We start from the raw sequence: 144,179 nt of genomic DNA, 5'->3' as shown, positions 1-144,179 counted from the left end.
ACCAGGCCCAACCGGGCGGCAGATCCCGAAGCGAGGATAGATTCACCTTTCCCTGCTAAACCTGCCGGTGTGGGGCTCTTAAAGCCCACACCACAACACCACAAAAGCCGCAGCCACGTAACCGCAGTGAGGGCCCATAGGTCACAGGAGGCAAGCAGCTGGAGTGGCCTGGTCCGGGGAACAAGCACACGGCAAACAACAAGGGGAGAGAGGCTGCAGCATCTTCCCTGGGTGACCCCCATAGGGACTAAAAGTCGGGGTCACCCCAAACCACCAAGGGCTAAGGAAGGCGAGTCAGTAGTCACCCTCATAAAGTCAGCCTGAAGGATACCTGGTTCCCACCTGGTTCATCTCAGCTACGCCCGGGCTACTCACCCTGCCATCAAATGTGAGTAAAGCCCTTGAAAGACATTCCTGCCTGTGTGGTCATTCTGCGCCTTGTGGTACTACAAACCTACACTGGGCCCTGGGGCTTGCCTCACTCTCAGGAGGCTATTCCAACTAACTGCACACCCCATCAGCCCCAGGCGTCCCCTAACCTGCAGTGGCGGTCCCCACTGACCGCAATACTGAGAGTGGCGTCACGATCAAAACAGAAGATTTCCTACCAGTGACGGAGATCCAGCAACGTGGAGTCCCTGAAGGTAACGCACCAACACCAACACTACACCTGTGGGGCTTCACATCTGGCGTCACGAACAGGATAAGGACTAGACCTGTTCAGACAGGTGACCATGTGCCTGGGCGGTCCGCTTGAAAAATTGGAAGCGCCGCCATATTGCCACCATGAAAAGCGCGCTGAAAAACAACAGCAGCCCGCGCTGGAAGAAGTTAACGCCCACAAAGAGGTGTGGCTACCCAGAGATCCCCTGCAGAGTCCTGACCTCGCTGATGAAGAAAGCGGAAGCGTCCAGAGACGGCGGAGCAGAAGAGAAGCCAGCAGCTTGTTAGAGAAAATGGAGTCCAGACGTGGATACCCAGAGCCAGGCTCTGCTGCCTGGTGGTGCCGGGAGCTTGCCATCTTCTGCGACCGGCTGGAGGCCGGGATTGTGCGACAGCTTAGGGAAGAACGCACGGAGCTCCTGGAGATGGCTGCGGCGGTGCGGACCTACGAGGAGGGAGCCGCGCGACGCATGTCAGACCGAGCGGCGACGACGCAGACCCCGATGCAGCCACAGATGGGTGAGTCGAGTGATGCCCCGGCCAGCACAAGTGCCCCGACCCCTGCTGCCACGCCCGTGGTCCCGGAAGAGGCGCCCGGCGCGGCGCCACCGAACCAGGCCGCAGCCACGCTAGATGCGGCCCGCCAAATCCAGGCCGCCGCAGCCATGCCCCGCCTGGCCCGCAAAGGTCCGACTACCACTGCGATACTGATCCGTGCCGCAGGTGTGACGCTGACCCAGGCTGCCACCCTGCTGAGCCCAGTCCGCCAAGACCCCACCGCAGCAGCGACGCTCGTCCGCGCCGCAAGTGAGATGCTGAACCAGGCCGCAGCCCCGCCGGGTGCGGCCCGCCAAGCTCCGATCGATGCAGCGACGTCCAGCCCAGCCTGCACAGAGCCCCCTGCAACAGCGACACTGATCCAGGCCGCCGCCATGCCGGGCGCGGCCCGCCAAGACCAGGCCGCCGCCATGCCGGGCGCGGCCCGCCAAGACCAGGCCGCCGCCATGCCGGGCGCGGCCCGCCAAGACCAGGCCGCCGCCATGCCAGGCGCGGCCCGCCAAGACCAGGCCGCCGCCATGCCAGGCGCGGCCCGCCAAGACCAGGCCGCCGCCATACAGGGCGCGGCCCGCCAAGAGATTGCATCACTATTTTCCCCGGCCTGCAAGGCCAGAGCAGACACCGCTCCCCAGTCCATAGAGGTCCCTGCTAGGAAGACCCTGATAGGAGAGGACCCCGAATACTGGAAGCTGAAGGCTGACCTAGAGGCCCAGTTCCCACAAGAGATGGTGGATCGGTACCTGCTCCCTCCGTATACCCCCAAGGAGATTCAGACAACCCCTGCAGCTGCGCCAGAGAGTCCACCGCCCAGACCAGCTGAAGAGAGCCCATCCCCAGCACTGCCACAACCAGAGTGCAGCGAAGAACTAAGGGGGAGAGGAGGCCAGGAAGCTGAGGAGCTGACTCCGGAGCCACCAGCAGTGGATCTATACTCAGAGCCGGAGATGCTGCCCTATTCACGCTGGGATGAGGAAGATTTGACACCGTCTGCAGACGAAGATCAGCCCAAAGACCTCACCTGGGAGCCCGCAGGCATGAACCCAGCCCGCAAGACACGGCGCAGCAGAACAAAGTATCCTCCAACACCACAGTCTCCAGAGCAGAGAGAGGTCACGGTCAGAGACCTGGAGGAGAAAAGGTGCCTAAGAAGGTCCAAAGCCCAGGCCAGAGGACCCCTGTGTTATGGCGTAGTGGAAGATTTCAATCTGAGAAGTGGTTATGGATTCATTGTAGCCCCTGGCATCAAGGAGGGGATATTTGTTAACAGGAGAGATGTAAGCGCTCATCTGCCTAGAGGACACCCTGGCAGAAATCTAAAGATGGGAGACTCAGTTCAGTTCACCAAGCATCAAGGCGAAAGGGGATTGTATACCCTGGACGTAGCGTTATGTCCCAGCAAACCTTACAGCCATCCCATGCTACAAGAAAGACAAGAAAGACAAGAAAGACAAGAAAGACAAGAAAGACAAGAAAGACAAGAAAGACAAGAAAGACAAGAAAGACAAGAAAGACAAGAAAGACAAGAAAGAAAAGACAGAGATAAAGAACCAGATGTAAAAACAGACGAAGACCAAGAACGGAAAGATAAAGATCCTACAGATGAAGCAACCATAGACAAAGATCCTACAGATGAAACAACCACGGACGACGACGGAGAGCAAGAAAGTCACAGGTGCCGGTGCCCTACATGCCCACGCCCTGGTGAAATGGAGGAGTAGAGTAGAGAAAAGTAAAGTAAAGTAAGAAGAGAAGTTAAAGTTTTGAAAAGTTTTGTTTTGCAACGTTTAAGCATGTGCCCACAAAAACTATTGTGAGAAATAAACTTTAAGGCTATGAACTTGCTATAGCCACAAACTCTCGCAGTGTAAATAGTTACACCAGTGGCACCACCACCAGGGCCAGCCTGTTTAGGGGCTTGGCTCGTCTGCAACCAGGAGGGGCCCGTCCGTATATAGGGCCTTGGCTCACCTGCGACCAGAGAGCACGCCTGTTTATGGGGCCTTGGCTCACCACCACAAAGAGGGTACCTGGTCAGCACCAACTGTGGAGGCCGCCTCTGCATCCTGCCAGAAGAGGCTGACGGCGCGGATCCACCAGGCCAGGTATACCCTGAAACCACCAGCCCATGAAAGCCGCCTCTACATCCTGCCAGAAGTGGCTGAAGTCGCGGCCAACGGGAGAGGAAGATTGGAGGAAAGGTCTGGGGAAACGGATGGCCCAGACCTGGTTACCAACAGGACCGGTGACCTGCCTCCTGAGAGGGTTTTGGGTGGGTTAACGGACTTGTGGGTGGAGGGTGGTGATGTCTGATACCTGGTGGTTTTAAAAATGTTTTACATGTTTTAATGTTTTATGCATTTTAAAATGTTGTCTTGCAGCCCGAGGACGTGCTGGTGATAACTAAGGGGGAATGTGGCGCCCCTGACCTGGTCAGGCACCACTGAGTACTGCACCCATGCTGGGGACAGTACAACACAGGTAATCCAGAAGGCTGACCGGGGTGTGGAACACAGGCGCATAGTGATCAGGTCTCATACATGTACCCATGAGAGGACCCCTGGGGATCCCAGGAGGGGGCAAGCCTTCACCTTCACTGGAATAGTGGAGGGGGTAGAGCCTCCATCTCCTCTCAAGGGGTGTGGTGGAGAGTCTGGTTGCTAGGTGGCGTAGGCAAGAACAGGAGAGGAGGAGCAGTGAGCCAGTTCAGTGTAGAGTCCAGGGAGCTCAAGTGAGGAGCAGATCCCTGGAGCTGTGCAATCTGACAGCGTCCGCGCAGTGGCTACAGACGGGGGAGAACGGTCAACTAGGAGTGCTGCCTGAAAGCCAGCTTCAGCTAGAGAGTGCAACGGAGTGGGAAGTAAGGAGACTGCTAGAGAGCACCAGGCCCAACCGGGCGGCAGATCCCGAAGCGAGGATAGATTCACCTTTCCCTGCTAAACCTGCCGGTGTGGGGCTCTTAAAGCCCACACCACAACACCACAAAAGCCGCAGCCACGTAACCGCAGTGAGGGCCCATAGGTCACAGGAGGCAAGCAGCTGGAGTGGCCTGGTCCGGGGAACAAGCACACGGCAAACAACAAGGGGAGAGAGGCTGCAGCATCTTCCCTGGGTGACCCCCATAGGGACTAAAAGTCGGGGTCACCCCAAACCACCAAGGGCTAAGGAAGGCGAGTCAGTAGTCACCCTCATAAAGTCAGCCTGAAGGATACCTGGTTCCCACCTGGTTCATCTCAGCTACGCCCGGGCTACTCACCCTGCCATCAAATGTGAGTAAAGCCCTTGAAAGACATTCCTGCCTGTGTGGTCATTCTGCGCCTTGTGGTACTACAAACCTACACTGGGCCCTGGGGCTTGCCTCACTCTCAGGAGGCTATTCCAACTAACTGCACACCCCATCAGCCCCAGGCGTCCCCTAACCTGCAGTGGCGGTCCCCACTGACCGCAATACTGAGAGTGGCGTCACGATCAAAACAGAAGATTTCCTACCAGTGACGGAGATCCAGCAACGTGGAGTCCCTGAAGGTAACGCACCAACACCAACACTACACCTGTGGGGCTTCACAGATGCCCGCACAGACAGGCGGCGGGGGGCGCCCGCACAGACAGGCGGCGGGTGGCGCCCGCACAGACAGGCGGCAGGGGGGCGCCCGCACAGACAGGTGGCGGGCCGACCGCACAGACAGGCGGCCGGCCGACCGCACAGACAGGCTCCGGCCGGGGGTGAGGGGGGAGGGAGGGAAATCAGCGCTGGGGAGATTAGTTTACTGTACCAGCAGCAGCACAGGCAGCGCTCCTCTCTATGCCACGTCTACTAGGATGGTAGGAGGGAAAAGCAGGGAGGCGGAGAGAGAGTGGGTGGGCGGAGCCCGGGAGCCGGCCGTCCCGCCCGTGGCAACGGGACAAACAACGCAAAGCGTGAAAGTCCCGCTGTATCCGGGACGGTTGGGAGGTATGCAGCATGTTAGAATGTGTACATAAGATCCCGCTGGTGGTGGCCGCAGCTTATAGGCCCCAAATCTGGTGACAGGTTCCCTTTAAAGGGAACCTGTCAGGTGCAATATGCACTCAGAGCCAGGAGCAGTTCTGGGTACATATTGCTAATCCCTGCCTAACCGTCCCTGTATACACAAGCATAGATAAAGAGATCAAGAACAAATATTTTTAAAGATCTTATATCTTATGCTAATGAGCGCGGGGACTAGTCCGAAGGGCGTTACTTCACTTGGCTAGTCGGCTCGCATAGCATGTTAGCATGTTATTACGCCCCTGTGTGAGTACTAACACGCTATGTGAGCCGACTAGCCAAGTGAAGTAACGCCCTTGGGACTAGTCCCCGTGCTAATTAGCATAAGATATAAGCTCTTTAAAAATACTTTTTCTATAGATGCCTTTATCTATGCTAGTGTATACAGGGACAGTTAGGGAGGGATTAGCAATATACACCCAGAACTGCTCCTGGCTCTGAGTGCAGATTGCACCTGATAGGTTCCCTTTAAAGGGAACCTGTCACCAGAAATTTAGCAAAAAAAATAAAAGATTCCCCTCTGCAGCTCCTGGGCTGCATTCTGGAAAGGTTCCTGTTGTTATTGTGCCCCCTTTGAGACCTAAAAAAATACTTTATGAAGTCTTAACTTTTTGTATGCAAATCTGTTTTTATGGTCACGGGGGTGGGCTGCCTGGCGTCCGTTATTCCCCCTCCTGCCGTTGTACGCCGTCCCCCATTGCTCATTTCCATACATGAGGACGCCTTCCTCATGTAACTGTCCTCCTGAAGTTTTGTGCATGCCCAGTGCCACTCTCGCGGGAGTGAGCACTGTGCAAAGTGTGAACGCTTTTGAGGTGATTGCGCAGGCGCGTGATTATGGGCGGCGCTGTGATTGTCATCAGCAGCGTCATCCAAGTACCCACCCATAATCTCGTGCCCGCGCTTCTCACTCTGCCTCCACCGTTATGCGCAAGCACTGGCCATATGAACCACGTTACCTATTACCATGGGCGCGAGATTATGGGCGGCGCTGTGATTGTCATCAGCAAAGTCATCCAAGTACCCGCCCATAATCTCGTGCAAGCAGTAATAGGTAACATGGTTCATATGGCCAGCACTTGCGCATAACGGTGGAGTCAGAGGGAAAAGTGTGGGCACGAGATTATGGGCGGGTACTTGGTTAACGCTGTTGATGACAATCACAGCGCCGCCCATAATCTCGTGCCTGCGCAATCACCTGAAAAAGCGTTCACATGCGCAAAACTTCGGGAGGACAGTTACATGAGGAAGGCGTCCTTGTGTATGTAAATGAGCAATGGGGGACTGCGTAAAGCGGCAGGAGGGGGAATAACGGACGCCAGACAGCCCGCCCCCGTGACCATAAAAACACATTTGCATACTAAAAAGGTAAGACTTCATAAAGTATTTTTGTAGGTCTCAAAGGGGGCACAATAACAACAGGAACCTTTCTAGAAGCAGCCCAGGAGCTGCAGAGGGGAATCTTTTATTTTTATTGTGAAATTTCTGCTGACATGTTCCCTTTAACTGGTAGGGGAGCCAGGATAAAGCAGAGCTGAAGTTGTTGGGAAGCTAGGACCCAGCAGCTCTGCTCCACAGGCAAGAGACCACTGATCGGTAAGCTAATAGAAGCCTGCAGATGTCACTCTGCATAGGTTTATTGCTATTGCCAGTGCTATCTGCAGGAGAGAGAAGTGCTGATTGCACGGTCTCCTCAGCTTCCTGATTCCCCGCGTGTCTGCAGCAGTGAGAAGCCGCACACGGGGGAATCAGAGAACAGCTGCAGGGAAGCTCCGGGCTGGGGATGTCCGCTCTGGGGGAGGGGGGGGGTCGGCTCTGGTGCAGTGGGGGGCGGCTCTGCTGCAGGGGGGTCGCTCTGCTGCAGGGGGGTCGCTCTGCTGCAGGGGGTGATTCATACCTCAGCAGCAGTCACAGGAGTAGGTGCGCGCTCGGCTCTGTAATGAATAGAAGGGAGAAACAGCGAGGCGGGGCTACAGTGGGTGGGTGGAGCCCGGGACAAACAGCCTCACGGGCGGGACCTGGGATCAAAGGCTCAGAAGAGGGACTGTCCCGCTGTATCCGGGACGGTTGGGAGGTATGTAACATGCTTTGCAGGCCACATATACACATGCTGACATTACTAGTAAACTGCAATGAATACTTCAAAAGGCCAAACAAATACACTCTCCTGTTTGTGAGTCTCCAGTGGAGCTCAAAATGAGTCAGGCCCATTAATACATGCCAAACAAACTATACAAATATATTTCTAATCTGCCTACAGAATGTGCACATGTAGGTAAAGACAGAAGCAAGGTAAATATCTGTACTCACCATATCTATTTTTCTTTCCAGGGGTACATTGAGACCATCCTTTCCTAGGGCAGACTATCTCTGCCACAGACATCCATGCTCGTTCCACCATTAACCTGTCATGATAGCCATCAACACGTGTGTCCCACAGCTGTGGATGCCTCTCTACTTCTCCAATCAGCCTCTCTGTATCGATTCTGGGCGCCATGCTCAGTACCTGTGTTTTTCTCTGTGCTCAAAGTTCCCCTGCAGTGAGAGGACAGGTGCCCAGCTGCTGTCTGGCGTGCAAATGAGACAGGAAATGTATGTTTGGCACCAGAATTAATGGCCTACAATTGACCTGATAGATTGGTAACAAGTGTTTCAAATTTTGTGATGAAAAACGGACACGGACGATACGTGCTGAACACGGACATACTCCGTGTGCGGTCCGTGCAGGCACGGACCCATAGACTAAAGCGGGTCCGTGCCTGCGTGTTGCCGGCAAAAAACGGACATGTCGTCCGTGTAGAAAAGCGCACACACGTACTTACGACACGGACACACGTTCCGTGTGATTTTACGTGTGTGTGCCATCTACCATTGAATAACATGGGTCTCCGTGTGTACGTGTCTCCGGTACGTGCAAATACGTACCGCACACGTACAAAAAAAACGGATGTGTGTTGCGGGTCTTAAGAATTGGGAAGGGAACAAGAGTGCACAGAGAAGGTAAAAAAAGGGAGAGAGAGTGCGAGAAACCAAGGCAGAGGAAGGGGTTCTCCCCACACGCTCCACCAGTAGCATAGCTACCGAGGAAGCAGAGAGCCCCCTGCTCCCAGGGGGTCCACAGGGGGACCCACCGGGCCCACCTGGAGCAGTGCTATCGTTAACCATATCGGCGTGCACAGCGCGCCGACATAGTTAACCTCTGCGGCAGTACTGAGGAGACATGATCTCCCTGCACTGCAGCTGATGACAATACACACGAAAGACGTCAGAATCCCAGTGTGGTGACGTCATCGCAAAGTGCCGGAACGCTGCTGTCTTATGCTTGTGTGGCGCCCTGGCCTAGCCAGGTCGCCACAGATAACACAAATACACCCCACCCCCATTAGACAGGTACACCAGCCAAACACAAAATCCTTGTTGCCTCACTCCAGTGTCTGATGTCCACACCAGGTGGGGTGGAGCCAAGCGGTTGGCCCCACCCACCGAGGAGTTCACAGGCCTGGAGGCGGGAAAAGTTTCAGTTGAGTCCAGGAGGTGGAAGTTTGAGGAGCAAGCACTTGGGTGTCTGGGTTTGTGGCCCAGGCACTGACAGCAAGGTTGGCAGACGGTGGTGGCCATCTGCAGGAGTGGTGAAGCAACGCGGAACCGTAGGACCGGGGTCGGGCGACGGCCCGCTGGTACCGACCGGGGAGTGAAGTGAAGCCAGCACACCCAGGCAGGGCCATCGGACCCCGACCAGGCTTGGAGCCGCCGTCAATAGTCAGATCCGAATGTGACTGGAACCCCAGGGGTTTCATAACAGCAAAAGTCCCGATTGAAGGCAACCGCCCACACCATGAGGGTATACAGCTATCGCCTAAGGCTAGAGACCCAAGGGCCAGCGTCTGCCGTCAAACGGGCTCCTCCGGTACCCATACACCGGGGAGCGGACTACCGTTGGGAATCCATAGTAGTCAGAAGGAGAACATCAAGGTGCAGGGAAAGACAGCCACCATCACCTGTCTGGGGAGAGACACTGCAGCCGGCTGCGGGACCCGTCCATCCAGCCGTTTGGTTTACTGAGGACTTTGTACCTTTCTTGCTGAGTGAGTACACCCGTGCCATCCGGCACCGCGCCGCGCTGTCCCTGCAACCCTGCACCTCACCAACCCTGCCTCCCCGTCACATCATCGGGCCCCGGGACCACCAACCCCTACCCACGGAGGGGGAAAACAACATCCCAGCTGCTCCTTACCATTGCTCCCGGGATCCCCGTCATCAGCAGCAGTGGTGCCTATCTTCAGCACGACCCGTGGGTGGCGTCACGGACTAAATTCCCCAAACCAACCACCCCTTTCACTCACGGGCGAGGAGCACGGCTCGAGTCCCCGGATCCGGCCCACCGCTCGAGCCACCGAGCAGCCATCACAGCAGCGCCGGACCCGAGTGTTAGCGAGCGCAGCGCAGTGGCGTCCTCCCCGCCCGCGACAACTTGGCGTCACGAACAGGATTGAACCCCTCTACTTACCTGTAGAAGTGCGCCTTGTTATCTCCGCCGGCGGCGTCCGGCCGAAAATTTTGAAGCGCCGCCATCTTGGCGCGAAAATCTCCCGCTCGAGCGTCTTCTCTGAGCAGGGAAGGTGCGAAAGCGAAGCCCCGCCCCCAACAAACGGAAGTGCTGAAGAGTACCAAGGTGGGACGGGAAAAAGATGTCTGCGCCCGACAGAGCTGTTGGAGGAGTGGAGGTTGCAGCAGCTCCCGCCGCGCCCGTAGATGCTCTGGTCGCAGGAGCAGGGGAGGCCGCGGGCCCAGCTGTCGCCCAGGTGATGCTGTTCTCCTTGCCCTATGTGCCCCATGCTACCTGGCTACCGCAGTACGACGGGAAGCCTGATGCTTTGCAGGTGTTGCGGAAAAAGATCAGCCCAGTCCTTGATTTATATCCCTTGGCTGATAGACAGCAGGCAGCGGTAGTGCTGGGGCAGCTAACTGGCACAGCTCAGCAGGAGGCGGAGACCTGGACCGACGCGGACCGGGCCTCGGTGACTACCATTTTCGAAAAACTACAAATCGCTTTTGAGACCCGCACTGAAGCGGAGCTGAGGATGCAGTTTTATCAGTGCCGACAACGGCCTGCGGACAATGTAAGAGATTACGCCCTGCGCCTGCAAACAGCCCTCCGTACACTGAAGCGGGTGGACACTATTAATGATGTGGACAGTAATAAGATGCTAGTGGAGTAATTCCTGCAGGGGCTGGGGTCCGTGGAAGACCGCAAGCAGCTGCAGCTGTGGGCCTTGGAACACCCCAATCTGGACTTTGCAGTACTGAAAGAGCGGGCCATCAAGGCCCTGCAGGCCCCAGCGCCAGACGCTCCTGAGGCGGCCCCGTGGCCGGCTGAGACCGCTCCTATCACGGTGGCGCCTCCACCCCCAGCTCTACCGGTTCCTGCTGCACCCATCGGGATGATGGAGGAACTAGCCGCCCAGGTCCGCCGCATGGATGGAGACCTAGCCAAGATCCTCGCCGCACTCCAGCTTCCGACGAGAGTCAAGCCCCCAGGAGGGATCCAGCTCGCCGACAGCCCAGAGGACGTCCCCTGGATGCAGCGGAGAAGGGCCAATGACTCACGGTATGGGCCACCTATCTGTTACAGGTTCAGCAAGCCTGGCCACTACTCTAGGCGGTGCCCGTTAAACGAGCAACCCCTGGGGCCAAGGGCCAATCCTCAGGAGTAGACACCAATGGCCCCCCTGATTGGCGAGACCAGTACGTCGGAGCTCGCCCCATTATCCCCCTGGCAGTGGACGGCGTCCCGCTCATGGCCCTCTTGGACACAGGATCACAGGTAACCACTATACCATATACCCTGTACCAGCAGTATTGGGGCACTGACGAACTTGCCCCCTCTGATGATAGCCTGACCCTGATTGCAGCCAATTGACTCCCGCTAACCCAGGTGGGATACAAGCAGGTGAGCCTGACTGTGGGACGTGCGGAGTTAAAGAATCAAGGGATGATTGTGGTAATGAATGAACCCAGTGACCATACCCCGAAAGTAATCTTGGGGACCAACGTCATGGAGCATTGTATGAGTGAGGTGCTGAATCTGTTGCAGCAGTTGGCCGCCATAGCAGGAGGGGGCCGACAGAGGGCTGTGCAGCGTGAGATCCGGGCCCTGCTGTATCGGCAACAAGTGAGCTCGACTGGCGGAGAGATTGGTGGAGTGAGGGTGATGGATGTGGCCCCCTTAGTAGTGCCACCCCGGAGGGAAATGATGATCTGGTGCAGGGCAGCAGTAGGCCCCTAGGGGCGCGACTACATAGCGATGGTGGAACCCATGCCTATTGAAAACTGGCCCACAGTGATGGCAGCCAGAGGGGTGGTTGAGGTTAAAAAGGGGAGAGTGCCTGTAAGAGTGCTGAATTGTGGAGAGGAGGAAGTCAGGTTCCCCCGTTACGCCACCCTCGCCAAGTTGCTTACCCTAGACCCTTACACCATTCACGAAGCTGTACCTCCTACCTCCGCATCCCCTGCCAGTAACCCTACACCCCCTGAACAGTTAGAGGAGTGGTGCCAGGAACTACGCGTAGGCACTGAAACCACACCCGTGCATCACAAAGAAGGGGTATACAGGGTAGTGCAAGAATACGAACAGGTTTTCAGCAAGCACCCATTAGATTTCGGGAGGATTAAGGGTTTTCAACACCATATCCCTACAGGCCTACACCCACCTATCAAAGAGAGGTACAGGACCATTCCGCCAGCACACTATCAATGCGCTAAAGACATGTTGAGGAACATGAAGGAGGCAGGGGTCATTCGGGATGGTTGTAGTCCCTGGGCAGCCCCACTGGTGCTGGTCAAGAAGAAGGACGGCACCATGAGAATGTGTGTGGATTACCGGAAGATCAAACAGATCACGCATAAAGATGCTTACCCTCTCCCCCGTATCGAAGAGTCACTAGCTGCACTGAGAACTGCTAACTTCTTCTCTACCCTTGACCTTACTAGTGGGTACTGGCAGGTAGCGGTTGCGCCAGAGGACCGTGAGAAGACGGCATGCCATGGGACTCTGCGAGTTTAACAGCATGCCGTTTGGGCTGTGCAATGCCCCTGGAACCTTCCAACGGCTCATGGAGTGCTGCCTGGGACATCTCAACTTCGAAACGGTCCTACTGTACCTGGACGATGTGATCGTGTACTCTCAGACGTACGAAGCTCATCTGGAACATTTGGCTGAAGTGTTCGTGTCCTTAGCCAAATATGGGATGAAATTGAAGCGCTCTAAGTGCCACCTACTGAAACCCAGGGTACAGTACCTCGGACACGTGGTGAGCGCGGAAGGCGTCGCCCCAGATCCCGAGAAGATCACTGCCATTCAGGACTGGCCGAGACCGACCACGGTGAGAGAGGGGAGACAGTTCCTGGGCCTGGTGGGCTACTATCGTCACTTCATTAAGGGGTATACCAAGATGACCGCCCCCATGCAAGACCTCCTCGTGGGACAGACCAAGGGTGGCAGGCCCTCTGGAACCCCGTTGGCATGGGAAGCGAAGCACGAAGAGTCTTTCCGCCAGCTTAAGACGGCCTTGACAGGGGAAGAAATCCTGGCGTATCCCGACTATAATCTCCCATTCATCCTCTACGCCGATGCCAGTAATGTAGGCTTGGGAGCCGTCCTGTCCCAGGTCCAGAACAGAAGGGAAAAAGTGATCGCCTATGCCAGCAGAAAACTCGGGCCCACGGAAAGGAACCCTGAGAATTACAGCTCCTTCAAGCTTGAGTTCTTAGCCCTGGTGTGGGCCATTACTGAGCGATTCCGCCATTACCTCCAGCCGCTAAGTTCACCGCCTAGACGGACAATAATCCGTTAACCCATATGGACACAGCCAAACTAGGCGCGTTGGAGCAGCGGTGGGTAGCCCGGCTGTCTAATTATGACTTCACGATCAAGTACCGAGCCGGCCGCAAGAACACCAACGCGGATGCGCTATCCCGGATGCCCCACCTATTGGATGAGGGACCGGAAGGCGATGATCTCGAAGAAATCGAGCTGCCCGCATTCCACCGGACACCAGTCGAGAAGCTGCATGTCCAGCAGCAAAAGGCAAGCCTGGACCCGCTACCCAGTCAGGGATGGCAAGAAGTCCAAGACCAAGCGCCTGCCGTCCAAGTGGTCAAGCCCACGATTGAACAAGGTTCCACTAGACTGGACCCCGCTGCTCCGCCTGAGGCCCAACGGCTGTGGAAAGAACGAGCCCGGCTGCATCTGGACCAGGGGACACTGTATCAGGAACTGATCAACCCGAAGACCCATGAGGAGGTTCGTCAGCTGGTGGTTCCCCAAGCTAGTGTGCCCACAGTTCTACGGGCTTACCATGACGGTACCGGGCACTTTGGGTGGAAGAAGCTGGAGATGCTGTTGAGGGAGCTATTCTATTGGAGTGGGATGCGGGAGTCTGTGGAGGGCTGGTGCCGAGAGTGTGGTCCCTGTGCACTGATAAGAAGGGACGAGGCCAGCCAGAAGGCCCCTCTACGCCCAATCATTACTCATCAGCCGCTGGAGCTGGTCGCCCTCGACCACGTGAAGCTCACCCCTAGCCGAAGTGGGTACACCTACGCCCTGACCATTGTAGACCACTATTCAAGATTCATGGTGGTTGTCCCAGTCAAGGACCTGACCGGCCGTACCGCCGCTAGAGCATTCCAGGCCTATTTCTGCCGACCGCACGGGTACCCGGAGAGGGTGCTTACCGACCGGGGCCCGGCTTTTGAAGCGGAGGTGTTTCGAGAATTCTGCCAGTTGTACGGCTGCAAGAAGATTCGGACCACGCCTTACCATGCCCAGACTAATGGCATGTGTGAAAAGATGAACCATCTTGTCCTGGGTCTCCTCAAGACGTTACTGCTAGAAGAGCGGAACCTGTGGCCAGAAAAGCTGCCTGACCTGGTCGATATGTACAATATCATCCCTTCCATCTCTACCAAATGTACACCAGCGTATCTGATGAGAGCTCGGCCAGGCCGGTTGCCAGTAGACCTAGAAATGGGCTTGGAAGCTCCAGAAGCCCTCCCTTCGACTGCTGGATGGGACACTCGGAGGAGAGCGCAGTACCGACAGGTCCAGGAGTACGTGAAAAGGAACCTGTGTCGGAGCCGGGAACAGCAGGAACAGTATTTCAACAAGCGGGCTCCAGCTGGCCCCTTTAAAGCTGGAGATGTAGTGCTGAAACGAAAAAGAAGAACCCATAAGCTCGATGACCAGTGGGAAAAGACCCCGTATGTCATACAACCCACTGAATGGGAGAATGAGAAGGCCTACCAGATTAGTCGTGACCAGGGGAAGACTTCGGCCACGGTGTCCAGGGACCACCTGAAGAGGTGCCCATCGCCGTTGAAGGTAGCAGCTGAAGTTCCAACCCCCAGACCAACCGGGGAGAAGGAGAGAGAGGAGATCCACACAGTAATGGGTGATTTCCCAGCGGACTGGCCTACTCAGAACGGCGCGGTGCTTATTCCGGTAATAATGTTCCCACAACCCATGGAGGAAAAGGAGACGGAAGTACCCGCCAGTGAACCAGTGCCCAGGGCTGCACCTGTACCCAGTCCCCCTGAGTCTCCGCCGGCCCCACACAGTAGACGGGAAGAGGAGCTGACTGTCTCCTCTGTCCCCTTGCCCTCCACTGATAGCATTAGGCCCAGAAGATCCACACGCCCCAACCTAGGTCAACCCCCGCTTAGGTACAGGGAAACTACCATTTAGGGGTGTCATATGTTAAGTGTGTAAATATGTGATTGAATGACTTTAATGAACCGTGAACCTTCATCTGATTGTCCATGTGATTATTCCGGCCGTTGCCGGCAAGTTGTCCCCGGAGGGACCCTGTGTGCTTTTACCCCCCCGCATGAGAGACTTCTCATGGACATGGCCGAGAACTGGCAGGCCACCCACAAACTTGTGGGCTTGTAAATAAGTTGAGGGGTGATTTTCCGTCGGAGCCGCCTCCGGAGAGGCAGATTGGAGGAAGGGCCCGCAGCAGAGCAGGCTGGGGCCCGGCCACCACCAGGACCGGTGGCCATCCTCCGGGGATCAGGGGTCCCCCAAGGACGTGGGGTCCCCTGAAATGACAGCCGGGTGCGAGTAACCATACCCGTTCCCGCTCGGGCAGCCTGAACCTGGACTGGGGTCAAGGGGTGCTGCCCACTTCTTAGGGGCAGCATCAGGGCTAGGTTGCTTGGGTGGGAGAGCGGAAGACATCCGTCATTATTATAAATGTTTTGTTTATATGTGCAACGTTCAAGTGTCCTAACAGAAATACTTATGTTTGAAAATGTTTACCTGTTATTTATATTTTTACAGTTTTTGAAAAGAAAAATAAAACCGGTGATGGACGGGCAGCCCGCGGACGGTCTGCATTTCACCAAGGGGGAATGTGGCGCCCTGGCCTAGCCAGTTCGTCACAGATAACACACAAACACCCCACCCCCATTAGACAGGGACACCAGCCAAACACAAAATCCTTGTTGCCTCCCTCCAGTGTCTGATGTCCACACCAGGTGGGGCGGAGCCAAGCGGTTGGCCCCACCCACCGAGGAGTTCACAGGCCTGGATGCGGGAAAAGTTTCAGTTGAGTCCAGGAGGTGGAAGTGTGAGGAGCAAGCACTTGGGTGTCTGGGTTTGTGGCCCAGGCACTGACAGCAAGGTTGGCAGACGGTGGTGGCTGTCTGCAGGAGTGGTGGAGCAACGCGGAACCGTAGGACCGGGGTCGGGCAACGGCCCGCTGGTACCGACCGGGGAGTGAAGTGAAGCCAGCACACCCAGGCAGGGCCATCGGACCCCGACCAGGCTTGGAGCCGCCGTCAATAGTCAGATCCGAATGTGACTGGAACCCCAGGGGTTTCATAACAGCAAAAGTCCCGATTGAAGGCAACCGCCCACACCATGAGGGTATACAGCTACCGCCTAAGGCTAGAGACTCAAGGGCCAGCGTCTGCCGTCAAACGGGCTCCTCCGGTACCCATACACCGGAGAGCGGACTACCGTTGGGAATCCATAGTAGTCAGAAGGAGAACATCAAGGTGCAGGGAAAGACAGCCGCCATCACCTGTCCGGGGAGAGACACTGCAGCCGGCTGCGGGACCCGTCCATCCAGCCGTTTGGTTTACCGAAGACTTTGTACCTTTCTTGCTGAGTGAGTACACCCGTGCCATCCGGCACCGCGCCGCGCTGTCCCTGCAACCCTGCACCTCACCAACCCTGCCTCCCCGTCACATCATCGGGCCCCGGGACCACCAACCACTACCCACGGAAGGGAGAAAACAACATCCCAGCTGCTCCTTACCATCGCTCCCGGGATCCCCGTCATCAGCAGCGGTGGTGCCTATCTTCACCACGACCCGTGGGTGGTGTCATGGACTAAATTCCCCAAACCAACCACTCCTTTCACTCACGGGCGAGGAGCGCCGCTCAAGTCCCCGGAGCCGGCCCAGCGCTCGAGCCACAGAGCAGCCATCGCAGTAGCGCCGGACCCGAGCGTTAGCGAGCGCAGCGCAGTGGCGTCCTCCCCGCCCACGACACTTGCAATGTCCTGCCCGCGCTGCACTGCTCAACACTTGCTGGAGGAGGTTAGTGTATGATTTTTTTTTATTTGCAGAACGGGAGACATATATACCAAGGCTGGGGGTCCATATATACAAGCATGGGGTCCAGGGTGGGAACCCATATATACCAGCTGCAGGCCCATATATACCAGCACAGGGCCCAGTCTGGAGGCCCATATACACCAGCATGGGGCCCAAGGCTGGGTGCTCATGTATACCAGCATGAGGGCCCATATATACCAGCATGGGTCCCAGGCTGGGGGTTCGTATACATCTGTGACGCCCCTGGACTACTCAGGTCGTCACAGGGTACTGCACAAACTGACCTCCCCGTGCAGTATTCCAAATCCCTCATGGTTCTGGGTCCCCATCTTGCAGTACTGCCTCCAACAGCAAATAAAAATCCTAGATACACCCTGCACCACACCCACCAGGCACACCAGTGGACGGCTTGAGTGGAATAGAGCCGCCCACCTAGGGGTCAGGATGGAAAGTGGAAGGTGTTAGAGCAGTCGAGTAGAGAGAGTTGAGTGGTAGCCCTCGAGCTGAGAGGAGCTCTGAGGAAGCTGGGAGTAGTGGCACCCAGGGGAAGCTGACTAGGTTGCAGATGGTGGTCTGGGCCTAGAGGAGTCGGACCCCCGGTCGCAGGGGATTGAGGCTAGATGCCTGGGACCTGTCAGAGAGGACGGTCAGCAGCCTGGCACTATCACCTGTCCGGGACCGAAGGTACGGCAGGGTACACGGACCCTAGGTTGGGGCAACCCGGCAATTAACCTGCGGAGAATAGAGCCTTTATGGACTGTTCCCACCAGCTCCAGAATCGGGTACACTAGCGCAACGAGGGGGATAGGGCTTTCAAAAGCGGCCCACTGAAATCCTGAGCGTGAGCCCTGAGAGCAGGGTCACTCATTTAGCCATAGTGGGGACGGGGCCCGGCAAGTTTCAAGCTACTGGGCCACAACGAAGAATCTACACTTTGTGCCAGGAGGTTTACCCGGTTGTCAGCATCTGCTTATTGACTGAGTGAGTACCCGAGTGACCACTGCATCCTACGGCATCCCACAGAGTCCCGGGACCTTCCCCTGCCCGTGGAGGGCAACGACAGTTGCCCCACTCCATCACCCCGGGTACTCCCAGCGGCAGTGGCGGTATCCCCTAATTACCGTACACCATGGGTGGCATCACGAACTACAACTCCTCTGTAAATATCCCCTTATTAATTTAGAGTGTGGCCCCTAAGCCCCCGGGTCCGGAGACCCTCAAACCACGAACGGACACTGTCCACGGATCCGAGCGGTTCGATCCGCTGCTGGGGCGGCACACACCAGAATAGGGCCCATTTTGGGGGCCCATATACATCAGGCTGGGAGTCCATATACACCAGAAAGGTGATCCATATACACCAGGCTCGAGGCCCATATACACCAGGATAGGGACATACTATATATACCAGGATGGGGGACATTACTACATAAGGAAGGGGGTGCAACACATGTCTTTATAAGATGTAGAAAACTGCAACATAAACATTTCAATGTTGTATCGGGGTCCATCAGACTCTAGTTATGCCACTGGTGTGTGGGGCACTTATACAGTGTGAGGAGCCTTTATACAATGTGAAAGCTAATAGGGAGCCTTTCTACAGTATGGGAGCTAATGTGGGTGCTGTCATATATTGTGGGGACTACTTTGGAGGCCCTCATACAGTGTGGGGGGCTACTATTGAAGCCATTATACAATGTGGGGGCTGCAGGAACGATATCTACCGTACTGCTACAGTATATAGTCACCATATAGCGGTAATATCGGTGTCATCTGCTGAGGTTCCACTATACCCACAATTAGTCTGTGCCACCGTAGTTATTATGGTTAACTGGTTAGGGGACCACTCAGATGTTTCGCCCCCCACTGAGTTGAACCCTTAGCTATGCCACTGTGCTCCACCCTCCGTCCCGTCAGCAGCTGAGCCCTACTGCAACAGCCCCGGGAGGCGAAAAGAAAGCAGAAAAATGTCCTTTGAGGTACGGACGTGAGCGGGTCGAGGACTAAGCCGGTAGGGCGACGCCGACATGGCCAGGCCGAGCATCCAGGCGATCTCCGAGTCGTCCAGTCGTGCCAGAGCTGCTGCAAACTCTGAAAGCTAACCTCCCTCTCCCGATGACCTGCACCTGTCCATCGGTCAGCTGAAGATCCCTGTGGCATAGGCGGGACTAAGCTAGATGGAGGAGCCGCACCAGGCCCCTTTTGTCTCGACTCCCCAATCCCCAGTGACCCCAGCAGGTTGTCCGGGAGCAATAGGCTTGCAGCTGGGTGCAGCCCGTGTTATCTCCCGGAGGCCAGTCTCCTTGCTTAAGTGACACACCGGGAACGATTCCGGATGCCCCTTCGCTCCAGGACTGCCTGTGGGCTGACGACCCCCCGTGTGTGCATGGTGGGGCTAAGCAAGATGAAGGAGCCGCACTAGGCCCCCTTTGCCCCGGGCCCCCAATCCCCAGAAACCTCCAGTGGGCTACCCAGGAGCAGCAGGCTTGCGGTAGGGTGCAGCCCGTGGCGTCCCCTGGAGGCCAGTCTTCTCTCCTTTGCATTCTGCCAAGGGGCTTCTGGTTGTCCGAGTTCCTTTCCATACGAGCTCCCTTCTACAGCACCCTCCCCCTGCTGAAGGGTGACCGCCCCATGCCTCCTGCCGCTTCTCCAACCTCGCTCCTCCTCATCCACCTGAGTTCCCTATTCTCCGGGCACTCATGCATCTCTTTCTCTCTCCGTTTCAATCTTGCCGCTCTCCCTGACTTGACGCTTCCACCCCGGACCGTCGTGTTGTCAACGGGCTACCTGATTGATCCTGCCAGTACCATATTCTTGTCTCAAAGATTAAGTCATCCACGTGTAAGTTCATATGGACAATATAGTGAAACTGCCAATGGCTCAATAAATCAGTTATGGTTCCTTTGATCTCTCCAAACTGGACAACTGTGGTAATTCTAGAGGTAGTACGTGCAAACAAGCGCTGACCACCAGGGATGCATGTATTTATCAGACCAAAACCAATCCGGTGTCCTGGGTGTGGCGTCAGGATGGTCCAATGCGGCCACCCCCTGCCACACTCTCCTCGTAAGCATTACGACTCTGGATAACCTTGGGCCGACCATATGTCCCCGTGATGGCGACAATCCATTCAGGTGCCTGCCCTATCAACTTTTGATGGTACTTGTTGTTCCTACCATGGTGACCAGGGGTAATGGAGAATCAGGATTTGATTCCGGAGAGGGAGTATGAGAAACGGCTACCACATCCAAGGAAGGCAGCAGGCGTGCAAATTACCTACTCCTGACCTGGTGATGTAGTGACTAGAGAAGGGCAGACTTGCAGAAAACTGGGAGCGGCAGGTCTCTGTTCTCTTCTTTTAAAAATCCGGATCTGGTCCAGAATCTGGCCCCATCTAAGTTTATGGGGATCAGAATGTGGAGTTTAAAAATGGTGGTAGAAGGTAAGGGTGAATGGGAGCAAGCGTGCTGTATTTTCCAGGGCTCCGGCATGGCTGTACACTGCTCACAGGCGGCACATTCTCTTCCTGGGCCACTAATTACTGCTCATGCATATGCATTGCTTTCCCCGTCCCCCGGCGCCTGTGATTGATTGAAGTCAGATGTGCCTCCACCCTGATAAGTGACAGCGTGTCAGCTGACTGCAATCAATCACAGGCACCAGGATGGCCGGTGGGCGGGGAAAGCAGTGTAAGTGAAGGAGTCGTTACACTCTAGCATCTACTATGAGCCTAGAATGTGAGGGCTCATTCCAGGTTAGTGGGCGTGACTCGCTTGGTTGCTGGGCGTGTGTATTGCAAATATAAAAATGGCTATTTTTTGAGTCTATACATTATGTTAAACTATAACATATTGATTAGTCAGACAGACAAAGTGTACATGGTTACAAAATCTTGTATATACTTAAGCATTTCTGTGTGTTTGTCTTGAATATACAGACAGACAATATACCATTGTAACAGAAACCTTATGATTTACTTACATCAAATATCTGATGTTTTATGTGTTTGCTATATACACAGACAGACAATATATCCATTTACCTAGCTCAAATACCTGATGTGTATTCTTGGGAGATTTGAATGTCTGTGGGTTTATTACCCCATTGTCTGATGTGTGGTGTATCTCTGATTCATCTATGCCCAATGACTGGCCTCTATAAGGTCAGCTGAAGTATAGCACAGACAGAAGCTCGTGTTTCCTGCCTCCGTGAGACGTCCGGGCAGTGATGTCCAGGAGTTCTCTGTCTATGTCATGCTTCTCTGACCTCCAGACAGATGATGTCCAAAACGCCTTGGTGATTGTAAGTATTTAACTGTACTTAACCTTTGTATGTTGATTATACAAAAGTGTACGCAATATCATACTTTTCCTTTAAGTTTGTATTTCATATTAACCTTTATAATAAAATTACTTATTTGCCTTCTTTAAAGCCGTATCTGAACCTTAGTGTTAAAAATATTAGCAAAACAGCGTGGTGATGTTTCTGTTACATCACCGCCGGAGTCTGCTCCAGCAACTTCTGCTCCGATCGCCAGGCGACGCCCTGTTCCTGCCGTGGATGGTGCTGGTGATGGGAGAGGAGTCGATGCCAGCGGTGGGCGCAGGCTCCGATCCTCCACTGGGCTGGGTTAGCTTGGGATCTGCAGTACGGCTGGCTGACTGTGGGTGGCATGTGTCTTCCAGCTGACGTTGCCAGCGTTCAGCTACAGCCAATGGGAATACACCACACCCTTCTTATTCCCCCTCCTGTCACATGACCACTGCCAGAGATAGTTCTGATTTTCCTGGCTCCTGTTACATCCTATTCTGTTTGGTGATTCCTGTGTGTTGACTTCTGCGTGTTTTCTGACTACCCTCCTGCCTACTGTTTTTGTACCTCGCTGCCCGATCCGGATTTGACCTCTGCTACATTTGCTGACTACGTCATTGTCTGCCGATTCTGTCCCTGTTCCGCAATTCCTGGTTTGACCCTGCCTGACTACTACTCTCATCGGACTGCAGCCTTCCACAGGTAGTGATCTCCAGTTCCAAATCCCTGTAGAGGGGTTAAAGGGTTTCAGGGTTCTGGGGGTCCTGCTTGGTGAGTGGCTTCCCTCTAGCCTCCCCTTTACAGCCCATCTGAGTCTGTGGATCCAGGCAGGCGTTACAGTTTCCTCTCGTCCACCATAATCATGCACACACACCCCTTTCTGGGGGTTTCATCCCCAGACCAGAGCTTCTATTATAAAGAACTACATGTCCACGTGGATTTAGAAAAATGTTTATTCTGGCTGGAAACATCGAATGACATGTTAAACACACCCCTATATGTTGAAATGACGTCATACCTGGAAGGAGCGCGTACACTCTAGCATTTACCATCAGTATCATGATTTAAAAATAAATAAATAAAAAAATTGGCATAGGGTCCCCCCCATATTCTAATACCCAGCACAGAAAAAGACCATGGTTACAGGCTGCCGACCCAGTCCTGCACTTATCTTGTCTGTGTATCAAAAAAAGAGGAACTGCAAGCAACTTTTTTTTTTAATTATTTAAATTATTTAAAAAACGATGTGCGGTCCCCCCTATTTTCATACCTAGCCATGATAAAGCCAGCTGGGGGCTGGTATTCTCAGGCTGGGGAGACCCAGCCTAAAAATGTCAGCCTCCAGCTGCCCGGAATTGTCGCATTCATTAGATGCGACAAGCTCAGCGTTTTACCGTCTCTTCCCATTGCCCTGGTGCAGTGACAAACAGGGTAAGAGTAGGGGTTAATAACAACTCACAGCTGCTTCTAAACCCTAGATTAGTGATGGCAGGCGTCCATGACACCTGCATCAATAATCTGTAACTGAAAGTAAATAAACACAAACACAGAAAAAATCCTTTAGTTGGAATAAAATGCAAAAAACACCCTCTTTTACCACTTTATTAAACCCATAAACACCCCTGCAGGTCCGAGGTTATCCACACGAGATCCCATGGCAATTCAGCTTTGCTACAGCGAGTGCCATAGAACATACAGTAACTACCCGTTGTGACTGAGGCGTGATGAGAGATAACGTCACTCAGGTTATTTGCGGTTACAGCTGGAGGTTCCCACGATCCTCCACCTGTGACAGCAGGTAACCTGACCTCAGGTGACCTCAGTAAAGTCAGTGACCTCACCTCAGATAAACCTGCATCTCCTGGCAGAAAACCACAGGGGGGGGTTTGCCAAGAGATGTAGATTTTGTGCTGAATATTTGACACCATATTCCTGCACACAATCTATATCTCCTGGCAAAAAAAAATAGGGTTTTTTTACGTATTTTTTTGCCGCGGCTTTTGCTGCAGGTTTTTGCCATGATTTTTCACGTGGTTTTTGTTCTGTTTGCTGTGTCTCTCATGAATCACACTCTGCGGAGATCTTCAGGCTCTTTATTGAGTGGTGTTGTCAGCCATTACATCTCCCTCTGCTGCCTGCACACTGTCTACAGTACCAGCGAGTTCTCACTTGCTCTTGGTGCACACATACAAGTAGTGAGACCCCTAGAGGCCCCAACATCATATAACATATTGCTACAGTTTTCTGTCAGGAGGTGCACATTTGATGCTGAAATCATCTGCATCAGATTTCAGCACCAAATTTACACCTCCTGGCAGAAAAAAAAATTTCTTGCATTTTTGGGCCAAGGGATGCAAATTTGGTGATAACATTTTTACACATTATTCCTGCACCCAATCTACATCTCCTGGCAAATAAACATGTTTTTTTATGCATTTTTTTGCCGCAGTTTTTGCTGCGGTATTGTGCCAGGAGGTGCATATTTGATGCTGAAGTTGTCTGCACCAGATTTCAGCATCAAATTTGCATATCCTGGCAGGAAAAAAAATATTTTTGGGGAATTTTTGGGTTAATTGATGCAAATTTAGTGATGACATTTTTACACCATATTCCTGCACCCAATCTACACCTCCTGGCAAAATACTGCGGCAAAAAACACGGAAACAAAATGCATAAAAACCCACGGTTTTATTTTTATACCTCATTACTGACCCATTCATTCGAGGCTCTGTAATTGGAATGAGTACACTTTAAATCCTTTAACGAGGATATTTTAAAGGGTAAGTCTGCTGCGAGCAGCCACAGAGTAAGAATGTGTCTGTTAGAGCTCCAGCTAGTTGAAGAACATCCAGGACCAAGACTTGCTTTCTGAACCAAGGATTCCTCTCCTCACCCTGGGGAGGTGAGGGAGTCCTGGGGGTGGACCCTGGGGCTCAGTCTCTGTCTCACACACCCACGGCTTGTGCCTGCGAGTGGTGGGAGCTCATTGAAGCCGGTGGATGGAGTTCAGAGGTCGAACCGGGCCCATAGGACCGTTGACCAGGAACCCCTAGGCGGGACCCCAGAGAGCTGCAAAGCTCCAGGGGCCAGGGCCAAGACAGTGGCAGGTCCTCCTCCCAGAGGTGAGTGAACTGCTCACGGAGGGGATGCAGTGGCAGTACAGAAGTAGTGGGGCACCAAGGCCACCCGGGAGTTCATTTCCACCTGTGGCTCCCGTATACATGCGTACCTCCATGAGTATAAGGATATGGGAAACTCTGGGAGGAGTTGAAGGTGGTGAGGCTGCGTACCTGCCAACAATGCCTCCCGATGGAAGAAACCAGCATTATCTGCCACGGCTGGAGCCCTGAAGACAGAGATAAGGGCCCTGGAGAAATGGAGGGGTGCCATCTTGGCAAACAGTGGACCATTCCGTGAAAAATATGGAAAATAATGACCACTTTAGGAGCATAGCCCCCCCGAAGGAGCCAGAGGGGTTTTGGTGTCAAGTGGTGGCAGGTGGTGGAGAGTGAGGATGAGGAGGAGGGAAGACCTGAACCCACCTGACAGCTTGGTAAGTGACCCCAAGCAACCAGCAGAGGGGTTCAGCCCTAAATCTGACATGCTGGATCCTTATCTCCCCTGACATAATCAGTCAGAGGCCCCCATACACATTAGACTCTGGACCGAGTTTGTCGATATTGGCAGATTTTGACACCTTTAGTCTGTGTTTTGGAACTACTATCTAAAGGGTATGTGTGGCACCCCTGAGGCTCCAGTCACCACAGAGGTATTGCACCTCAGCCAGTGGTGTGATATCCCATTCCCGGGTAAGGAGGAGGTCACGGATCATTGCACACAAACACAGACACTCTTAATTTAGCAACACTCCATTAGGCCATAGTTAGGGCAAGTTGCAACTTTGCTGTCGCCATAGGAACGCACAGTCCGAAGCTAGTCTGAAGGTGGAGTCTAGTTAGTGGGAGCAGACTGTAGAACGTTAGTCAGTTAGGAAGTGGACACAGAGCAGAACGGTCCTGGTGTCTGGAGCTGCAGAGCTCGTCCCAGGATAAGGAAAGAAGGGGTCCTAGACCCACGGGAAGTGCACCATACACCCAGCTCTTCAACTAGTGGAGAACTACAAAGCTCAGCTAGAAAACCGGAGGCAGAGGTTACTGCAAGTACCGAAGCCACATCTGCACATAAACCGCTGAAAAGGTGACCACATAGGACCAAGGGACAAGGCAGAAAAACCATCCATCAAAGAATTTGCAGCACTGGCTCAGGGCACTGTGTGTGAGGTGCGGGGCAGGCAGGAAAGGTCAGCACAGGAAGACGACCAGGGAAGGAACACAGAAGGGTGCAGTGGGTTGTGCCTCCGAACTATCCGGGGATCGGCTGGGGCCCATCACAGCAGAATTCAGCACTCCAAGGGCAGCATTTGACCAGTTGTGTTGATCTGGAACTCTTAACTGTGAGTAAAGACCTTGTGACTGCACTCCAATGTTGCCCAGTTATTATCTGCGCCTCCGGCCCTGCCCCCCGCCATTACTCCACAACACCATCTTCAGCCCTGAGGCTCAGCTCTACCTGTGGAGAGCTATACCAACTAAGCTACATCACCATCGACCCCCAAGGGAAACTGAATAGCAGAAGCGGCATTGTCACGCTCCCCGGGTCCCGACGTCGTTCCTCACTCACCGCTCAGGTCCCCGGGTCCCCTGCCTCCAGCAACACGTCCTCCTCGGCACCGCTCCCTGCTCTGGCCTCCGGCACCCGGGCTTCGCGCATGCACATTAGGGTGCGCGGTCACTGACCTCCTCTTATAGACCCAGCACTCCCTAACAGGATATTGCATCAGTCAGGGTCAGGTATATTAGGAGCTTCCTGCCTGGAGGGCGTCGCCTGTTCTACGAGTTCTATAGCTAGGAGTCCAGGTCCCGCTTGCTGTGTCTTGCATTAACACTGTGTCTTCCACAGAACCAGTTCTACCAAGTTAACCTGGTCCTGTCCACAACCTGTCCGAGAGGTCCTGCGGGGACTGTCCTGCCAAGCTATCCTGGCCTGGGCCACAACCTGTCCGAGTGGACCTACGGGGACTGTCAGCTGAGACTCCACCATCTTCTCCAGCCTGAACCCGCTTCCTACCCTCGGCTTCACCCGGCGACCCCTGCCTCCTTCTGGTTGGACTCTGCTCACGTCTGCCGACTCTACCTGGCACCAGTACCTGGGCACCAGGAACTCTGTGTCCTCAAGGACTTCCTCATTCCTGCTTCTAGAAGGACTCTGCCCTTGCCCCGCCTTCTGCTCTGGCAACCGTGTCCCTGGTCCCTCTGGTAGGCTTGCAGGACTATCCCAGTCTAGGGTTAGCTCTAGCTGCTTCGCGGAGGTGACAGGGGCACGGTCCAGAGGATCCACCACCCGGGCGTAACAGGCATCTATGTTACCGCATACCACAGGTGGCGTCACAAACTATCTCCCCTTGTAAATGTATCCCCCACCTAATTTAAATAACACCGCCAGGGTCACTGAGCCGGGCCCTGCCGCCATGACATCCCAGAAGCGTAGCCAGCCCGGTAACGAGTAGCCCCACGGCCCTGGTGGGCGTGTCATATGTGCACACAATGTCTATTAGACATCTGTGAATGCCAGGGGCTTTGCAAGCAGAAGATGCTCAGGACACATCGGTGTCTTTTGTGCCAAAGATACTTTTTTGCTTCTTTTCAGTCATCTATTCTGACGTCTTTTGGAGACCGTTTTTTAATTAAATTGTATTAAATAAACTAATGAGCAGATTACAAACAGAAGTTGACTGAGGAATGGTCAGATCACTTAATTCAGCCGCTTGGCACCTTTGGAAACCCGAAGCGGTTAAAAGAAGCTCAAAAGACTGAACATATGATTAGCAAGTCATTTTTACACTGCAGGGTACATCATATCCAGTCTTTTTAGAGTTTATTTAGCGTTTTGTCAGGTGGGTAACGGAGCATATCCGTCTGAAATAGATGTTGTCTGCACATAACCTTAGTCTGACTTAACAGTAGGGGGCATTACAACTTAAAGTGCCTAGGGCTGCATGAATGCCAAATAAGGCCCTGGGAAAAGCAATGACAATTTTAGTTGATCTCATACACCAACTAATAAGGTCTTTATATTCTGATGCTATAGTTACTGTGTTGATTGAGCAACATTAAATATTCCATGGCCTCACGATTTAGTTATTCGATATCCATTCTATTAGTCCCATAGAAGTTAAAGCGCTGGTCATATCTGCACATAATGCATTCACACAGAGAATTCGGGATTCCTACTTTTCAAGAACAGTAGGAATCTCAGCAGTCAGATCTCATTAATCATACAGTGGACAAATATATGTGTTCAGTGGGAACATTCACTCAGAACTGCAACCTGACATTTTTCGAGATAATTGGCATTATAGTATTTATATTGCCCTTACTGAGTAAAGGTGATTGTCCGAAACAAAGTGAATTTCATACTTTGTCTATTTAATTCAATAATTTAACTACTTTTAAAATGTACTTCAATTACAAACTGTATCCCTCAGTACTTTAACTTTCTGACTGTTTTTTTTTCTTACTTCCAATCACGATTTGTTTGCGTTTCAGAGTATGCTCTGGCTAATTTCAAGTGGCTCATCTTAAGGCTGGGGCCACACGGGGCACTAGTGCGATCAGCGGCGGACTGGAGTACCTGGGGCCCACCAGGAAAAATCAATCTTGGGGCCCACCAGCACCATGCAGTTACCGTACTATATATAGCAGGGGTGGGATTCAAATTTTTAACAGGTTTTCTGTAAACCCCGCCCATTTGAAAACCACACCCATTCTGTAACCACACCCATTCTGTTAGCCACACCCATTTTCACACAATTTCCTCAACCAAAAAATACAAGTAATTTAAAGTAAAATCTCCTTCCCCTTCCTCTCCTGTCCAGCATCAGTTGTTCCAGTCACTGTCAGTCTTATTGTATTAAATGATTTTTCTACAGTTTTTAAAAATTATTACTAAAGGAGCCCTGCTAAAATTGGAATGGACGACCTTCCCCATACAGATCCCATCCCATTATGGCCTCTTTCCCCTGCAGATCCCATCCCATTATGGCCTCTTTCCCCCTACAGATCCCATCCCATTATGGCCTCTTTTCCCCTACAGATCTCATCCCATTATGGCCTCTTTCCCTTGCAGATCCCTTCCCATTATGGCCTCTTTACCCTGCAGATCCCATCCCATTATGGCCTCTTTCCCCTGCAGATCCCATCCCATTATGGCCTCTTTCCCCAGCAGATCACATCCCATGTGCTCCTTTTCCCATATAGCTCCCATCTTATGTGGCCCCTCTCCCCATATAGCTGCCATCTTAATGCGGCTCCTCTCCCCATATAGCCACATAAAGCTGCCATCTTATGTGGCCCCTCTCCTCATATAGCCACATATAGATGCCATCTTAATGTGGCCCCTCTCCCCATATAGCCACATATAGCTGCCATCTTAATGTGGCCCCTCTCCCCATATAGCCACATATAGCTCCCATCTTATGTGGCCTCTCCCCATATAGCCGCATATAGCTGCAATCTTAATGTGGCCCCTCTCCCCATATAGCCACATATAGCTGCCATCTTATTGTGGCCCCTCTCCCCATATAGCCACATATAGCTCCCATCTTATATGGCCTCTCCCCATAGTCACATATAGCTGCCATCTTAATGTGGCCCCTTTCCCCATATAGCCACATATAGCTGCCATCTTAATGTGGCCCCTCTCCCCATATAGCCACATATAGCTGCCATCTTAATGTGGCCCCTCTCCACATATAGCCACATATAGCTCCCATCTTATGTGGCCTCTCCCCATATAGCCACATATAGCTTCCATCTTAATGTGGCCCCTCTCCCCATATAGCCACATATAGCTGCCATCTTATGTGGCCCCTCTCCCTGCATCTTCGGGTCACTGAGCGCTTATCTGCTCCAAGCACCAGTGGCCTCTCCTCTGTCTTCCGTCCTCCTCCTCAGCTGTCTGCACACTAAGGGTATGTGCGCACTAGGTGTTTTTTGTGCGTTTTAGCCGCAGAAAAACGCACAAAAATGCACCCGCGGTAAAAACGCGATGCGTTTTTACGTTTTTGGCTGCGTTTTTGCTCACTGCTTTATGCGTTTTTTTATCAGTGAACAATGAAATTAAAGATTGTTGAAAAAAAAGATCTGATGTCATTTCCTTCTTCAATATGTTCTTCATTCTCCCCTAGTGTATGCAGAAGAGCAGACAGCTGCAGAACTACCAGGCTCAGCATGCTCCATCCAGGACTGTATGCAGGAGTTTTTTGCCCTCCAAAAAAATGACGTTGGCTTCGCCATATTTTTGTATGCTAGCCAGGTACAGCAGGCAGCTATGGGCTGCCCCCAACCCCCAGCTGCCTATTTGTACCCGACTGTGAACCAAAAATATAGGGAAGCCCTTTTTTTTTTATTTCATGAATTTCATTAAATAATTAAAAAAAAAATGACGTGGGCTTCGCCATATTTTTGAGTCCAGCCAGGTACAACTAGGCAGCTGGGGATTTGAATCTGCAGTGCAGGGTGCCCAAGCTTTCTAGGCACCCCCTCTGCAAATTGCAGTCCGCAGCCACCCCAGAAAATGGCGCTTTCATAGAAGCGCCATCTTCTGGCGCTGTATCCAACTCTTCCAGCTGCCCTGATGTCGGGTGGCTCGCTGGGTAATAATGGGGTTAGAGCTAGCTGTATATTATCAGCTGGCCCTAAGCCCGAAATTCATGGTGTCACGCCAATATTAGACATGGCCACCGTGAATTTCTAGTAAAGATAAAAAAAAAAACACAACACACAGACACACAGAAAAATATTTTTATTAGAAATAAAACACAACACAATTAGTGGCTCCATCTTTATTGAAATAAAGAACCCCCCTCCGCAGTAATCCTGGGTCAGGGTCCCGCGCCGTCCAATCCAGATCCAATATCATCTGATCGTTTGCTGGAAGGCAGAGCGATCAGATGATGTGTCAGGATCAAGGATGTGAATTCCATGACACAGCAGCTGATTGTATAAAAGCCGTTTATACAATCAGCTGATGCATCAGTGCAAAAAAAAAAGAAAAAAACCCCACACACTTCTGTGCAGACTCCTGTCAGACCGATCAATGCAGGACCCGGCGGTAATCAGCTGATAAAGTCTCCTGACGGCATCAGCTGATAGTTTAGTCGGCCGGGTAGTAAAAAGCCGGAGTCACCGCTGTCACTATCACTGTCAGCTGATTCCATCAGGTGACCGCATCAGGTGATCAGCGCCAGGTCCTGCAGCAATCGGAGGTGTCCCGGCCTTCTGCACACAGCCGGTATCTGCCATTACTACCTCTTGTGGTAGGGCATTCCACAGTCTGACTGCTCTAACTGTAAAGAACCCTTTCCTATTTAGCTATCGGAATCGCTTTTCTTCCACTCGCAGTGAGTGCCCCCTAGTCCTTAGTATTGTCTTCGGAAGAAATAAGTCATGTGCCAGTCCTTTATATTGACCACACATATATTTATACATATAAATGAGATCTCCTCTGAGACGTCTTTTTTCTAAGCTAAACATATCTAACTTTTTCAACCTGTCATCATATGGGAGGCCTTCCATTCCTTGTAATAATCTAGTTGCCTGCCTTTGAACTGACTCTAACTTCTGAATGTCCTTTTTAAAATGTGGAGTCCAAAACTGGATCCCATATTCCAGATGTGGCCTTACAAGTGATTTATAGAGGGGTAATAATACGTTGGGATCGCGGGATCTAATCTCTCTTTTTATACACCCTAGAATCTTGTTTGCTTTTGCAGCTGCTGCTTGACATTGAGTGCTGCTGCTCAGCTTATTTGTAATGAGAATACCCAAGTCCTTCTCCTGTTCTGTAGTCCCGAGTTTTCTTCCATTTAATGTATACGCAGTTATAGGATTACTCCGTCCTAGGTGCATTACTTTACATTTATCAACATTAAATCTCATTTGCCAAGTATCTGCCCATTCTGACATCTTATCCAGATCTTTTTGTAATATTATACTATCAAGGTCAGTTTTTAATATCCTACATAGTTTGGTGTCATCAGCAAAGACTGACACTTTACTATCAATCCCATCCACAAGGTCATTAATAAAGAGATTAAAAAGAATCGGTCCTAGCACAGATCCCTGCGGCACCCCACTGCTGACTATGGCCCATTTAGAGAATGTTCCATTTATGACTACTCTTTGTTTCCTATCTTTTAGCCAATTCCTTACCCAGTTGCATATAGTTTCCCCCAGTCCTTGCTTCTGGAGCTTTAGTATAAGCCTATTATGTGGTACAGTATCAAATGCCTTTGCAAAGTCCAAATAAATCACATCAGCTGCATTACCAATATCCAGGTTTGCACTTACCCCCTCATAGAACCCCAACAGGTTGGTTAGACACGACTTATCTTTCATGAATTGTTTTCTCGGTCCGATTAGGACAGAGAAAATAATCGCTCAAGTGTGCTGAGACACAGGCTAATATTGGTCCGAGTGGAATGCAATGTTTTATCGCACTCCACTTGCACCGATTTTCTCGCCGTGTGGCTGAGGCCTAAGGGTGCTGGGGCTGTTGTCACTCTCACTGCTACATTTTCTGCCCTGAAACAAAACATCAGGAGTTGGCACTATGGTCACCTATGATAGCTTCTGTTACTGTCGTCCACTAAAGATGGGGGTGGTGACAGAAGCTATAAAACAGATATGGCGGTCCTGTGAGATGACAGTGCTGTACACTATAGACACATTGCCATGATGATAGTATACATATAAAGGAATGTAAATATTCAGGTGTGTTCTTTAGTCATATGCTCAGCGGAGAATGATTAATAGGTGTGGACAACCCTAATATTTCATCACAATGATGCCTATGATATTATTCACGCCTACATCCCTGCTCTTTCGTTATAATGGTGACATCTTGGGCGACCAGTTTTGATGAAGCCTACACTCTTTAAGCTTTGCAACTGCTTTGTAAAGGATCAATCGAATATGTATCAAGCTGAAAAGAAGGTTCTTTACTGAGCAGACAGGTAAGGATTACGTTACACATACTGTTCGCACCTATTTTGAGGAGACTGGTGCTGTGTTGTGTGGACTGTTGTCAGAACTTCAAAACTGATTATGTGCTTCAGATCTTAACTGTTAGTCCAAATTTCATCAATTGCTGAGGGTAATTAGATGCCTTCTCAAATTCCAAACAACCAATTTGAAACTGTATTTCTATCTCATACATTTATAACTTATCTATAGGACAACTCTGAGATTTGCACCTACCTCCAGAAAGTGGATTTCATGGAGTCTGTCAACTTGGTGAGACAGCAACTACATGTAGTCAGAGAATCAAAGGAGGGAGTTTGTGTTCATGTGTGTGTCTCTCTACTCACTTTAATAGTAGTTACAGAAATAGCCAAGCAAGTAAGTTACTATTACGGCTTGGTCACACCACCATACTACTCAAACGAGCACTACCAAAATGTTTTTATTGGATAGCACGCTGACCAATATTATTTTATGGGCCAGTGCAGATCAACGTTCATTTTCTCATGTTGATTCAGCATGAAAAAAAGAGGGGTAGCATGGTGCGATTTGTATCAAGTAGATGGGTGTGTGGAAATCACCGGACTGCACCGCGGACTCACAGAATGGAGAATTTTTTTTCTCCATCATCTCCTGATAGTGTGCTCCAATTTTCACAAGCACAGAATGGGATCATTCTAAGATGACATTCAGATCAGACTCGGATCAGGGTTTGATCAGTGTCATTACCATAATCAATCCTATTCCCTCACATGAGAGAATCAACATTTGTGTGACACTGGCCTCACTGTGATTCCCATACAAGTGGAGAGCGATGGGGACTTGTCTGGCAACTTCTTTATGCATCGCTTCCTGAATATGGCAAACACTTCACCAGGCAGATTAGGAGATTCCTTTTTTCAAATAGATAGGGGGCCTAAAATTGAGAACCTCGGCTATTTGGAGAACAATGATTCCAATGCATACACATTGCTATCATTTTAGCCCATAGTTGATGGCTTGTTCTTAATAATGTGTGCTATGTTCACATTTATATTGGGGATTCATTTTCATTTATGGATTGAGTTGAATAAAAAAGTGGAAAGTGATAAAAATGGCTGCAATTTGATGCCTAGTGGATGTCAATCAAAAACCAAAGTTTACATTTTTAATAACTGGAATTTTCCTATTTCTTATTGGTTATGATAGGTTTCCCATGGACTACAACATAATAATAAAAAAAAACAAATGTCTGTCTGTTACGTACCATTTTTAGAATGGAAAAAAGTTGTGAATAACACGTACATGGATTGAAGACAGAACTGATTTGAAGTAAAGACATTTTAGGAAAAAAAACAACTTTCAAATTAATGGCTTTAACAGTTTTATTTTTTTGCTCATGAATTAGATCCTAAAAACAGAAATACAAACTTAACTTGTGAACTTTGTAAACAGGGAAGGCAATGTGCAATCCACTGGCGGACAGGGATGCCAATGTTGATGTGTGTATTGGTTGCATATTTTATTTCATATTGCAGCAAGATTACAAAAATAGCAAACCAAATAGTTAAAGGGGTTGTCCACTACTTTGACAATTCCTTCTCATTCCCCATGTTTGCCCCTCATTAAAATAAAAAAGCTTATGCTCATTTTTGCTGCTGACACCCTTCCAGCGGTGGCGGCAGCCGCTCTCCTGGGGCTCACGTGAAGTTGTTGTGTTTCACTGCTCCCGCCTTAAGATGTATGAAGAACGAAGAGGAAGTGAGAGCTGCAGCTGCCCGCTTACTTCTTATTGATTACTTATACATCTGAAGGTGGGGACAGTCAAAAGTAATCAACAGGAAGTGAGCGGATGATGCGAATGCCTGCTCACTTCCTGTTGATTACTTTTCAGTTTCGCCTTCCGATGTATAAGCAATCAATAGGAAGTGAGAGCTGCGGATACCAGATCACTTTCTGTTGATTACTTTTCACTGTCCCCACTTTCAGATGTACAAATAATCAATAGGAAATGAGAGCTGCAGGTGCCAGATCACTTCCTGTTGATTACTTTTCACTGTCCCCACTTTCAGATGTATAAGCAATCAATAGGAAGTGAAAGCTGCGGATACCAGATCACTTTCTGTTGATTACTTTTCACTGTCCCCACTTTCAGATGTACAAATAATCAATAGGAAGTGAGAGCTGCGGATGCCAGATCACTTCCTGTTGATTACTTTTCACTGTCCCCTGTGACAACATGGACTCTGTGTGTGAGTGCCTAGCATGAGTTAAGTTTCTTAACATTCAGCTGGACATGAAGATATTTTGTTTATGGACTGGGAATAATCCCTCATTGTTTCTGACTCAGGAGTCTATTGTTAAAGTTCTTATTGACTCCTGTAATTATCTTGGTCAGAGAGGATTAGATACCCAGACAAATCAATTGTGCGAACCTCTATTGTATTGCTATGTGTATTTGGATGCGATGTGGCTTGGCTGTTTCTCCCTCATCTCTGTCAGATACCATTACTGCTGGGGATGTTTTGCATACAGCTTAAGATCTAGCCAATAAGAGCACAGTTTTATCCACCAATCCTGAAGACCCCGGTAGTCTGTATGGAGAGCTCAGGGGTATAAGAAGGAGGACTGTCAATTGCCCGGATAGACTTTTGCTATATGCTACCAATCTAGGACCTGAGGATCCAATTGGCAAACCATAACCGAACCTGGATTATAATACTATATGCACTTCAGCATCGAATGCAAGGATTCGGCTGAGATATCAAAGACTACCTAAAGAAGGAATCCAGCTTGGGACAATCCAGTCACCTGACTACAGGCTTTGCGGTCCTCAGACAGCTTCCTAAATCTGGCGTTATTCCATTCTTGGTGGGTGCCCGCTGAAAGAGGGGTGCTGCTGGTTTGGAGTAAGTAGCCCTAGAAGCTCTCAGGCATGGACATTCTAATCCCTGGTGAGCCAGCGGAAGGGTGAGAAACTGTTGCCGGTTACATTTTGTGGTTTTGCTGGTTATGTGCTATGTACCGTTAATTGTTTGGGGATCCAATAAAGTCATAATATTGTGATTTAGTCACCCTGTGTTGTATGAGTAGTGTTCCACCCACGGTTAAGGAGGTCGGGCGTTCAGTTGGGATGAGCCCTGGGCCATGCTGTCTTTCTAAAGGTGGCCGGGCCAACGGATGAAAGCACCCGCTGACCCCCATGTCTCCACAATTGGTGGCAGTGGTGGGATACTACTCAGCCTGGTTTATCCAGGGGAGCTGCAGAGGACTGGTGTTCGCGGACACCGTCCAGGGCTCAACAACCAGGGAGGCATATAAGCAAACCCAGCAGGCCATAGGGGAGGCATTCAGGTTTCGTATGCTGCCATGTCCAACCCCACCAGCTCAGCCATGGGACAAGGACTGTAGAGGAGTTACAACCGCAGCAGTAAATGGATGCTACAGGTTCTGTGCCAGATGCGAAAGATTGAATACAGGAACACTAACACTCGGTCAGACTTGATCCAAAAATTGGTCCATTAGGAGACCCAGAATGATGCAGAGGATGATGAGGACACCGCCGATGTGGTATCAGAGGATGTAAACAGTGTGTCTCATCCTAGATCCAGTGACATTCTGGAAACAAACCAAACCCAAGCAGACCGAGTCAAGGAATTGTTGACTGCATTGGGGCCTGAAGCTTCAAGGGAAGAGAGGGCTTGTGTTCTGCAATTAGTGTTGGGAGTTCCAATTTCCTTACCACCAGCACCTACCTCCAGGATAGACCACCATCAAGGAAGTCATCTTCATTACAGGGACGTGCCAGTGTTTAATGATTCCAGCACTGAGATAGATGAACACTTGCAAAACTTTGAAGTGATAATGCGTATGCACCAGGTGCCCACAGCTGAGTGGTCCAAATACCTGTGGAAAAGCTTGCCTGTCCGGGCCCAGGAGGCTGTCCGATCACTTGGGCCTCAGGACTGCCTGGACTACGGAATTATTAAGGACACTTTGCTGGCCCTTTTTATCATAACCCCCAAGAGACATCGCACTAAGTTCCGGACTATGTCTCGCCAGGGTGTCTCGTACGTCAAATTTGGCAGTCAACTCTGACGACACTGTAACCGCTGGCTCGATGGTCGGGCTGCCCACTCCGCTGCTGCCCTCCGGGATGTGATGGTGCTCGAACAGCTGCTGGAGAAGATGGACCCGGAAATCCAAGAATGGGTAGCTGACAGGAAGCCCGATACCCCAGAACAAGCAGCGCAATTAGCATACGAATTTACAGCCAACCGACCCAGCTGGAGGCCCGCTAGGCCCACTGATCCCAGGAGGTCTCTCAACCATGGATCCAAACGACTTCCAGACTCCAGTGCTGGACATTACATCACAGAAGCCCCAACAAGACAAAGGTTTACCAATAGGACCGGTGACTTGTCTAACCCACGGTGCTGGTATACGTGTGGGCGCCTTGGACACATGGCCAAAGAATGTCTTCAAAGTCTGGGCCCCATGCATGGAGCCTGTCTGCCAGTCCATCCAGTCAACCTATGCCGAGATGAACCGAGACCTGAGGAGTGCTACTCCCGAGAAACACCAATAGCTGAGGAAGTGGTTTGCCCAGTCCACACCCTTCGACAGGCTGGACACCGTACACCAACCAACCTCCATCGCCACATCCAGACAATCAAGTTCGGTGATATACAGGCTCAGGGACTTCGAGACACTGGATCTTCCATCACCCTGGTCAGCCCAGATATTGTTCCCACAGAACATCATTTACCTGGCCGCCAAGTGGCAATCTCCTTTGCTGGAGGCCAGCATTCGAACATCCCTCTGGCACGAGTACAGTTGGACTGGGGAACTGATCAAGGAGAGGTTGAAGTGGGGCTCATGGACGGCCTCCCCATCCCTGTTATTTTGGGAAATGACCCAGGACAAGGACTAACCAGTCAATTTGTCACCACCATCACCTGCAGCCAAGCCAATCACCATCCTGGTGCAGGTCTTTCTACCAACCCATCCGAGGAGAACCCTCCTCCTCAATCTTCAGCCTCTTCCTCAAAGCCAACGAATGTGAGTACCTCAGACCCAACTATGGCCATTGACTGGGGGGAGATAGATCGTAAGGAATTCAGGGAAGCCCAACTGACAGACCCCACCCTAGAGCTTATCCGTAGTGCGGCAGCCCAACCTGGGGGAGGAAATCAGGGGGTGTTGTATAGAAGGGAAAAAGGCCTAATATATCGGGAAAAGCCTGCATCCTGCCCAGAAAAACCCTGGACCAGTGTACATCAGCTTGTGGTACCCCAGCAATACCGACCTCAACTATTGCATTTAGCTCATGATGGTCCTGCGGCTGTGCACATGGGGGCCAAAAAGACCCGGGCCCACCTGTTGCGTAGTTTTTTCTGACCAAAGGTCACTCAAGAAGTGCAAAAATACAGAGCGTCTTGCCAATGTGTGTCAATGTATGGGGGGAGCCCCATGTCGAGCCCCACTCCAACCCATGCCCTTGATAGGAGAATTGTTCCGGAGAGTTGCCATTGATATAATAGACCCCTTAGCCATCCCCAGCCGCAGTGGAAAAAGATTCATCCTCACCCTGGTAGACTTTGCCACCCGTTACCCAGAAGCCGTTGCCTTAACCTCCATAGATGCAGAGCACGTGGCTCGAGCTCTACTGGACATATTTAGCCGGGTAGGGTTTCCACGGGAGGTATTGACTGACCAGGGGGCACAGTTCCAAAGTGAACTGATTCAGACCCTGTGGGAGAAACATGGAGTCCGACAAATGCGCACAACCCCCTGCCATCCTGAAACAGATGGATTGTGTGAGCGCTTCAATGGAACGCTTAAACAGCTCGTTAACCGTTATGTAGTGTGTGAGGGGGAGACTGGGAGAAAAACCTGCAGCAGCTCCTTTTTGCTTACCGGGAGGTGCCGCAGGTCTCCACTGGCTTCTCCCCCTTCGATTGCTGTACAGCCGAAAGGTACGAGAGCCCCTAGAGCTGGTATGAGAGAGGTGGGAGGGAACCTTCCCCACAGAAGAGTTTCCCATTCTGGACTATGTTCAAAAGTTTAGGTAAAGGATGAGGCACCTCATGGCGTTAGCCCACGGGAATTTAGAAATGGCTCAGGAAAGGCAAAAACGATGTTACGACCGCACTGTCCGACCCGAGAATTTGCCTATGGACAGAAGTTCCTAGTACTAGTACCGGTACGGAAAAACAAGCTGCAAGCCATGTGGGCGGGTCCATTCACCATTTCCAAGAAATGTGGTAATACTGACTACACCGTGGCCCTGGATCAAGCAGGTGTTCGTGAGCGTACCTACCACATCAACAGGCTAAAAGCTTATGAGGAACGAGAGGTCACCAATTTAGCAGTTTGTTGTCCAGAGTTAGATGACCCAGAGTTTGACCAGATCCCAGACCGACTCCAAAAGGGAAATGAGGGGTAAAAGATGTATCACTGGGGAACAGCTTTGTCCATCACTGAAGCGACAGATATCAGACATTCTCGGAACATATGAATCCTTGTTCACGAGTCAGCCTGGTAGAACTCCCCTGGTCCAGCATCATGTCAACACAGGGGCAGCCACTCCACTAAGACAACCTGCCTAAGGGGTGACACCTCCTGTGTTGGCAATGATGAAGGCCGAGGTGGATGACAGGTTAAATATGGGAGTCATAGTTCCCTCCCATAGCCCATGGGCTGCCAGTGTTGTGTTGGTGCCAAAAAAGGACAAGAGCACTCATTTGTGTATGGACTATAGATGGCTTAATGAGGTCACAATTACAGATGCTTACCCCATGCCTCTGGTGGATGAACTACTGGATAGGTTAGGGGGATCTCGGTTTATATCTACCCTCGATTTGAGCAAAGGATACTGGCAGATCCCACTCACACAAGAGGCTCAAGAGAAATCAGCCTTCATAACCCCTTTTGGCCTATTTGAGTTTACCAGCATGCCTTTTGGGATGAAGAATGCCCCGGCTACCTTCCAGAGGATGGTAGACCATTTACTGGATGGATGTCAGGGGTATGCCCAGGCCTATTTGGATGACATCACTATTTTCAGTGATACTTGGGAAGATCATCTTCAGCACGTGTCCCAGGTGATGCAGAGGGTAGCCAAAGCCCAGCTTACCATCCGACCTGACAAATGCCAAATGGGGATGGCCGAAGTACTATACCTGGGACATCGGGTGGGAAGTGGGTGCATTCGTTCCGAACCTGCAAAAGTAGAAGCCATTACCCAGTGGCCACACCCGGTCAACCAAACACAGGTCCGCGCATTCCTAGCAACCGCAAACTATTATCGAAAGTTTATCGATACAGTATTGTAGCAAAACTGCTCACTGACCTCACAACCAAAAGACATGCCTGTAACCTTATCTGGACCTCAGAATGTGAAACTGTGTTTCTCCAGTTGAAAGACCGGCTGGCCCAGAGACCAGTCCTGACTGCTCCTGACTTCTGTCGCAGGTTCACCATCCGAACATGCATCGGACACAGGACTAGGAGCTGTACTTAGCCAAGTGGGGGATAACGGTGAGGAACATCCGATAGCCTACCTCTTTCGGAAACTGTTGGACCGAGAGAGGGCTTACGCCACCATAGAAAAAGAATGCCTGGCCATAGTCTGACCCTGAAAAAATTGCAGGCCTACCTCTATGGCAATGAGTTCACAGTCCTCACTGACCACAATCCATTGAGTTGGCTAAATCGCACTGCCGGGGACAACGGACGCTTGCTCAGGTGGAGTCTGGCGTTACAATTCTACAATTTTTCCATCTCCAATAAACAGGGCAAGAACCATGGAAATGCGGATGGGCTTTCCCGACAGGTGGAGAAGGATAAAGCCTGCTTTACATGCTGCAATACATCTTACAATGTGTCGGCGGGGTCACGTCGTGACGCACATCCGGCATTGTAAGTTACATTGCAGTGTGTGACAGGTACGTGCGCTTGCGATTGAACGTTAAAACGTTCATCGCATACACATCGTACCTTTCTCTAGAATTGCACGTCGGATTGTTCAACGTTCCCGGGGTAGCGCACATTGCAGTGTGTGACACCCCGGGAACGATGAACAGATCTTACCTGCGTCCTGCGGCTCCCGGCCCACAATGCGGAAGGAAGGAGGTGGGCGGGATGTTTACGTCCCGCTCAGCTCCACCCCTCCGCTTCTATTGGCCGGCTGCCGCGTGACGTCGCTGTGACGCCAAACGTCCCTCCCACTCCAGGAAGTTCGCCGCCCACATCGAGGTCGTATGGAAGGTAAGTACGTGTAACGGGGGTTAATCGTTTGTGCAGCACGTTTAACAAATTGAACGTGCTGCACATACGACGGGGGCGTTGCAAATCACATACGATATCGTATGCGAAATTGCAACATGTAAAGCAGGCTTAACCGGAAGCCTATCATGTCTGGCTAATATTAAGCAGGGGGAAGAATGTGACGACATGGACTCTGTGAGTGCCTAGCATGAGTTAAGTTTCTTAACATTCAGCCGGACATGAAGATATTTTGTTTATGGACTGAGGATAAGCCCTCATTTTTTCTGACTCAGGAGTCTATTGTTAAAGTTCTTGTTGACTCCTGTAATTACCTTGGTCAGAGAGGATCAGATACTCAGACGAATCAATTGTGCTAACCTCCATTGTATTACTATGTTTATTTGGATGCGATGTAGCTTGGCTGTTTCTCCCTCATCTCTGGCAGAGACCATTAGGCTATGTGCGCACGTTGTGTTTTTTCCCGCGTTAACACTGCATTTTGAACTGCAGCGTTTCAGTGCCAAATTGCATGCGTTCTTCTTCCCCAGCAAAGTCTATGAGAAGTCCGAAAATTCAATGCACACACTATGTTTTTAAACGCAGCGTTTTGGATGCCAAAAATTGCTGCGGAAGAAAAAGCAGCATGTCACTTATTTTGTGCATTGTAGCTGCGTTCTCCACCCATTGAAATCATGCTTTTTTTGACAAGCAAAACGCAGGTCTTTTCAGTCTCTCTCTGTCGATGTCGGTCAATCTCTCTCTGTCGATGTCGGTCAATCTCCCTATGTCTGTCGGTCGGTCTCTTTCTCTGTCAGATGGTCGCTCTGTCAGTCGGTCGGTCTCTCCCTCTCTCTCATACTCACCGATCACTGACGCGGCGCTACACGGCTGTCACAAAGCTCCGGCGGCTTTTCCTCTTTTGAAAATGCCGGCTGCTCATTATTCAATCTCGTATTCCCTGCTTTCCCCGCCCACCGGCGCCTGTGATTGGTTGCAGTGAGACATGCCCCCATGCTGAGTGACAGCTGTCTCACTGCAACCAATTACAGCCGCCAGTGGGTGGGTCTATATCGTGCAGTAAAATAAATGAATTAAAAAAAACTGGTCCCCCCCAATTTTGATACCAGCCAGGGTAAAGCCACATGGCTGAAGGCTGGTATTCTCAGGATGGGGAGCTCCGCGTTATGGCGAGCCCCCAGCCTAACAATATCAGCCAAGAAATTTGTATGGTGTGAACACTGCACTATAGAGGTGGTATTGAGGTGCTAGTGAGAGGACCGAGGTCCGGACTCTAAACTATACATTCAAAACACTGCACTCTCATCAGCATGAGGTATTAGTAAAGAGAAGTCAACAGATTCTTTATCGTGCAAAAAATAGTCTTTATTTATGAATAAAGTGGGTGGGAGGGACTAAGGGACGTTTCGGCCCAGACTGGGCCTTCTTCATACCAAGTCACACTGGGAAAGGGTAGAAAAGAAAGAAATCACTATTTACATATATCACACAGAAAACATGAAAAACATATCTACAAATCATATACATATATACAATAATATGAAAAGTCATGTCATAGTTGTTGTGAACGGCACAGTAATAGCATCTTAGCAGTTGAAGTGACTCTCCAATTCTCATAGCAAATAACGTAAAATAGAAGGCGAGATCAGGCAATATATGAAAGGTCTGCATACCTCCAAATATAGATGAAATAATATCAGAGGGAATTTTTTTCTCTCTCTCTCTTTCTCCCTTTCGTCCCTTTGTCACGTGATAGGGGCGTGTTCAAAATACTATCACGTGACAAAGGGATGTCATACCTGGAAGCAGCCCATACAGTCTAGCATCTACACTGAGCATGACTTTTCATATTATTGTATATATGTATATGATTTGTAGATATGTTTTTCATGTTTTCTGTGTGATATATGTAAATAGTGATTTCTTTCTTTTCTACCCTTTCCCAGTGTGACTTGGTATGAAGAAGGCCCAGTCTGGGCCGAAACGTCCCTTAGTCCCTCCCACCCACTTTATTCATAAATAAAGACTATTTTTTGCACGATAAAGAATCTGTTGACTTCTCTTTACTAATACCTCATGCTGATGAGAGTGCAGTGTTTTGAATGTATAACAATATCAGCCAGCAGCCGCCCAGAATTGCCACGTCCATTAGATGCAACAGTCCCAGGACTCTACCCGGCTCATCCCGAATTGCCCTGGTGCGCTGGCAATCAGGGTAATAAGGAGTTAATGGCAGCCCATAGCTGCCACTAAATCCTAAGTTAATCATGGCAGGCGTCTCCCCGAGATACCTTCCATGATTAACCTGTAAGTTAAAGAAAATAAACACATACACCCGAAAAAAATCCTTTATTTGGAATAAAAGACAAAAAAACACCCTCTTTCACCACTTTATTAATCCCCAAATACCCCTCCAGGTCCGACGTAATCCACACGAGGTCTCGCGACAAATCCAGCTCTGCTACATGAAGCTGACAGGAGCGGCCACAGACCACGACCGCTCTCTGTCAGCTCCACGCAGCAACTGAAGTGAGCCGCAATGACGTCACTCAGGTTATCTGCGGCCACCGCTGGATCCTCCAACTGTGACAGCAAGTCGCCCGAGTGACTGAAGTGATCAGCGGGGACGTCACTCAGGTTACTCGCGGCTACCGCTCTCAGGTGGAGGACTCCAGCTGTGGCGGGTAACCTGAGTGACGGCCCCGCTTATAACACTGCTCACTTCAGTCACTCAGGGGATTAACGGTCACCGCTGAGTCCTTCACGGGTGACCGCTAATCAGGACGCGACACACAGACAGAGCCAGGGGATGACAATGAAGTCGGGTGAAGTTCATCCGAGTTCATTCTCATCGTGCGACTCTGTCTGTGTCTGCTGTCAGTGGGCATGTAACAGAGCTGAATTGCCGGGGGAACGCACTGTTAAAAATGCATCCAAAACGCATGGAAAATGCATCCAAAATTCATGCGTTTTGGATGCATTTTGTTTTTTCTACAAACGCAGTGTTTACATTTGTCCAGTCTGCCAGAGGATGCATTCTTTTCCGCACTGCACAGAACGCAACGTGCGCACATACCCTTACTGCTGGGGATGTTTTGCAGATGGCTTAAGAGCTAGCCAATAAGAGCCCAGTCTTATCCACCACTCGTGAAGACCCCAGTGGTCTGTATGGAGAGCTCAGGGTATAAGAAGGAGGACTGTCAATTGCCCGGGTAGACTCTTGCTACATGCTACCAATCTAGGACCTGCGGATCCGATTGGTAAGCCATAACCGAACCTGGAGTATAATACTATATGGACTTCAGCATCGAATGCAAGGATTCAGCTGAGATATCAAAGACTACCTAAGGAAGGAATCCAGCTTGGGACAATCCAGTCACCTGACTACAGGCTTTGCGGTCCTCAGACAGCTTCCTAAATCTGACGTTATTCCATTCTTGGTGGGTGCCTGCCGAAAGCGGGGTGCTGCTGGTTTGGACTAAGTAGCCCTGGAAGCTTTGAGGCACGGACATTCTAATCCCTGGTGAGCCAGCGGAAAAGTGAGAAACTTGCTGGTTACATTTTATGGTTTTGCTGGTTATGTGCTATGTGCCGTTAATTGTTTGGGGATCCAATAAAGTCTTAATATTGTGATTCCTTCACCCTGTGTTGTCTGAGTAGTGTTCCACCCACGGTTAAGAAGGTCGGGCGTTCAGTTGGGATGAGCCCTGGGCAATGCTGTCTTTCTAAAGGCGGCCGAGCCAGCGGACGAGAGCACCCGCTGACCCCCGTGTCTCCACATCCCCACCTTCAGATGCATAAGTAATCAATAGGAAGTGAGAGCTGCGGATGCCAGATCACTTCCTGTTGATAACTTTTCACTGTCCCTGTCTTCTGAACGCGGGGACAGTGAAAAGTAATCAACACAAAGTGAGCGGACAGTCGCAGCTCTCACTTACTTATATATCTGAAGGCATGGACAGTGAAAGATGGGTATTTTTAATATTAAGACTATTGAGGCTATAGATGAGCAAAAACATTCACATGACCCTGATCTAGTGGAAACCATTGGTAGTCAGTGGCTGCAGGATCTCCTACTACCTGACAGCATCCCTGACACCTCTTCTAATTAATAGGCCTCAAGATATCATTACTTTATGCAGTGGCGGAAACTCCTTTGTCCATCACTGATCCGGCCGCAGCATCATCACGACCAGGAGAAGCATCTATAAAATTCTAATCTGTTAAAAAGAAAAATTTACCTGGAAGTATAACATTATGCAGAGAAAAAATTTAAACTTTTGTTTTATCACTACACCTCCATAAAACTTCTATAAAAAAAAACCCCAATCAAGCAATATAGAACACAGAATGACATCTATAAAAACTTCAGCTCACCCTTCAAAAATCAAGTCGTCTAACATCAACAGAAAAACAAATATGTTACGGGTCTCCGAAAATGGGGACACAAACCAATTTTCTTTTTTTTTCTACCACTTAAACTGTAGTTATCATTTGTATTATTAGGACTTTAACATATGATAGACATGACTAATGACTTGTGATAGGTGGGGATAAAGGTTTGAAGCTGTATTCTAAACTAGTAATAAAAAGTAGATACTATGTTTGTGTTTCATCCCTGCACTGTCCTGCCCCCTCCCCAGCGGGGATGTCGGTTCTCTCACTTTCTCTGAGTTTCTGCAGTGGCTGCCCCATCATCGGTTCATGTGGTTGTCTCCCGGTGCCTGCACCTACCACATAGGCCTCCTGGGAATGCCACACCCTCTTTTCTTAAAGGGGTGGTTCACTACTCTGCAATAGTGGCCACATCCCTGTAAAACTGATAGAGAAGGCTTTTTCTAAATACCTTTTCAGCCAATTCTGTCTCTGAGCGGTGCTGTTGCGGTCCGCTCATCCACATGAAATGACCCCCCTGGGCTACGTGACCTTTGAGATCCAGTGATGTCACGTCAACTTCCAGTTGACCCGACATCACTGAGCCTGGCCCCATTGTTCCTGAGTGACTGGGCTGTGGGCGGCATTTCACCGCTCATCACAGCCCAGCATGTTGCGCACTCTTTCCTTTCCTGCAGAGTACTGCAAGCAGGAGCGATGCTGGGCTGTGATGAGCAGCGAAACACAGGCCAGTCATTTACGAAGACTGTGGGGTCGGCCTTGGTGATGTCGGGTTAACTGGATGTTGACGTGACATCACTGGATGTCAGAGGTCATGGAGCCCGGGGGATTACTTCATGGGGCTGAGCGGACCACAAAAGCGCCACTCACAGGCAGAATTGGCTGAACAAGGTGTTTAGAAAACACCTGATGTAGCTGTGGGACCAGGGTTCAGCAAATCTCTTTGGTATAGTCTTATTGAGACACATCCTTTATACATTTGTTTTATTATTTTAAGGAAGAGGATCTTATATAGACCCTAACAGCATTACTCGGCATCTGAGCAACAAGTTGGAAGTGGGGGCCTAGGTTCCAAATTTACCATGGGCCCCTCTGTTTACATCTCTGGTCTGTATGCATTTTATTGTTTGCATTTTCCTGTCTTTTCCACTTCCCTCTCTTTCCATGACAGAGATAGTAATGCTCAGCAATCCAATTCAGTCCCATAGACTTTATATTTGGCAGTGGTGTAGTAGACCACCACTTCTTTCAAACTCCTCCAACATTCTAGTGATTCATGGTAAACACAGCACTGGGGTATTCTACATATTCCATTAGCAGTATTGTGGATAAAAGTTTACAAAATCACATCAATGCTTTCAGAAACTATCTGCAGCATAAATAACCAACACTGTAAGTCTGAAATCCGCTATATGCCAGTTTATGCTGCAAATTTCGTAGCAGATTTTACCCTTTTTGAACCCCAAGTTATGTGATGCTTTTCAGCCACATACTTTCGATAGGGGATAAATATTTCACATGTTACATCTGTAAAAAGCACACTGACAAAAATTTAGTATCTTGTGGGAACATACCCTAAACTAATTTTCCAATTAGGTTAGCACCCAATGCTAAAACAAATAGACATTCTATTGATAGCACAATAATGATATGTGAGAATCGGGCAGTGCTTGGGTGTTGCTGCATTTAGAAGTTTTAGAATTCACCTAGTATCACTACCACTAGTATTATGGGCAATGACCTGCCCCTGGGTGGTGCAAAATTTGACTTCCATTATACTTTGCAAAGGCATTTGATACTGTACCACATAATAGGCTTATACTAAAGCTCCAAAAGCAAGGACTGGGGGAAACTATATGCAACTGGGTAAGGAATTGGCTAAAAGATAGGAAACAAAGAGTAGTCATAAATGGAACATTCTCTAAATGGGCCATAGTCAGCAGTGGGGTGCCGCAGGGATCTGTGCTAGGACCAATTCTTTTTAATCTCTTTATTAATGACCTTGTGGATGGGATTGATAGTAAAGTGTCAGTCTTTGCTGATGACACCAAACTATGTAGGATATTAAAAACTGACCTTGATAGTATAATATTACAAAAAGACCTGGATAAGATGTCAGAATGGGCAGATACTTGGCAAATGAGATTTAATGTTGATAAATGTAAAGTAATGCACCTAGGACGGAGTAATCCTATAACTGCGTATACATTAAATGGAAGTAAACTCGGGACTACAGAACAGGAGAAGGACTTGGGTATTCTCATTACAAATAAGCTGAGCAGCAGCCCTCAATGTCAAGCAGCAGCTGCAAAAGCAAACAAGATTCTAGGGTGTATAAAAAGAGAGATTAGATCCCACGATCCCAAAGTATTATTACCCCTCTATAAATCACTTGTAAGGCCACATCTGAAATATGGGATCCAGTTTTGGACTCCACATTTTAAAAAGGACATTCAGAAGTTAGAGTCAGTTCAAAGGCAGGCAACTAGACTACTACAAGGAATGGAAGGCCTCACATATGATGACAGGTTGAAAAAGTTAGATATGTTTAGCTTAGAAAAAAGACGTCTCAGAGGAGATCTCATTTATATGTATAAATATATGTGTGGTCAATATAAAGGACTGGCTCATGACTTATTTCTTCCAAAGACAACACTAAGGACCAGGGGGCACTCACTGCGAGTGGAAGAAAAGCGATTCCGACAGCTAAATAGGAAAGGGTTCTTTACAGTTAGAGCAGTCAGACTGTGGAATACCCTACCACAAGAGGTAGTAATGGCAGATACTATAACAGCTTTCAAAAAAGGGCTGGATGATTTCCTCAGTACACACAACATTGTTGGTTATAAATGAATTAGTGACCAAATGTAGAACTGGTGGAGGAAGGTTGAACTAGATGGACCTAGGTCTTTTTTCAACCTTAGTAACTATGTAACTATGTAACTATGTAACTATGTAACTATATTGTATTGATTTACCTCACAATTTGAAAGATAACAAAGCAGAAGAAATACCGCAATTTTATTTTTACTGTAAGCCACTTCTCTAACCTCATCCAGTCCTTTACATGTGCCCACACAGAAATGTTTCTCCTAGTGAAGCTCACAGTGCCCTCATACAGTATGATGCCAATACGGTATCTTGCCCAACACATAATGCTCTCACAATATACAGTATTATTCCTATAAAGTATGATAACCCCATAGTACGTTTACCCAACATAAAATGATTCCCACACAGTCCCCCAAAATATGATGTCTCCTCAGCCCCTACATAGTGTATGATGCATTCACAGCCCTCTCTCTGCACACAGTATGATGTCTCTACAGCCACCCACACACTGTATGATGCCACCACATCCATTCACAACATGTGGCCACTACAACTACCCACATATAATGTGATGCCTCTAATGCCCCCACACACAATATGATGTCCCCCTTGGTCATTCAGACACAGTGTGATGCCCAACATAGCTTTCTACACAGTATGATTCCTCCACAGCTATTCCACACACAGTATGATGCCACCACAGCCATACATCCACAGTATGATGCTCCCCAGACACTCCAACATACTTAGTATGATGTCCCCCACAGCTCTGACACACACAGTATGATGCCCCCCATATAGGATGATGCCCTCTAACCTCCCAGACAGTAAAATAACCCCACAGCCCTACCACATACAGTATGATGCTTACAGCCCTTCCCCAAACATAGTATGATGTTACCACCACTCAAATATAGTATGATGCCACCACATAGTGCGAAGCCTCTAAAGCTACCCCCACAAAATATGCCCACAACCCTCCCACACAGTATAATACCAAACAGCTCCCCACACGGTATAATGCCTCTCAAGCCCACACATGGTATGAATGTTGACCTCACAGTATGATGCCCACAAAGCAGGATTCCACCCATAGATCCACCCCACAGTATGATTTTCCTCACAGTCCCTACTATGATACCTGCCCCAGTCACCTACACATTATAATGGGTCTTTGGCCCTCATATAGTATAATGACCCTACATCTTTCCACACTCTTCTGTCCCACACAGATCCCTAAATACAGTAGGAGTCCCCTAGAGCACTCCGAAAACAGTTTGATGGCCACACAGTACACCCTCATACAGTATGATGCCCCCACAGTCTTCTCCACAGTTTGATGACCCCACCACCCTTCTTACACAGTATGATGCCCTCACAGCTCCCCTGCCCCCTACAACACAGTATGATGCCCCACAGCCCTCCCACACATTACGATGGCAAAATAAAAAAAATACTCACCTAACCCTTTCCAATGTGCTGCTTCAGTCTTCAGACTAAGGGGTACTTTGCACGTTGCGACATCGCTACTGCGATATCGTTCGGGTCAAATCGAAAGTGACCCACATCAGGCGCCAGTAACGACGTCACAACGTGTAAAGCCTAGGAAAGAAGATGAACGAGCGTGAAACAGTCAAAAATCGGTGATCTGTGTCACGTCGGTCATTTCCATAATGTCGCTGCAGCGACAGGTACGATGTTGTTCCTCATTCCTGCGGCAGCACACATCGCTGTGTATGAAGCCACAGGAGTGAGGAACATCTCCTTATCTGCGTCCCGCCTGCAATGAGGAAGGAAGGAGGTGGGCGGGATGTTTATGTGGCGCCCCAGCATCTGGTTGCTACAACAGTGTTGCCCCTCCAAAGGGTTAATGCTGAGCCTGGAGGTAATTGGGGAAGTCTATTGGCCAGTAAGAACCAACATTCAACACCGTTTCTATCTCAGGCCAGCAGAGGGAGCTCTAAACCTGGAGTTCCAGGGAGCACTCCCTTAAGCTTGACCTGGGGGAGGAGTTAAGTAGTCTGTGAGGGAAGTTCAAGGAGAGAGGAGCTGAGTAGTACGGTCTTGTGAGCTGGGGTTTGGAGCTAGGTTAGCTCGACCCAGGAAAGCAGGAGCCGTAGCGAGGCACGTAGAGAAGACGCTAGAGGAGGACGGCTCAGAACCTGTTCGCCTCAGAAAAGCACGCAATGAACATCGGACGTCGGAGTCTGTGGTTGCCAGGGTGTAAAACCCTTCCCCGTTAGCCGAATCTGAAGGGCAGGAGAGCTGCAGGTCTCCTGGCCCCATAAAGAACCCCAAGGTCCAGCTGCATCACAGGGGCCCGGTGTGGACTCCAGCAGAGAAGCACCAGAGAGGGCCTGCGCAGCCTACCACACGGGAAAAGGGACGTACCACAAGTCCCAGCAGCAAGAGGGCCACTGCTAAACCAAGATTGTAGGGTTCTGTAGAAACAGAGAACAGCAGGGAGTAGGCCTCATTACTCGACTGGCCAAAGAGATCACCCCAGGTACTTCCAGGCCGACTGGATCGCCCTTACCACCTGTGACAGTCTCCCAGGACTAATCTGTTGCAAGTAAAAGAAAAGAAGGTAAAGAGACTGTTGTTTGTGTCGGTTCTTTACACTACCTGATTGGCCCTGCACCGCCCCCACCCTTGCATAGACTCTCATAAGCACCAACGGTTGCCCCGGGGTACCGCTCCACCTGTGGGGAGCAGAACCATCTCAGCTGCCATTACATCAGCCCCGGAGGCCCTATCCAGCAGCGGTGGCTCCTTAGTCGCAATCCACAGGTGGCGTCACGAATATAATTCCACAAACTTTACTATTAATCATCACCCCCACTACCGCCACTTTAGTTGACCCCGCCAAGGTCACGGAGCCGGACCCTGCCACCGCTGACTACCCCCGGACTAGTCCGGCCCGGCACCGGGTGTCCCAGAGCCCTGGGGTGGGCGAGTCATTTACGTCCCGCTCATCTCCGCCCCTCCGCTTCTATTGCCCGCCTGCTGTGTGATGTCGCTGTGACGCCGCACGACCCGCCCCCTTAGGAAGGAGGCGGGTCGCCGGCCAGAGCGACGTCGCAGGGCAGGTAAGTGCGTGTGAAGCTGTTGTAGCGATAATGTTCGCTACGGCAGCTATCACAAGATATCGCATCTGCGACGGGCGCGGGGACTATCGCGCTTGGCATCGCTACAATTGGCTAGCGATGTCGCAGCGTGCAAAGTACCCCTAAAGCTCAGAGCAGCAGGTGTGATATAGTGATGTGATTGTGCATGCTACACTGAAACTTAAATGCACAGGCTGAATGGCTAAGGTGGGAGCTCTTTTCCACTATTACAGTTAGGTCCAGAAATATTTGGACAGTGACACAAGTTTTGTTATTTTAGCTGTTTACAAAAACATGTTCAGAATTACAATTATATATATAATATGGGCTGAAAGTGCACACTCCCAGCTGCAATATGAGAGTTTTCACATCCAAATCGGAGAAAGGGTTTAGGAATCATAGCTCTGTAATGCATAGCCTCCTCTTTTTCAAGGGACCAAAAGTAATTGGACAAGGGACTCTAAGGGCTGCAATTAACTCTGAAGGCGTCTCCCTCGTTAACCTGTAATCAATGAAGTAGTTAAAAGGTCTGGGGTTGATTACAGGTGTGTGGTTTTGCATTTGGAAGCTGTTGCTATGACCAGACAACATGCGGTCTAAGGAACTCTCAATTGAGGTGAAGCAGAACATCCTGAGGCTGAAAAAAAAGAAAAAATCCATCAGAGAGATAGCAGACATGCTTGGAGTAGCAAAATCAACAGTCGGGTACATTCTGAGAAAAAAGGAATTGACTGGTGAGCTTGGGAACTCAAAAAGGCCTGGGCGTCCACGGATGACAACAGTGGTGGATGATCGCCGCATACTTTCTTTGGTGAAGAAGAACCCGTTCACAACATCAACTGAAGTCCAGAACACTCTCAGTGAAGTAGGTGTATCTGTCTCTAAGTCAAAAGTAAAGAGAAGACTCCATGAAAGTAAATACAAAGGGTTCACATCTAGATGCAAACCATTCATCAATTCCAAAAATAGACAGGCCAGAGTTAAATTTGCTGAAAAACACCTCATGAAGCCAGCTCAGTTCTGGAAAAGTATTCTATGGACAGATGAGACAAAGATCAACCTGTACCAGAATGATGGGAAGAAAAAAGTTTGGAGAAGAAAGGGAACGGCACATGATCCAAGGCACACCACATCCTCTGTAAAACATGGTGGAGGCAACGTGATGGCATGGGCATGCATGGCTTTCAATGGCACTGGGTCACTTGTGTTTATTGATGACATAACAGCAGACAAGAGTAGCCGGATGAATTCTGAAGTGTACCGGGATATACTTTCAGCCCAGATTCAGCCAAATGCCGCAAAGTTGATCGGACGGCGCTTCATAGTACAGATGGACAATGACCCCAAGCATACAGCCAAAGCTACCCAGGAGTTCATGAGTGCAAAAAAGTGGAACATTCTGCAATGGCCAAGTCAATCACCAGATCTTAACCTAATTGAGCATGCATTTTACTTGCTCAAATCCAGACTTAAGACGGAAAGACCCACAAACAAGCAAGACCTGAAGGCTGCGGCTGTAAAGGCCTGGCAAAGCATTAAGAAGGAGGAAACCCAGCGTTTGGTGATGTCCATGGGTACCAGACTTAAGGCAGTGATTGCCTCCAAAGGATTCGCAACAAAATATTGAAAATAAAAATATTTTGTTTGGGTTTGGTTAATTTGTCAAATTACTTTTGACCTCCTAAAATGTGGAGTGTTTGTAAAGAAATGTGTACAATTCCTACAATTTCTATCAGATATTTTTGTTCAAACCTTCAAATTAAACGTTACAATCTGCACTTGAATTCTGTTGTAGAGGTTTCATTTCAAATCCAATGTGGTGGCATGCAGAGCCCAACTCGCGAAAATTGTGTCACTGTCCAAATATTTCTGGACCTAACTGTATATATATCGTACTACCCGATATTTCTGGTTCCTGGTATATTCCCGACTTTAGCCTGACTGTCTATTATATATACATTTTTATGAAATGAACTTTTTCCTCTTATGGTTGTAATTTTGTACTAATAAAATTTCATTGGATTATTTGCAAGAGGTTGTTCTATTGTGCATTATTTTGGATTAATCGGTATCCTCACTAGTAGAAACCCCTGCTTTCTCCTGTTTTTCTGTATTTCCAATATGGGGTCTAGTGATCTTGGACACTAACTATGACATGTCTAATTGTCCCTACCCTTTTCATATATTATATATCATTGTATCTGCATCCTAAGGGGCACTTTGCACACAACGACATCGCAAGCCGATGCTTGCGATGCCGAGCACGATAGTCCCCGCCCCCGTCGCAGCAGCGATATCTTGTGATAGCAGCCGTAGCGAACATTATCGCTACAGCAGCTTCACATGGACTCACCTGCCTTGCGACATCGATCTGGCCGGCGACCCGCCTCCTTATTAAGGGGGCGGGTCGTGCGGCGTCATAGCGACGTCACGCGGCAGGCGGACAATAATAGAAGCGGAGGGGCGGAGATGAGCGGGACGTAAACATCCCGCCCACCTCCTTCCTTCCGCATAGCCGGCGTGAGCCGCAGGACGCAGGTAGGAGATGTTCCTCGCTCCTGCGGCTTCACACACAGCGATGTGTGCTGCCGCAGGAACGAAGAACAACATCGTACCTGTCGCAGTCGCGTAATTGTGGAATTCCCAGACACTACACCAATGATACGATTACAACGATTTTGCGCTCGTTAATCGTATCATCTAGGATTTACACACTACGATGTTGAGTGCGACGCCGGAAGTGCGTCACTTTCGACATGACCCCTCCGACATCGCACCTGCGATGTCGTAGTGTGCAAAGTGCCCCTTAGTATGCAGATACCATTGAAAGCCAGACATTGGGTTGGAAGTTGCAGTTCCATTTGGTACAGTCCCTCATCCTCCAGCTTATGGGCCTCAAAGTAGTTGTTTTGCTATTAGTGGTATGCCTCTGGATCTGTGGACACAGCTACAGTTGAAGTTGGGATATACTCCTGGCCTCCTGGAACTTTAGGAGAGGTGTCAGGTGTTAGAATAGGTCATCCATAGCTGATTGGTACTGATCTAAGGTATGTATGACATCAATATTATGTCTGGACAACCTCTTAAACATAAAAAACTCTTTTAAAAGTCATAATTGTATATAATTACAAATAATTACATAAATGCATCTTACAGCACCCATAGAGGTTTTTGTGGTAAGATTCTACCTCTGTTTGTCTCTGATTTGAACTCTATGGCTCTGTGGTACAAAGCTGTTGGGAGACTCAGATCTTCACAGCAACTCAACCTAAAATATATATAATTAACTCTCTGCAACACCATCTACAGTGATAAGAAGAACAGTTAATTCATGATAAATCACGTACACCACAGTTAATTGTTTTTAACTAATAAATCAAAACCGCTTTACTTAAAGTTGAAGTGTTCCATATTAACATGTAGATCAGAATTCCATTCTGCATGTAAATGAAAAAAGACTACTAAAATGCATATCTATATTATATCCTGGCACCGTAGGCTTGAGCTGGTGGTCAGTACATGGGCACACCATTCACTGATCTACAAAAGTAGGCAACAACAGACTCCAAGTAGTTGGCATAAGTTACTAATTTTCCCTATGCCAGTATATTGGTGGTTTACTATCAGGCAAACAATTTTTTTGGACCATTAACCTGCATCACAACAACATGTGAACGTCATTTTAACCTTTTAAATGACCCTCTGACTGCTATAAATCTAATATATAAAGTTGAGTGTATGTATGTACAGTACAGACCAAAAGATTGCACACACCTTCTCATCTCCAGAACAACTGTTAAGAGGAGACTTTGTGCAGCAGGCCTTCATGGTAAAATAGCTGCTAGGAAACCACTGCTAAGGACAGGCAACAGGCAGAAGAGACTTGTTTGGGCTAAAGAACACAAGGAATGGACATTAGACCAGTGGCAATCTGTGCTTTGGTCTGATGAGTCCAAATTTGAGATCTTTGGATCCAACCCCCGTGTCTTTGTAGAAAAGGTGAACGGATGGACTCTACATGGCTGGTTTCCACCGTGAAGCATGGAGGAGGAGGTGTGATGGTGTGGGGGTGCTTTGCTGGTGACACTGTTGGGGATTTATTCAGAATTGAAGGCATACTAAACCTGCATGGCTACCACAGCATCTTGCAGCGACATGTTATTCCATCCGGTTTGCGTTTAGTTGGATCATCATTTATTTTTCAACAGGACAGTGACCCCAAACACACCTCCAGGCTGTGTAGGGGCTATTTGACTAAGAAGGAGAGTGATGGGGGGCTACGCCAGATGACCTGGCCTCCACAGTCACCAGACCTGAACCCAATCGAGATGGTCTGAGCTGGACCGCAGAGTGAAGGCAAAAGGGCCAACAAGTGCTAAGCATCTCTGGGAACTCCTTCAAGACTGTTGGAAAACCATTTCTGGTGACTACCTCTTGAAGCTCATCAAGAGAATGCCAAGAGTGTGCAAAGCAGTAATGAAAGCAAAAGGTGGCTACTTTGAAGAACCTAGAATATAAGACATATTTTCAGTTGTTTCACACTTTTTTAAGTATTTCATTCCACATGTTTTCATTCATAGTTTTGATGTCTTAAATGTGAATGTACAATTTTTAGAGTCATGAAAATAAAGAAAACTCTTTGAATAAGAAGGTGTGTCCAAACCTTTGGTCTATACTGTATATCCGCTAAAGGAATCCACACCGTCGCATTTACAATCATGAAATTTTGCACAGACACTCCATGTGACTCAGGGAACGTCATAGACTATGTTTGGACGTGAAAATGTAACCCCGCGTTTTACAGTCAATCTCTAAAAATCCTGCCTCCATTAAAGTCAATGGAGTTGCGAGCTATTAGGTTATTAATAGGAGCTGTGAGTGGTTGCTATAGGAACAAAGGATATTGTTAGTAGAAGAAGCTTATGTGTGAGGTAATAAGATGTCGGTGGGGAGACGGATAGAGAGACATCAAGAGACAGAGAGAGAGACAGACAGTTAAAGAGACAGAGGCAGATAGACAAAGACAGACAGGGAAAGACACAGGCAGAAAGAGACAGGGAAAGAGACAGAGACAAGGAAAGAGACAGAGACAGACACAGACGGGGAAAGAGACAGACGGGGAAAGAGACAGACGGGGAAAGAGACAGAGACAAGTAAAGACACAGGGAAAGAGACAGAGACCAGGAAAGAGACAGGGAAAGAGACAGATGGGGAAAGAGACAGACGGGGAAAGAGACAGAGACAAGTAAAGCGACAGGAAAAGAAATAGAGACAGACGGGGAACGAGACAGACGTGAAAGGAGACAGATGGGGAAGGAGACAGACGGGGAAGGAGACAGACCGGGAACGAGACAGACCGGGAAAGAGACAAACCGGGAACGAGACAGACCGGGAACGAGATAGACCGGGAACGAGACAGACCGGGAATGAGACAGACCTGGAACGAGAAAGACCTGGAATGAGACAGACCTGGAACAAGACAGACCTGTAACGAGACAGATGGGGGAAGAGACTGGCAGACAGCGAGAGACAGGCAGACCGGGAACGTGACAGACCGCGAATGAGACAGACCGGGAAAGAGGCAGACCTGGAACGAGACAGACCTTGAACGAGACAGACCTGGAATGAGACAGATGGGGAAAGAGACAGATGGGGAAAGAGACAGATGGGGAAAGAGACAGACGGGGAAAGAGACAGAGACAAGTAAAGAGACAGGGAAAGAGACAGAGACAGACGGGGAACGAGACAGACGGGGAACGAGACAGATGGGGAACGAGACAGACGGGTAACGAGACAGACGGGGAACGAGACAGACAGGGAACGAGACAGATGGGGAACGAGACAGACATGGAACGAGACAGACGGGGAAAGAGACAGACGTGGAACGAGACAGACGGGGAAAGAGACAGACTGGGAACGAGACAGACCTGGAACAAAACAGACCTGGAATGAGACAGACGGGGGAAGAGACTGACAGACAGAGAGAGAGACAGACAGACACAGACAGACACAGAGATAGAGACAAAAGGATAGAGACAGATAGAGAGACTGATACAGAGACAGACACACAGAGACAGACACACAGAGACAGAAAGAAACTCAAAGAGAGACAAAAAGACAGTTACTATCCCTGGCAACGCCCTGGTACTACAGCTAGTAATTATATATAGATAGAAAATCAGTTCACATCTATGATGAATGTACGCAGTGTGCTGCTGCAAGTACCAAACTGTGATATCCTGGAGGCAAGCTGCTATTCAGAGAAACGATTGTTGGGGCTTCTCCCTGCCGCTGTTCTGCTAGCACGATGCACTTTAGTAGTTTAATTCTGGACGGTTCTCCAGACCCTGAAGTATTTTATTTACCTCTGTTTTGACCTTTTTCCACTAACCACCTCTTGGGACTTTATGTTGTCCATTACACAATCTAATGAAATAATTATTCATTGTGTTAAATATGTGTAAAGGCCACGTCTCACTAAGCAACATCGCTAGCAACATCGCTGCTGAGGCACGGCTAGCGATGTTGCTGTGTGTGACATCCAGCAACAACCTGGCCCCTGCTGTGAGGTCGCTGGTTGTTGCTGAATGTCCTGGACCATTTTTTAGTTGTTGCTCTCCCGCTGTGAAGCACACATCGCTGTGTGTGCCAGCGAGAGAGCAACAACTGAATGTGCAGTGAGCAGGAGCCGGCCTCTGCTGACGCTGGTAACCACGGTAAACATCGGGTAACCAAGAAGCCCTTTCCTTGGTTACCTGATATTTACCTTCATTACCAGCGTCCGCCGCTGCCAGTGCTGGCTCCCTGCTCCCATAGCCAGACTACACATCGGGTAATTAACCCGATGTGTACTCTGGCTAGGCGTGCAGGGAGCCAGCGCTAAGTGGTGTGCGCTGGTAACCAAGGTAAATATCGGGTTGGTTACCCGATATTTACCTTAGTTACCAAGCGCAGCATCGCTTCCACGCGTCGCTGCTGGCTGGGGGCTGGTCACTGGTTGCTGGTGAGAGCTGCCTGTGTGACAGCTCACCAGCAACCCGTGTAGCGATGCTCCAGCGATCCCTGCCAGGTCAGGTTGCTGGTGGGATCGCTGGAGCGTCGCTTAGTGTGACGGTACCTTAATAGTGTATAATCCTTATAGGTGGCCCTCATTTGTTTATCTTCTTATAGTGGATACCTATATTTTTACATTTAGATCTTTTTAGACCTCTGAGCTTGTTTACCTGCAGGGGATGCACAATTTTGTGTGCTTGCTACCTAAATTTTTTCTGTATTTTTATACACTTACAATACTCTGTGCCCTTTTTCTTGTACCCATCCATTATTCCTAGTTTTTAATTAATTTTTCATATTTATTTTACTTTAATTACTAATAAAAGTTATATACTTTTTACATTTATTATTTTGTTATTTTTTTTTTCTCTTTGGTACGTATCTTCTGGTTCTCCTTTTCTTTCATGATGTTTTTTTGAAGTTTGTACCTGCCTGGGGAACATCATTTCATGTATCCGGAGTTTTGAATATTTATTATGGCCATATTTACATTGTACTTAATATGTTTCTCTGTCCTATCTGACCTCTCGGTGCTTGAACATGGCTTGTTTATCTGTCCTTTCTAACCTCTCTGCTCCGCTTGTTTATCTGTCCTACTTGACCACTCTGCTCCTGACCCCAGCTTGTTTATCTGTCCTGTTTGATCTCTCTGCTCCTGGCCCTGGCTTGATTCTCTGTCCTGTCTGACCTCTCCATGCCTGACCCTGGCTTGTTTATCCGTCCTGCCTGACCACTTTGCTCCTGGCCCTGGCTTGTTTCTCTGTCCTGTCTGACCTCTCCATGCCTGACCCTGGCTTGTTTATCCGTCTTGCCTGACCACTCTGCTCCTGGCCCCGGCTTGTTTCTCTGTCCTGTCTGACCTCTCCATGCCTGACCCTGGCTTGTTTATCCATCTTAAGAAAGGAAGAGAGACCTTCAAAAATTCATGATAAACACACCAATATCATAATAAATCCAAGAAAATTCCATATCAAGATAATAAGGTGCAATTTAATTCATTATATGACAAAAAATGACAATGGATTTAAGGGATGTCATTTGGACACATAAAGTGCAGAAGTGCCTGTAAAATCACAACCAGGGAGGTGTGCCTGAAAGACCAGACCAGGGGTTTGGTAAAACATGGAAATACATAGGGACTGTTACAGTAACAGGTATACAAGGTTCTATGATACAACGATTATATACAACAATTACATTTCATCAGGTTGGCTAGGTGTATAACACTACCCACTGTTCAGCAATCATAGATCATAATAAAACATGATATGCAGAATATAATATAGTACATGCAGAATAAAGTATTCACCCTATGCATGGAAAGGTGCTGTCACAGCCTAAATCATGACCGTGGCAACCAGGGATCAAAAAAACTCCCTTTGTATATTCAGGGTAGGACCAGCAGGCAAAGTAACCTACCACAATGACCCCTGGACCTAGTGCAGACACACCACCCTGCACCTCGACGCGTTTCGCTGTCGCTTCGTCGGGACCGGGTGGTGCAGGGTGGTTTTTTTGATCCCTGGTTGCCACGGTCATGATTTAGGCTGTGACAGCACCTTTCCATGCATAGGGTGAATACTTTATTCTGCATGTACTATATTATATTCTGCATATCATGTTTTATTATAATCTATGATTGCTGAACAGTGGGTAGTGTTATACACCTAGCCAACCTGATGAAATGTAATTGTTGTATATAATCGTTGTATCATAGAACCTTGTATACCTGTTACTGTAACAGTCCCTATGTATTTCCATGTTTTACCAAACCCCTGGTCTGGTCTTTCAGGCACACCTCCCTGGTTGTGATTTTACAGGCACTTCTGCACTTTATGTGTCCAAATGACATCCCTTAAATCCATTGTCATTTTTTGTCATATAATGAATTAAATTGCACCTTATTATCTTGATATGGAATTTTCTTGGATTTATTATGATATTGGTGTGTTTATCATGAATTTTTGAAGGTCTCTCTTCCTTTCTTCTGTGTCCTTTTTTGGTGACCATTCATATATATAGGTTTCTAATAGTATGGACCTTATTATTCATATCCTTTTTCTTGTTTATCCATCTTGCCTGACCACTCTGCTCCTGGCCCTGGCTTGTTTCTCTGTCCTGTCTGACCTCTCCATGCCTGACCCTGGCTTGTTTATCTGTCCTGTTTGATCTCTCTGCCTCTGACCCTGGCTTGTGTTCTGACCCTGTACAGGCCTGCTCTGACCTTAGCCTGTCTGACTCTGTTTTGCCCTCCTGCATCTCGTACCTCTGCCTTGACCCATCGGCCAGCTAATGCACTCCCCATGGGCTGGTCTGTGAGTGGTACCTGTGGCTCACAGGCTCTAGTGAAGACTAGGTAGCCGATTAGTTACCCCCGTCCAGGGTAAGCCTGGTTTGTGGCGCCCACTAGTGTTACATCAGCTTTGTGACTCTTGATATTAATGCCCACTATCTAATTGTATATAATAATGCCCTTTTTGTATCTCCATATATTAATAAATGCAACTTTGTACCCCTGTATATTAATAAATATTCCTTCTCTGACTCTATATTGATAATGCTCTATTTGTACCTTTTTTCATTAATAAATACCCCCTCTGAATCTATACTAATGATGACCCCTTTGAGACTCATATGTATTAACAAATGCCCTCTTTGTGCCTCCATATACTAATAAATGCCACTTTTGTACCTCTGTCTATTAATAAATACCCCCTTCTCTTACTTCATTTATTAATAATCCCCTCTTTGTGCCTCCATATATTTATAAATGCCACTCTTGTACCTCCGTCTATTAATAAATACCTCCTTCTCTGACTCCATTTATTGATAATACCTTATTTGTGCTTCCATCCATTAATAAATGCCCTGATTGTACCACAGTAGAATGACCCCCAATCTACACAGTATGATAACCCCACAGTCCCCCTACAAGTACTATTAACCTAAACATCCCTACACTCACTCCCCTAAAGCAAGATCTAGGTGAATCTGTTGGCCGCCATCATCAGGGCACAGGACCAGCACAGTGATGTCATCGCCCTGAGGCACACATAGAACTTTTGAGACGGCAGGTTGCAGAGAGCCGTAGTGCAGAGAGACCTTACAGACCACAGAGTTGCACAGATGGTGGTCCCTCAGGGTGGGCCTCTTTATTTCCCCGTTTTCCAGTACAACACATGGTAAAATGGATGGTTTCATAAAAAAAAACCTCATCCCATAAAAAACAAGTTCTCATAAGGTTATATGAGAGGAAAAATAAAAGTAATGGCAGTTGTATGAAGGGGAAGAAAAGTACAAAAACTGAAAACTGCCATGTCTGACACTTGAGCCTTTCCTATATCGGCCGGGGGAGGATGCAGGACTAGAGCTCTGCCGCTAGGGGCGCTGCTGTGGCGTATAGTGGATGGAAACACAGTGACACTTCCTGCTGTCTTGCATTGACCAGGGCCCGCCCCTCTGCTCTTACGTCATCAGGGAGGCGCTACCCTGGGAGTGGCTTGTCTTTCAAAAACCCCGTAGACTTACAACGGAGTAAACAAAAAAGCTCCCCGGGTTATGTGAGCAGCGCCTGTGCTGCGGGCCCCTGCACGGGGAGGCCATGGACTGAAGAGGATGGGACGGGCGGCACCATGGACTGCGTGAGCTGAGCCGTGCAGCAGGTAGCCGGCAGAGGTGAGTGGCTCATATACATCCATAGGCACGGGGGGCTCATCGTCCCGCCCAAATCCACTGCACCTCAACGGCTCCCCTGTCATGACAAAGTGCCCACGGGACGTGGCCAAGGTGTGTGATGTTTCTGCCCCAAGGGCTCATGCAGACTCCTGCGGATTGCGGTCTGATCGCGGATCACAATGCACAGATTGGTCGCCTGAGTGTGACCGATGTCGCCACGCTCTGGCTGGAAGAGACGCAGACGGTCTGGGCATTAGTGGTCTGTGCTCGGACCGACTCCTGCATGAGCCCTAATTGTGTGTGTGTGTGTGTGTGTGTGTTTTTGTTTTCTTCAGGCAGCGTTTTGTTTGTCAAATATTTTGACAATCATTGACTAAAGATTTGCAAAAAAAAAAAAAACAGCCAGTCTATATCATACAGTACAATAAACATAAAATAAAAAACCCGACGTGTGGTATTTTACCCCCCCCCCCCAACCTAATTTTGATACCAGCCAAGGTAAAGCCACACAGCTGGGGGCTGGTATTCTCAGGATGGGGAGCCTCCCCAGCCTAAAAATATCAGCCAGCAGCTGCCCGGAAGTGCTGCATCCATTAGATGCGACAGTCCTGGGACACTACCCAGCTCATCCTAATTGCACTGGTGGCAATCTGGGTAATAAGGAGTTTATGGCAGCCCATAGCTGCCACTAAGTCATAGCTTAGTGATGGCATACGTCTATGAAACCACCCCCACCCCCCCATCACTAAACTGTAGTGAAAGTAAATACAAACATCAAAAAATCCTTTATTTGCAATAAGACAAAACCCTCTTTCACCACTTTATTAACCCCTCAAACAACCCTCCAGGTCGGACGTAATCCACACAAGGTCCCACGACGCTTCCAGCACTGCTGCATCTGATACTCACAGGGAGTGCCGTAGATCACGACCGCTCACTGTGAGCTCCATGCAGCAAGTGAAGTGAGTCGCGCTATCAGCAGGACGTCACTCAGGTGACTTGCGACAACAAGCGGATCCTCCCCCTGTGACTGCAAATCAAGCCGCGACAGTCATGCAATGACAATGAACTCAGGTGAACCACCTCTGACAGCTGCGGCCCCGCACCACTGCCTGAGTCCCGACACTTACATGAGAGGTTCATTCTCATTAGACGGCTCTGTCGGGGAGGGGGGGGGTGAATCGCTCTAATAATTGTTATATAGCGCCAAAATATTTCTGTCTGTGCACTTTGTCAGCTTTTCATATGACTTCTATGTTAGCTTTCTCATGACTGGCACATCAGATCCCTACGTAAAGGATCACTTTTAGAGGGAAGCACTTGTACTGCCAACCCACTACTTCTGCATGTAAATACGTGCTACAGGTTTCCCTTAACTTTTTGGCACCACCTTATATTGCAGATTTGTAATTCTTGTTCTCTAGCAGCGGTTGGGCTGGGGTGGACGTTGTCTACTATAATTGGGGTTGTCATTTGCTGGCATTCGTGCCTTCCAGCTGCCATGCATTGTGGTGTGATCACGCAGATGGCGTATACATGCCCACAGGGTGTAATCTGCAGAGTATGCTTTCCAGATAGTGCCCACATGTATACAACAAGACGGGCACTATGTAGACATTGGCAGCAGGCATACTTCACAGGCTGCAGGTATCTGACTGAGGCCAGAAGAGCCCTGTGATGGCAGTACACGTGGTTTCTTTTACTCTGCCCTCTATACAGACATCCCGGAGAAAATTGTGGTGGGGATTACATTGATTTATATTATTTGCTTTATTATTTAAACATGAGACTCAGGTCGTTGTTTGCTACAATATTTCTGAAATTGTATTCCTCCAAAACAATTTCTCTTGGGAAGCAACACTGATGATACAAGGGTCAGCGCAGTTCTCCACATACAGATACTGAATGCCCTAATTTCTTCCCATGAAGACGGCTCATCGGTGGCATCACTAGGTCTATATGGTGGCAGGGTCTGCTTCTCGGCTGCCATCCGGCCTCATCCTTCCGAAACGCGTAGACCTGTAATTGGAATAAAAAGCAACATTAATCTAGCAGTTTAATGTGATCGTCATTGGCGCGGCCTGGAAACCCTCATCCTATTACTCTCTGTTATCTGCCAAAACCGAGGGACCGCTGCTGTGACTCTGGACCTTCTACATACATGCTGTTATAGGAGTTGTGACTTTCACAACCCCTATAGGTGAGTAGTATCTCCCTCCATTTTCTCCCATTGTTACTTGGGTAAGACCCTATTGCGCCTCTTTCCTCCACAGTTTATTATCGTATCCGGCCTCATGCAGGTATTCCTTCTTTCCGTAGGTTGGCAGGTGCTGAAGTTAATTCAGTCTGAATGAATTTCTGACCATCTATAATTTCTTTTTAATAGAGATTCACTTGCACAGTACATGATTATTAGGCCATAGTCTGTAGATAATGCCTCTGCCCAGGGAGGTCCCCGTTCACCCATCATTCCCTTATCCCTCCTGTGTATACAGGATGTCGTTTTTTTTGTTTTTTTTTTTTTATTTGCTCTGTAGTCACAATTTAGACATTTATTAAGTACTGTAAGTAAATTTCCCTTTATAGAGATGTCGCCAGCAGTGACTACCTGGAGGTGTGCACATATCTTTCTGAAAATCCCTATATAAGGCTATGTGCACACGTTGCGTTTTTATGACACTGCATTTTTGTGGTTTTGGCCTCTAAAAACGCACCCGTAGCAAAAAAACGCGTGTTTTTACCGCGATTTTTTTTGCGGTTTTGATCTTTGCGTTTTTCCAATGCATTGCATGGGGGGGGGGGAAAGCAGGAAAGAATTGACGTCCCCTTCTTTTTTTTTTTTTATTTTGTGCGCACTAGGCCGTTTTACCCGTGGATTTGCTGCAGAAATTTCTTGATAAATGTCTGCAATCTTTGTGCAGACATTTCCCAGCAAATCCTATGAGAAAAAAAAATAGCTGTGCGCACGCTGCGGATTTTTCTCAAGAAATTTCCTTGGAGAATTTCTTGAGAAAATGAGCATGTCAATTCTTTTCCGCAGGTACCTGCGGATTTCTGTAGTACAGCCTGCAAAATCCGCAGGGAACAACCTGCGGCAAATTCGCTGCAAATCCGCATGCAGATTTACCGCGAATTTGGTGCGGATTTTTTCCGGAGGTCTGGAAATCTTCCACTCCCAGAATTTTCTCAAGAAATTTTCTTGAGAAACTTCACATTTCTAGTGCGCACAAAGCCTAAAAAAGGTTGTGTGCGGGCAGCAAAAATAAAAACTCATAGACTTTGCTGGGGAAGCAAAGTCATGCAGTTTTGAGGCCAAAAACGCCACGAAAAACGCACTGTGTGCACACAGCCTAAATATTCAGGTTAATGGCTTGGCCAAATGGAAAGTAAAACTAAAGCCTGTGCTTCCGAGATACAGATGTGATCATATTGGGAAGTCTCAGCACGCCTTTGGACAAAAAAAATGTAGGGACTTTTTTTTTTTTTTTTTTTTTTTTTCCTCAAACTGATTGTTCAGCGAGCTTCTCTATGTAGAAGCCAGTGTGTATTCCACTGAGGACTTTACACATGAAGATTCTCTATGCCAGTGTGGAGATATCCTCCCTAGCTGAGTGTAAAATACCGTATTTTTCGGACTATAAGACGCACCGGACCATAAGACGCACCCTGGTTTTAGAGAAGGAAAATAGGAAAATAAAATTTTAAGCAAAAAATGTGGTCATGACACACTTATGGGGCGAGGATCTGCTGCTGACACACTATTATGGGGGTAATGTCCCCAAATTCTCTAGTAAGGTACCCCATCCTGGTAATGATTCTCCTGCCTTGTATATAATCCCCATCCTTATATTTATTTTTATATGTATGTATGTATGTCCCTCATCCTGCTATAGGTCACCCATCATCCTGCTATAGGTCACCCATCATCCTGCTAACATGTGCCCCATCATCCTGCTAACATGTGCCCCATCATCCTGCTAACATGTGCCCCATCATCCTGCTAACATGTGCCCCATCATCCTGCGGAACACACAAAAAAAATAAAATAAACATTTATATTCACCTTTCCTCGCTCCACGCAGCGTCGCTCCTCCTCCGTCTGTGCCGGCAGCGCTTTGTGGAGCCGGCCACGCTCCCTGCTGCACCGCGATCTCCTTCTGTCTGTGCCGGCGATGCTGTGTGGACACGTACGCACAGCGATGACGTCATCGCTGTGAGCCCCGTTAGTCTCTACACAGCGCGGCCGGCAATCAGGAGGACATCGCGGTGCTGCGGGGAATGGTGAGTAATGTGCACTGATTCACTGCACCCCGCGCTGGTAATGACGCGCGGGGAGCAGTGAATACAGCCGCACATGATCACTCCTGGCTGTAGTTGCCAGGGGTGATCACGGCCGGCTGTTTACTTCGCGTGCGTCCCCGCTCATCACCCCGCCCACTTGTCAGCGCTGAGAGATGGGCGGGAGGATGGGCGTGCATATGTAATGAGCGGGCCCACGTGGTCACGGCAGGCGCTGCTGCTGCCTGTTCGTGCCCCGATGACCCGCTCCACCGCAGCACCCTCATTCCCCGCAGCCATGCCCTACATTCAGACCATTAGACGCACCCCCCACTTTCCCCCAACATTTGGGGGAAAAAAAGTGCGTCTTATGGTCCGAAAAATACGGTACATGCTGGAAAATGCTGACTTTCTATATCAGAGACTTGTACTGCTCTACCTGTAATAAGAACTCACTTACACTGAAATATATGTATAATGGGAATTGTAGTCTGGCCGTCGGCCTTTGAATATGCTTATGTTCAGATATCATGGCTGATATGATCCCATAGAGTTAAAATCAATCACTTTATCAGCCAGAACAATTTTGCAGGCTACGTTAAGGGCTTCTGAAGCCGAATCGGCTTTGGTCACATTGGCATCGTAGTGCAAAGTCTCTGAAAGTCCCATGCTCTTAACTGCTTTTTATTTCTGCTCTGTAGATATCTCTGCCTGGTGTAAAAATTGGAGTGAAATAAATCAGTGGCCTCAATGAAGTGCACAGAGCCATCAGAGAGCCAGCGCCTGGATATACTGCTGGAGAATCTCCTTCTTATAGAAGCCAGCAAGTGGAAAGTTCCCTGCTTTATAGACGCTACTATCAAGGTATGGTATGTACAAGGTGATAAATCAACCTAGTACAAGCAAAAGGGGGGGAAATATCTGCCCTGTCGGTTTAAACCGGGGTGTGGAGTTTAATGCATCCATGAAATCCCCAAAAACTGCAGTGCTCAGCTACAAAGTAGAAAACAAATCGTAATTGTGAAAGTTGTAGCGACACTCACCACCTGGAGTAAATATAGACTTTATTAGATTAATTTAACACAAACAGGTAAGTCGGGGAGTTTGCAGAGCGCAACCTGACTACGTTGGTTTTGTAGAAATCAGACCTGTAGAAGCATGTTCACATGTGAAATGGCCATCATCTGGTTGCACTCTGCAAGCTCCCTGACTTGCATGTGTTTTTGTTTTTCTCTAGTCACCCTCCATGACAGCACTACAGGAGTTAATGCCATGCCCTAATTGGGACAGAAAACACAGAGGTTAAATAACACCTCCCATCTCCAGTGTTTGTTTCCTGTCCCTACTGGGGCAAGAAGAGTACCTGTGGTGCTCTGGCCAGTGACTAGAGTATTGTGGGAAAGGAAAACTATTCATCTTACCACCAGGCAGCTGAGGTCGGAGCTTGCCACTTCCCCCCCCTCCGTTGCTGTTCCTGTCTCCCCTGGAATCGGGACGTATCTGCACTTCCTGCGCCTCACATGACTTAAAGCGGAGCATGGCCGACATGACTGGGGGGGCCTCCCTGAGCTCCCTGATACCTCCTCCTCACTAGCATGTGGTGGCGATGGTGCGCAGGAATTTACATCACCAACACACGCCGTGATGTACTTCCGGGAATATGCGTTCCACCCTTGAGTGCACACGCTGTTTCAGGCCCGTTGCAGCACCAATGGGTTTGCCTTCTCATGGAGAAACCTACCCAGACCGTCTGCGGAGGAGTCGCCCACATGGTATTATGGCGCTGGGGCTTCGCACTCACATGTAAGTGCCTTGCTTGAAGACATCCTAAGGTAGGACTGCATAATGGGTGATCTTCCCTGCTCTGTCTGTAGAGCCCAGCGCTACCCCCGGTCCAGTGAGTGTACTGTAACGGGGGGACAGTCTGGTCACATGTATATGGGCTAGATGTTTCCCCTTTAGGGTTCTCTTTCTTTGGGCAGAGCCTTATAGGCTCTTCTCTCCCTTTTTCCATGGAGACAGGAATCCTGGCCCCATAAAAGAGAAAATGTCTAGCTGCAAGTGCATCATGTGCGCCAAGAACCTCCTGTCTTCCCATAGTTAAAAGCTGTCAGCCCTGTACTGATATCAGGTGGTGAGGGAAGAAGAACCTTGCCTCATCAGTGGATGAAAAATCCAGTGTGCCAGGAGGTACAATCCTCTCTAGCCTCCTGTCAAACCCTACCCTCAGCGGGCCCAGCCCCAAAGAAAAGGAAGCCAAACCCCGTTAAAGTATCGTACTCTGTCTCGGAAGACGACCCATCCTTCTCTCCCAGACCCTTAGGTGAGGACGATGACCTTGTCAGTCAGGAGGGCCTGACAATAAGATATATATGGAGGAGGGAGCTGCTGGGAGCTTTATTAGATACCATGGGGTTGAGATAGGAAAGACTACTAAGTCAGTGCAGGAGAAAATGTTTGGTGGCCTGAAAGCCCGAAGGGGCTGGATTTCCTGTTAATAGGAATATCCAGTACGTAATCCTTCAGGAATAGGGGGGGGGGGGGGGGGCTCCGGAGAGATGCCTAGGCATTCCCTTGGCGCTTAGACACCATTTCCCACTTGGGGGCGATACCACCGAAACTTGGGAAATTCCTAAGGCTATGTGCGCACGCTGCGTTGTTTTGACGCTGCGTTTTTGTACGTTTTTGGCCGCTAAAAACGCACAAAAATGCACCCGCGTCGCAAACGCATGCGTTTTTGCCGCGATTTGGTGCGTTTTTGATCGCTGCGTTTTTCAAATGCATTGCATGGGTGGAAAACGCAGAAACGCAGCAAAGAACTGACATGTCCCTTTTTTTTTTTTTTTAAACTCAAAAATGCAGGTTAAAAAAAAAACAGATGTGTGCGGACAGTAAAAATAAACTCATAGACTTTGCTGGGGAAGCAAAGTCCTGCAGTTTTAAGGCCAAAAACTCACCCGAAAAAACGCGCCAAAACGCACTGTGCGCACATAGCCTAAGGTGGATGTCCAGGTCTCTGGAGTTGCGAAAAAGACATCGCTTTCTTTTGAGGAGTTTTCACTGCTCAGGGACCCAATGGATAGGAAAACTGAAAGCGAGTTGAAGAAATCGTTGGAAACCTTGTCAGTTCTAAGGAACACTAATGTGGCTTCCACATGTGTAGCTCTAGTTCATTCCATACATTTTCTATTGGATTCAGGTCAGATTGGCTTTGCCATTCTATGATTGTGTGTGGGTTTTTTTTTTTGTTTTTTTTTGGCTGAAACAAAAACGCTGACTCCTCTGGCTCTGTAGGGAGCCCTGATAAAGAATTCAAGGCCTTTGATTTTGATGAGGCACTGATGTTTAGCAATAATGTAATGTGAACATTCCTTATAAGTGTGGCTGGTCTTTTTTAAGTCCCAATCCAACAAGATTGTAGTTTAACATGCCAGTCTATATGAACACTTGGACACTACACATACACGTACAAGTATAAACATACAAGTGTTGGCCAATTGTAATCAATTGAGCATTTACTAACTTTAGTGGTGTGGTTTACTTTACTTGTAGAGATGTAGTAAATGCTCAGATTGAGAAATATTCTTTTACTATAACTGATCAAGACCTAAATACATTATTGCAGGCCAGAGATCATGGATGCTGCGACCCTGTCTTCCTTGATGAGCTCCTCATCCATTTTTAGTACTGTGGGCTAAACCTCCACAGTGTCACTTCAACAATCTACCAACAGCTTATCTGTCACAGAAGGTTTGTCACCTAGTAGGGCTAAAGTTCGTAATTGAAGCCCTTAACAAAATTTATGGTTAGCTGTCTGAGTTAGGCTGCTTTCACACTTGCGTTCAGCGCAATCCGCCGCTATGGAGAATAACGCAGTCCGTTAACGCACTGCGCTAGTTTCCATAGACTTGTATTGACGACGGACTAACTCAAGTGTCTGCGTTTTATCCGCTGGACGACGCGGCGTCATTATTTTGACGCAGCGTCGGGCGGAGGGAACGCTACATGTATTGGTTTTGGTTTGTTTTGTTTTTTTTTTTTTTTTTTTTTTTTTTTTGGGTCGTTAAAATAACACCTTGATGGATTCCGTTGGAATCCGCCAAGGTGTCTAATTGTCTATGGTGGTGGATTCCACCGCTTTGCGCTAAGCGGCGGAATCCTGGCAATGACTGATTCCGTCATGTTCTACTGAGCATGCTCAGCATGTCCAGCAGAATGATCGAAATCGTTTAAAATGTACTCCTGGTCTCTAGCTCTCGGTCGGTCTCTCCCTCTCTCTCTTACTCACCGATCACGGGCGAGGCGCTGCATGACTATCTCACTGCTCTGGCAGCTTCTCCTATTTTGAAAATGCCGGCCGCTCATTATTCCAACTCCTGTTCCCTGCTTCCCCCGCCCACTGGCACCTATGATTGGTTGCAGTCAGACACACCCCCACGCTGATTGACAGCTGTCTCACTGCAACCAATCACAGCGGCCAGTGGGCAGTACAATAAATAAAAAAGTTAAAAAAAAAAAAATAAAAAAAGGCGTGCGGTCCCCTACCCAATTTTGATACCAGCCAAGGTAAAGCCACACAGCGGAAGGCTGGTATTCTCAGGATTGGGAGCCCCACGTTATGAGGAGCCGCCCCCCAGCCAAAAAATAATCAGCCAGCAGCCGCCCGGAATTACCGCATCTATTAGATGCAACAGTACTGTGACTCTGCCAGGGCAATTCGGGATGAGCCGGGTAATCGAGGTAATAAGGAGTTAATGGCAGCCCATAGTGGCCACTAAGTCCTAGGTTAATCATGGCAGGCGTCTGAGACTCCCCCAATGATTAACCTGTAATTGAAAGTAAATAAACACACCCAAAAAAATACTTTATTTGGAATAAAAGATGAAGAAAAAAAAGCTCCCTCTTTCACCACTTTATTAATCCCCAAATACCCCTCCAGGTCCGACGTAATCAACACTGTCCCACGACGCTGTCAGCTCTACTACATGAAGCTGACAGGAGCGGCCGTAGAACACCGCCGCTCTGTCAGCTCCAGGCAGCAACGTGTGTGTGTGTGTGTGTGTGTGTGGCTGGCCGTAGTGCCGGTGTGTGTGGTGATGAGTGGGGGCTCGCGCTCTCTCTCGGCTTAACGCAACATGTTATTTCAAAGGAATCCGTTGCCTTTATATCACACTATTTACAACGCATGCGTCACTCAACGCATTGTGACAGATGCCAAACGACGCAAGTGTGAAAGCAGCCTTAACTTATTGGCCCTTCATACAAATTCTCCTTCATGGTTTTCTAACTTTATTTTGTCCCTCCCCCAGGGCACAGAGATCTCTCCTAAACAATATGGGCAAACTGTGATGTGGCTGGAACGATTGAGATCCCTCTTCCATTTCATCCCGGAAACCTTTGGCCTGGCAGTTAGCATTTTGAATCGCATTTTAGCCTCTGTAAAGGTGAATAAAGATCAATTTTTGGTCACACACCGCTGCCCCTAGTCATGTCTGTGTATTATTAAATTGGATCTGTCGCTCACATATTCGCCCATTAAAGCCCTGTAAATTTCTGCTTTTACAGGTCCAGGTGAAGTATCTTCAATGCATCGCTGTCACATGCTTATACCTTGCAGCCAAAACAAATGAAGAGGATGAGGTAAGACAGTGAACTAATCAGGGAGGAAATCTGTGGGGTCCCCCACCCTTCATTATGACACTGCTTGTATAACTTGCATGGACTGTAATATTTCACACCGAAAAGGGATTGTCCACTACCCTGACAACCACTTCTCAATCACCATATATCTCGCACGTAAAATGGCAGTTTACACTCATCCGGTGCAAATGATGATTCAGCGAGTACAGCGCCTGCTCTCCCCTTCACGTGAAACTGATGCCAAGAAGTGAGACCTTGGTGCTGCTGTGACTTTCTCCAGATGTCCATTATGTTGACAGAAGGGATCGGGAAGCAGCTGCTGATTGGCTGCAGGGCTCACGTGAAATTAAAAAAAATTCACGTGAGTTTTGGCAGCAGCCTGTGATATCACTGGAATGCCACCCGCTCTGGAGGTGAGTATAGCTGCTATTATTTTGCATGGGTGGAACTGTGGTTATTGAGAAGGGGTTGTCAAAGTAGTGGACAACTGCTTTTAGGCCAGCTTCACACTTGCGATTAACTCGCACAAGTGCAATGCGAGAAAATCTCGCATTGCACTCGGACCAATGTTAATCAATGAGGCAGCTCCCATCTGCTATATATTTTATTTATTTTTCCTCTCAGTCCAAATCGGACTGCGAAAAAATCGCAGCATGCTGAGTTTATCACGCATGTCTCCCCAATGAAACTATGGGTGCATTGAAAAACAGAACACACACACACACACACACACACACACACACACACACACACACACACACACACACACACACACACACACACACACACACACACACACACACACACACACACACACACAATCCTAGTGACATGTGTTTTAACTAAATACATTTATCACATGTTGCAGAAAACACTGGAAATGAGTGAGGTCTGTCGATGTCGGTCAATTTCTATCTGGCAGTCGGCCCCTCTCCCACTGTCCGCTCATTATTCCATCTATTATTCGCTGCTTTCCCCGCCCACTGGCACCTATGATTGGTTGCAGTTAGACACGCCACCACGTTGAGTGACAGCTGTCTCACTGCAACCAATCACAGCCGCTGGTGGGCGGGTCTATATTGTGCAGTAAATTAAATAAAAAAAAAATCAGCCAGCAGCCGCCCAGAATTGCCGCATCCATTAGATGCGACAGTCCCGGGACTGTACCCGGCTCATCCCAAATTGCCCTGGTGCAGTGGCAATCGGGGTAATAAGGAGTTAATGGCAGCAGCACATAGCTGCCACTAAGTCCTAGGTTAATCATGGCAGGCGTCTCCCCGAGATACCTTTCTATGATTAACCTGTAAGTTAAAGAAAATAAAGACATACACCCAAAAATCCTTTTATTTGAAATAAATGACAAAAAAACACCCTCTTTCACCACTTTATTCAAGTCCCCAAATACCCCTCCAGGTCTGACGTAATCCAGAGGTCCCACGACGCTTTCAGCTCTGCTACATCTAAAGCTGACAGTGGTCACAGACCATGACCGCCCTCTGAGCTCCCCGCAGCGACTGAAGTGACTTGCGCGATCAGCGGTGCAGTCACGTTACCCGTGGCCACAGATCTCAGCTGTAGGACTGCAGCTGTGGCCGCGGGTAACCTCAGTGACGGCACCGCTGACAGCGGAGATCACTTCAGTCACCCAGGGGATTTGCGGTCACCGGTGATACCTTCACCGGTGACCGAAAATTAGGCCACGACACAGACAGAGCCGTGGGATGACAATGAAGTCTGGTGAAGTTCATCCGACTTCATTCTAATAGTGCGGCTCTGGCTGTGTCTGTCAGCGGCCATGTAGCAGAGCTGAATGGCAGATGACATAGCTGCTGAGAATAAAAACGGATAACATACACATCAAACACGGATTGCACACGGACTACAATCAATTGAAAAATCACAGAATCGCATTGCTGTTGCATTGCACACTGATCAAGACTTGAACAGAGCTCATGCTACTTTCTAGCATGAGACTCGGTCCGATTTTACACTCGCAAGTGTGATTCCAGCCTTAGCCCCTTTCCTGCACATGTCTACTGATCAGATCAGCAAACAGGCGTGGGTGGATTAATCAACCCACACCTGTTAACCCCTTAGATCGCTCTGTCAAACTCAGATAGCATGATCAATCAAACTCCAGTGGGGATTGCGCTGTGGCCTGACTCCATCGGTGGCCCCGTGATGCGATCACAGTATGCCAATGAGTTGTCATGACATGGCGGGTTCAGCTGATGATGCCTGGCCCCGTCATGACTCCCTTCCTGTGAATACCGGCAGAGTGCCAGGGTTCACAGATCATCAGCAGATGCAGTTTACAACTTAACTTTCTCCCCGTGGCCGCTTCTCCTGTAAACCAGCCAGATAGGATTTAAACGCTATATTCCTGTCCTGCAGTGCAATTTAAATACTCCTGTAATTTTTATATTATAATTTTCTAGTTGTGTTTGCAACTCTTTTTTTCTTCTATTTGGAATTTCTTATGTAGAGCTCAATAAAAAAACAATATGACACAAGGAAATATAGAAGACCTATTAAATAGTTTTGAAAACTGTCTCTTACCCTGATCACCTACTACCTAATAACTTAAAAATGTTCAACTCTGTAATATATCTCATCAAATAAATGTGCTCCTTTTTAGCCTACTGGCTTGATCTTCCACTATTCATGGTTAAGTGTGTTCCCATTAGCATATTTAAAGTGTGTGTGTGTGTGTGTGTGTTACTTCTATACAGTAACATATTAACATCTGATGTTGGCTATGTAATATCATATCGAAGATGTCCACTTTGGATAGAGCCTGGCACTGAGACTGAAGTTTCGTGACTGTTGCAGCTGTGGTGTTTGCTGCAGTGAAGTTGTTTGCAGTGTTTACCTTTTTGTCTATATTTCTTCTCCCCCATCTGTCTTTCCCATGTGTCGTATTATTGCATTGGTGAGATTAGTGTTCTCGCGGGCCTTCTCACTAGCCAGGGTAAGTTCAGAGCAAGCCAGGGCCTAGGCACATGAATGGCAACTGGGTGAACGAACCCATATAGGGACGTTAGGGAGCGCAGGAGGCAGCTCTCCTCCTCTTCCTAGTGCCAGGGCTCACCATTGTATCGTGTACCCTGTTTGTTGCGGCACTCACTGGGGGTTTCCTTATTCATGTCGGAACCCCAGTAGTAACTGCGTGACAAAATGTCAGTTACACAGCTGAACACTGAACATTAAGGGGCTGACTGCGCTAGAATTCTGGCCTGTCGTGTTGAATCAGGCTGTAAATCACCAGTTGTGAGTAAAATTGAAGATCTATAGGACTAATCTATGAGTAGGACAATGAGTGGAGAATGGAGCATTTGTCTGATGGCAGTTTGAGATCTTCACACTAATGTAGCTGCACATCTTAGTCCGATCTCCGGATTAGTAAGAAATACAGCGGAAATGAAAGAGGAAGTACTGACAATAACTTCAGACCAGAGCATCTTGCAGACACCACAATTGTTAACCTTTTCTCTGCCATACAGTGGTGTAGGAGGCACATCGGGCTCCGCAGCATAGTCCCCTTTTATGCCTTTTCACCAGTGAGAACTTCAGGCCTGTCTCTGTAGCATATATTCTAAATCTGATCATTCTGTTTCTTTGAATAATACAAAACAGTCACTTTTTTTTTTTTTTTTTTTTTTGTCTCAACTTTTATTTCTATAGGTAATCCCATCAGTGAATAAGCTTGCAGTGCAGAGCGGCTGCATGTACTCCTCTGCGGAGATCTTACGGATGGAGAAAATCGTACTGAACAAACTGCAGTGGGATCTGTACACATCCACACCCGTGGACTTTCTGAACACTGTAAGGACACGTGACTGAAAGTATGATTGTACACAGTATACACATGTATGCACAAATCTGCTACTGACGGTCGAGAGAAACAAGCTGCTTGCAAGTCACTGACTTAGTTGGGACAAAAATAAAACTTTGGGGTTTTTTTTGTTTTGTTTTCATTAAAAAAAAACTAATCCACTTTTATAATTTCTACTTTTTAAGTATTAACATGTTGCAAAAATATTTCTGACTTTTTGACTTTTTCACTCTAACACTGTACATACAAAGCTGTCTGGTTTTGGACACATTGTACACCTGTCACCCAAGAAGGCCTGAAGCTTCGAGTATCGTTGTACTGGCACTTGTAACGTCACGGGAGGGCGAATGTCTGACCTGTTCTCTGCTGGAAAGTAACTGGCACATTCGAGCAGAAAAACTAGTCTGGTATTAAGGCAAAAAACTATCGACTGGGGCACTGCCTGTGGTAGCAGAATTTCAGATTTGATTACCTGGTCCTTGAAGCACAGGACCTGCTGGTACATGTAGTTCTATAGCATGGCCTGGAATATCACAGAAGAATACCCTGATCAGGAATATTGTGGTAAAGCTTTGACATGGTCCCAACATTCTAGTCCCTGTATCTGTGCACATAACTTACATAAGTCTAATATTAGAGGAATGGGTTTCTTGTGTCTATTTCTGATTGTCATTGGCTACAATGACGACGATTCTGCGCCTCTTATAAAAAATGCTGTAGCTAACAATAAGTAAATCCTTCCCACTTCCCCCTTCCTGGCAGTTTACTTTTTGATGGGTAATGGTGTGACATCTCTTCACATCTCCTGCTCCATAGAATTTCCACTCTTTAGTAGCCCATGATGTTAGAATGGGAGCATAAGCAAGGATCATTTATGTAGTCATAGAACAAAACACACAATTGGTAGTGTTCAGAGAACACGGTTGTTACATTCAGTAGAAGCGTAGTAGTCCAATGGATAATGGCGATGTCTGCACACATGACGACGACCACACGGCAGCCTTTCTGCTGTGAGCTGCATTTTACTTTTGCTATGTTTGGTCACCGTAAGTGAAAAATGAAGACAATCAACCTAGACATGTAGATAATTGCTTTTCTTTCCACAGTTCCATGCCATGGTGATGTCCAACTGGCCTCATCTGTTTGGTGGCTTCTCTCAAATGAATCCTTCCCTCCACGTGGCGCTCCTGACGAGGCAGCTGCAGCACTGCATGGCTTGCCACCAATTATTGCAGTTTAGAGGTTCCACGCTGGCCTTGGCAATTATCACCTTGGAGTTGGAGAGAATGACCCCCGACTGGCTCCCGGTTATGACTGAACTGCTGGAGAAAACAAAGGTAGGTAGAACAGGCCGTTATCCAAAATAAACATTTTACTGTAGACTATAATAATGGAGGGTTAGAAAAGGCAATGTTAAGTTCATAAATTTATCTGCAATCGTCTACCAGATTACTTAAAGTTCCTATCTTCAAGTGCTACATCTGTAGCTCCTAATACTTCAGAAACACAGTACAAGAGAGGCTAATGGCTTTAAGCAGGCTATATACATAAGAGCTCAACAGGATGACCAGCCACTTTGCCCACTACAAAGTCTTACAACTATACGTTGCCCTAGGTCGCCAGTTAAAGGAGATGGGAGAATAAAAAATAGAATCACCTGATCAAGTCTTAACGTTCTGGCCTATTATGTAAATGAAATGTAATTGGAAATGAAATACTAAATAGTTTGGGGTTTTTTTTTGTGTAGGGAGGTAATCACTATAGAATATAAAATGACCCTGACAAAAAACTGTCCTATAATGTTAGTAGATCATGTGCCTGTGTGCATGTGCAGTATGAAGCTCCGCCCCATTCACCCATGTGTAGTAACATGTTCCCAGTTGATATTCTGATCTAATATGGGAGATACCTGGGTTTTGGTGGTAAGAAGAGGCTGCTTACACTGCAGTACGCCTCGTCTTTCTGATCGAATACTGGGGATACCTTGCCTACTGAAGTAAGAAGCTGTTCATACTGAGATGTAAATCCCATCTCTCTGATCTAACACCTGAGATGTCAGTGGTGCTGAGGTAAGAGGCTGCTCTGTGTGTGGGGTGGGGTGTTTTTTTTTTGTTTTTTTTTTTATCACTTAGCTCTTATTGAATTTTAAACAAAGTATGCTCAGACAGATATGTATTTCACCAGATTTTAACTTAAAATTGAGTAACCAAACCTATAATGTAAACCAACCCCTCTTTTATTGAAATATTATACAATTTTTATGACGCAGGCAAAAAAATAACAGAGCACAGTACAAGTCGTATGACATTCTGAGCACAGATATGATACGTCTATTCCACCTCAGAGCAGTGAGTGACACATCCACACCTAATGATCTTCAACTTCTTCATGTGCATTACCACCTTAACTGTATAAGCATAGGGACCAGATCTTCTTTGCATAATCCTTTCTACCTCTTTTCTGGTCTATCACCCGTTCTGTATAAATTAAGTTAGTTATTTGTTTTACATCCTCTCTACAGGATGGAGGTTCTTCCCTTTTTTATCAAGTAATTTTACCATCAGCTTTCAAACAGCAATCATGCTAATGCAAGCTTCCCCCGTCTGTCAAACACTTTTTCCATACAGCCCAGAACACGTACTATTGGATCTTTCGGAACTCTGCAACCGTATTACCCTTCAATCATGTTGATCACCACTGTCCAGAATACATACAACTGCAGGCAAGGCCATAGCATATGTAGGATCCCAGCGCCTTCAGTTTTGCATCTCAGACAGCTAGAATGTGACAGCAGGGTTGAGATCTGACTCTAGAGGCGGCATTACACGGTACAATATATCTTGCGATCGCATGAGCTATCTCACCCGCCCGCGTCGTTTGTGCATCACAGGCAATTTGTTGCCCGCGGCGCACAGTCGTTAACCCCCGTCACACGTACTTGCCTCCCTAACGACGTCGCTGTGGGCGGTGAACATCCCCTTCCTGAAGGGGGAGGGACGTGTGACATCACACAGCGGCCGCCAATAGAAGCAGAGATGAGCGGCCGCAACATCCCGCCCACCTCCTTCCTTCCTCATTGCCATCGGGACGCAGGTAAGCTGTGTTCGTCGTTCCCGGGGTGTCACACGTAGCAATGTGTGCTGTCTTGGGAACGACTAACAATCGGCGTGCAGAAGGAGGAACGACATTATGAAAATGAACGTGTCAACGAGCAATGATAAGGTGAGTACTTTTGCTCGTTAACAGTCGTTCGGAGCTGTCACACGCTACGACATCTATAACTATGCCGGATGTGCATCATGAATTCCGTGACCCCGCCAACATATCGCTAGATATATCGTAGCGTGTGACGCCGGTTTTAGAAGCGTGTGTTTGTTTTTTTTTTTTTTGTTTTTTTTTTTTGTTGCTCTATGTATGATTGAATTGTGACAAATCACTTTGGCTCACTTAATAACTTTGGAATATATTCCAGTACAGCCTGCCATTGATCTTTCAATATGGGCCCTAGCTCATGTATCCATTTCTCCCTAGCTGTTATGGGAATCCCATCCATGAATGTAAGTAGTAGGTCGCTACAGACTTGCTATCATCCCCTTGTATCCCCCATTACACACAGATTCAGAACTAAGATCGAGCTGCAGATGCGTGTTTTGATTTGTAGTTATTGGAATGTGCAGGGACCCAACCCTGGGAATTCCGCTGTAATATCCTAGTAACTTTCTAGCACTGGTCTCTTTCATTGAGAAGTTAGAGGTTATTTTAAAGGGATTAGCTCCCTAAACAAAACATTAGTAATTTTCCTAATTAACCCCCTTAACAACCGTAAACGGTAATATTACGTCCCTGCGGTCAGTGATAATCCCCACCTGCTGCCGCGGGCAGCAGGCGGGGATCTGCGCACATGTCAGCTGATTTGTACAGCTGACATGTGTGCCTCGCAGGTATGAGTGGATACACTATCCACCTGTACCTGTTAATCCCTTAAATGGCACTATCCAGATGTGACAGCGCCATATTAACGGCGATTTGCGGTAGATCTGTACTCATAGGCTGCCACCGGAAGTCATGTGACATGATCACGTGGATCCAATGGTTGTCATGGCAGCACAGGGTAGCTCTTATGACTAAAGCCTGCTTTACACGTTGCAACTTCGCATACGATTTCGTATGCGATTTGCAATGCCCCCATCGTATGTGCGGTACGTTCAACTTGATGAACGTGCTGCACATACGAGTAACACCCCCCCCCCCCCTTCCCGTCACACGTACTTACCCGTCCATACGACCTACGGCGAACGTCCACTTCGTGGAGTGGGAGGGACGTTCGACGTCACGCAGCAGCCGGCCAATAGAAGTGGAGGGGCGGAGCTGAGCGGGACTTAAACATCCCGCCCACCTCCTACCTTCCGCATTGTGGGCCGGGAGCCGCAGGACGTAGGTAAGATCTGTTCATCGTTCCTGGGGTGTCACACACTGCAATGTGTGCTACCTCGGGTGCGATTTTTAACAATCTGACGTGCAATTCTAGAGACAGGTACCATGTGTATGCGATGACCGTTTTTAACGTCTACAGCTTGGTTTTTGAAAGAGAAACTCCTTCAACTGCTATAGCAAATTGCTTTTTGCCCAAACTATTGCATACTTGTAAACCTTCAAACTCTGTACTCCTCCTGGGTCCAGCACAGGCTTTCTGCTTCGGCCTCGGGCTCAATGTTTTGGCTGCAGCTTGACTGAGCTCAGTGGCTGGTGCTCGTGTCGGTAGAGCCACTGAGATTAGTGACTGGCTACAGAGGTGATGTGCACTGTAGTCGTGATGTTATCGCTGCAACCAAACACCAAGACCAGAGCAGAGAGTCAGGGCTGGACCCAGGGAGGTCAAGTACAAGGTACAGTGGAACCTCGGTTTACGAGTAACTTGGAGTGCGAGTATTTCGCTATACGAGCAAAGATTGCTGTAAATTTGTAACTCAGTTTATGAGCAAGCTTTGCTGTACGAGCAAATACTCACCGCACACATTTCCGGTTCCGTACTTTTCACCGAGCTCTGACCCGCTCTTGCAGTCTGCACAAACACGCAGGCACACACATATGCTCACCTTACCTTCCGTTCCATCGTCGGCCTCCCAGTTCTTGTAGTTCGCCGATACAGGATGTGTATCGGGTAACCATCGCGATGATGGAGTAACTTCCACTGTCAGCCGCTTCTCAAAGGCAGCTCGCTAACCAATCAGAGGCAAGCAGCTCCTGTCTTTTACATCATCGCTCTGGCAGTGGAAGTTCTTCCATGGTTACCCGATACACGATGGCACGGAAGGTAAGGTGAGCATAATGTGTGTTTGCATGTGTGGAATGGCACAATAGGGGACCAGGATGGGACATTGAACAAGTTGTGGAACGAATTGTCTGAGCTTGCATTATTTCCTATGGGAAATTTTGCTTTGCTAGACGAGTAACTTGGTTTACAAGCACACTCCCAGAACAGATTGTTCTCTTAAACCAAGGTTCTACTGTATATTATTTTACAAGTTACTTCAAGTGAAAAATCCCTTTAGTAAATAGAGTGCTGGTTGTGATGGTGGGATATGGTGTACTGTGTATCATGTTGTGTAGGGTCGTATTTTAGGTGTGGTTCATTGGCCATTATTTGTATTGCTTGTGTGTAAATTGTATTGTCTGTAGGTAATCTCCCCCCTGTAGTTTGTCCCCAGGTGTAGGGGGAGGTGGGCCTGAAATCCACCTAAAGGTGGTGTCACACATAGCAACGACGTCGCTGCTAAGTCACCATTTTCTGTGACTTGGCAGCGACGTCTGTGTGTGACATCCAGCAACGACCTTGGCCCCTGCTGTGAGGTCGCTGGTCGTTGCTGAATGTCCTGCTTCGTTTTTCGGACGTTGCTCTCCCGCTGTGAAGCACACATCGCTGTGTGTGACAGCGAGAGAGTGCCGAACTGAAGGGAGCAGGGAGCCAGCGTCTGGCAGCCTGCGGTAAGCTGTAAACATCGGGTAACCAAGAAGCCCTTTCCTTTTTTTTTACCCGACATTTACCTTAGTTACTAGCGTCCGCCGCTCTCACTCTGCCAGTGCCAGCTCCCTGTTCCCTGCACTCCTAGCCAGAGTACACATCGGGTAATTAACCCGATGTGTACTCTGGCTAGGAGTGCAGGGAACCGGCACTGGCAGCGTGAGAGCGGCGTACGCTAGTAACTAAGGTAAATATTGGGTAACCAAGAGGTGCTTTCTTTGGCTACCCGATATATACCTTTTTAGTTACGCTTCCACGCGTCGCTGGGGGCTGGTGAGATCTGCCTGTTTTGACAGCTCACCAGCGACCATGTAACGATGCAGCAGCAATCCTGATAATGTCAGATCGCTAGTCGTGATTGCTGCTGCGTCGCTATGTGTGACACCACCCTAACCTCTTTGCTTACCTGGGGGGATGAGGCAGTCTGTTTGAGAACTTGAAGAGAAAAGGTAGAAAATTGATCCTCTGGGAGGGAAAAGCTGAGACTGCAGCCAGCATGCCAGAGAAACTGAGAAACTCCCATTTGCCTGGAAAAGGACTGCTGGAGGATTGTGGCTGAACTCCAGGACATTTATGCAATTACTGGACAATTTTATCCTCTGTATGGTGGATTATGTTTATGGACAATTTGATTTGCTTGGAATAAATGCTCTTTGGATTGTACAGCCATCTCTCGCTCTGTGTGATATGGGAGAAGGACCCCGTTACACTACTGATTTCTAAAAACGTCCTCATGCTAAAATGGTTGCAATAGGCAAAAAAATCATCACTCTGGTAGAAAGACCCAATGTGTTTAACGTTAACCTTACATTGGCTGTCCACTACTAGACAACCCCCAGCCTAATCGATCTAGGACTCGGATATATAAAAAAAATTACATAAATTGGGTCCTGAATTTATTTAAGCTGGGGGTAGTTTGGGAGTGGAAATTCCCTTTTTTTAATGTTTAACTTTTAATTCTGTTCTGTCCTATCAATTCCACATTTAAAAATATATATATATATATATATATATATATATATATATATATATATATATATATATATATATATATATATATATATATATATTTTAGGGGTTGTTGTTTTTTTTTTTTTTTGTTTAAATTCTAAAAACTAATCTACTGTATATATGTTTTGCAGGTTGCTAGTGCAGAACTTGTTTATTGTAAGGAACTGGTTGATCGATGCCTTGAAACACCATCTAACCCCGTGTACATTTATATTTCTGCCGACAAAGACCTTCAGACCTACATTGGGGATAAAGTCTCTTCTGGTCCTCCATCATTAACTTGTCCACCAGAGAAAAAGCACCAAACTGTCATGCAAGACTTCAAGCTTCTTCATAAGGGCTCACTTGTAATGGATACTGATGAGTTTTATGATGGCTTTAGACATCTGTATAATGAAGATCGTGTGGAGATTAAGACTCAGGCATTGGTAGAGAGTGGGCTATGTCCCCCTCTCACAGTGCCTGCATCTGGATAAGTAAGCAACCTACAGAATTCATGGCATAGCCTCTACAAGTTGTAGGTGCCGAAGCAATAAGGTGCATGTGTGCATCAAATTATAATTATAATAATAATAATTTATTTTTTTTCTCTCAATTTTATATAATTTTTTTTTTTTTTTTTTTTTTTTTTTTTCCAACATGGCACACTGTCATCTAGTATTATCTAACAAACGCTTCTGCTATTGACATGCTGCTACTATTGCACTGCAGGGTTATTCCCTTTGTGCGCTGAAGAATGTATTTACCGTGCACTGGCCTTTGTCTGCTGCTGTTCACAGGCCAGGGGATTTTTAATTTTATTTTTAAACTATTTCCTTTACACTAGTCTTTCATTTTACCCAGCAGTGACCTGGGCTGAGACATGTTTTATTAATCTGTGCTAAATTATACGTACGGGAAGATTGAATATAAATATGGACTAATTTATATGAGCTGCTCCATATACTTAACAATCATGTTGCGTATTTCTCCTTACTTTGTACTGGTTCCTAAGAGATGGATAGGGAAGAAATATATGTTGCCACAAATTAAATTGCTGATTTAAATTTTCCAAAGGGCCTCTAAAAATCCACTTTTAAGACTTTGCTCCTAATGCCCCATTCCAGTTCCATGCCCAATAATGCTGAAAAACTATTAAGGCCCAATTTATTTCATGTTTTTTGTGTTGCCAATGTTGGCTAAAAAAAATAAATCACACTTTGCACTAAAATGATACAAAAATGACAGGTGTACATACACTCCAGGGTGGACTGAAGTACAAACATTTTGTGACTTGTTTAAGTTTCAATTCATGAATAAAAAATCTGGAAAATCCAAACCTTGACTAGAATTATGAGCATTGAGGGAAAAAAAAGAAACCCAAAATATTCATCTAATTTGTGCCTACTTTTAAAGTCTAAGCCACAAATGCTGAACAACACCCAAACACTAATAAAGCTAGACAAAAAATGTCACAGATGCAATGATTGGGCCTATTAACTTAATAGCAATATTCCAGTTAGAAAGAAAGGGATTCATATTTATCAGTTGTGTAAATGATAACCAAATATCTCCTTTACTCACATTAAAGAGGGAAAAAAAATAGGCAAATAGTCATTGCTAAAAGCAGACAGATGAAATTTTTAGTTCCCATGTTTTGAAAAGGCAGCGAATTCCATTGCAGAAAACTGCTGCGTTTTTACATTGCCTGCGCACTCGGGAGCTTTTCTGGACTCTTCTACATATGCTGTGAAATATATCTAATGTGACAGCCGCTGCGGATATCTGTTCCACAGCATGTGACAACTTATACGGCAGATATCGGGGGAGTTACACCCTCACGCTGGCGAAGGTCTGCAGTTCTGTGGAAACGTTGCCTTAGAATAGATGTGCATGAGGTTCAGCGTCTTTGCATTTTTATTCTGTTACTTTTTCTATTTTATTTGAATAAAGTACTTTTTATTAAGACGTACATAGTGAAGTATACTTGTCACATGAAAGGCTTCCACTTTTTTTTTTTTTTTTTTGAGCAGCTGTTTATTTTGCCTTATGTTTTTGTGCATAATTAATGTGATCATGGCTTTTATCTTATGTTGTACAAAAGAAAAGAAAAACTTTGAAAAATGTTGTTTAAATTTTGAGGGGTGCAGAAGTAAAGCCCAATTATATGATTAAAGTTGTATTTTTATGGCTTCTTAAGGTGCCAAAACTTGTGTTCAGTACAGTCCTGGACAGAGGTCTTCTCATGTACTGTATGCTTGTGTTAGCATTGTTTATTTACAGATATGATGTCCTTTTTATATTGGTAGGTTGTAGCTTACTTTTTATTTATTTTTGCTTTTTTTATAAATAAACCCATATGAAACTGAGTTGCGTTGTAGGCAAATCCTTATGTACTAATTGCAGTCATGTTGGATATGCTGTCCTATTGTATTAAACTTGGTGCCTAAAACAAAGTATTGCGGTTTTTGTATTGTATTCCATTTATTAAGCTCTCAGGTAAGGCCCCTTTCACACGTCAGTGATTCTGGTACGTTTGTGCTTTTTTTTTTTTTTTAAAACGTACCAGAATCACTGACATACGCAGACCCATTATAATGAATGGGTCTGCTCACACGTCAGTGATTTTTCACTGCACGTGTCTCCGTGCAGCGTACCCGCGTGTGCGTGATTGCTGCACGGAGACATGTCAATTTTTTTTCTGGCATCACTGATGTTCCACGGACCACGCAGTGGTGTGGTCCGTGAAACACGTGCCAGAAAACGTGCTTTTAAAATAAACATTTTAACTCACCTGGCTTCAGCCACGCTCTCTGCAGCCCGTTCTCCCTGCTCCTTCTGTGCCGGCTGATTACTGTCGCGCATATTCATTATGCACGACACAGCCGACCCGGAAGCAGCTGCTGCGGGGGTCACCGCCGGCCGGATGCTGCGTCGCGGGAGCCATCAGCACCAAGGAGAGCGGGAGCGGGCACAGGTGAGTGAATCTCTAAGTGCAATCACGGGCCACGGAGAACGGAGCCCGGATTGCACTTAGACAACCCACGTGTGCCGTGATTTTCGGCACACGCAGGGACATGTGCGTGTTTTACATGCCAGTGAAAAACGTCTGTTTTTCACTGACGTGTGAAACTGGCCTTAGAGTGTAGATATTTGTCGCCTCAGTTTTAATGATTGTGTAACGTACACGTTCATAAAAAAGTCATATGTAATAACTCCATGTGGTTTTAACCTCTACACGACATTGGGCGTACTGGGTAGGTGATAATTAGTTGTGCCTTAACGGCAGATTATGTACCCAGTACATCATGGTGATCTTGGGGGTTCAGGTGCTGTAGCCCCATGATCTCCACTGAGGCTTGTTACTGCAGTAACCCAGCTCTCAGAGCGGTGCCCACATGGCGCTCAGCAGTTTAAACCCCTAAATGCTGCAATCAATAGTGATCACAGCATTTAGGCTCCAAGGAGAGGATCACTCCCCTCTCCCGTGTAATCAGGTCCCTGAAAAGCGATCACGGGGATCTCATTGCTGCTATGTAATCCAGGGTTGTCACCATGACAACCCTGGCTCACCCTGCTACAGAGAGCCTCGCACACCATACCACATGCATGGAGTGCAAGGAAAAGTGTCGGTGCTGCGAGTGCTGACCTATAATGCACTGCAATGATCAAGCATTGCAGTGGATTATATGAATTATCAGAGGAGTAAAAAGTAATGTCCCATAAAGTAAGTAAAAGAAATTGGAAAAATTAAAAAAAAATATCAAAAATATTCCAATAGATTTGTGGTTAAAAATCCCCCAAAACACACCGCATAATAGTATTTGGTATTGCCGCATGCATAACAACCTGATCTATAAAACTGTCATTTGTTAACCCATTCAGTGTCTTTTCATCATAGAATTGACAAAGTAAAACAAAGTGATCAAAAAAGCCATATAAAAATGGTACTACTGGCAAACACCATTTTTGTTTCGCAAAAAAAAAAACAAGCCACTACACAGCTGTCACGAAAAAATTGCTATAAATGTAAAAAAAAAATTTTTTATACTTTTTTTTTTTTTTTTTTTTTTATATAGTGTAAAGGCCGCTTTACACGCAACAACATCGCTAACGAGATGTTATTGGGGGTCACAGAATTCGCGACGCACATCCGGCCTCGTTAGCAACGTTGTTGCGTGTGAAACGCACAAACTACCGTTAACGGACAAAATTACTTACCTGATCGTTGATGCGTCGTTCCTTTCCCGATTATCGTTGCAGGACGCAGGTTGTTTGTCATTCCTGCGGCAGCACACATCGCTACGTGTGACACCGCACGAACGAGGAACATCACCTTACCTGCAGCCGCCTGCAATAAGGAAGGAGGTGGGAGGGATGTTCGTCCTGCTCATCTCCGCTTTTATTGGGCGGCTGCTTACTGATGCCGCTGTGACGCCGCACGAACCACCCCCTTAGGCGGTTTGCCGGCCACAGCGATGTTGCTAGGCAGGTAAGTACGGGTGTTAGCGATGTTGTGCGCCACGGGCAGTGATTTGCCCGTGACGCACAACCGACGGGGGCGGGTACGATCGCTAGCGATATTGCTGCGTGTAAAGTGCCCTTTAGGCTATGTGCGCACTAGAAAGTGCCATTTTCTTAAGGGAAAAAATGGACCCTCTGAAAGAATCCCGCACCCATGTGTTTACTGCGGATTTTCCGCAAGTTGCGGTTACCATTATCTATGGCAAAATCCGTAGGTACCTGTAGGCAAGAATTGATATGCTCATTAATTCTGCAGCAAGAAATTTGTGGGTAAATCCGCAGGTGTATATAAAAAAAAAAATGCAGTTTTTAAAACCCATAGGATTTGCTGGGGAATGACTGCAGCAATGTTAGACACTTTCTGCAGCAATTCCACGGCTAAATCCGCAGCCTTAAAGTGGCAAAACACACTAAATATATAAATGTGGTATTGCTGTAATCATACTGACCCAAAAAATAAAGCTTTTTTTTTTTTTTTTATGGTGAATGGTGTTTTAAAAAAAAACCTAAAATTCCTGAATTGCTGTTTCTTCATGATCCTGCCTCATATATAAAAGCGGAATAGAAAGTGATTAAAAAAAAAAAAAAAATGTGGCCCATAATAGTACCAACAAAAATACCAACAGGTCCTGCAAAAGACAAGCCCTCATATGATTGTAAGCAGAAAAAGAATAAAGCTATAGCCTTCAAAATCCGGTGATGCAAAAACATTTATTTTGTTAAAAAAAAAAGTATGATAGTAGCCAAACCTATATAAATCTGGTATTGCTGTAATAGTACTGACCAGAGGAATAAAGCCACCTGATCATTTACGGTATACCTCACAGTGAACGGCGTGAAAAATAAAGTTAATTCTTCACCTGCTGTTGATTTTGTTTTATTCTACTTCAAAGATTGCAGTAAGGCGTGCTTCAAATTTAAGGATTACATGTAAATCTATGAAAAATGTTATTTAGACAAAATTTCCAATGGGAAAAAAAAAATCATTGTAATGAGGCAGAGAGTCACTCTTAACTCCTGTCTGGTCTGTGCTTTTGTTCACCTTTGCAGAGACTAACACCGCTGAACAGGTTCAAACTCAGTACAGGGAAGTACCAAGGGAAAGGAAACCCTGTGTCTAGGGAAGGAGGAGATGGTGACCCATCACCAAACCTACCTCTGGCCCCTAGTGTACCTCACCACCATAGATGGCAGCTGAAGGGAAGAGGAGCTCTACTGGGTCCTGAAGGGAAAAGGATGAAAACTCAGCAGAAGAGATACGTAGAATACTGACAGCAGGAATGATAGAAAGACAATGAGCATTTTGCGCAACCAAATGTTGTGACTTTCTATTGCTGGACATCACAGGACTGTTTGTCACCCGTGACAAAGACTGAACGGAGTCTGGAGTAAAGCTGCTGCCTCATTAGTGAATGGATGTGTCGGGATTTTACCTGAGCCACGTATTTCGGAGACATAGATGGAACTCCTGATGTAAGTGCTCAGCTCAGCCCAGCCCAGCCCACAGGATAAATGTGAACTGATCAAAAATGTTCTGTGCCAAAATCACCACCAAATACCATTCAACTCAACCAACAAAAAAAGTCTCCGCTCAGGTATGTAATCAATTAACAGAAATACAGGGGGCTTCCATGTTAATGGTAGCACAAAGGCTCTGGAAAAACACTATTCCTCCCCTCTCAAAAAAAGAAATTAGCAAAATCTGAGCTCCCAAATCCAAATGCCAAAGTTTGCATCCACATGTTTGACATTGTTGTAGTAAGGAGAGCCCACTTAATCTACGGGGTGCAGGTTTCCAGTAGCACAGGCTGGGCACAATGTATTGGGCCCTACAATGTACGGGGACACAACAAGGGTTTATTTGCAGCTTTAATTCTGCAACATTCACTACGTGTGACACCGTGGGTGGTTTCCAGAAACTAATCTGTCATTACACCTATAGATGAACTCCCAGAGGGCTCTAATTTTCAAAATTTGGTCACTTTAGAGGATTTCTGTTGCTCTGGCACTCAGGGGCTCTGCAAATGAAGTCCGCAAACTATTTTAGGAAAATCTGTGCTCCATAAATCAAATGGCGCGCCTTAATTTTTTTTTTTTATAATTGTTAGTCTGGTATGGCTGATATGTAGACGACATTTTGATCGTTTGGTCGGGTGACATGTCGGCCATATCAGACTTCATCTTATATTTAAATTCTAATGACAACAACTTGAGATTCACGGTTCAAAGTCCATTATTGCAGGCAGAATTCTTGGATATTCTTTTAATGGGGAATATTTCCAAACCAAGAATTGATTGATTGAAGTTTTAGGAAGCTTGTCAGTGGGAATACCATTCTTGGGGCTGTTAGTTGTCATTGCACACACATAGTGACTTCCATACCTTATGTGGAATTCATGCGTGTCAGATGCATATGTTCCAGTGAACAGGCTTTCGGTCAGTCAGGAATGTAGAAATATACAAAAAAGGACTCAAGGAAAGGGGTTATGGTGATAGATTGATTTTGGCTTGTTTGAGGAAAGTGCAACTTATTGATAGACAAACTCTGCTCCAAGGGGTTTCCAAAACTGGCAAGTTTTGGGGGAATAAACATCATCGACATAATAAATCTATGCCCACATTTAGCACCCCCTTCAGTCTTCAATTCAGTGCGGTAAAGAAAATCATTCAAAAATATATTCCTGTTTTATTTCAGGATGATATAATGTGGAACATTTTGAATGATGGTGTGAGATGTGTGGCAAAAAGAGGAAGGTCTGTGGGTCAGTGGCGAACATATAGCTGGTGCACCCTGTGCAGCTGCACAAGTGCCCCCAGAGGGGAAGGGGGCCCATTACAAACATGGCCTGACTAAGGAGCGTGGACTCTGTGTCCTCAGCGGGCCCACTGTGCTTGATTATAGAGGGGGCCGCAGCCTGTAAACGCGGTTGTTAAAATAGGCTCATAGGCCATCAAACGTCACTGCTATGCACTGAGCACTGATGTCACCATGCATCGTGTAGCAGTGACGTTTAATGGCTGCAGGTCTATCAAAGATTGCGCATATTAGAGAGCGGCCTCTGATAGGCCGATGGCTATTAAGTCACTGCTATGCGCTGCATGGTGACGTCAGTGCTCGACACATAGCACTGACAATTGATTGCCCATGGGCCCGTTCTAACAACCGTGGTCACCGACGGCGGGTCCCCAATATATATCAAGCACAGGGGGCCTGCCGAGGTCGTGCTATGTGGGGGGGCATTATGGATAAGTGGCAGCATGGGGGGAGCATTATGGATAAGTGGGAGCTTAGGGGGGACAGAATGGATAAGTGGGAGCATAGGGGGACAGTATAGATAAGTGGCAGCATAGGGGGCACTATGGATAAGTGGGAGCTTAAGAGGGGGGGACGGTCATGGAAAAGTGGAAACTTAGGGGGGACAGCAAGGATAAGTGGGAGTATAGGGAGGATTGTATGGATAAGTGGGAGCATAGGGGGGCAGTATGGAGAAGTAGGGGAACTATATGTTGAAGTGGGAGTGTGGGTGGACAGTGTGGAGAGGTAGATGTGTTTTCTGGTAACAACTTTACCATTGTTAAAAAAGGCTCCAATTAAATTTTGTATTCACTAAATGTGTGTATGTGCATGTGATGTGTGATAATATACTCACCTACCGCTGCTCTCTCTGGTGTCCAGCGCCGGCCTCCTCTTCTCAGTGACATTGCTGCGCTATAGACTCTCCGAGACACGCTGCTCTGCAAGTCCCAGAGGTGACTTTTTGCCTAGGGGAGGGGGGGGGGCCCCATACACAATTCTTCCACAGGGGCCTTTGCTCTCAGTGTCCGCCCCTGCTGTGGGTAATATGATCTTGCCCAGTTTATATAAATCTGGAAGTGACAACAACACAATCTTGTTGTCATATTAAGGGATTTCATAGGTGTTCTGGGAAGAAGTGCAATGTGTGCAAATATGCAATAAAGACAACTAAAATTGATGGCTATCTTTAATATCAATTGTTTTATGAACTGTGACAGCATTCATTTTGTGTATTGTGTTTTATGCAGCACCTGCTCAGTCAAATACATTGGCTGTACCAGCAGGAAGATTAAAAAGAGGATAGCTGAGCATATCTACATCATTAACATAAAACATGGCAATTATTCTGCAGTGAGTAGGCATTTTATTGATCAACAATGGTTGTTTGGACCCTGCAGTTCCTTGGAGTGGAAAAGGTTAATGCTGCCATTACAGGTGAATGCTGGCAAAAAAAGCTGTATATGAGGGAAGCATATTGGATTGTGAAACTTGATACAAAATAACCTAGAGGTATGAACAGTAGGAAAGACACAATGTTGATTTATTAGTGCATCATTAATTACATTATATAACGTGAATTTTTGTAAAATATAGCTTTTGTATTATCTTTGGGATATTTCGTGGTGTTTGTAACCGATTTTCTATCCACCATTTCGTACAATTTATGCAAGATTGTTTTATAGTGTGTGTATTTGCGAATATTCGATGCGCAATGTAAGTCTATGGAAAAACCGAATAATAACTATTCGGGCTTCCCATAGACTTACATTGCGCATTGAATATTCACTTAGTGGCGACCTATACGTCGGATATTCGCAAAGCCGAATATTTGAGGTATTTGATCATCCCCAATTATTAATCCTATCACACTGATTGGGATAATCGATCCTTTATAACAATCTATGCACTTTAGGACTTTTTGTCCATGTATTAGCACTTGGAAGGATTGCATTTTACTGTTCAGATTGATAGGAAACTGACTATTTATCAGTGAATGCTATATGTATAACATTGGTTTATTTTAACCATATATGTTTATTTAGCACCAACAATTTTGATATTTACTTATCTACTAGCTGTAGTACCCGGGCGTTGCCCGGGATGGTAACTGTGTCTCAGTCTCTCTCCCAGTCTCTGTCTGTGTGTCTCTGTTTGTCTCTGTCTGTCTCTGTCTCTTTGTCTCTGTCCGTCTCTGTTTGTTCATCTCTGTCTCTGTGTCTGTGTGTCTGTCTCTGTGAGTTTGTCTCTGTCTGTCTCTATCCATGTCTGTCTGTCTGTGTCCATCTCTCTGTCTCTCTCTCTCTGTCTGTCTGCAACGATTTGCCCGTGTCGCACAACTGACGGGGGCGGGTACGATCGCTTGCGATCTCGCTAGCGAGATCGCAGCATGTAAAGCCCGCTTTTTGACTGTTTGTCTCTCTATCTCTTTCTGTCTGTCTCTGTCTCTCTCTCTCTTTCCGTCTGCCTCTTACTCTGTCTCTCTTTCTGTCTCTTGCTCTCTATCCGTCTCACCACTGACATCTTATTACCTCACACATAAGCTTCTTATACTAATAATTTATTTTGTTCCTATAGCAACCAATCACAGCTGATAATAACTTATAGCTCGCAGCTCCATTGACTTTAATGGAGGCAGGTTTTTTGGAGAGTAACTGTAAATTAAATTTTCCCGTCAAAACATAGTCTATGACATTCCCTAAGTCACATGGGGTGTCTGCAAAATTTCATGATTGTAAATGCGACGGTGCGGATTCCTTTAGCGGACATACATACACACATACATACACTCCGCTTTATATATTAGATTTCCCCATGCCTTGACACCTGTGCCTGTATTATTTTTTTTGTGTAGTTTAAATGTAGGAGGGCACCAACTCCTGGGATCTCCCCTGGCACTTGGAATACATATTCAGAAAAAAGAGGAGAGAAGTGCCATAAATGTGGGATCGGCACACAAATAGTTGATCAAAAATGGTAAATATATTTATTTAAAGTCAAAACACCTAGATCACACAACACCAATGGTGTCCCTAAACAACCATGTACAACAGATTTTTAAAAACCTACAAAACAGATCATGAAGGTGTGTCACCCCAGCAGCAGTCGAACTGCTCGGATCAGGGGTTGCTGTGGCTCGAGGGTCTTCGGACCTGGGGGATTGCGGCCACTTCAAATGTAAGGGGATATTTACAGGGGATGAATGTTCGTGACGCCACTTGCGGGTTGCGGTAAATGGGAGTACTGCCTCTGCCGGAGGGAGTACCGGGGCAGATGGTGTGGGGCAGCCAAGTGTCAGTCCCTCCGCAGGTAGGGAAGGCCCTGGATAGTGGGGATTTGGTGAACGGGTGGCTTGGCCTTGGGAAGCAGGGTGCAGGGGTCAGATTACTCAATGCGGTAGTCGTTGTGCTGGATCAGGTGGAATAAGCAGACACACAGATGGTAAACCAAAGTCTCTAGGCACCGCAGTCTCTACGGGGGGGAGCCCGTCCAGGTCCCGCTCCCACCAGTGTCACTTGGTAAGTCCGGAGCCCTGCCTCCATGCACAAATTGATCGTTGTGGCACCTTGGCTTGAAACTTTCAGGGCCCCGCTACCCGTGTGTATGGCAGCTGTGCTCTTGGTGGCTGGCACTTGGGATTTTAGTGGGTTCTGTATTTTGGAGAACCCTATCCCCTGCGTTGTGCTGATGCCTCCAATTTCTGAGCTCTTGGGGAAAGTTCATAAAGAGACTATTCTCCACAGGTTAATTACCAAGGCGCTTGAAGCTCTTCCCTGATCTAGGGTCCTGTACCCCGCCGTGCTCGGTACCGGTAAGGTGGCTGGGTTTTCTGGTGCCAACAGTCCTCCTAGACTGCGTCTGTTACATTCCAGTCCAGTGTTCCTAATACCGGTCCCCGACTGCTGTGGTTCTGGACCACACCGTCTGCAACCCAACCTGTCGCCTCCCTGGGAGCTCCAACTCCCCTGCTCCTCACTCTCTGAGGGCTACCACTCAACTCCTTGTCTCTTCTCCCACCAGTCTGCCTGAGCCCTAGGTGAGCGGCCGTGCTCCAACTTGACCAACCCACTGGTGTGTCTGTCCAGCCCTGGTGTGAGGTGTGGTTGGTATTTGTAGTGCGGATGTCAGTGACACTGTTGATGGGAACCTGGAACCACGGGAAGGGGGGGTAGGCTCTGCACCCTGGAGTACAGGATGCAGTTTCCTGTAGCACCCTGATGTAGTTAGGGGCGCTACATATCCCCCAGGACCCAAGAATAGAAGGGCTGGCTGTTAAATCAAACAAAAGCGCACAGGCATAGTAAATATCAAGGTACAAATTGACACTGTGTCAAAGAAAAAAAAAAAAATCACAACACACATTTAAATATTCCGAAGTTGTTGAGGCATGTCTATATGATAACTGAGACCTGCAATGCATTTATAGTGAAACATAATCTCTACAGAACAACCTGAAAAGAATAGTTCTACAGCATGTTAGTAGTTAACCCTGATAAAGATAAGTAGTCCAGAAAAGACCCAGGAGATCCCTTACCCGACGCGTATAGTCACTCAAGAGCAAAAAATAGTGACTAGTTTTTTTTTGGGTTTTTTTTTACACAATGTCAATTTGTACCTTGCAGTCTACTATGTCTGTGCGCTTTTGTTTGATTTAACAGCCAGCCCTTCTATTCTTGGGTCGGTCCAGACCTGGGGGATCCATGATCTCTGTTTTGTATGTTTTTAAAAATCTGTTGTACATGGTTGTTTAGGGACACCATTGGTGTTGTGTGATCTAGGTGTTTTGACTTTAAATAAATAGGTTTACCATATTTGATCTATTTGTGTGGTGATGCCTCATTTATGGCACGTCTCTCCTCTTTTTTCTGAATATGTATTATTTTTTTCATGCATATGAAAATATAGACTGTTACTGTTCTCTCCTTTTTGAAGCACCATTACATATTTTTTTATCATAAATGTTTTTAATATCTTTTCAATAAAAATCTATTTTTTAAATTTTACTCACTGTATTTTTGCTGGCGTTATTAGTCCAACAGGTGCTGTCTAAAATTCTCTAAATAGTGAGCTCCTTATTCAGACTTATTGTTGATTGTCATTCAGCTTAGCGGTTTTCGGAACATGAGATAGAAATGGCGCACCACAGCGAGCAATGCTGCTCCACAGCTCCAACAGCATAGCACTCTGGGCTCCAATGACCTCCCTGGCTAACAAGAATATGACAGAAGGAACCAAATACTAAAGGTGAAGATTTAAGAAGATGCAGTGGCTGCAATCTCTAATTCATGCACAAGATAAATTGCGTGGTTTATAGAGAGAGATTGAGCACCATTTGTTTTCATAAAACCCCTAGAAACATAAATTGTTTAAGGGGCTGTTTGGGATTTCAGACATTGATGACTTATCCTAAAGGCCCCGTCACACACAGAGATAAATCTTTGGCAGATCTGTGGTTGCAGTGAAATCATGGACATATTGTTCCATTTGTACACAGCCACAAACCTGGCACTGATTGTCCACAATTTCACTGCAACCGCAGATCTGCCGCACATTTATCGGATCGGTCATAAGTGTTAGGATCGGTCATAAATGTTAATCACTGAAGGTGTGACACCCGCATCCCCACCAATCAGCGGTTACCAGTGCCGCCAGAACTACGCCAGTGATAAGCTGCACAGCATAGCTCCGGCGACAGAATAGGTGCTGTGAGGCAAATCCCGGGATATGAAGATGAATTATGACTCCAGTCATAGTCCCTCATCACTCCCTGGCAGTGCCCCCTCCCTTCTTGTTCTCAGTGTTCCACTTACACCTCCATGGCCATGTCCTGTGATATGGAGATGAGGTGGTGTGGGAACAATGGACACAGGATGACTCCCTGCCGTCACCCTGTAGTGGGGGCTGCTAGCTAGTTAGCAAGGCTATGGAAATAGCCAGACAGAACGACTCCAGTAAAAAATGGTTCATATCTCGCAAGCCATATTTCCGATAAATATGGCAACCATAAAAATGGTGTCTCCGCATGCGGACGATGCCGGCACACCCTTTTTATGGGAGCAGGACATTGGGAAATGCCCCAGGCGTGATATCAGCCAATGGGGAACTGGCAGACAGGTCATGAGTCCCCTCGTTCTGTGGCTAAATTCATAACTGTCACAATGAGAGCGTTGGCGTCCGCCTACGACGCTCCCAGGCAAAGTTATGGCCATATTCCATGTTGTGGATTTTGTCCATAACTCCAGCCAGGGGTGGAGCAGTGCTCCCTCTGAGGTCACTAAGGTAGGAGGGGACCTGGACTTGCCCAGGTTGATAACCCTACTTCGGCCATTTTCCAGTGTTCTTTTCGCTGGGGGCACGTGTAGGAAACATCTGTGGGAAGGATCCTAGAAACCTGGGTACAGCGCCCCCCTGTGGCCAGACGCAACAAGGTAACTGCTGGAACTGTGTATGCCTGTTTGTAACCCATGCTTTGATTGTAACTGTACTCTGACATATGTATATTCTGTAGATTCCCTATTGTATATATTGTAGTTTCTAGTGTGCTTTAGGCTGATTAAATTATATAATTAATCTTGGGCTGTTCTGTTATCTCGATCTTGAATCCCACGTCTGTGTGTTCGGCTAATAGTTACCGTAAATCGGTTGGTGGCAGCGAATTGTGCCAAGGATTATTGTGGGGAGGCCAGTGAGATTCGGGGAGATTTTATATATTCCGCCCGCGGAGGTCGGGGGAATATATACCTTACTCTCACCGGGGACCCTTCAATAATCGGCATAAGTAGTATAGCGGCCTCCTTGCTTATTGTCGGGCAATTCCATAATTGGCCTGACTATAAGAGGGGCGCTAGAGAGCGCGTCACGTGCTCTGTCTGTCGGTCGGGAGGTATAAAGGAGGGGTGACCCCCACTTGTTACCCCCCGATTGTGACGTACTGGTAGCCAGCGCGGGGGATTTCTGAGTGACCCCCCGGTGGTTTGTGACATATTGGTGGCATAGCGGTGGGATCGAGATAATAGTGTGTGTGAGTGTGAGACCCATACTCCCAGACACTAAAGACTGCCTGCAGCAGCTGTGGCTGCTGGGGTCTTCAGACTAGCTCAACACTAGAGTGTCAGAGTGCAGATACTGTAAGGTGTGTGGAGGCATCAGGTGTCAGTTCTGTGTCAGTGACCAAAAGTCTGCAAGAATGGCTGATGGCACCAGGAGCAGAGCTACGCAACTGGCCAATGCTAAGGCAGGAGCCGAAGAGAGGGAGGACGGTGCTGTGGACAGCAATGAGGAGGTTGCCCACGAGTCCTCCAGGAGCTCGACGCCAGAAAACCGTTCTGCCGAGGACATTGCACAACCTGGCTTTGCTGGACAAGATGAGGAGGAGCTCACCCAAGGTTCCTCAACGAGCCAGATGCCAGCCCTCCGCTCTGAAAGGGACAGTGAATCGCCTAGCTCTGCAGCGTGCCGCAGATCACCACGTGCCATTCCACCGAGCCTGGGAGGCTCGGATAGCCTTCTTCAAATGGCTATGGCCCTTCTCCAGGCTGGAGACCAGAAGGGCTACAAGGAACTCCTGGCAGAGCGCAGGGCAGAGCGGCAGGCAGCGCGTGACGCTGAGGCTGCGGAGCGGCACGCAGAGCGTGAGGCTGCGGAGCGAGAGCGGCAGGCAGCGCGTGAAGAGCGAGAGCGAGAGCGACAGGCAGACCGTGACTACCAGCTGCAGCTAGCTCAGCTCCGGCCCTCATCAGCCACACGTGACCTTCGAGACACCAAACTTCCAAAGGTCCGTGTTGAGGACTTCCCAGTGCTGGAGAAGGATGGAGACTTGGACTCTTTCTTGACTGCTTTTGAACGGACTTGCTTGCAGCACCATCTGGACAAGGACCAGTGGGCCAAATACCTGACCCCCCGTTTAAGGGGTAAGGCCCTGGATATCCTTGGGGACTTGCCTGCTGAGGGAGATCAGGGCTACGACACCATCAAGCGGGCCCTGATCCAACAGTACAACCTCACTCCAGAGTCCTACCGCAAGAAGTTCCGGAGCCTACAGAAGGGACCAAAGGACTCCTGGGCTGACCACCGGCGGGCACTTGCCCGAGCTGCCGACCACTGGACCCAAGGCCTGCAGCTTTCCACCGGACCGGAGATCCTGGACTTGTTCATCACGGAGCAACTCTTGTGGAACTGCCCTGAGGATCTCCGCCAGTTCATCCGAGACCAGAAGCCAAAGGGGTCCACGGCTACAGCTGCCCTTGCCGATGACTACACCAACAACCGGGCCCCTGAGGCCAGGAGAGCGGCCACCAGCAGCACCTGGAGAGGGGGTAAGATGAATTCTGCGACTGCCCCACCTGCCCCTAGACTGCAGGGGGTGTCCCCCTCAACTCCCCTCTCCAGGCCCGTGGCGGAACCAAGACGGTGCCACCAGTGCAACCTACCTGGACACTTCAAGGCCATGTGCCCTCAGCGTCCCAAGGCCCCGGCTCCGTCCCCGTCCCAAGGGCCGCCCAAGGTGTATTGTGTGGGTGGGGGTGGTGGTAGGTCCCTGGACAGCTTCCAACCTGTCACCGTCGGCCGGTCTGTGACCATAGGACTGCGAGACAGCGCCTCGGAGGTGACTCTGGTGCGGCCTGAGATGGTGTCCCCCCAAGACTTGATCCCTGGAAAAACCCTCGCTGTCTCCGGGATTGGAGGCACTGACCCGGCGCTGCCTGTTGCTGACATTTATGTGGACTGGGGCGCAGGGCGAGGGGTGAGGGAGGTGGGGGTAACTGATCGGATCCCTGCAAACGTGCTACTTGGGACAGATTTGGGGCAGATAACCTCCCAGTTTGGGCCCCAACCAAGGGCTGAACCTTCAGCCAGTACTGACATGCCTCCGGACAATGTTAATGTGTTATCTATGAATGATGTAAGGGAGGAGGGAGTGAACTCTGATATTTCTGCTTGCACAGACACCATAGACACACACACAGCTGCAGCTGTGACAGGGGAGGGGGTCAGAGAAAGGTGTGACAATGCCTCTACAAGTAACCAGCCTGTGAGCTGGGATCTGTTGCCCTCTGCAGGGATAAGCAGAGAGCAGGGTGCTGCAGGGGGAGGACCAGTGTGTGGGGTGGGGGCTACCACAGCAAATGTGGGGTCCCCAGAGATTTCACAGCGGGGTTCTGTTGCTGCAGGAGGGGAACAGGCAGGTGAGATTGGGGCCGGTCCAGGAGCGGAAGTGCTCCCAGGTAAGATCTCGGTGCATGGTTCCCCCACAACCGGGGTGTCAGGAAGCCAGGTAGGTCTGCCTGAACCGGCGACTTGGTCAGGAACAGAGGAGGAGCAGGCACGACCCACGGTCGCAGCGGCTGTGGCCGCTGTCACCCGCAGTGGGAGTGCTGGAAGCCAAGGGGCCTCCCGGAGGTCCGATAGCTCTTCCCCTTCTGACCAAGTGGCAGCCGAGTCAGGTGGAGGCCAGGACACAGGTCCCGGGGTACTGACTGAAGATGTGACAGTCTCGTCAATTCTGGCCACATCTAGTCAGGGGTTTCAGGCAGCGTTAGAAGCTGACGACAGCCTGAAAGCTCTTAAGGAGCAGGCGGCACAGCCTCCCTCGGACTCGGACCCGGAGCGAGTGGTCTGGGACCAAGGACGGCTGTACCGGGCCACGGTCCAGCAGGGTTCACCGGAGGCGTGGCCCAGGGACCGACAGTTGGTGGTACCCTATCCGTTCCGGACGGAGTTGTTGCGGATCGCACATGAGATTCCGATGGCCGGACACCTAGGGATCGCTAAGACCAAGGCCAGGTTAAACCAGCATTTCTACTGGCCAAAAATGGGGGCCGATGTGGCTGCCTACTGCCGTTCGTGTGAAACCTGTCAGAGAGTGGGGAAGGCGGGGCCACGCCCCAAAGCCCCACTGGTATCTCTGCCAATCATCGATGAGCCTTTCAGGAGGGTGGCTGTGGATCTGGTCGGCCCGCTGGCCATCCCCAGCAGCTCCGGGAAACGCTTCATACTGACGGTAGTGGACTATGCCACCCGGTACCCAGAAGCAGTGGCCTTGTCGTCCATTCGGGCTGACAAGGTGGCCACCGCATTGCTGGAGATTTTCTCCCGAGTGGGTTTTCCCCAGGAAATGCTCACTGACCGGGGGACCCAATTCATGTCCCAGCTGATGGAGGCCCTCTGTAAGCAAGTCCAGGTGCGACATCTGGTGGCCAGCCCGTACCATCCACAGACTAATGGCCTGTGCGAGCGGTTCAATGGCACCTTAAAGCAGATGCTTAAGATGTTGGTCGACTCCCATGGGCGTGACTGGGAGCGGTATCTCCCACACCTGTTATTTGCTTACCGGGAGGTTCCACAGGCCTCAACAGGATTCTCACCGTTTGAGCTCCTGTACGGGCGACGTGTGCGGGGCCCCCTGGCTCTGGTGAAAGAGGCTTGGGAAGGGGATTTGGCCACCCCTGGAGTGTCGGTTATCGAGTATGTCATGCGCTTCCGGGACAAAATGCAGGCCTTGACGCAACTGGTACACGACAATATGGCTCAAGCCCAGGCCGATCAGAAGCGTTGGCACGACCAGAACGCTTGTGAGAGGACCTACCAAGTGGGTCAAGAGGTGTGGGTACTGGTCCCCGTACCACAGGACAAGCTTCAGGCAGCCTGGGAAGGCCCATACCTCGTGTACCAGCAGCTCAACCCTGTGACGTACCTGGTCACCCTGGACCCTGCCCGTGGAAGGCGGAAGCCCTTCCATGTGAACATGATGAAGGCACATCATGAGCGGGAGGCATGTGCGCTCCCCGTGTGCAACCTGCCCGAGGAGGGAGAAGCGGAAACCCTCTTGGATATGCTAGCCCAGGTTAGGGCAGGCGGATCCATTGAGGATGTGGAGGTTGGCCACCAGCTCTTGGAGGACCAACGGTCCCAGCTGTGGGCCACCCTACACCCCTTCCGGGGGTTGTTTACCAACCAGCCCGGAAGGACTGACTTGGCTGTCCATCACGTGGACACTGGGGATCATCCCCCGATCCGGCGTTCAGCATATCGGGTCTCCCTGGAGGTGCAGCAACACATGCGCCAGGAGATTGACGAGATGCTGAAGCTGGGGGTGATCCAGGCATCCAACAGCGCTTGGGCCTCGCCTGTAGTCCTCGTCCCTAAGAAGGACCGAACCACTCGGTTCTGCGTGGACTACAGGGGGCTCAATGCGGTCACGGTCGCCGATGCGTACCCAATGCCACGCATCGATGACCTGCTCGATCAGTTGGCCGGGGCTCAGTACCTGACCATCATGGATCTGAGCCGGGGATATTGGCAGATCCCCCTGACTCGCAAGGCCAGGGAACGCTCTGCCTTTATTACCCCATTTGGACTGTACGAGTCCACGGTGATGCCATTCGGGATGAGGAATGCCCCTGCCACTTTCCAGCGGATGGTCAACACCCTGCTCAAGGGACTTGAAGGGTACGCGGCCGCGTACCTGGATGACATTGCCGTCTTCAGTCCCACCTGGGAGGACCACCTAGAGCATCTAGCACAGGTGCTCAGGCGGATCCACCGGGCAGGTTTGACCATCAAGCCGGGAAAGTGTCAGCTGGCCATGAGCGAGGTCCAGTACCTCGGTCACCGGGTAGGTGGGAGAACACTGAAGCCCGAGCCTGAGAAAGTGGAAGCCATCGCATCCTGGCCCACCCCCAGGACCAAGAAGCAGGTGATGTCCTTCTTGGGGACCGCTGGGTACTATAGGAGGTTTGTTCCATGCTATAGTAGCCTGGCAAAGCCCTTGACGGACCTCACCAAGAAGAAGCTGCCCTCTGCAGTCGATTGGACAATGGACTGCGAGACAGCCTTCCGGGCCCTAAAGGACGCCCTGTCCAGCCCGCCCGTGCTACAGGCAGCCGACTTCACGCGGCCGTTTGTAGTACAGACCGACGCCAGTGACTTCGGCCTCGGTGCGGTGCTCAGCCAGGTGGACTCTGCGAGCCAAGAGCACCCAGTCTTGTACCTGAGCAGGAAGCTGTTACCAAGGGAAGTTGCCTATTCCACGATGGAGAAGGAGTGCCTGGCCATAGTGTGGGCCCTGCAGCGTCTGCAACCCTATCTATACGGGCGCCACTTCATCGTGGAGACGGACCACAATCCCCTCAGCTGGTTGCACACCGTCTCTGGGACGAATGGGCGATTGTTGCGATGGAGCCTTGCGCTCCAGCAATACAACGTCACCATTCGCCACAAAAGGGGCCGTGACCACGGTAACGCAGACGGGCTGTCCCGACAAGGAGAGGTCGCGGACGGGCGCACGGGGGAACACCGGAGTGTGCTGCCCCCTAGCGCCCTCAAAAGGGGGGAGGTGTGAGGCAAATCCCGGGATATGAAGATGAATTATGACTCCAGTCATAGTCCCTCATCACTCCCTGGCAGTGCCCCCTCCCTTCTTGTTCTCAGTGTTCCACTTACACCTCCATGGCCATGTCCTGTGATATGGAGATGAGGTGGTGTGGGAACAATGGACACAGGATGACTCCCTGCCGTCACCCTGTAGTGGGGGCTGCTAGCTAGTTAGCAAGGCTATGGAAATAGCCAGACAGAACGACTCCAGTAAAAAATGGTTCATATCTCGCAAGCCATATTTCCGATAAATATGGCAACCATAAAAATGGTGTCTCCGCATGCGGACGATGCCGGCACACCCTTTTTATGGGAGCAGGACATTGGGAAATGCCCCAGGCGTGATATCAGCCAATGGGGAACTGGCAGACAGGTCATGAGTCCCCTCGTTCTGTGGCTAAATTCATAACTGTCACAATGAGAGCGTTGGCGTCCGCCTACGACGCTCCCAGGCAAAGTTATGGCCATATTCCATGTTGTGGATTTTGTCCATAACTCCAGCCAGGGGTGGAGCAGTGCTCCCTCTGAGGTCACTAAGGTAGGAGGGGACCTGGACTTGCCCAGGTTGATAACCCTACTTCGGCCATTTTCCAGTGTTCTTTTCGCTGGGGGCACGTGTAGGAAACATCTGTGGGAAGGATCCTAGAAACCTGGGTACAGCGCCCCCCTGTGGCCAGACGCAACAAGGTAACTGCTGGAACTGTGTATGCCTGTTTGTAACCCATGCTTTGATTGTAACTGTACTCTGACATATGTATATTCTGTAGATTCCCTATTGTATATATTGTAGTTTCTAGTGTGCTTTAGGCTGATTAAATTATATAATTAATCTTGGGCTGTTCTGTTATCTCGATCTTGAATCCCACGTCTGTGTGTTCGGCTAATAGTTACCGTAAATCGGTTGGTGGCAGCGAATTGTGCCAAGGATTATTGTGGGGAGGCCAGTGAGATTCGGGGAGATTTTATATATTCCGCCCGCGGAGGTCGGGGGAATATATACCTTACTCTCACCGGGGACCCTTCAATAATCGGCATAAGTAGTATAGCGGCCTCCTTGCTTATTGTCGGGCAATTCCATAATTGGCCTGACTATAAGAGGGGCGCTAGAGAGCGCGTCACGTGCTCTGTCTGTCGGTCGGGAGGTATAAAGGAGGGGTGACCCCCACTTGTTACCCCCCGATTGTGACGTACTGGTAGCCAGCGCGGGGGATTTCTGAGTGACCCCCCGGTGGTTTGTGACAGGTGCCACAACCAGGTACTGCACAATGGCCCCTATTGATTTACATAGGGGAAGATATGCAGTAACTAGCTGTTGCCACTATACAGTTGACAGAGATAGGCAGCTCATTAACACTAGTGCTGGCCAGTAGCAGCATAAGGGGTGCCGGGTTCGTCCGCCCTCTCATTGATCAGACATTGTTAAAGTCCCGGCCAACCTGTTTAAACTTTTAAAGGGAAACTGTCAGCAGATTTTTCCCTATTAATTCAAAAATATCACCTTTTGCAGCTCCTGGGCTGCATTCTATGATGGTGCAAACTTGTTGCTGGTCCCCTTTTCAGACCTCCAAAACAACTTTATAAAATATTACTTTTTCGTATGCAAATTAGTTTGGTTGGCCAGATCGGTGGGCTCTATTTCACCTTCTGTCCCCCCTCCTGCCCCTGTTCGCTGTCCCCCAGTCTTGATTTGCATGGATGACGACGGCCCCGTCATCCTCCACGCTGATGCCGAAGCCTTGCGCAGGCGCAGTTAGCAGAGGCCACTATCTCGGGCCTGAGCAGAAACTATTCCTCTTGCGTGCCAGTGATGTATTGGCGCAGGCTCGAGATTATGGGCGGGTACTAGGATGACGCTGGTGAGGTCATGCACAGCGCCGCCCATATTGCGGATCGGATAGACAGATTGCTGGGTGGGGCTGTGGAAAACCCAGCGGTCATGGTGCACATTGGTACTAATGACAAAGTTAGAGGCAGGTGAAAGGTCCTTAAAAATGTTTACAGGGAACTAGGAGAGAAGCTGAAGTCCAGGACCTCCAAGGTGGTGTTTTCAGAAATACTACCGGTGCCACGAGCATCACTAGAAAGACAGCAGGAGCTTAAGGAGATAAATACGTGGCTTAGAAATTGGTGCAGGAAGGAAGGGTTCGGGTTCATGGATAACTGGGCCGACTTTTCAGTCGGCTACAGGCTCTACGGTAGGGACGGGCTGCACCTCAATGGGGAGGGTGCAGCTGTGCTTGGGGAGAAAATGGTCAGATGGATGGAGGAGCTTTTAAACTAGGATCTGGGGGGAGGGAGGGTAGTGGAGCAAATAAGGGGATAGAGCAGATAGAGACAGTAAAACGGTACGGGTCAATGAAGGATTGGGGAGTTTGGGACATGCAAGGAACGTAGGGAGGCTAGAAATAATAATTGTGTTAATAGTATTAAATGTCTACTGGCAAATGCAAGAAGTCTTGCGTACAAAATGAATTAATTGGAGACTTATGTCAACCATGGATTATGATGTGGTGGGCATTACAGAAACCTGGCTGGATGAAAGCCATGACTGGGTGACAAACTTAGAAGGTTATACTACATTCAGGAAGGACAGGAAAGACAAAAGAGGTGGTGGGGTGTGTATATTTATCAAATCTAACCCTAAAACCTGTGTTGAATGATGACATTGGGGGGAACTGCAACAATGTAAAGTCAGTATGGGTAAATGTACATGGGGTGGGGAATAATGGAAAAATGCTAATTGGAGTTTGCTATAAGCCTCCTAACATACCTGAACAAATAGAGGGTGAAATGCTGCAACAAATTGAAAAGGCAGCTAATAATAATAATCGGGTTCTTATTATGAGGGATTTCAACTATCCAGACATTCAGTGGGACATAGAATCTTCTAGTTGTTCTAAAAGCTGTAAGTTCTTATCTACAATTCAAGACAATTACCTCTCTCAGATGGTAGATGAACGGACCAGGGGAGATAATTTGCTAGATCTGGTCCTGTCAAATAGACCGGATACAATTTCAGATCTACAGATCCGGGAGCACTTGGGCAATAGCAATCATAATATGGTAAGCTTCAACGTAATATTCAATAGAACATTTAAAAGAAGAAATGCTAAAACCTGGAATTTTAGGAAAGCTGATTTCAACAAATTAAGGAAAGAGCTAAGGCTATGTGCGCACGTTGCGTACATTCACTGCAGAAATTTCTGCAGCGATCTGAAGAGCACATGTGCGCTTTAAATCGCTGCAGAAATGTCCGTAGTGAAAAAAAAAAAAGCCGATTCCATGCGCTCTGCCTGCAGCTCCTGCCATAGACAGAGCAGGAGCTGCCGGCAAAGCGCACGGAAGAAGTGACATGTCACTTCTTAGAACGCAGCGCTTCGGCAGAAGCCGAAGCGCTGCGCTCTAAAATGCCACGTGCGCACGGCCCCTGCACAATCTCCATAGACTGTGCAGGGGACGCAGGATGCATGCAGTTACGCTGCACTACAAAGCGCAGCGTAACTGCATGTATTTACGCAACGTGCGCACATAGCCTAAATGTGTAGATTGGGATAATGTTATGGTAACTGGGGATACTGAACATAAATGGGGTAAGTTTAAGGATATACTACTAGAGTCTTGTAAAAAAACTTCTACCCTCTGGTAATAAAATGTCCAGGAATAAAAAGAAACCACTATGGATAAATAAGACTGTACAAAGTATAATAAAACAAAATGAAAAAGCATTTAAAATCTTAAAGGCTGAGAATACAGAAATAGCATTTCAGGAGTATAAAGATATCAATAGGAAATGCAAAAAAGAAATCAAGCAAGCAAAATTAGCTACTGAAACAAAAATCGCCAAGGACATTAAAATGAATCCCAAAATCTTTTATAAATAAATTAATGCAAAAAGGAAAATTAACCCCTTCAGCCCCCAGCCTATTTTGACCTTACTGACCTCGCCATTTTGAGCAATTCTGACCACTGTCCCTTTATGAAGTTATAACTTTGGAACGCTTCAACGGATCCTAGCGATTCTGACGTTGTTTTTTTGTGACATATTGTACTTCATGAAAGTGGTAAATTTAGGACAATATTTTTTTGTGTTCATTTTTGAAAATTTTGGAAATTTGGCGAAAATTTTGAAAATTGCGCAATTTTCAAAATTTCAAATTTTATGCCCATAAATCTGAGAGATATGTCACACAAAATGACACACAAATCCTTCCCTTCAGAGCACTGCTGTGCACCCAAACAGTGGTTTATGACCACATATGAGGTATCTGTGTACTCAGGAGAAATTGCCCAACAAATTTTAGGATCCATTTTATCCTGTTGCCCATGTGAAAATGCAAAAAATTAAGGCTAAAAGAAAATTTGTGAAAAAAAAGTACTTTTTCATTTTTACGGATCAATTTGTGAAGCACCTGGAGGTTCTCACTATGCATCTAGATAAGTTCCTTTGGAGGTCTAGTTTCCGAAATGGGGTTACTTGTGGGGGAGCAGCAATGTTTAGGCACACAGGGGCTCCCCATACGCGACATGGTGTCCTGCTAACAATTTGAATGGAAAATTAGCTACAAATATTTACAGACATCATGTGGCATATGGAGAGTATGTAGTGTATGCCAGGTTGGTGTGTGTGTGTGTGTGTGTGTAGTGTAGTATACGTCAGGTTGGTGTGTGTGTATAATGTAGTATACGTCAGGTTGGTGTGTGTGGCGTTTACCACACACACACACACCAACCTGACGTACACTCCACCCCACACCAAACTAACATACACTACATCACACACACCAACCTGACATAGTGTATTTTAGGTTGGTGTGTGGTGTATGTCAGAATGGTGTGTGGTGTATATTACACCACACATACCAACCTGACGTACACTACACACCACACGCATACATCAACCTGACCTACACTACACCACATACCAACCTGACATAGTGTATGTCAGGTTGGTATGTGGTGTAGTGTAGGTCAGGTTGATGTGTGTGTGGAGTAGTGTACATCAGGTTGGTATGTGTGGTGTAGTATACACCACACACCATTCTGACATACAACCCACACCAACCTAACATACACCAAGTCAGATTGGTGTGCAGTGTATGTCAGGTTGGTATGCAGTGTGGTATAAGGTAGTGTACGTCTGGTTTGTGTGTGTCAGGTTGATATGTGTGGTGTTGTATACACCACACACACACACACACTACCTGATGTACACTATAACACACACACCAACCTGACGTAGTGTATTTCAGGTTAGTTTGGTGTAAAGTACGTCAGTTTGGTGTGTGTTTGGTTTAGTGCACTAGCGCTAGGTTGGGGGTTACTCACACTTTACTATATGTCTTCCTCCATGGCCCCCGACTCTTCTCCTCTCGGCCTCCGACTCTTCTCCTCCCGGCCTCCGACTCTTCTCCTCCCGGCCTCCGACTCTTCTCCTCCCGGCCTCCGGACGATTTCTTGTCCTGCGACGTCGAGTCTCTGTCACTGGAGGAGGAAGAGTGGGAGAAATAGAGAAAAGGGGGGTCCTCTCCCTCAATATCAGCTTGGGAGGCATGTGCCTCCTCAGCTGAGTACACCCTTTGTAACTGGGACGAGCGGGACATTTTGTGTGCTGTGTGCATGTGTAAAAAATCCCCTAAACTTTATCATAGTGTGCGTGTGTGTATGTGCGAGTGTTTGGCAAAACTTTCTACTGCAGGAGGGGGCTGTCAGGCAACGGGGAGCTGTCAGGCGCGGGGAGCTGTCAGGCTCGGGGCTGAGAGGCAGGAGCCAGTAGCAGCAGGGGGGGTGGGATCCCTGGGGCAAGGGGGTGAAATCCCTGGGGCAAGGGGGTGAGATCCCTGGGGCAAGGGGGTGAGATCCCTGGGGCAGGGGGGTGAGATCCCTGGGGCAGGGGGGCAATCACAGAGCTGGGGCAGGGGGGCGATCACAGAGCTGGGGCAGGGGGGCGATCACAGAGCTGGGGCAGGGGGGCGATCACAGAGCTGGGGCAGGGGGGCGATCACAGAGCTGGGGCGGGAGGAGCTAATTACTGGCAGCAGCAGCAGGGGTCATCACAGTAATCAGCACGCTGGCAGCAGGATGTCAGAAGCAGAGCTGTGAGGGATCACAGGGCAGGGGGGAGCAGAGGACGGGGTGGGGGGTGGAATCGGACGATGGAGGGGGCGAAGGTCGGGGGGTGTAATCGGACGATGCGGGGGATCAAAGATCGGGGTGGGAGTGGGGGGAGGTGGAATTGGATGGCAGGGGGAGCGGAGGACAGCAGAAGGGAGCATATCTTACCTGGCAGCGCAGTGATCGGTGGCGGCAGATCCTGGCAGCGCGTTGATCGCGATGGAGACGGCAGCAGGGGACCTCCGTCTTCACCCTCCACGGTCAGGATGAAGCTGAAGGGGGAGGGCACCCACCGGTCACATCGCTCCTCCACATCTGATTGGAGGGATAGCGTCACATGGACGCTAGCTCCAATCAGATGGGGGGGGCATTACACGGAGCTCTCCCTGCTCCAGCCAATGGCAGAAGATATTGCATCATCAGCCATGGCTGGATTGTAGTATTTCACCAAGTTTCATTGGTGAAATATTACAATCGCTCTGATTGAATGTGAAAGTGACACTTTCAACAGCCAATCAGAGCAATCTTAGCCACGGGGGGGGGCAAAGCCACCCCCCCTGGGCTCAACTACAAGTCCTTATGTACCTACAGCGCTGGTGACATTTTAGTAAACCCGGTCACCAGCACTGCAGATAATAATAAATTAAAAAACTCCAGCACTCAAAAATTTATTACAATTCTTTTTATTTTGGCTTTTTATTTCCATTTCATAGGAGTAACATTCAAAAAAAACGTTTTCGGCTATTCGCCTTCTTCAATTTTGTTACTCTATAGCATCAGAGGATACATATATACTGGACTCACAGCAGCCTTTAGGGTACATTCAGAGAAAAGATATTCTGTTTCATTAGTGGTCAGCGAAGGAGTGAGTACCAGCGCTGCAGAAACGGAAACCCGCCATGACGCATATGGTGCGTCAAAGGTCGGGAAGGCACAAACTTTCATGACGCATATGGTGCGTCAAGGGTCGGGAAGGGGTTAAGGATACTATCGGCCCCTTAAAATATAATAACAAGTTAGTTATAGAGGGCAAACAAAAGACTGAGATATTAAACAGGAACTTCTCATCAGTGTTCACTAAGGAGCAGACTGTTCCAGGGATCATTCAACAAGTGAAAAATCAAAGTTCACCACCCGATATAATTAATTTAACACAAGAAGAAGTACGCCTGCGTCTGAGTAAATTAAACATTGAGAAATCCCCGGGCCCGATGGCATTCATCCACAAATTTTGAGGGAATTGAGCTCTGTAATCAACAGACCACTGTATCTCATATTTTTAGACTCGCTTGTAACAGAGTTGGTGCCTCAGGATTGGAGGATTGCTGATGTGGTACCGATATTTAAGAAAGGTAAGAGGGTGGATCCAGGCAACTACCCTCCAGTAAGCCTGACATCAGTAGTATGCAAAGTTTTTGAGGGCATTTTAAGGGATGACATGCAAAAATATATTGCAGAAAATAATATAATAACTAACAGATAGCATGGCTTCATGAAAGAAAAATCATGTCTAACTAATCTGTTGAGGTTCTATAAGGGGGTAAGTGCAAATCTGGATATTGCTAGTGGTGCTGATGTGATTTATTTGGACTTTGCAAAGGCATTTGATACTGTACCACATAATAGCCTTATACTAAAACTCCAGAAGCAAGGACTAGAGGAAACTATATGCAACTGGGTAAGGAATTGGCTAAAAGATCAGAACCAAAGAGCAGTCATAAATGTTACATTCTCTAAATGGGCTATAGTCAGCAGTGGGGTGCCGCAGGAATCTGTGCTAGGACCGATTCTTTTTAATCTCTTTATTAATGACCTTGTGGATGGGATTGATAGTAAAGTTAGTAAAGTTTCAGTCTTTGCTGATGACACCAAACTATGTAGAATATTAAAAACTGACCTTGATAGTACAATATTACAAAAAGATCTGGATAAGATGTCAGAATGTGCAAATACTTCGCAAATGAGATTTAATGTTGATAAATGTAAAGTTGCACCTAGGACGGAGTAATCCTATAGCTGTATATACATTAAATGGAAGTAAACTCAGGACTACAGAACAGGAGAAGAACTTGGGTATTCTCATTACAAATAAGCTGAGCAGCAGCACTCAATGTCAAGCAGCAGCTGCTAAAGCAAACAAGATTTTAGGGTGTATAAAAAGAGAGATTAGATCCCGTGACCCCAACGTTTTGTTACCCCTCTATAAATCACTTGTAAGGCCACATCTGGAATAAGGGTTCGAGTTTTGTGCTCCGCATTTTAAGAAGGACATACAGAAGTTAGAATCAGTTCAAAGGCGGCTGACTAGACTACTACAAGGAATGGAAGGCCTCACATATGATGAGAGGTTGAAAAAGTTAGATATGTTTAGCTTAGAAAAAAGACATCTCAGAGGAGATCTCATTTATATGTATAAATACATGTGTGGTCAATATAAAGGACTGGCACATGACTTATTTCTTCCGAAGACAATACTAAGGACCAGGGGGCACTCACTGCGAGTGGAAGAAAAGCGATTCCGAAACCTAAATAGGAAAGGGTTCTTTACAGTTAGAGCAGTCAGACTGTGGAAGAGGTAGTAATGGCAGACACTATATCAGCTTTTAAAAAAAGGGCTGGATAATTTCCTCAGTACACACAACATTGTTGGTTATAAGTGACTTAAGCCCGCTTTACACGCTGCACTGTATCTTACAATGTGTCGGCGAGTAACGTCATAAGTGACGCACATCCGGCATCGTAAGGTACATTGCAGTGTGTAACAGCTACGTGCGATTGCGATTGAACGGTAAAACGTTCATCGCACGCACGTCGTTCATTCCTCATGAATTGAACGTCAGGTTGTTCATCGTACCCGGGGTAGCACACATCGCAGTGTGTGACACCCTGGGAACGATGAACAGATCTTACCTGCGTCCTGCGGCTCCCGGCCGGTAATGCGGATGGAAGGAGATGAGCGGGATGTTTACATCCCGCTCAGCTCCGCCCCTCCGCTTCTATTGTCCGGCTGCCGCGTGACGTCGCTGTGACGCCGAACGTCCCTCCCACTCCAGGAAGTGGACGTTCGCCGCCCACATCGAGGTCGTATGGACGGGTAAGTACGTGTGACGTGTACGTGTTAATCGTTTGTGCTGCACGTTCAACAAATTGAACGTGCCGCACATACGATGGGGGCGTTGCAAATCGCATACGATATCGTATGCGAAATTGCAACGTGTAAAGCAGGCTTTAGAGACAACGTAGAATTGGTGGAGGAAGGTTGAACTAGATGTACCTAGGTCTTTTTTCAATCTAAGTAACTGTAAAATAACCATTTTAAGTGAGCCTGTTAGCTTGGAAATACAGTACAATGTACTAGCAGCATTTTGCAGAGCAGGATACACTGAACAGACTGACATATACTTTTGTGGGAAAAGACTTAATATAAATTGTATATTACATGACAAGTTGGCGGACCTAATCCGTGATTGACAGCTTTCCCTGTCAAAATATTCTTTTACAGGAACCGACCCCAGCATTAAATGCTTGTCAGACATTAAATGAGCCTGCTTATACTTATAGGACATGTTTAAAGGGAACCTGTCACCACGAAAATCTGTTATAGAGCAGGGAGAACCAAGAAGATTGATATATAGTTTTCTCAGTCGAACCTGTGTTTTCATCACTACGTTTCCTGGGTTTTCCAGAGCAGTGGGTGGTCCCATCGAGTGACAGCTATCTCTATATGACAACTTATAGGACTGCCCACTGGACTGAAAATACCAGGAGAAGATTAAGTGATGAAAACATAGGTTATGTGGAATCTTTTCTCACAAGACAATAAATGAATCTGCTCTGCTCCTCTTGCTATATAACATGGTGATTACAGATGGGACTGCGTTTTCATGACGTCAGGTTCCCTTTAACTATTACCGATCATTCAGTGCAAATAGGAGGACATTTTTCTCAGCATTGCGAGAACAAAGATCTTTTCTGCAGTACAAATGATTGTTTCATCCATTGAATGAGTGACTATCATGAAACGAGCATTCCTGGGACCTCTAGTGTGCATATAGAGATAGCTGTCAATCACTGACTAGAACCACCCACTGGACTTTAGAAAGATCAGAATTTTTTTTGCATAAAACACAAGTTAGGCTACGTGAACACGTTCAGTATTTGGTCAGTATTTTACCTCCGTATTTGTAAGCCAAAACTAGGAGTGGCGCAATCAGAGAAAAAATATAATAGAAACTTGAGCACCACTTCTGTATTGTTTACCCACTCCTGGGCTTGCCTTAAGGCCCCGTCACACACAACGAGATCGCTAATGAGATCGTTGCTGAGTCACGGTTTCTGTGATGCAGTAGCGATCTCGCCAGCGATCTCGTTATGTGTGACACCTACCAGTGATCAGGCCCCTGCTGTGAGATCGCTAGTCGTTCCCGAATGGTCCGGACCATTTTTTCCAAAGGCGATCTCCTGCTGGGCAGGACGCATCGCTGTTTGACACCTACCAACGACCTCCTAACACGGTCCCAACACCCGCCGAGATCGTTATACAGGTCGCTGATCGTTACTGCGTCGTTGGAAAGGTGTGACTGTGTGACATCTCACCAGCGACCTCACAGCGACTTACTAGTGATCCTTATCAGGGTGAATCGTTTTCGGGATCGCTGGTAAGTCGTTGTGTGTGACTGGGCCTTTAGAATCACGAGCACAACTTCTGTATTGTATGTAAGCCATACCCAGGAGTGGGTAAACATTACAGAAGTGGAGCTCATGTTATATTGTACTTATATTGTATTGAACTCTATTGTACTTTTCCTCTGATTGCGCCACTCCTGGTTTTGGCTTACAAATACAAAGGTGAATTACTGATCAAATACTCAACATGTGAACATGGCCTTCTCTTACCACAAAACTAGCTCTGGAGGCAGATTTTCAAGGAGATCTGTCTCTGTCCCATAGGTCTTAACAGCTGATTTACAAATTAAGAAAAACGTGGCTTTCTTGGGTATAAGAAATTGGATCACCTATATCAAGTTATCAGACCATATAGACGGCTTAGTAGGGTTGATCCTACAGATTCCCATTCAAGGGCATCTGTCAGTAGCATTTTGCAGACCAGAACAGATTGATAGCTTATTTTAATAAAAGGGGCTTTACCAGTGTTAGACATGCAATGATTGACTAGCTGCTCTCCTGATCTACATGTATTACACCGGTAACACCTATTTTCATTTTAAACTATCCCTAGGGGCAGATTCTCAGGGTCAGCTGTGTGCCACCCATAGATCTTAACAGCGCATTAAAATATTCCCAGTTATGAATCTTTGCAATGTACTTCATTACTAGAAATGAGCGTATTTGACAATTCTAACTTGCAAACTCACAGATTTTACAATGAAATTTGATTTGAAGTTAATTACTGCAAAATTAATGTCTCCAGACCCAGAGCGTAATAAGTGTACAGTGGGTACGGAAAGTATTCAGACCTCTTTAAATTTTTCACTCTCTGTTTCATTGCAATCATTTGGTAGATTCAAAAAAGTTCATTTTTTTTTCTCATTAATGTTCACTCTGCACCCCATCTTTACAGAAAAAAACCCCAGAAATGTAGAAATGTTTGCAAATTTATTAAACAAGAAAAACTGAAATATCACATGGTCATAAGTATTCAGACCCTTTGCTCAGACACTCATATTTAAGTCACATGCTGTACATTTCCTTGTCATCCTCCTTGAGATGGTTCTACTCCTTCAATGGAATCCAGCTGTGTTTAATTAAAATGGTAGGACTTGATTTGGAAAGGCACACACCTGTCTATTACCGTATATAAGACCTCACAGCTTACAGTGCATGTCAGACCAAATGAGAATCATGAGGTCAAAGGAACTGCCCGAAGAGCAGAATTGTTGCAAGGCACAGATCTGGCCAAGGTTATAAAAGAATTTCTGCTGTACTGAAGGTTCCTAAGAGCACAGTCGCCTCCATAATCCTTAAATGGAGGACGTTTGGGACCACCACAACTCTTTCTAGACCTGGCCATCCAGCCAAACTGAGCAATCGTGGGAGAAGAGCCTTGGTGAGAGAGGTAAAGAACCATAAGATCACTGTGGCTGAGCTCCAGAGATGCAGTAGGGAGATGGGAGAAAGTTCCACAAAGTAAACTATCACTGCAGCCCTCAACCAGTCAGGCCTTTATAAGCAGTGGCCCGACGGCAGCCTCTCCTCAGTGCAAGACATATGAAAGCCCGCACATAATTTGAAAAAAACCCCCACATGAATGACTCCCAGATTATGAGAAATAACATTATGGTCTGATGAGATGAAGATAGAACTTTTTGGTGATAATTCTAAGGGTGGCTTTACACGCTACGATATCGCTAAATCGATCTCGTTGGGGTCACGGAAATTGTGACGCACATCCGGCCGTTTTAGCGATGTCGTTGTGTGCGACACCATGATTTTGAATTGTCGCAAAATTGTTCAAAATCGCTCATCGGTGCCATCACCCCCTCTTCCCAATTATAGTTGCTGCTTCTTGTAGGATGTAGTTAGTCGTTCCTGCGGCAGCACACATCGCTACGTGTGACACCGCAGGAACGAGGAACCTCACCTTACCTGCGGCCGCCGGCAATGAGGAAGGAAGCAGATGGGCGGGATGTTATTTCCCGCTCATATCCGCGCCTCCGCTTTGATTGGGCGGCCACTTAGTGACGTCGCTGTGACACCGAATGAACCGCCCCCTTAGAAAGGAGGCGGTTCGCCGATCACAGCGACGTCGCTAGGCAGGTAAGTAGTGTGACGGGTCCACGCGATTTTGTGGGCCATGGCCAGCGATTTGCCTGTGTTGCACAAACGATGGGGGCGGGTACGCTCGCTAGCGATATCGGTAACGATATTGCAGCATGTAAAGCGGGCCTAAGCGGTATGTGTGGAGAAAACCAGACACTGCTCATCACCTGCCCAATACAATCCCAACAGTGAAACATGGTGGTGGCAGCATGCTATGGGGGTGTTTTTCAGCTGCAGGGACAGGACGACTGGTTGCAATTGAAGGAAAGATAAATGCAGCCAAGTACAGAGATATCCTGGAAGAAAACCTCTTCTAGAGTGCTCTGGACCTCACAATTGGCTGAAGGTTAACCTTCCAACAAGACAATGACCCTAAGCACAGAGCTAAAATAACAAAGGAGTGGCTTCAGAACAACTCTGTGACCATTCTTGACTGGCCCAGCCAGAGCCCTGCCCTAAACCCTATTGAGCAACTCTGGAGAGACCTGAAAATGCTGTCCACCAACGTTCACCATCCAACCTGACGGAACTGGAGAGGATCTGCAAGGAAGAATGGCAGACGCTCCCCAAGTGTAAAAAACTTGTTGCATCATTCCCAAGAAGACTCATGGCTGTACTAGCTCAAAAGGGTGTGTCGCGCCCCAGGGCAGCCGAGCTGCTCGGATCCGGGTGGTCCGTGGTTGAGGGGTCCCGGACCCGGGGCACCGTCGAACAGTTTTAAATGAAAAAGAAAAATAAAGTCCGACTACGCCACTCGTGGTTTTTGGGCCAGGGATACTAGGGCCGCTGCTGCGGGATCCCACTGGGGATGATGGATGGGGGCAGCGTGGATGGTGGAGCCCTCTGCGAGCAGGGTTTTTCCCCAGGGGTTAGTGAAGAGTTAACGTGGAGGCGCGCAGCAATGAAGCAGTCCAGCCTGAGAGTGCAGTTTGATTATCTTTACTTATTGGATTTGCGTGCTGGATCCCAGGTACGCCCATGTCCTTATAGCTGTGCCAGCCAACCTGGTGCTACTCTACTTCTTGTGCACTCTGGTGTATGTGGGTCCTCATTGGCGTCGAGCACTTGGAGGCCCTCCTGGTGTCTGGGTCCTGCCGCAGGCAGCTTGGACTATTTAAGGGAATTTCTCCCGGTCCCCTCTTTGCTGCTGATGCCTCGAACGTTAGTGGTGGCAGATGAGTCATGGAAACCCACCCGCCTGGTAGAGTTAACAGATAGCTTGAAGTCCTGGTCTGTTCTGGGATCTGCAACCCGTGCGTGCAAAGTACTGTGAGCACTGGATGTCCACCCCACAGGATCCCGCTGTCCTTGGAGCTTGCTCTCTCACTCTCCAGCTACTTTTCTCCTCTGAGTGGCTGTTCTTTCTACTCAGGTCTTTGCGGATTCTTTGCTACTTTCTATGTGTCTCAAGAGTCTGTTGTCTGTCTTGACACCTTTCTCACTACTCCTCTCCTCACTCACAACTCCTTCCTCTTTCACTTCCTTTCTCCGAATGACTAGCCACACTCCCCAGGTCGCTTTCTCCTCCCCCAGGTCTGGTCTCTTCCTCCCAGTGGCTGCCTGTTATCTAACAGTGCCCAGCCCTGTCATCTGGCTAGGTGACGCTCCCAACCGGGTACAGTGAGTGTAAATGTCCTGGTGTGCTAGTGTGTGTGTGTAGTGACTGGCATAGTCACGTAGGACCTGAGCTTTTACCTTGTTTTTGTGACACATGGTTACCGCAGGGGCGTCACAAGTGCTTTTACTCAATACTAAGCAAAGGGTCTGAATACTTATGACCATGTGATATTTCAGTTTTTATTGTTTAATAAATTTGCAAAAAATTCTACATTTCTGGGTTTTTTTTTCTGTCAAGATGTGGTGCAGAGTATACATTGAGAGAAAAAATGAACGTTTTTGAATTTACCAAATGGCTGCCATGAAACAAAGAGTTACAAATTTAAAGGGGTCTGAATACTTTCCGTACCCACTGTAAATGTAAAATGACTTACAACTGCGTCGAAGCCTTGGAGACCACGGCACAGCATAACGTCTCGAAGCGTGCTGTGACCTCCAAGGCTTTTATGCACAGAGGTCCTGTTCTAGGGTGGACAGACTGGCACATGACTATGGACAGAGCAGCCACTGATGACTGAATATTGGGCAGCAGGAGTGCTGTAACAGCTGAGAGTTGATGTATTACATTTTTAGCTGGCTTTCTACACTTCAACAAATGGCAGGTGCAGCTGACCGGCCTTATGCTGACTTTTCACCGATTTTTTTTGTAAAATGTGAGAATAAAAGCCCACTCAAATAAATTTGGCGGAGATAAAAGACTTCTCTCCTATGCCGCCTCTGCCTTATGTTTCCTATGTGATGTTTGTACAGTGGTGTACCTTATCTCGTACATACAAAAAAAAGTCTCTTTTCATGTGTGATGTGTACACAGCAGTCGCAGTCTCCTAGGTGACAGTCTGTGTGTCCTATGCTATAAGTATACAGCAGTCTTGTTGTCTCCTATGTGATGTATATACAGCAGTCTGTCTCCTATGTGATGTGTTTACAGCCGGCCTGCCACTGCTTGCGTTCTATAAATATTAGATGAGCAATCAGGAATTTCTCACTTTGAGGAGACAAACACTGAATTATGCTGCTGTGTTCTGAATAACAGTGCAGTGTTTTAAAAAAAACTTATTCTGGAGCCCAGTTGACTCTTGGCGATGGTGTAAACCTGGAAAAGGAGTTGCAAATTGCAAAATCACCACCTAATATCACACACCTCATCTTTGAGAAGCAGTTATAGATATATTAGGATTGAGGTCATTAATTGATCATATATAGCAGGATCACTTTCAAGCTGGTAAGTTTGTACAGCTGAATGATGGTCCACATATCCAAATGGACTTAAACACAAAAAAAAAAGGCTCTCACCTTTGCTTTATCACCATCACTTTATCGCTGACATTTTTGGCTTGCCTGTCTCTCATTGTGCCTTAGGATAAGTTCCAACAATGACTTTGCAATGCTGCATATTTTGACAGCCCAGAAAACTTAGTATCTGACAATTCCAGCAAAATGGACAGCACTTATAGAAATTATGTGCCACCTGTGCTTTTATTTTTTAATGCTTTTTTTGTACACGTTTGTGCTGTGGCCGCACTAAAATCACATGTAATCCACACATGACTATCAAAGTTTAGTCAGAAGCAAATACCAAGGAGTATAAAAAACAAAGCAGCTTTATTTATGCAATAAAAAAAAGCATAAAAATAATAATTTCGCCAAAAGGTGCAAAGATCTGCAACATGAAAAGCTCCCCAAATGCTGGTGAGAACTTGAGGTAAAGCTGAACTTAGTGATGTTCGCTCACACATAACAGAGACCATCAGAGTACACAGACACTAACTGGGTCGCAGCTTACTCTTTAAATACATGACATTTACAGAGCTGTCACCAGAGACAGTATGGGAACATGCTGTGTTATCACTATATATATATATACAGTCATATGAAAAAGTTTGGGCACCCCTATTAATGTTAACCTTTTTTCTTTATAACAATTTGGGTTTTTGCAACAGCTATTTCAGTTTCATATATCTAATAACTGATGGACTGAGTAATATTTCTGGATTGAAATGAAAATGTGCAATCCGCATTTAAACAAAATTTGACCGGTGCAAAAGTATGGGCACCGTTATCAATTTCTTGATTTGGACACTCCTAACTACTTTTTACTGACTTACTAAAGCACTAAATTGGTTTTGTAACCTCATTGAGCTTTGAACTTCATAGGCAGGTGTATCCAATCATGAGAAAAGGTATTTAAGGTGGCCACTTGCAAGTTGTTCTCCTATTTGAATCTCCTATGAAGAGTGGCATCATGGGCTCAAAACAACTCTCAAATGATCTGAAAACAAGGATTATTCAACATAGTTGTTCAGGGGAAGGATACAAAAAGTTGTCTCAGAGATTTAAACGGTCAGTATCCACTGTGAGGAACATAGTAAGGAAATGGAAGAACGCAGGTACAGTTCTTGTTAAGCCCAGAAGTGGCAGGCCAAGAAAAATATCAGAAAGGCAGAGAAGAATGGTGAGAAAAGTCAAGGACAATCCACAGACCACCTCCAAAGACCTGCAGCTTCATCTTGCTGCAGATGGTGTCAATGTGCATTGGTCAACAATACAGCGCATGTTGCACAAGGAGAAGCTGTATGGAAGAGTGATGCGAAAGAAGCCGTTTCTGCAAGCACGCCATAAACAGAGTCGCCTGAGGTATGCAAAAGCACATTTGGACAAGCCAGTTACATTTTGGAAGTAGGTCCTGTGGGCTGATGAAACTAAGATTGAGTTGTTTGGTCATACAAAAAGGCGTTATGCATGGAGGAAAAAAACCACGGCATTCCAAGAAAAGCACTTGCTACCCACAGTAAAATTTCGTGGAAGTTCCATCATGCTTTGGGGCTGTGTGGCAAATGCCGGCACCGAGAATCTTGTTAAAGTTGAGGGTCGCATGGATTCAACTCAGTATCAGCAGATTCTTGACAATAATGTGCAATAATCAGTGACGAAGTTGAAGTTACGCAGGGGATGGATATTTCAGCAAGACAATGATCCAAAACACCGCTCCAAATCTACTCAGGCATTCATGCAGAGGAACAATTACAATGTTCTGGAATGGCCATCCCAGTCCCCAGACCTGAATATCATTGAAAATCTGTGGGATGATTTGAAGCGTGCTGTCCATGCTCGGCGACCATCAAACTTAACTGCACTGGAATTGTTTTGTAAACAGGAATGGTAAAAAATACCTTCATCCAGGATCCAGGAACTCATTAAAAGCTACAGGAAGCGACTAGAGGCTGTTATTTTTGCAAAAGGAGGATCTACAAAATATTAATGTCACTTTTATGTTGAGGTGCCCATACTTTTGCACCGGCCAAATTTTGTTTAAATGCGGATTGCACATTTTCTGTTAGTACAATAAACCTCATTTCAATCCAGAAATATTACTCGGTCCATCAGTTATTAGATATATGAAACTGAAATAGCTAATGCAAAAAAACAAATTGTTATAAAGAAAAAAGGTTAACATTAATAGGGGTGCCCAAACTTTTTCATATGACTGTATATATATATATATATATATATATATATATATACAGTTAGGTCCAGAAATATTTGGACAGTGACACAATTTTCGTGAGTTGGGCTCTGCATGCCACCACATTGGATTTGAAATGAAACCTCTACAACAGAATTCAAGTGCAGATTGTAACGTTTAATTTGAAGGTTTGAACAAAAATATCTGATAGAAATTGTAGGAATTGTACACATTTCTTTACAAACACTCCACATTTTAGGAGGTCAAAAGTAATTGGACAAATAAACCAAACCCAAACAAAATATTTTTATTTTCAATATTTTGTTGCGAATCCTTTGGAGGTAATCACTGCCTTAAGTCTGGAACCCATGGACATCACCAAACGCTGGGTTTCCTCCTTCTTAATGCTTTGCCAGGCCTTTACAGCTGCAGCCTTCAGGTCTTGCTTGTTTGTGGGTCTTTCCGTCTTAAGTCTGGATTTGAGCAAGTGAAATGCATGCTCAATTGGGTTAAGATCTGGTGATTGACTTGGCCATTGCAGAATGTTCCACTTTTTTGCACTCATGAACTCCTGGGTAGCTTTGGCTGTATGCTTGGGGTCATTGTCCATCTGTACTATGAAGCGCCGTCCGATCAACTTTGCGGCATTTGGCTGAATCTGGGCTGAAAGTATATCCCGGTACACTTCAGAATTCATCCGGCTACTCTTGTCTGCTGTTATGTCATCAATAAACACAAGTAACCCAGTGCCATTGAAAGCCATGCATGCCCATGCCATCACGTTGCCTCCACCATGTTTTACAGAGGATGTGGTGTGCCTTGGATCATGTGCCGTTCCCTTTCTTCTCCAAACTTTTTTCTTCCCATCATTCTGGTACAGGTTGATCTTTGTCTCATCTGTCCATAGAATACTTTTCCAGAACTGAGCTGGCTTCATTAGGTGTTTTTCAGCAAATTTAACTCTGGCCTGTCTATTTTTGGAATTGATGAAGGGTTTGCATCTAGATGTGATCCCTTTGTATTTACTTTCATGGAGTCTTCTCTTTACTGTTGACTTAGAGACAGATACACCTACTTCACTGAGAGTGTTCTGGACTTCAGTTGATGTTGTGAACGGGTTCTTCTTCACCAAAGAAAGTATGCGGCGATCATCCACCACTGTTGTCATCCGTGGACGCCCAGGCCTTTTTGAGTTCCCAAGCTCACCAGTCAATTCCTTTTTTCTCAGAATGTACCCGACTGTTGATTTTGCTACGCCAAGCATGTCTGCTATCTCTCTGATGGATTTTTTCTTTTTTTTCAGCCTCAGGATGTTCTGCTTCATCTCAATTGAGAGTTCCTTAGACCGCATGTTGTCTGGTCACAGCAACAGCTTCCAAATGCGAAACCACACACCTGTAATCAACCCCAGACCTTTTAACTACTTCATTGATTACAGGTTAACGAGGGAGACGCCTTCAGAGTTAATTGCAGCCCTTAGAGTCCCTTGTCCAATTACTTTTGGTCCCTTGAAAAAGAGGAGGCTATGCATTACAGAGCTATGATTCCTAAACCCTTTCTCCAATTTGGATGTGAAAACTCTCATATTGCAGCTGGGAGTGTGCACTTTCAGCCCATATTATATATATAATTGTATTTCTGAACATGTTTTTGTAAACAGCTAAAATAACAAAACTTGTGTCACTGTCCAAATATTTCTGGCCCTGACTGTATATATATATATATATATATATATATATATATATATATATATATATATATATATATATATATATATATATATATATATACAGCATATATAATATGAGTGCTCCCTATTAAAGGGAGACTGTCATATATAAAACCGCTATTAACCTGCAGATATGGGTTTAATCTGCAGGTGAAGGCACAGATAGCCCTGCTGCTGGGAGGAAATAAACTATATTCCTCCCGCCAGCATTTGGGTCTTAGTCATCGGGGTGCTGGCTCAGGTTCAGTCAGTGCTATGTGTATGGAGAGCTGCGGCTGTAAGGACGCCCCCCCCGCGCTCTGACATCTGGGTCTAATGCTGATTGGCTGTAAGTAAGTGTTGGGGGCGTGGTTACAGCTGCAGCTCTTATATACTGTGCAATGACTGAACCTGAGCCAGCGCCACCCTGATGACTGAAACCAAAATGCTGCCAGGAGGCATAAAGTTAATTTTCTCCCAACAGCAGAGCCATCTGTGCCAGCGCTGGTCAGGTTCAAAATGCTATTAACCTGCAGATTAACCCCATATCTGCAGGTTAGAGTTTTTCACATGACAGGCTCCATTTAATGACAGCTGCATGTACCGGTTTTTGTTGTTTTGGGTTTTTTTTTTTTTATCTAATGCAGGATCCTAGAAGGGGAAAAAAAAAAAGTTCCCCTTTCTCCTAAGTTTATGAATCAATAATTACATTGCTGGTGAGATGCCATAAAATGTGTTAACCTGTGTGAGGCTTACATTTAATTGCTTTCAAAATTTACATTCTAGCTTTTTGCTTGTGATGATGGAATTATATAACATGCATGCAGATTCTAATGCCTTACTGCAACATAGTCCTGACCATTTCCTTATGGATTTCCCTTCTTGACCCAATAAAAGGTGACATGGCTGACTGGGTAACATTCATTAGCGGAGTGTTTCTGGCACGTGTTGAATAAATACATGGAGCCAAGCATAGCCCAAATATTCTGAATTTATAAACCGGATAGGGAACAGATTCTGAGATGTATGTGAACAGAAGGTGAAAGATGCACCGAATTCACTAAGTAGAATGAATGAGGCGCACCATACCCCAGCGCTTCCTTCACAGGCAGAGGACACTAGTTCAATGTCACCTGTGCCCGGCTCTTCCCAGCACCACCGCAGATGACAGACTTATGATCAATGACCTGTCAATCACCTGCAGCATCGCTGGGAGGAGTTGGACAGGGGCGGCACCGGATTAGGGTACTTTCACACTTGCGTTGTTTCTCTTTTGGCGCCATCCGCCCTTTTGGAAAACAGCGGAATCCGTTAACGGATTCCGCTGTTTTCCATAGACTTGAATGGATGACGGATGGTGCCAAAAGTACCTACGTTGCTTCCGCTGGGCGACGCTGCGTTGCTTCCGCCGAGCGGAAACAACGCTGATTGTAACGTTAGTCTCATGCCTGGTCCCTGGTCAGTTCTTCAAACTAGGACAGGAGAATTTAGAGGAAATATATGTCTGGCAATGGAGCACATAATTCTCTTTAATGCTTGTGTACGAAACGTCAGTCTCACTGCATGCGGGCCTGTATTTCTCAAAGATGGCCACAAGCCACTCCTTTCAGGCAGATGAATGAGGTGTAAAAAAACCCAAACAAACTAGTCAACAGTTTAGATTATTGCCAACAGAGGGCAAAGCTGTGCCAACTTTGTGGCCAAAATATCAGTTACACGTGGGGGAAAAAACATTTTGAGCCACAGGTCCCCTTCACAGGGGGCAGATTAAATGCTATTGTGCAGTAACACCTGTTTTACAATAGAACCACTATTAGGACACTATGGGAGGAGCTGTGTAAATGGTGACTGCACAAATCACAATATGTGCATGTATTAGGAAGCAATATCATGACAGATGTTGAACTATTAAAATGGATTGTCCAACAAAGATATGAATTGCTTAAAAATATACTCTCTTCCAGATCCCAGCAGATCCAGTGCACCCTCTCCACAGGACCGTGGCAACTGTCCCGATCAGAAGTCACTGCAACGGTCAGGTGACTAGATGAGGGCATCATGGGGGACTTCTCTAATTAGCTACCCGAATACTGCAGTGGTGCCATGAGTTGTGAATGAAAACGTTTCAAGCGTGGCCACTGCTGGACCCGCAGGGGTGCTGATAGGAAAGTAGGCGTCAGCTTGGTTTTTTTTAGGGTTTTCTTTACTCAATCAATAATCATTATAAAAAAAATAATATAACTACCTATCTATCGAGATATATATATATATATATATATATATATATACAGTTAGGTCCAGAAATATTTGGACAGTGACACAATTTTCGCGAGTTGGGCTCTGCATGCCACCACATTGGATTTGAAATGAAACCTCTACAACAGAATTCAAGTGCAGATTGTAACGTTTAATTTGAAGGTTTGAACAAAAATATCTGATAGAAATTGTAGGAATTGTACACATTTCTTTACAAACACTCCACATTTTAGGAGGTCAAAAGTAATTGGACAAATAAACCAAACCCAAACAAAATATTTTTATTTTCAATATTTTGTTGCGAATCCTTTGGAGGCAATCACTGCCTTAAGTCTGGAACCCATGGACATCACCAAACGCTGGGTTTCCTCCTTCTTAATGCTTTGCCAGGCCTTTACAGCCGCAGCCTTCAGGTCTTGCTTGTTTGTGGGTCTTTCCATCTTAAGTCTGGATTTGAGCAAGTGAAATGCATGCTCAATTGGGTTAAGATCTGGTGATTGACTTGGCCATTGCAGAATGTTCCACTTTTTTGCACTCATGAACTCCTGGGTAGCTTTGGCTGTATGCTTGGGGTCATTGTCCATCTGTACTATGAAGCGCCGTCCGATCAACTTTGTGGCATTTGGCTGAATCTGGGCTGAAAGTATATCCCGGTACACTTCAGAATTCATCCGGCTACTCTTGTCTGCTGTTATGTCATCAATAAACACAAGTGACCCAGTGCCATTGAAAGCCATGCATGCCCATGCCATCACGTTGCCTCCACCATGTTTTACAGACGATGTGGTGTGCCTTGGATCATGTGCCGTTCCCTTTCTTCTCCAAACGTTTTTTTTCCCATCATTCTGGTACAGGTTGATCTTTGTCTCATCTGTCCATAGAATACTTTTCCAGAACTGAGCTGGCTTCATGAGGTGTTTTTCAGCAAATTTAACTCTGGCCTGTCTATTTTTGGAATTGATGAATGGTTTGCATCTAGATGTGAACCCTTTGTATTTACTTTCATGGAGTCTTCTCTTTACTGTTGACTTAGAGACAGATACACCTACTTCACTGAGAGTGTTCTGGACTTCAGTTGATGTTGTGCACGGGTTCTTCTTCACCAAAGAAAGTATGCGGCGATCATCCACCACTGTTGTCATCCGTGGACGCCCAGGCCTTTTTGAGTTCCCAAGCTCACCAGTCAATTCCTTTTTTCTCAGAATGTACCCGACTGTTGATTTTGCTACTCCAAGCATGTCTGCTATCTCTCTGATGGATTTTTTCTTTTTTTTCAGCCTCAGGATGTTCTGCTTCACCTCAATTGAGAGTTCCTTAGACCACATGTTGTCTGGTCACAGCAACAGCTTCCAAATGCAAAACCACACACCTGTAATCAACCCCAGACCTTTTAACTACTTCATTGATTACAGGTTAATGAAGGAGACACCTTCAGAGTTAATTGCAGCCCTTAGAGTCCCTTGTCCAATTACTTTTGGTCCCTTGAAAAAGAGGAGGCTATGCATTACAGAGCTACGATTCCTAAACCCTTTCTCCGATTTGGATGTGAAAACTCTCATATTGCAGCTGGGAGTGTGCACTTTCAGCCCATATTATATATATAATTGTATTTCTGAACATGTTTTTGTAAACAGCTAAAATAACAAAACTTGTGTCACTGTCCAAATATTTCTGGACCTAACTGTATATACATATATATACATATATATATACATATATATACATATATATATATATATATATATATATATATATGTATATATATCACACACACATACACACATATACATACACATATTCTAAGCGTGTATATAGATTATAGAGATATATATATATAAACACACACACACATACATACATACACACATTCTGAGCGTGTGTATAGAGATATATACAGTATATTATATATATATATACTAGAAGGTGGCCCGATTCTACGCATCGGGTATTCTAGAATTTACGTATTGTGTAGTTCATGTATGATTTTTGTTATATATATATATATATATATATATATATATATATATGTTGTTGTGTGTAGTTGCCAAGTGTTTGTGTAGGGCGCTGCACATGTTCTGGGTGTTGTCTGGGTGTGGCGGGGGGTGAGAGCGGTGTTGTATGTGTGTTGCGTTGTTTGTGGAGCGCTGTGTGTCTGTCGCGTTGTGTGTGTGTGTGTTGCGCGGTTTGTGTGGGTGTGGTGTGTTTTGGGGGGAGGCATGTTTTGTGCAATGTGTGTGTTGTGCGGTATGTGCATATATTTATGTATGCCGCGGTGTTTGTATGTTGGGTGTTGTGTGTGTGCGGCGTTGTCTGTGTGTGTGGGTGTCTGTGTAGGGCGGTGTTTGAGGTTCCCAGTGTGTGTGTGGTGTGTTGTGTGTGTGTGTTGGGGGGAGGTGTGCACCTCCCATCGTGCTCCATCCCCCATGCTGCGCACCCCCCATCGTGCTCCATCCCCCATGCTGCGCACCCCCCATCGTGCTCCATCCTCCATGCTGCGCACTCCCAATCGTGCTCCACCCCCCATGCTGCGCACTCCCCATCGTGCTCCATCCCCGATGCTGCGCACCCCCAATCGTGCTCCATCCCCCATGCTGCGCACTCCCCATCGTGCTCCATCCCACATGCTGCGCACCCCCCATCGTGCTCCATCCCCCATGCTGCGCACCCCCCATCGTGCTCCATCCCCCATGCTGCGCACCCCCAATCGTGCTCCATCCCCCATGCTGCGCACCCCCCATCGTGCTCCATCCCCCATGCTGCACACTCCCCATCGTGCTCCATCCCCCATGCTGCGCACCCCCCCATCGTGCTACATCCCCCATGCTGCGCACCCCATCGTGCTCCATCCCCCATGCTATAATAGTTCTCCTATTATACTCAGAGAGGAGTATAATAGGAGGACTATAATAGGAGTAGTCCTGGGGGGAGAGGAGTATAATGCCGGCTCCCTGCACATGTGTACCGGGAGCCGGTGTACGCTGGTAACTATGATACACATCGGGTAACTAAGGGACCTTAGTTACCCGATGTGTATAATGGTTACCAGCGTTCACCGGCTCCGTCACGATCCCAGCATCGCAAGGTTATGTCTGGCGCTGCTGGGATCGTGACGGAGCCGGTGTACACTGGTAACTATGATACACATCGGGTAACCAAGGGACCTTAGTTACCCGATGTGTATAATGGTTACCAGCGTACACCGGCTCCGTCACGATCCCAGCAGCGCAAGGTTATGTCTGGCGATGTGTGCGGAGGGCTGAGGCGAGCGGGCAATCCATGCGGAGGGCGGGGCCAGGCCGAGGCGAGCGACCAATCCGTGGAGGGGCGGAGCCGAGGCGAGGCGAGCGGCCAATCCGTGCGGGGGGGCGGGGCCATGGCGAGCCCAGCGGCCAATGAGCTTTGTGTCACCATAAGGACACAATTTTGGAGCAAGGCAGACAGACAGAATAAGGCAATTATATATATAGATATATATGATATATAGATATATATGAGATATATAGATAATTATATATATATTTTAATTCCCCTATCCCATAAAATTATCTTATGTTCTGATTGGACAGTGGAGGACCAAGCAATTTGATCCTTATCAGAGAGCCGTATGTATTGTCTTCTACAAAGAATGGTGAGGTCTGTAATTTTTTTTTTTTTGTAGGTACACCATCCAAACTGTGAAGCATGGGGGTGGCAACATCATACTTTGGAAGTGCTTTTCTTCAAAGAGAAAGGACAGCTGCACAGTATTGAAAGCAGGATGGATGGGGTCATGTATTGCCAACAACCTCCTTCCCGGGTGCTTTCACACATCATTCTTTTGGATCAGGTACGATCCGGCGAAAAAATAGATCAGTTGCATCAGTTTTTTCAACCAGTTCCTTCAGTTTTTTGACGGATCCGTTGTGATATTGAGCATGCTCAGTTCAAAATAATGGATCCGGAGGCCGTATCAGGTTATCTGGTTTTTTTTTGCCGTATTACACCTGATCCGGTGTCCGTAGGCTTCCATTATAAAACACGCCATACGGCGCCGGATCCGAAGACAAAAACAGTTCCCCCTCAGCGTTCCATCTGGCCACCGGACAAGCAAATTTTGCCGGATCCGGCGAAAGCCGGATAGAACACAAGGCCATCCGGCGCTAATAGAAGTCTATGGGGGGAAAACCTGATCCGGCGGCAACAGATGCCAGATCAGTTTTTTCAGGTTTTTGCCAGATTGTGCCTGATGGCAAAAAACTGATGTGTGAAAGCAGCCTGAAGTATTGAAGATGGGTTGTGCCTGGGCCTGCCCTGGCTGCATGTTTTGAGTCAGTCATTGTCATGCTGCAACTAAGAAGTGGCTCTGTAAGAAGCATTTCAAGGTCCTGAAGTGAACCTTGAACCATACCTCCCAACTTTTAAAGAAGGGAAAGAGGGACAAAGTGTGTGGCGCTCAACGCGCGCCACGGCAATTTTCAGGCCACACCCCCTAACCATGCCCATTTCACAAACAGCCACACCCATATCCACTCCTCATCCACACCCATCCAGCAAACTGAAACTGCAGAAGCTGTCCGTGATCGCTCTGAGCCGCCATAGATCAGCAATGTGTAGAACAGGCAGGGAGTTAACTACAGGGTGTGCAGGCGGCTAAGACCCAGGAGGAGGGCTGAACAGGGTGTGCAGGCAGCTAGGACCCAGGAGGAGAGCTGAAAAGAGTGCAGGCAGCTAGGACCCAGGAGGAGAGCTGAACAGGGTGTGCAGCTAATGTTCACACATCAGTTTTTTGCCATCAGGCGCAATCCGGCAGAAACATGAAAAAACGCATCTGGCATCTGTTGCCGCTGGATGCGTTTTTTCCCCCATAGACTTTTATTAGCGCCGGATTGCGTCGGATGGTCTTGTGTTCCATCCGGATTTCGCTGGATCCAGTAAAATTTGCTTGTCTGGTGGCCGGATAGAACGCTGAGGTGAATGTTTTTTTGTCCGGCAAAAAAACGGATTGCGTCGGATCCGGCCCTGTAAGGTGTGTTTTATAATGGGAGCCTATGGACGTCGGATCCGGGATCATCCGTCATATGCCGGAAGCCGGCGCCGATTTCTGTTTTTTGTTTCTGGGCATGCCCAGACAGTGTGTAAATAGTCTCTCTCTTTCTCTGTCGGTTTGTCCGTCGGACTGTCTCTCTGTCTGTCAGTCTTTCCCTCCCTCCTTTATACTCAACGATCACCATCGCGGCACTGCACGGCTGTCACACTTCTCTGGCGGGTTCTTCTCCAGCTCATCCCGAATTACCCTGGTGCGGTGGCAATCGAGGTAATAAGGAGTTAATGGCAGCAGCCCATAGCTGCCACTATGTCCTAGGTTAATCATGGCAGGCGTCTCCCCGAGATACCTTCCATGATTAACCTGTAAGTGAAAGTAAATAGACACATACACCAGAAAAAATCCTTTATTTGGAATAAAAGACAAAAAACCCCACCCTCTTTCACCACTTTATTAACCTCTTCACTTCCGGCCGATTTTTCGCTTGCCGTTTTTTTTTTATCGCCATTCTTTTTCTGAGAGACGTAACTTTTTTATTTCATGCGGTCAATATGGGTAAGCACTTGCTTCTTTATTACTTTCTATAATGTGTGATGCTGGATACCTGTCACGCTTTGCAGCAATTGCAGTTTGCACTTTATATTGATTCATTATGGGAACCTCCATTTGGAACTTCCCTGACTTTATGATAATCCTACTAGAGTTGCATTTTATGAAGCTCTCCAGCATACACCTATAGTCTTTCCTGCACTTGCGGTGATAGTTTAATGCAGGCCAAAATAGGGTCTCTCTATCTGGAATACTTCTCTCCTCACCTGTGCTACCATAACTATTTATACATTGTCTTTTGTAATTTTGGTGTGATTTTTTTTATCTTTTTGTGGAATAAAGATATTTAATATTTTACCAGAATTGGACGTTTGGGGTTCTTGATTTACTCAAACAGATTATATTGGTCATTATTCTTCCCATATTGTTCTCCTGTTAAATAATTACATGCATTTACGCAGCGCTTTGAACTGTAGCGTAAACGCATGCGTTCTGCGTCCCCAGCAAAGTCTATGAGAATTAAGCAAATTCCATGCACACTTTGCGTTTTGAAACGCAGCGTTTTTGATGTAAATTTTTTGACAAAATCGATGCGTTCTAAAAAGCAACATGTCACTTTTTTGGCCCTTTGGACGCTTTTCCCGCTCTGTCTATGGAAGAACAAGCATCCAGAATGCATCAATTCTGCATTCAAAACGCTGCGTTTTGTCATGCTAGAGCGCAACGTGCACACATACCCTAAGACAAGCCCTAAAACCTGAAAGATGTGGAGAAGATCTGTATGGAGGAGTGGGCCAAAATCCCTAATGCAGTGTGTGCAAACTTGGTCATGAACTACCGAAACGGTCTGACCTCTAATTGCAAACAAAGCTTTTTGTACAAAATAAATTCTGTTTTTCTATTGCATGAAATAACGGATTATAATAGGCCCCCCTTCCTCCAGTTTAGAGGAAGAAAATAATTTTTAATGTTAAAAAGAGGCCCGTCTTATAATGCTGGAGTCAATTTTATAATCCGTATATATCTCACTGGGGGGTGGCAGTGAAGTGGAGTTACAGGAGGCAGTGTCGCAGCTGAAGGATGGCGGCACTTGGCTGGGAGGAGGGGGTGACAGTGTAGTGATGTGGGCGCCATTGATCTCCAGGCAGTGGACGTGATGGACTTCAGAAAAATGGCTGCGGAGGCAGCGCACGCACAGACTGAGATCTTGGAGTGTTGCTTCTGACGCGATGGACTTTAGGAAAATGGCTTGGGGGCGATGCACAGATTGAGATCTTGGCTTTGCGAGATCTGTGTGCGCTACCATTCACAGCCATTTTCCTGAAGCACGTCACGGTCACCGGAGATGCATGGTGCCTGCATCACACTGCCATGACACACCCCTCCTTCCAGCCTCGGGCACACAGCATGCCCCATTCATGCCGTCAGCGACGTCCTTCAGCTGTGACCTCGCTAAATTGCCATTGCCACTGCCCCTCCTTCCCCATGAGCTATATACGAATTATAAGACACCCCCCCCATTTTCCCCAAAATTTTGAGGAAAAAAAATGCGTCTTATCAGAATAATACAGTACTTATTTCATGCAATAAAATGCTAATATGGAAAAACATAATATACACAGTGTGGAAAATAAGTGATTCACTGACGATTTTGGAACATAAACTGTGTTTACTACAATTTTATATACTTACCTGTGTAACCACAGTCCGGTCTCTATACACTGGAATTTTTTGTATATGTACCATATACCAGCAAGTTCATTGCTTGTGGGGATTTCTCCTGGGCACACCCTTTTAATATTCCATAATGGATTTATTAGGAATTACCCACCTTTTGTAGATCGATCAATACATATGATTGCGTCTGCACCCCCTCAATAACACATGGTATGTGTGTGATTATGGCTCTATTTATCTGCATCACTGTAAATACAAGGAATTTTTCTGTGTAATCTCTGGGACACTTAGTATCATATTTACTACGATCTTATATACATATACAGTATGTAACAGCCCGGCCTTTATACACTAGAATTTTTTGTATAAATAGCATTTTCTGGATATTTAAAATACATAAGTGCATATTTAATGTATTCTTGAGTGCTGTGGATAACATTACCATCTGTGGTAGCGCGCTACCACCTGCTGGCTTTCCACGGTTTGACACGTTTATGTTAACCCCTAAGCCAGGTTACCTTCCAATATCCAAAAAACTGCCAGGCATTTAAGTTAGGTTCCCGGATTACAGAGATATACCTTGCCGTTGGTGTCTGGGCTTACATGCATTGGCCAATACATAAACTAAATATCTCTCTTTTGCAGTAATGCAGTGCCATATTTTCCCTTGTACATTTTTGGCTTTTCAGTGTGCAGCTGTATGCATTTTATATGTTTTTACCTTCATGACCAGACCATTTTTTTTTCATTTCTGAGTAGTCACTTTGAGGTAATAACTTCAGAACGCTTCAACGGATCCCAGTGATTGACGTTTCTTTGAGACATATTGTACTTCATGATAGTAGTACATTTAAGATCATATTTTTCAAGTTATTTGGGAGAATATTGGAAATTTTAAAACTATGAATTTTTATGCCCTTAAACCAGAGAGTTCTGTCACACAAAATAGTTACTAAATAACATTCCCCACATGTCTACTTTACATCAGCAATTCCTATTATATATTTTTTTTTTAAGGGATCACATCACATTGGAAGTGACAGACAGAAAGTGCCCAAAATTGATTCCATTCTAAAAACGGCACCCCTCAAAGTACTCAAAATCACAAAGTTTATTAACCCTTCAAGTGCTTCACAGGAACTAAAGCAATATGGAAGGAAAAAAATTAACGTTTTACTTTTTCCCATAAAAATGTTACTTTAGTCCCAAATTTTGCATTTTCACAAGGGTGACAAGAGAAAATGCAGCAATTTGTTGTGCAATTTCTCCTCTGTACGCTGATACCCCATATTTACTGGAAATCTATTGAGTTTGTCAGACCTGGGCAAGGGATGTGGCCCTCCTACTGTCTGTGACCAGCCCGCCCGTCTTAGCTCAGAGTTGGAGGCATGGCCTGATCTATGCCTCAGCCCTGCTCTCACTGCCGGGAGCTATGTATCCCGCAGTGCAGTGATAAGCAGCTGCCACGCCCCCACTCTGCCGGTCACGCCCCCTCTTGCTGCCAGTTATGCCCCTCTGGATGCTGGTCAGTCTCTGGATGCCTTCCATGGCGTCTATGCTGCTAGCCACGCCCCTTTCGCTGTCGTCCACGCCCCCTCTGAATGCTGGTCACACACACTCCTCGGATGCCTTCCTTGTCCCCTTCTGCTGCTGTTGATGCTGACCACGCCCCCTTTACCTGCCCCTCCTACTCAGGGATCCTCACATGTGACCGGCTCATCTGCACAGCGGCCACTTTAAAAACGTCTGTTCTGCAACTGAGGTAAGTGCACCCGTAGCAGCAGGTAGAGAGCAGAGTGCATGCAGAAGGGGGGGAGCAGGGGAGAGTCCAGCAATTATGTCTTCTCAGGTCCCCCCTGTGCCTGCAATAGAGGAAGCAGACACAGGGGACTCAGAGAAGGCAGCCAGAGGAACCCTCAGGCTCTGCTACTGCAGTGCTGCCTGCCTGTGCCCTCAGCGCCCCACAGGGTCAGCATGTCTGCTCCCAACTGGCCCCACAGGGTCAGCATGTCTGCTTCCCACTGGCCCCACAGGGTCAGCATGTCTGCTCCCCACTGGCCCCACAGGGTCAGCATGTCTGCTCCCCACTGGCCCCACAGGGTCAGCATGTCTGCTCCCCACTGGCCCCACAGGGTCAGCATGTCTGCTCCCCACTAACCTCCATATTTTCATTGAATCTTTGTATTTAACTTACTGTTTGTTTATGGAGGGTTAGTGTATATACTATATACAGTATTGGGTAGAACTGCGTTTATTATATTAGTCCGGCCCTCTAAAACCATCCTAATTTCTCATGCGGCCCCATGGGAACATTAATTGCCCACCCCTGGTGTAGGTGCACGGTGGGGTCTCAAGGGAAGGCGCACCATTTTAAATTTAGAGCATAAAATTGTCTGTAATAGATAGACACCATGTCGTGTTTGGAGAGCCCCTGATGTGCCTAAACAGTGGATACCCTCCACAAGTGACCACCATTTTGAGACCCCTCAATTTTTCTAGATGTATGGTGAGCACCTTGAACCATTATGATGTTAAGTCATGAAAATAAAAAAAAAGTTTATTACTATAAAATTGTTGCTTCAACTACAAATCTTATTTTCACAAGGGTAACAGGAGAACTTGCACAACAAATTGTATGGTGCATTTTCTCGAGTACACTGATACCCCATATGTGGTGGAAATTAACTGTTTGGGTACATGGCAGGGAGCACTATTTGACTGCAAAATTGTCTGGAAGCGTTAGCGGATGCCATGTCGCGTTTGAAGAGTCCCTGAGGTGTCTAAACAGTAGAGCTCCCCCACAATTAACCCCATTTTGAAAACTAGACCCTTCAAGGAGTTTTTCTAGATGTATGTTGAGCACCTTGACCTCTCAGGTATTTCACAATTTTATAACTTTGAGCAGTAAAAATTAAAAAACTACATTTTTAACAACAAAAATGTTGCTTTATCCCTAAATTTCTCAATTGACTAGGGCAACAGAAGATAATGAACCATGCAATTTGTTGTGCAATTTCTCTTGCATACGCCAATACCCCATATGTGGTTGAATACTACTTTTGAGGCACAGTGAAAAGTAAAGAGGGGAAGGAGCACCATATTGGAGTGCAGATTTAGTTGGAATGGTTTGCAGGTGCCATGTCATATTGGCAGAGCCCATGAGGTGCCAGAACAGCAGAAACCACCCACGTGACCCCATTTCACTTCACAAAATGGACCCCTCAATGAATTCATACATGGGGCAGTGAGCATAGACACCACAGGTGTCACAAAATTTTTATATAATTGGGTGGTGAACAAAAAAAAAAAAAAAAAAAAAAGACATTTTTAACACTAAATTGTTATTTTAACCCCAGATTTCCAATTTTCACAAAGTAAATAGGTATACAAAAAAAAAAAAGGCCCCATAATGTGTTAAACAATTTCTCGTGAATGTGGCAACACCCCACATGTGATGGTACAGTACTGTGTAGCATCACCATTGGGCTTGGGAGGGAAGGAGCACCACTGGATTTTTGGAGCACAGATTTTTCCTAAAATAGTTTGTGGACTCCTATTGCAGAACCCCTCAGCGACTGAAAAGACAAAAATCCCCTGAAGTGACCAAATTTTGGAATTTATCTATGGATGTAGTGCCGATTTAGTCTCTGTAAAACACCAATGGTGTCAAACACAGTGAATGCTGCAGAATTAAAAAAATTGTAAATAAGCCCCATAGTGCCCATTACATTGCACTGCCCAAACATTGTGCGCAGATCGTGCTTCTGAAGACACATCTTTTATATTAAGCGGGCTCTCCTCAAAGCAACAATGCCAAACATGTGGATGCTAACTGTGGATTAGGCACATTGTGGGGCTCAGAAGGGAGGGGAGCATTTGGATTTGTGTCACCGCTCTTGGCAGTGAGAGCCTTGGTCTCTTCTACAAAATAAGCCGGAGATCTGGTGGCGATAGCGGGGGTACAGTGTTTTGGAACCCCCCGCGATTGCCATGACGTACACATTGGGTTATGTTTGCATTCCTAAAAGAAAAAAGAAAAAAAAAAAAGGGTTGCTTCTACAAATATATAATGATCCAAACACATCAAAACCCACAAAAGACTGTCAAGAGGCACAAGCTGAAGATTTTTCAATGGCCCTCACAGTCCCCTGATCTGAACATCAATTACATCTGTGACTTAGGCCTAAAGGCCACGTCACACTAAGCAACATCGCTGCTGAGGCACGACTTTTGTGACGTAGCAGCGATGTTGCTAGTGATGACGCTGAATGGGACATCCAGCAACAACCTGGGCCCTTCTGTGAGGTCGCTGGTTGTTGCTGAATGTCCTGGACCATTTTTTAGTTGTTGCTCTCTCGCTGTCACATACAGCGATGTGTGCTTCACAGCGGGAGAGCAACAACTGAATGTGCAGGCAGCAGGAGCCGGCTTCTGCGGACGCTGGTAAACAGCGGGTAGCCAAGAAGATCTTACCTTGGTTACCCGATATTTACCTTCGTTACCAGCGTCCGCCGCTCTCACGCTGTCAATGCCAGCTCACTGCACACGTAGCCGGAGTACACATCGGGTAATTAACCCGATGTGTACTGTGGCTAGGTGTGCAGGGAATAGGGAGCCAGTGTGAGAGCGTCGGACGCTGGTAACGAAGGTAAATATTGGGTAACCAAGGTAAGGGCTTTTTTGTTACCCGATGTTTACCAGCGTCCGCAGAAGCCGGCTCCCTGCACACGTAGCAGAGTACACATCGGGTAATTAACCCGATGTGTACTGTGACTAGGTGTGCAGGGAGCCAGCGCTAAGGGGTGCGCGCTGGTAACCAAGGTAAATATCGGGTTGGCATGCTTCCACGCGTCGCTGCTGGCTGGTCACTTGTTGCTGGTGAGATCTGCCTGTGTGACAGCTCACCAGCAACCCGTGTAGCGATGCTCCAGCGATCCCTGCCAGGTCAGGTTGCTGGTGGGACCGCTGGGCTCCACTCGGACCAATATTGGCCTATGTGTCAGCACCCATGAGCAATTATTTTCTCAGCGCTAATCGGGCCGAGAAAACAATGTAATGCGATCCTAGTTTCTCTCGCACCCATTCAAGGCTATGGGGCGAGAGAAAAAACACTGCACTCGCGGTACACCGGTGTACTGCGAGTGCAGAGCGAGAATGGCAATAGCCGGCTACGGAGGGGGGAGTGCGATAAATCCCTCTCTCCCCTCCGCGCCAGCCCGCCCCCCGCAGCTGAGGTCCGATCGCATGATCGAACCTCAGTCATAGGGTTACTCGCATGACACTTTGCTCCCGATGTGCTGCCAGCGTGAGTCGAGTGTCATGCGAGGATCGCAGTAGATCCCCGTGTGGCCTCTGCCTAAACCTCAAAAGAGCAGTGCATGCAAGATGACCCAGGAATTTCACAGAACTGAAGACTTCTCCAAGGAAGAATGGATGAAGATCCCTCAAACAAGAATTGAAAGACTCTTGGCTGGCAACAAAAAGCATTTGGAAAGTATCACAGCTTAGAAAGTGTGTGCTACTAGAAACTAACCATGCAGGGTGACCAAAGTTTTGCATCAGCCCATTTTCCTTTTTTGTCAATTTAAAAATGTAAAAGATGAAAAAAAATATATATTATATATTTTTTCCCCTAGTATACAAAGGAAATGTGTCAGCTGTAACTTTACGCCTTTTAGAGACCATTTCATCTTCAACTTGCTTAACGGTTCACAAAAACAGTAATTTTGAACAGGGGTGCCCAAACTTTTCCATGCCACTGCAATGCATGTTGCCATTTTATTTAGCCCATTTATCCTGAAAAAATATGGAGAAAAAAAAAAATATGAACCCTTTGAACTCCTCAAACCATCAATGAACAATTCTGGTAGTGTGGTGGCCACTGACATTAGGTGATACTATTGACGTGAATGACCTGCAATAATCTTTAGTTTGGCGATACAGACCAAATGAACACCTACACAAGTACAAAAAGTAGATTTTCTGCCCACATCCAGTTCTGATGCTCATGTGGTCCGTGTAGATGATTATGGCACGAAAGACATCAGCATGGGCATGATCAACAATCTGCGGCTTCACAGCTAGTTTTGGTGGACTGTGCATTCCTACAATTTTAGATGATTTCAAGCATTACCTTTTTTATGGTGTGGAATCAGACCAGATATGTCAGCCTTTGCTCAGTGACTATGTGGGTGCCTATGACATGGTCGTCTGTTCATCAATGGGGTTTGTATGGACCATTTTTGTCGATTCTAGCCACCGCATACCCAATGAGAACAATTGTTTTAGAGCTACTCGGCCAGAAAGTTTCGCATTTTTGCCTTTTTCAAAGCCTGGGTTCTGGCCCATTTTTCCTGCTTTCAAACACATTAATTTCAAGAACAAACACTTGCTGCCTAAAATATGCCACCCCTGCAAAGTATCATGGTAACCAGCTAGCCTTAAAACAAAAAAAACCCTCACTTATGCTGCATTTAGTGGGGCAGATAAATGGGGATAGAGGTTTCCAGGAACACTTGTTCTCGACTGTCAAGTAGTCTAAATATGCTGAGAAACAAACTAACGAGCAAAACAATGGCTTGTTCAGTGCAATGGTTTTTAAGCCTGATTAACCATGTTGGAGAGAATGTGGAGAGAGAGGTACTACCAGACATTTTTTGGAGTTGTCCAAAACTAAAGGAATTGTGGAGAGATACAGAAAGTCTCCTCCATAATGTAACCTCATCTGAAATTAGTCTCTCTGCGGAATTAGTGCTGCTATCAACTGGAATAGATGAACTTAAATTATAGACATATTACCTGTCATATCATACAAGTGATTAAAAATCTCCTCGCTGCCAACTGGAGAAATACTAATGTTCCATCTATACATGAAGTAATAGAAAGAATTATCTCTCACAATCTTTACGAATTTAAGTTTGCTTTGAAAAATAGATTATATGATAAGTACTCGGTGAGATGGAATCTTTGGTCAAAAGTTCAATCCCAATCTTATTATATTAAATCCTTGAGTTAGTGGAGCTACTACCGTGTTTTTCCAAAAATAAGACCTCCCCCAAAAATAAGCCCTAGCAGGGATTTTCATCATTTTCGGAGAAAGGCTTAAATATAAGCCCTCCCCCGAAAATAAGTCCTAGTCCCGGATCAATAATGAAGTGCCGTGCAGCTAAAAAAGATACAGATACTGCAGGACACTTCATTATACACAGCGGCACCCGGCAATCACACTCACCAGACGCCGAGCAGCAGGACCTGCAGTGATCACACACCCGTACACATCAGCTCACACACACACACACACAATCAGATCTCACACACAAACATCGGGTCGCACACAGTCAGATCGCACACACAAACATCAAATCACACAAACATCGGATCGCACACACATCGGATCGCATACACACATCTCATCCAGCGACACCGATCTCTTCTCGCGGGGAGAATCCTGAGAGGCAGTGCAGTGCGACGAACACGACCTGCGGCCGGACACGTGACTTGCTCTCATTCCCTGCTGCCGTAAGTGCTGGATGTGATGTGTGATCTGCTGTGTCTGCAATCGGCTGTGTTTTTCTGTGATCGGCTGTGTGTGTGTCTGCGTTCGGATGTGTGTATCTGATCGGCTGTGTGTGCCTGTGATAGGATGTGTGTATCTGATCGGATGTGTGCCTGTGATAGGATGTGTGTAACTGATCTGCTGTGTGTGTGTGTATATATTTATATATATATATATATATATATATATATATATATATATATATATATATATATATATATATATGTGTGATCTGCTGTGTGTGTGTGTGATCTGCTGTGTGTGTGTGTGTGATCTGCTGTGTGTGTGTGTGATCTGCTGTGTGTGTGTGTGTGTGATCTGCTGTGTGTGTGTGTGTGTGATCTGCTGTGTGTGTGTGTGTGTGTGTGATCTGCTGTGTGTGTGTGATCTGCTGTGTGTGTGTGATCTGCTGTGTGTGTGTGTGTGTGATCTGCTGTGTGTGTGTGTGTGATCTGCTGTGTGTGTGTGTGATCTGCTGTGTGTGTGTGTGATCTGCTGTGTGTGTGTGTGATCTGCTGTGTGTGTGTGTGTGATCTGCTGTGTGTGTGTGTGATCTGCTGTGTGTGTGTGTGATCTGCTGTGTGTGTGTGTGATCTGCTGTGTGTGTGTGTGTGTGTGTGTGATCTGCTGTGTGTGTGTGTGTCATCTGCTGTGTGTGTGTGTGTGATCTGCTGTGTGTGTGTGTGTGTGTGATCTGCTGTGTGTGTGTGCCTGTGATCTGCTGTGTGTGTGCCTGTGATCTGCTGTGTGTGCCTGTGATCTGCTGTGTGTGCCAGCATGTCAGCTAGCAGCAAGGTAGGACGGCGTGCAGCACCGACCGGAGATCACAGGAGGACCTTGGAACCACGCAGACGTCCTGGTCTGGTGACTTTGAGTCTCCTGGGAAGTGGGGGGGGGGGTCTGCTTTTTTGGGGGGTAAACTTACCCCCAACCGTGTTTCTCCAAGAATAAGACCTCCTCCAAAAATAAGCCCTAGTGCTTTTTTGGGGGGCAAAAAAAATAAGACAGTGTCTTTTTGGAAAAACACGGGTAGCTGTAAAAAAGATTTAATTATATTCTCAGTCTTTTTTTATTCTAATAATTACGTTTAGCAATTTATGTGTTAAGAGATTCAGTTTAAATTTTCAGCCAAAACTCTACTATAACTAGTTTACCTTTTACTTTAATCATATAGCCTTTCCCGTGCTCCACTTTTTCTATTTCAAAAATTGAATGTTAATTTAACTTTAGATTGTAATTTGACTAATTGTTGTTAAATTTTACTGTGTGAACAATTTGTTTTGTTTGAACCAAATTTCAAAATAAAAAATATGTAAACAAAACTAACCATTGGTAGCAAATCATCCAGTATAAACAGCACAGGTCATGCCAAAACCTTGATATTCTATGCGCCTTACCGATCGTAGCGTGCATCTGACCGGTCGTGGCGTGCATCTGACCGGTCGTGGCGTGCACATTAACAATCATTGTGTGCACATAGAATTGTGTTCAGCCTGTCTAAACAGGACAATAAATAATTGCCAATTAGTGAGCTTGCAGCTAATTGGCAATCATTTAACGGGAGAGGTAGACGTGTGTAAACCCTGCATTACTGTATTGTGAATGCTATTGAATTCTTCTGTCCAGTCATTCAGATTGATGCACCCTTTTTGCAAAACCTATATGAATGAATTATGACATAAATAAAACACAAACACAAAAGCAAAATAAAAGTGACATTTAATAAAAAGAAACAAAAAAAAAATACAAAGAGGTGAATCTCCAAAAATAAAATACAAATTCACAATGGCAATAATAACAAGCAACCCTTAATATAAATTGTCTTACAAGTGATGATTGGCCACTGTAAAGTAAAACAATGGTATACAACACAATATACACCTCAAAAACAAGTTAGGAAAAAAGCTGACAATGTATCCAGCACCATAAATTGTGAGAAACAAACTGGATGGGAAGAAGTACCTTATGCTACGGGAACAATAACCAGGAAAATATTGACCCATTATGGATGCAGGGATCTTATCGAAAAACACAAAATAAAATGATTACTGGCATATCACACTGCATGTGGCAGTTTTTTCCTTTGAGAATAGAGAATGTAATGCAGGCCCATCTGCAGTTCTTTACACTGGACCTACACAGGAATCCATGTTGGCTCAAACTTGGCTTAGTACGGTGTTACATCCTAAACACACAGTAAAAAGGAACTGGTCAACAAAAGACAGTTATTTCCCTGCAGCATAGTGGTAATCTGCAGGTAAATAGTTTTAAATTTGTGATACAGTTTAATTGTAAGTATAGCTGCAGGGAGAAAATTCAAGTTATATTCTCCCTGCAGCTGCTCACGTCGAGTCATTGTGGTGGTAGCAGGGGCTGTGATCGCTTGATCTGCAGATTTGATTTCCTCATGTTGGGATTGCAAGAGCCTTGAAGGCAGTCCTTTATGTGCAGTGCCCTGGGCTCTCCATAGTAAACATACTCCCTATTCTCACATCCTGAGCCCCTGCACATGCATATTAATCCCATTTGAAGCACTTGCAATCATGGTGTGAGGTGGACTGAAACTACCTCTTGGTCTCGCTAATACTAAACATACACAAAAGGTATCTTTTAAACAATTTTCAACCTCTATGTTGTGTACTCAGTAGTTTTGCATGGTCAAATCTGCTGATGGGGTTGTTCAGGACCAAAAAAACTTGGACAACTATAGAGTATAGTATGGCATAGTATCTAATAGCACTATCCATTGCATCCATTGTGCCAGTAGATGCAACACATCCGTCACACAACGCAATGCAACGGATGCCGTGCAAGTGTGAAACTAGCCTAACATTGATTTCTTTACTGTTCTCTTCCTTGTTATCAAAGCATAGAGCTCAGTGATAAATTCAGACATTTCCAGATAAAATTGCTGCTGTCAACAGATGCCTGCCAGATGTTTATAGACCCTTAAATGCCACAGATTAGATATGGGAGGCAAGTAGCAATCTCATTAAATTAGACACAAGCAATACTAATATTCCAACCTTAGATGAACCCTCACTTCAAAGATCAGCTGAGCATCACACATTGCATCCAAGCACTGACTAATCCATCACTAGATCTGGGTGTTATTTTCTATGTTTGCATCAGAGAATGATTTAGCAGTCCCAGCTCCACTGATCAGGGGTTCTATGTTTTACTAGCAGAGATTATATATTATATATATATATATATATATATATATATATATATATATATATATATATATATATATATATATATATATATATATATATATATATATATATATATATATATATATATATATATATATATATATATATATATATATAAATAAATAATTTTTTTTTATTATTATTATTTTTTTTAAGAGGGAGCAAAATGCTTATTTGCAAACTGTGAGGATCGTTTATGCCATCAGAGGAGTCAGACCAGATAATGCTGCTGGCTCCATAACTCCGATACATTAGTCACTGGTCAGTCATCATGGTGTGTGGACTTTTTGTTGCATGTGGTCAGCCGCGGCATTTGACATCACCCTAAAAATAATTGTTGTTATCTGCGCATTGCTCCATCAAAGCAGGGCATGTGCTGCCAACAAAATGCATGCTGACTAGTGTCAAATCAATAATATTAACCATCGTTCTGTCCCATCAAGTTGTCAGCCGTGTGAACTGGTCCATAAACTATCACTGATCAACTAGTCAGTCATAGCCTGTTTAAAGGCAGAAATAAGCCTGTCTATATAGACATTTATACAGCCTGTGCATACGTTCTGCTTACTGCCATGAGTGTACTTTGCCTCCTTATATACAGCTTTGCATTATCTGCTTTTCTCCTTCCGCATACTCATTCCCATGTTCATTCTCCTCTACCATTTTCAGCAGAACTATTCAGTATTGTAGGAGACTGAACAGTTAAGGCCACGTCTCACTTAGCGACATCGCTGCTGAGTCATGGTTTTCGTGACGCAACAGCGATCGCGCTAGCGATCTCGTTATGTGTGACATCCAGCAATGGTCCCTGGCCCCTGCTGTGAGGTCGCCGGTCGTCGCTGAATGTCCTGAACCATTTTCTTCAAAGGCGATGTCTTGCTCGGCAGGACGCATCGCTATGTTTGACACTGTGTGACAGGGTCCCAATGACAGCAGAGATTGTTATACAGGTCGCTACTGCGACCTGTATCGTTACTGAGTCGTTGGTAAGGTCTGACTGACATCTCACCAGCGACTTACCAGCAATCCCTATCAGGTCGTATCGTTTTCGGGATTGCTGGTAAGTCGCTAAATGTGACGGTGGCTTTACTTGGGAAATAGAGTATTCATTATATTGATCAACACAACATGGCGGATGATGGCAGAAAGTGAAGAAAAATAAACAATAAGTGTTAGTTTTAATCAGTCCGGTTTGACCTAAGTTCACACAGTACCATCAAATCTCTGTTCATAGTCCCCCCTACAAGCATTAGTTTGCAACTATTGTATAATCCAACAAATTATGTGTGGGTATGTGTTTTAATTTTTACAGCGAGTAGAAATTCTTCGAATCCTTATTAAAAACTTTATATTTCTGCTGCAAAAACAATGCAAAAAAAGACTGTGTGCACAGAGAAGAGAGCAGATCCAGCCAGGGCAATGTCCTGATAGCAGGACAGCCAGCTATGTGAAGGACGAATAGACCATACAGCAGCAACATGGCTAAAAATACTATATACAATGAAGATTATATTGAAGTTTACTTAGTATTGCAAGCAACAATAATTGCTCTGCCTGCTAATGTGTATGGACACTAAAAGAATCATTTGTAATTGGAGGAAAAGGAAAGATCACCCATGTTGAAGGTTCCTGATTATTCTCTACTATTTTCTCCAGAAAAGATGTGCTGGCAGTGGGCAACTTGACAACTTTTAGTTGTTACTTAAAATCTGTACAAGCCTTTAAAGAGAATCTGTCACCACTTTGACCTTTTTAAACTGTTAGGCTATGTGCGCATGTTGCGTATTTGCATGCAGTTACGCTGTGATCTGCACCGCAGCGTAACTCATGCATCCTGCGTCCCCTGCATAATCTATGAAGATTGTGCAGGAGACGTGTGCACGTGGCGTCTTAGAGTGCAGCTAAGTCACGTTCTAAGAAGTGACATGTCACTTATTCCGTGCGCTCTGCATGCATCCCCCGCTCTGTCAATGGGAGGGGCTGCACTCAGAGCGCATGGAATCGCCTTTTTTTTTCACTACGGACTCTTTCTGCAGCGATTTGAAGCGCACGTGTGCTGTTCAAATCGCTGCAGAAATTTCTGCAGGGACAGAACGCTACGTGCGTACATAGCCTTACAGGTATGACTTTTTTCAGCATTCTGTATGTCTTATATCGGATACCTTGTTGTGGAAATAT

The 144,179-nt window shown here is 47.1% G+C and overlaps 1 protein-coding gene across 4 annotated transcripts; it reads left to right on the top strand.

The window, feature by feature from the left end:
- Positions 1–32,147: 32,147 nt before the first annotated feature.
- Positions 32,148–84,723, top strand: CCNI2 (cyclin I family member 2). Of its 4 annotated transcripts, none has more exons than XM_075344576.1 (7): positions 32,148–32,252; positions 66,569–66,731; positions 71,177–71,311; positions 71,433–71,507; positions 75,192–75,332; positions 76,449–76,679; positions 82,507–84,723. In XM_075344576.1, exons 2-7 carry the CDS (start codon positions 66,618–66,620, stop codon positions 82,849–82,851), a joined length of 1,041 nt encoding a protein of 346 aa, XP_075200691.1. In that variant the 5' UTR covers positions 32,148–32,252; positions 66,569–66,617; the 3' UTR covers positions 82,852–84,723. The 4 variants fall into 4 exon arrangements, with proteins under 4 accessions (XP_075200691.1, XP_075200690.1, XP_075200692.1 ...); XM_075344575.1 differs by lacking the exon at positions 32,148–32,252 and adding an exon at positions 61,418–61,589; XM_075344577.1 differs by lacking the exons at positions 32,148–32,252; positions 71,177–71,311 and adding an exon at positions 61,418–61,589.
- The last annotated feature ends 59,456 nt before the right edge of the window (positions 84,724–144,179 follow it).

The sequence above is a fragment of the Anomaloglossus baeobatrachus genome, chromosome 4 (genome assembly GCF_048569485.1).
Source record: "Anomaloglossus baeobatrachus isolate aAnoBae1 chromosome 4, aAnoBae1.hap1, whole genome shotgun sequence".
In the NCBI taxonomy this organism is placed as follows: Eukaryota; Metazoa; Chordata; class Amphibia; order Anura; family Aromobatidae; genus Anomaloglossus; species Anomaloglossus baeobatrachus.
This window is presented reverse-complemented; position numbering and strand designations above follow the sequence as displayed.

What these genes read in the sequence shown, in the direction of transcription:
- CCNI2 (XM_075344576.1), top strand. Translation starts at nt 66,618, where the DNA reads ATGAAGTGCACAGAGCCATCAGAGAGCCAGCGCCTGGATATACTGCTG. An exon ending in AAACAAATGAAGAGGATGAG is followed by an intron (nt 71,508 to 75,191) that starts GTAAGACAGTGA and finishes TTATTTCTATAG; the next exon opens with GTAATCCCATCAGTGAATAA. An exon ending in CCGTGGACTTTCTGAACACT is followed by an intron (nt 75,333 to 76,448) that starts GTAAGGACACGT and finishes TTCTTTCCACAG; the next exon opens with TTCCATGCCATGGTGATGTC.